Source organism: Hesperophylax consimilis, chromosome 15 (assembly GCF_061612785.1).
Source record: "Hesperophylax consimilis isolate HC1 chromosome 15, BYU_Hcon_1.0, whole genome shotgun sequence".
NCBI lineage: Eukaryota > Metazoa > Arthropoda > Insecta > Trichoptera > Limnephilidae > Hesperophylax > Hesperophylax consimilis.
In genome coordinates, this window is record NC_142850.1 from 23,747,514 (window position 1) to 23,891,692 (window position 144,179).

Consider the following 144,179-nt stretch of genomic DNA (forward strand, 5'->3'; position numbering starts at 1 on the left):
TTATTATGCGAAAGAGAAACCTGGTATGTAAGTAAGCACTGCCTGAATGGAAAAGCCCCTCTCCAATAATAATCTATAATTTGAGCTTGTCACGCCTCGATGGTTTCTAGTTAATTCCCAGAGTTTCGTCAAGGTCTTGTTTTCTCAATGGACAATGATGCGACAATACTCGAAATCTTCAATGTTACTATTTTTCGTTTCTAAAATTACAAGAAAACCAGGCAATTGTGTGATATTTTTACGGTAGAAGACTGCGATTGAAAAAAGCGTACGATAATATATTGTCAATGCCAAAAACAATACTGTTAACATTTTTTTATATACCTGTTTGTAGAGTCTCACCAGTTACGTAAAAATCTACTTAACTTATTACGCCTCTCTAGTTCATGATAATAGTTAAATTTTGTTTTTTTTTATACAAAATAATTTGCACTCAGTTCTTTATAATAACATTGTTTTAGGTTTCATGTCCTCTTTTGTTCAATATAAACAACGATATTTCTATAATACACAAATTGTATCATATTTGTAGTCGTTATTATATCTGTATCTAACAACACAAATAAAAAAAAAAAGTTGCCATAGACCTTTAGCACAAAAAATACAAACCGTCACTGATAAAAAAGATTGTCACAATTCAGGAAGTCAATTTATAATCTTCTTCAAAACAATGCAATACTAGCATACCTTCTCTTTTAAACATTCGCTCATCCAGTATAGCTATGGAATAAAAAATAACACTTCTTAATTCTACGATTATAGCTAATAAAAATGTTTATTAATTATTTCATACTATTTTGTTGTATAATATACTGTTTTGGTGCACGATTTTGAGCGCTGTAAGACCATTTTTTATATCTCGAACATTGGTCAAATAATATATTTCAAATTTCCATACTTTTAAACATAACACTTTTTATAATAATCATACAATTAGTTTCTATACTTTACCTAATAAAATATAAAGTTTATTCTTTATCATCCTTAGAAAGTTCAACATTTTTTGTTTTTCACGCACTTTTCACAAAACTTTATTATGATTTATTGAGTAGGTACTTTTTCTTATCACTGACATCAAAGCACTAGATTAATTTTTGGCAGTTTTTTTTCATGTCTCGAAAATCGACATTTTAATTAGTAACATATATTATGTTACTATGTTTTTATTATTATTACGAATAAAGTAAATTATTTTGCGTATGAAAAGTTTTTTTCTAACCACGATTTTCAGTTTGTCAGTTACAATTATTCAACAGTCAGATACAGTCACTTGAAATGATTTTTTTTCTTATTTTAATAGTAATTGTTTTTACGTCAAACAGTTCTTTCATATAGGTAGGTACTTATAGATAAGTTTTGGAACACTCGAAAACGGAATAACTTTGTCCATAGAAATGATAAAAGAAAAGAAAAGTTTTCGAGACACTCGATTGTTGGTTTTCCCGCCAACAATGAAAGCGAGAGCAGTGTTGCTAGGCTCACGGTCGAACGCGATCTGAGTTGAGTGGGTACCTACTTCAGAACATTACGATAATTTCTTCGGGTCACAAGAATGGCGCCACTCTCCGAAAAAAATACTCTCTAACCGCATGACATGGGAAATTTCCTGACTTATAAATCTCGTAATCTTGTAATAATTTCTTCTTGCTTTCTGGGAGATGAGTAATGATAATGGTACGACGGACGCTAGACTTGAGTAATACAAAACATCACGTATTAGCTAAGAGTTAAGTTGTTGTGCAATTTTAAATGCTGTTAGGTTTTTCCAAACGCAGATTCACCTGCCTTAGTCAAAATTATACTATACTGGAGGCTGTATTGGTTACGAAAGGTTATTTTATATATTTTTATTTAAATTTAACTAATACATTTTGAAATACCTATTAGGAATTCTGACAAAAAATCATTTTAAATTATGGCCCCGTGACACATGATTTAATTAAAACTTTTTACCTCTTCTTACGAGAATTCTAGCTTTTATTCCATGAAATATTTGACCACCGTTTGGATACCGTTTTACATTTCGCCTGTCTGTAAAACAGTTTGTGCATTCCGTTTCCGTTTCGAAATGGTAGCCGTTTTAATAGTCCATTAAAGACTTTTTTCATTAAAGACTTTTTTTCCAAATTTGAAATCGTCGTATATTTGTACTTTCGCATTCGCATTTTTTCAATATCATAGTACCCACCTGTCAAAAGAAAGTTTGATAGTTTTTCTTTGGATAAATGGTATAATTCCTTATTTTGAATTTGAAAATGTTACATAAAAATATATCATCGAAGAGAGAAAACACTTTGTGGTTTTACATTATGACTGAAAAAATCTTTGTTTTAAACCACTGTATTGAACAGTTTATATTTCCATTGTCCTAACGAAGGTTCAGTTCAAACAAAACCGGTCAACCATAACCCAATAAAGTGGTTTAAAACAAAGAAAAAAAATCAAATTTAAAATATGTATATATAAATGTTAGCAATAAATAATTCTGTAATTATGTATTTAAGTACCTACCTAAGTTCAAATCTTATGATTTAAAAGGAAATTTTGGTTTTGATTTATTAAATAAAATAAAATAGAAACGTACCTTTTTTGGACGTGAGGTCTACTGGTCATTATTTTTACACACTGTGGAAGCCGAGAAACCTCGGAAAAACATGACACGATCGAATGAATCAAATACTTGACTCGGATTATGTCAAGAGTCGGCATAACTGAAGTATGCTATTACAATGTTTAAATATGAATTAATCAAGAGTTTGTAGAGAGACAGAGTTGGGTAGTGGCATCACACTGTCTTTTTTAAAAGTTAGATTTCATTGGCTACAAAACGAAGGAGAGCATTAAATTTGTACTCTCGTCTGAATGTGGCTTTTTGTTACCTTACAGCAGTAAGATCTATTATTATAATATTACTGTGTTCATGATATCAAATTTCAACCACAAAATCGCACAGCTAATGGGGTGACAAAAATGACCCCTGACCGCATATAGACAGACCTGAATTTTCTTGATAATTTTTTTAATATTATCAATACATTTTTTTATAAATTGTTTTGAAACAATGTTCAATAGAGAAGTTTCTACGTTGATGCCTGTTTTTTGCCGTGTTCTTAACCCGTAGTGTGTCAATAAATCCACCGTGGATTTCTGACATCTGTGGTCTGTACCCGTAGCGTGCCAACAAATCCATCGTAGATTCGCTGGTAGTTCACCGCACTTGGCCCATGCTTTATTGTATTTTGTAGCATAATGGCATACTAAAATAATTTGTATTCGCCTGGCAAGGAAATAAAATATCGTAATATTAATCTAAACTCTCGTTTCGTCACGTGGAACTATATTAATTTATTTTTTTTACATGTAGCAAACACTTTTTGGATCTACATAATATCTTAATATCTTAAATATCTTCTTGAGAAAATCACCTCAAGGGCACAGAATAATAATTAGAATAAAATCGAATCAGAATCGAAACCGGTTAGTTTTATATATACAAGTTTTTCCAATAAGAGGTGTTATTTTGAATAGCCCATTATTTCGGTAGATGTTACTTTTGAAGCTGTCATTTTTTGACATTTGACAAGTAGAAACTACGCCATTAATAAAAATGGAACGATACACGCTTCAACAACGTATTGAAATTATTAAAATTCACTTGAGTGAATCAAATGCAAATAATCTTGAGTGATGAGGCCCATTTCCACCTCGGTGGCTTCGTCAACAAGCAAAATTGTCGCATCTGGGGCTCGGAAAACCCAAGAGTTATTGTTGAAAAGCCTCTCTATTCTCAACGTGTGACTGTTTGGTGCTGTTTATGGTCCGGCGGAGTCGCAGTTGGACCTTACTTTTTCGAAAATGAGGCTGGAGCAACAGTTACGGTGAATGGATTGCGCTATCGAGAGATGATTAATGATTTTTTATGGCCGGAATTGGATGGTATTGATCTGGACAACGTTTATTTTTATTTATTTTTTTTATATTAACTCCACACAGGAGGCCCTGAAGAAAATAATTTCCCTCAGGGCCTATGTCATCTTTGGGGATGCTGTGTGGAGGGTCTTTTTGTGGAGAGGAAGGAGTGAACATGGGTCTTGAAGAGTCCCATGTTGTAGGAGGGAGGAAACACAGAGGCCGACAGTTCGTTCCACAGCCGAGCTGTTGAACTTAAGAACGAATCGTAGAAGCGACCCGTTCTCATGTGACAAGTGTCAACCGTGTACAAATGTTGGGCACGCGTTTGGCGTGTATCCCGACTACGCACCGGTGCCGAAGGGATCAATGACGCTAGTTCCTCAGAGCATCTTCCATTGTAATACCGATAGAACAAGGACAGCATACCTACCTGACGCCTGTGCTCTAAAGATTGCAGTCCGTTTGTTAAGATCGGGGAATCTATCAAACGGACCGCCCGTTTTTGCACAGAGTCAAGGGTTTTTTTCAGGTATTTAGGGGCTCCGGACCAGAGATGGCTGCCAAATTTGACAGTAGGGCGCACTTGCGATTTGTACAGGGTCAGCAGTTGTGTACTATTAAAGTATCTGCGGGCCCTGTACAGTACGCCCAGCTTCTGAGAGGCCAGCTTTACTCTGGCTTCGATGGAGCCCCCATACCTGAGCTGGTCACTTATAGTTACACCAAGCATATCAATGGAAGGCCTGTTCGGAAGATTGCTTCCGTTGAAGGAGACTAGATTATCATTTAGATCCCTTTTAGACGTAATCAGACAGGATTGGGTCTTTGAAACATTAAATTCGATGAGATTACTTTTACCCCAGGAGGAAATACTCTCGAGATAACCGTCCATTCTCTGCTTCAAAGCCCTCCGAGCCGTTGGAGTTTGTGTGCCCTTTGGGGGCTTGTCAAACAAAAAGCTATCATGAACTGTACTGTCATCCGCGTAACAATTTTCAACAAGACGGCGCTATGTGCCACACGAGCAACGAAACCATTGATCTTTTATGATTGAATATCAAAATAACACCTCTTATTAGAAAACCCTGTACAATACAGTGGTATTAAAATCAAAGTTATTTTATTCTATTAATTTAATCAATGAATTTTTATATTTGTGGAAGCGAAAAATATTTCAGATTTTCAAAGTCTTGTTACTGTATTTATTTACAGGAAAACCTCACATAAATTATTTTTATTGTGAATATAACTTATTTAACTTCATGGAAAATATTATAAAATATGTACTAGAAAATTTTCGTATCTCTTCATTATATATATATGTTTATAACATTATAGAGAAAATAAATAGCTTTAAAAGAAATAAATAAAATTTAAAATAAAAACTGTTAAAACGCTACAATTTACAAAAACATAATTTTGCAAAAAACGGCGCGGGGCGTAAGACGGGCGATTTTCATTTTACCCCTCCCACGCTACTAGGAGGAGGAGTAGGTACTAGATCGCGGGGGGATTGGCATTTCAAGGGTTAAGTGTTGCCATTATCATTAAATGTCCCCAAATCTCCCTAAGTACGTTACATTTGGTGAAGTATATTTTTATTAAAAACCATTTTACATTAATTTATCGATGCATCAGAAAAACCAGGCAAAACTCTCAGTACGGCCCTTTTAAAATTATTATTATGAAACAATATCCTTCAGCTAAAGAGATCCCTGAGAAGCGTAGCAGAGTAATGTGTGGCACACAATCACACAGATGACAGCCCGCAGCCTCCCGCGTCCTCCCGCGTCCTCCAACTGATCTCCTCGCCCAATGGACCGGAGAGGGGCAGAAGGAAGAGCAGAGAGAGGCGGAACTAACTTTCTTCTTTACAACTCCCCCGCGCGGGCTCTCTCGCGATGTTATATTGATGTTACAAAGGTTCTACATATAACGAATTCATAAATATATTTTGTACTCATATACACTGTTATGGTTTCTAGTACATTTAGCATCAGTAAGTACAATAATCTAACGTACTTTAATGGTTCAATTTTTTATGTATAGGTTTTATATTTATATATTGTTATATTTTTTTATTCATAATTATATTAGTTCCTAATGTAAGAAGCTGGTGCTTGTGTTTTATGAAAATACTGTTATTTAATATAAGAATAAAAATGTAATTACAGTGATAACAAAACATAAAAAGATTTTTTTAATTAAAGTCGTAAGTACTCAGAGACTTGAATGACAATTTTTAAAATTACATAGGTACGTACTCGTAAACAATAAATAACTATTTGTATGTATTCATTAAAGGCAATATTAGCGACAGAAAAATCTGAAAAAGATTCGATCGCATCTGGTAATTAAACCCAGGGTCTCAGTCTTGCTGTCACAGTATATTATTTATAAAACCAGCTAAAATAGTAGATCTTACATTTCAAAAAAGTATATTTTACATTTCAATAAAGTATATCTTAAATTTCAAAAAAGTATATCTTACATTTCAACAAAGTATATCTTACATTTCAATAAAGTGTAGTATACGTTTAACATATCATTTAAACAAAAGAGTAAGATAATTTAATTTACTCTTTGAGTAAATTAAAGAGCCGCCATAGACAAATTGGCGAACAAAAAAAATTAAAAGAATAAAGACGTTTATAACTGGCACCAAAACTATATAAGCACTCTTTTCAGGGTGAAATGCCTAAAACCAAAAAAAAAAAAAAACTATATCTGGTATTTTTTTTTCTTTTGAATACCACAAATGAGATTTGTTTTTAAAATTTCCAGTTTAAACAAACAAAAAATATCTCGTTCAAGAAAATACTAATGGATTTTGATCTAAATATTGTTGGGATACTGACTCTCCGAAAAATAAAAATCGGCAGAATTTATTACCCTCCTAGCTATAAAAATTTTCGCACTTTTTCCGTGTGTTTTCGAATATAATTATTCACATTACACTTCCTTCACCCACGCCACATAGGCTCCTCCCACAATTAAGTGTAACGAAAAAATCGTAGCTTTGTGAGAATTATAACTAATGTTACACTTCATTTGCTTTCGTCACTTACTCTAGGTTATTGAGGAATTGGGACTAAAGTGCGAAATTCTTGTACGTAATTTTTTTTTAATAATATGTACCTAGGCAATCTACACATATGAAAAAAAAATATCATTTAAATTTTATACGACCTTCTCAAATGCCAAATAATATTTGCGTGCGTAAATTGTGTAAATACATAGTTCAAGTTTATAATAGCGGTATTTAGAATTTTTTCCAATTATTTTAAACTTTTCCTATACATCTCTAAACCATAACTAAATATAAATCTAGCTTGCATTAGGGTTTACAGCTTTCAAAGCAGACATCCAAACTCAGTATGCTCATGGGACCCTTCACGGTTTGCGACGGCCTAGTTTATTCTGACTACTTGCTTGTTTCTTACATGTAAGCTCTATACAAATCCCCCCCCTAGCTTGGAAGCTAACGACGACCTTGTTGAGTAGTATTTTAATTTGCTCTTAATAAAATCCCATCGTAAATGTTACCAGTATCAAAATTTTATATGTATTTAGTTACCTACATAACGGTAAGGTACATATTCCTAATTAATTGCTAGGAAATCTTTCTTCATCGTGTTTGTGTTCAAACAGGATACACCTAAGGTACCTGCATGCATAACGTAATCCACGATACAGCACATTAAACACATTAATAAAGAAATAGGTTCTGGGTTACGTAAACATTTCACTTTCGAAGTAGGCCTGCGATTTCGTAATCTTTTCGTTCGTGACAGGACACAAAAAAACCGATGAGTCAAAAGTTCCGGCAGTTTAGAAATGCAACATGCACGAAGGCAGAATGTCGGCTTGGAATAAATCATTTTCAAGATCGTTCACCCGTTCAATCAAATCTTCAAATATGACATTGTGCAATTTAAAGTATAGTGTTACTCTCCCCAGTCAATGAATCTAACATAATTCATAATTAGGTATGCACTTTTTACTCCGTTCTTGCTATACGTCTTAATTTATTTCTTAACGAAACCATGGTAAAGAATTAAGGAACACTAGAAAATATGATATTTTTTGCAATATTCAGCTTACAAACAATACCTATGTATATTATACAAACTTATCTCTGCAGACAGCCAAAAAAGGAACTAACCTTAAATTTTTTCTATTTACCTACAATGTCTTACAGGCATGTTTATTGTTAAAAGTGGTAGTGTTTTTGTAAAATTTCTTCATAGTAGAATAAATTGAAGTTAGAAAACAAGTCCGATATTATGCGTTCGGTTTTTAATCAGATGACGTCACAATAGTTGACAATCTCTCCGCATTGCTTCACATTGGCGTCAGGATCGTTAAATTAATATTGTCGTGTACTGTCTATTCTTGCACTGTCTTGCCGCAAGCCGTGTTCGCTCAGCTACCGATATTACGACAATATTGCCGAACCAAATCTATTTTCTCCGTTCACCATCTACCAGCTCGCCGCCTACCAAAACTGTCATAATTTCGAACTCTATTTAAATTAATAAATAATTTCGCATTATTGCTTCCAACTTTATACAAGTTTGGTGTAGTTCTTACAGATTGCAAGAGATCGTTTTTTTGTGTTTGCGAATAAAAAAATTTGTACACCCCACGGCAATATTGACAGCCAATACCTTCCCGGCAATACTATTGCTTCATGCCCACAATTTGTTTATTTCTTGGTACAATAAAATAATAACTTAAATATATTACCCACGCATAGGCTGCGCCATAGTGAATTCCCATTATTCGTATTGATTTATATAATATTGAATGTAATTAATGTAAAAATTGGGAATAATAAAGGAATTAAAAAAAAAAACTATTGATGATTGTTATTATTGGCAATAATGGGCTATTTATCTTGCTCAAAATCTATTTATCTTACTCGTTTACCGGCACCAAAGCAAATCAGTTGTAGGTGAGTACCTACACGTATATCACTCTCAATAAAACTCTCGGGCTCTATTGTTATTTTTATACGTGTAATATTTATAGTAATAGTACATGTTTATTACAGGATGGCTTATTGTCGTCTGACGGCAATTTCTACCTGCTACCTTGTTATCGAATGTAATGCAGCGTAAAGTTTTAATTAAATACAACGTTTCTATTTCGCAAGTTGGATCTTCATAGAAATAAGAGTTTTTTATGAGAGTTGCATATCAATAGATTCGACAATATTGCTAACAAACCGACAAACCATTATGTTGTTTCAACCATAATTACAGGTAATCATTTCAATGAGACCCTTGCTTATGTAGTGTTGTCATGGATAAAGAAAAAATTACGGTTATTTACCAATCTCTTGACGTTTGAATGCAAATTCAAAATTTTAAGTCTTTACCGTACAAATGAGTCTAAATTTAAGCTGTTTACTTCTATAAGTACCGAGTGCCGATGCTAAGTAAAACTAATTAATATACACTAAATTATTATGTATTTAATCCCTCCAGTCTCGGAAGGATATTACTAGCCACAAACATCATAATCCATTAGAGCCTCGGAAGAACAGATTTGACCGGGGCGACCATACATTATATTATAAGTATTTTCTGTAATGGAAATCTTTTTTTCTATAATGTGAATTGTTCGTCGTTGGAAAGGGAAATAATTAGTCTTCTCAATTTGTCTCAAATATTTATATTTCATTCCATAAATAAGGTACGAAATATTGTCAAAGAATCTTAGAGAAATTGGCATGTTTTTTTTCATTAAAAGTTTAAAAAATTATTTATATTTTTTTATTGTATAAACGGCAAAAAAGAGAAGTGTAAGTACTATTACTAACTCCCTTTTAATTATTAATTATAATGGAAACGCTAAGCTACAAAAAGGTAACTGTAATTTATTTATATATTATAGGTAATATGTGATACAACGTTTTCGAATTAAAAAAAATTGTGAACTAATCACATTTTGGCTTATCTGTCTATTTTATGTTCCCTCAGCTACTCCATCCGGATACAATTTGCACAGCACGGCTTGATACCTACATGAGAGTATCTATGGTACCTACCTACTATGATGTATAATGCTACCTGTACATCCGCGAGCCGAACTGCCGAACTGAACCTCAAATTTAGACATTTGAGATCTAGAATCGTTATATACCTAGAGTCTTTTGTTAACATAAAAAATTAGAGTCCTGTTATGTACCCTGAAGAAGTAACAATTTGTTACTTATACCGGGGTGGGAAAGTGGTGGGAGCCTCATAATGAACTTCAACTTATGGGAAAGAAACGAAGTTGAAACAGTTGCTCCGGTCCTTTTTCGTAATTCGTGGTACGCATAGACATATATGAATATTACTAGACCTGCCCTAAGTGATTAAAAGCGTATTATTCCCCACTCCCCATACCGGTTCCATTGGAGCCGGCTGGGCTCGCGTATGGCTTCCCGTGAATCTTGAGAATGTGACGTCATCATTCTTGTTCGAACTAGCGTCGAGCTATGGTCGAGGCATTTTATGAAATAACACGGCAAAATAGTGGCTTGTGCCATGAAAACTTGTAAAAATAGATGTGAAAAAGAGAATAAACCCAATTGTCGTATTACATTCCATATGTAAGCATCATTTTAAGCTTATTCACATCGTGTAATATGAATCAGTTGTAGAAACATATACTATCACATCGAGATACATCTGGTCGAATGTAGCGATTCTCAAGTGTGCGCATCGTTGTTACTGGGAAGTAAATTATAAACACTTATAAAAGTGTCTTAACTAAATACGTAAACAAAATATTCGACTCTGAAAATAGAAGAAATTTTTTTTGCCGAATTTGGACTTCGCAAATTTGTTCATAACGTGGCGAGTAATTTGCGCTCCCATGTAAAAATGTCTATTCATTCAAAAGCAGATTTTACTTTTTAAGAACAAAATGGTGATATTATAATGCGAGATGCCTATATACTGTCAGATTGATTTATTGACGAATCACAGTCAGCTTTACCCCCTTCGTTCTTCAACAGTTGATTTTACCCCTCACCTTTAATTTCTAGTCTATATATTCATATGTCTGTGGTGGTACGGTTTGCGTTTCGATTCGCAAATGTATACGTACCCTAATGTAGTGTTTAGTACCTAACTGGAACCTACATTATTACTATTATGATTCAAATATTTTTTACACCTTGCAACACTAGCGTATCGTAAATGTCAAAATCCAGTTGTCATATTTTTGACCAACGAAATTGTGGTTACGTTTATTGTTGACTTTCTATAACAATATTTTGATTGTCTTTAACAATAACAACGTGTTTATCCAATCTATTTTAACAGAATATTCGCGATGAACCGGAGAAACTAATGAAAGCTTTGAAATAGTTATACGAATTGTGCAATTTAGTTGATTAATCTTCAAAGATGAAGTACCCAACGTCGCCTACGCCGAGTACTTCTTCCAATATTCCGAGGAGTATGTCTCCTCTTCCCGCCCCGGCGAACTACCAGCCCAGCTGTGCTTCGGCCGCCTCAAAACGATACAAGTATCTCCGGAGAATATTCAAATTTCAACAAATGGATTTTGAGTATGGACTTTGGCAAATGTTTTACCTCTTTATTGCACCACAAAAAGTCTATAGGAACTTTCAATATAGAAAACGTGAGTGATTAAACATTTGTTGAATTTAGAATCCTTGCATTCATTCCAGCGCACAAACTTTTATCAAAGGTATTTGAGATCTTTTTCATTTGAATGAAAAGATTCATTCATACTCGCCATGTTTATTAATAAGTTTTTGCTGTCCAATATTATAATACCTTCTCTTTTTCAGAAACAAAACTGCAGTTTGCGAGAGATGACCCAGCATTCCTAGTTTTACTTAGTATTTGGTTATGTTGTGAGTATATTTTTTATTTTTATTCTGTTCGTCTATCATTGTTTTATTCAAAATATGCCCCAGAACTCTTCAAGAGGCTTTCCAAAACTCTCAGCAGTCCAAAGTGCCAACTGCTCCCAACCGTCTGGAGCCAGTGAGACTACGGCATTCCCAAATGGGATACGTTGTGAGGCTGAAAGTAGTGGGGAAGTACCTGGTTATTCAGATCCTGTCACCAAACATGGCCAACGCCACTTCAAGCAATTCTGAATGGTGGTCTTACACCAGGGCGATACTGAAAGTATCTTTCATACTTGTGGTTAATGCTGAAGTGCACGTCAGATTTTGGTTAGGTATCAGAAAGTAATTAACAGTTCACATATTTGTCATAGGGACTTCTAACATCAACCCCCAGAATTATAATACAGTCCTGCCTCTTAGGTCAGAGCTTTAAGTGTTGCACCCATAGACAACAGAAACAAGAAAGATATAGTTAGGAAGCGTGCCGACTGTCGCCGAGATGAAACCAAATAACGCAGGCTATCAAAGCGGCGGAGTCAATGAAAGTTATGCATTTGGTGTGTAGGTAGAAGTAAAAGTGAGGCACTGCTGTGCGTAGATGCTACTTTCAGTATTATGGGTAAACAATGCTGGCGTCACTTTGATGCGCTCGGTTTCATACTAATTTTGGTCCTTCATCTCCCTTGTTTCTATTATATACGATTGCGCCTGTATCATAGATATATGAATATTAGTAGACCTGCCCTAAGTGATTAAAAGCGTATTATCCCCACTCCCCATACCGGTTCCATTGGAGCCGGCTGTGCTCGCGTATGGCCTCAAGTGAAATTTGAAAACGTGACGTCATCATTCTTGTGCGAACTATGGTCGAGGCATCATCGGTTCATTTTACGAAATAACACGGCAAAATGTTGACTTGTACTATGAAAACTTGTAAAAATAGATGTGAAAAAGAGAATAAACCCAATTGTCGTATTACATTCATAAGCATTATTTTACTTTATTTTAAGCATATTCACATCGTATAATATGAATCAGTTGTTACTATCACATCGAGAAACGTCTGGACGCGAAACACAAAGCTGGTTGGTTGCTGGGAAGTAAATTATGAACATTTATAAAAGTGTCTTAACTAAATACTTAAACGAAATATTCGACTCTGAAAATAGAACCGAATTTTTTGCCGAATTTGGACTTCGCAAATTTGTTCATAACGTGGCGAGTAATTTGCGCTCCCATGTAAAAATGTCTATTCATTCAAAAGCAGATTTTACTTTTAAGAAGTAAATGGTGATATTATAATGCGAGATGCCTATTTACTGTCAGATTGATTTATTGACGAATCACAGTCAGCTTCACTCCCTTCGTTCTTCAACAGTTGATTTTACCCCTCGCCATTATCTTCTCGTCTATTAATTCCTATGTCTGTGGCCTGTATTCATTTTATGGATGATATTAATCACAAACTCAATTTATCTATGTATAAATAAAAATATAAATGTTCATTTATTCAAAATCTTAAATTTTCGATAGGAGATTTAAGATTTTTTCTTTGAATTTTGACACAACGTTGCATTTAAAGATGCGTATGTATTTTATAGATGTAACCTGTGACAGGTAAAAAAGATGAATTTTTTTAAAACAGCGCCATCTCTTGAGGTAAAAGTAAAACGCGTTATTTTTTCTCTATCTGCACAAACATACTGAGCCACAGCAAACCGTGGCGGGGTACAGCTAGTAGATAATAAATTACTGACAATGTAATAATGTGCATTAATTTATTATGTTTCAGTATCATCAATTGGATTTGCCATTGTACTAGGTCTTAGCTTTGGACAGTTCATTGCATTCCTTCTTTATGTTATTTTCGTTGATTTCATCGGTTGCGGATTGGTAGTCGCCACATTTTTCTGGTAAGTATCCGAACACTAAAATTTTTCTTTAACTATAGCTTACAATAAACCTATAAATACATTTACTTTTAACTTTTAAGGGTTTATTTAAAAGAATTCATAATCTCCTCTTTCATGGAGCTATTATAAAATAACAAAATGAATATTGGATCGAATCACCGATTCAATATTGTATTTGTATGCCTTTCTTAAAAGAATTAAGTTTATTTACGGACAAAACTATTTATCATAATGAGAATGTACGGGTGCAAACAAATAATTCATCTTAATATTTTAAAGCATAACTTAAAATAAGTTTTTTTTTCTAAAATAATTAAATTAGCGCCATCTTTGAAAGATCAGATTTTTAATTCTTTTATAAAAACTTTTTAATTTTTTTAAATTTTCACAATTATTTCTGGCAATTACCTATGTCATGTTTGGGATTGTTGAGCAAAGAGGCTTAAAAGAGAGAAAGACGTGAACTTAGGCCTTGAAAAGACCCACTTAGGAGGTAAACACAAAAGCCGGCAAATGGTTCACAGCTGAGTTTTTGAGAACCGCAGAGAGTCCCAACTGCTCCCAACTGTTTGGAGCCAGTGAGACTATGGAATTCCCAATTGGATTGTGTTGGGAGGCTGAAGGTAGTGGGGAGAGGAAGGAGATGGGAATGATTTAAGTGGGGAGTGCCTTGCTATTCAGATCTGGTCACCACAGCCATTTCAAACAATGTTTCAATTCTGAATAGTGGTTGTATAGTTGTGGTGTAAACCAGGACGATACTGAGAGTATCTTCCACTCTGGAACATGCTGTTAATTTAGTTTTTTTCGTTTCCCAGGTATATTTGTAATAAATATCTACGTAAAGATATTCTCAACTCCGATGTGGAATGGGGCTATGCATTTGATGTCCATTTAAATGCCTTCTTCCCTCCGCTGACAATATTGCATGGTTTCCAACTATTCTTCTTCCACAGTAAGTTATCTGTTGAATACTGTTTTTGATGATGTCATGTTAACGTTGAATACTGTTTTTGATGATGCCATGTTAACGTTGAATACTGTTTTTAATGATGTCATATTAACGTTGAATACTGTTTTTGTTGATGTCATATTAACGTTGAATACTGTTTTTGATAATGTCATATTAACGTTGAATACTGTTTTTGATGATGTCATATTAAGGTTGAATACTGTTTTTAATGATGTCATGTTAACGTTGAATACTGTTTTTGATGATCTCATGTTAACGTTGAATACTGTTTTTAATGATGTCATATTAACGTTGAATACTGTTTTTTAGAAATCCGTTTATTTATATCACAAATAAAACAATTCGCCACTTTGTCTTATTTTTTTACAGTTTAATGGGTATTTCAAAGCTCACAAAGGAAATTACACTGCTAGTTGAAAACAGTTGGTGTAGAATTTTCGTATTATAAAAATATGTAATAAGTTTTTATTTTTCTTTTTCAGGTTTCTTACTTGAAGGAGGTTACATTTCAATTACGTTGGGAAACTTCTTTTGGCTTATATCAATTAGCTATTATGTGTACATAACCTTCTTGGGATACAGTTGTGAGTACCTTTAAATCTGCTTTTTTGCAAAGCTAACAATCTAGCCATTTCTCCGCAGGATTGGAAGAAAGGAGGCTTCATTAATATTCATACATAATCTTCTCAGGGTCGGCCCTGAGTCAAACGGCGCCTGGCGCTAGTAAAAATCTCAAGGGTGCTGTGTTAGGTATTATCAGCTCCTTGGCAAGTCGGCGACCGGAGTGGACTGCTTCAATTGCACCGTGCACAGGGACAGCCCCGACTCTTCTTAAATTCTGACTCTCGACATAACCTGACTCAAATATTTGATTCACTCCATCATGGCGTGTCTTCTCTGGCTGTTGCAAACTTTATATTTTCCACTGGCGCTTCGTTCTTTACCCGTTTTTGTTTTTTTTACACTGAATCAAATAAGTACTTAGGACGGGTTGTTTTGGAGAATTTGAACAATTCATCAAATTTCAACGTTCATTTTCGGGTTCTGTGAAAGTCCTATTCAAGTTCTGTTATTATATCATTATAGTATAGTTGCTTGACAAAACTGAAATAATAACAGAACTTGAAAAAATCTTTCACAAGAGTTGAAAATTAACTTTGAAATTTAAAGAATTGTGTAAATTCTCCGAAACATCCCGTCCTTAGTAAATACCAAAATAAAGTGGAAATTCATTGAAATTGCTGACATTTAATAATATTTCAGGTTTAACGAGTCTCCAAAACACCCGGTGGCTGCTTATCCCGCTGCCGATCCTCTTCATAACATTCTTGATCACTTTGGGAATCAATTGGAACCTAAGTCTCGCCCTTACCGACTTTTACAAGTACAGAGTTTTGTAACTCCTTATTCTCACGTGCCAAGGAATGTATCCGGGGAGCTTCTGAAAAATCCGCTAGATGGCAGCACAATCTTATTTGAGAGTTACTCATTACACTTTTTTATAATTATTATTAATTAATGGCCTTTAACACATTCACGGACACAACGTCTATTGATGTCGTTTTAGAGATGTGATATGTCACAACTTAAATAATATACGTCTTTTAGTTACAGACGAGATTTCATGCAACACAAGAAGGAAGTTAAGTTTTTTATTGTAGTAGTACATATGTAGCCTGTCTTTTTTGTCACAAAAGCTAACACTTCTATACTTGAAAGTGTCACAAGCAAAGACGATAGGCGTCTAATATTTCTTATCACGCATAGTGATTTTCATTGGCTTCACAAAACACAAAATTTTATTCTGCTAGTACAAAATATAACATGTGTCCTATCACGAATGTCTGTATTCTGGCGGTTTTTGGCAAGTGTCCGTTAATGTGTTAATATTCTGAAAATTGGTACACATCGTACTAAGGGTGTATTTCACTACCTCTAAGTTAACTGCTGAGTTACTCATTAACTTGCTTTAATAAACAGGCATTTACTTGGGAAAACAGATTTTATCGTTATTATTCGTTACATTATTCGACAAGTAGCACTAATCGGCAGTTTACTCAAAAGTGGCGAAATACCCACTAAAAATATAACTTGTGACAATTAAACTGTCTTTAGCGGATAAAAGAAAAAACCCATCGAAATGAAATTTTTTTCTCTTACGACTGAATAATGTTTTTTTAATGTTTATTTTTGTTCCTTTCTAATATACCTATCAAAAAATAATGTACATCGCACAGTGGGTGTAAAAATACACTAACAGCCTTACTAATAAAAAAACACTACCCAGCTGTTAAACGGTGTTTTCGTTACACATTGCATAAAGCCTGTGGACTTCTGTTTTGAAATCATACTAATAAACGCATTTAATGACTGTCATTAAAATAAATTACAGCCTGGCAACATGGCTTTCAGCGGCATGACGCATGCATGTTTGGCTGTACGTCGTTGAATGACTTTGATGATGTACTTCTTCGTAAATCTATGTGCGAGGACATAATGTCATTGCCTTATATCATTAATTATAATGAAAAAAAACATCCATTTTTGAAATACATCATGAAATTAGTTATCTTTAAGAACAATTATTTTTTGTTACTACATAAATACATTCTACTCAAAATGTGTAGGTTGTGACATTGTTATCATTTTTCAAGTTTACACAATTTTTAATAACAAGCACGAAAATATATCGAACACAAAAATAATTCGAGAGTCAATGCTAAAAGACAACTAAACAAACCTCTTCCTCTGAGTAAGCAATGTGTAACTTATGAGCCTTACAGACCACTCAATTTGGTTGGTTCGACCCTTTGTGCGTCAACTGTTGAGTGCTAACCTTATCGCATACAACGCACCTCCACATGGTTCAACTCACCAGATTGATAACAACCTCTCAACCAAATTGAACCGTCTGTAGGGCCCATTATATGAACTCTTTACGGCTGTTAAACATCAGTTTAGTCTATGTAACATTTATTAGTAAGGTTTCCACCTAAATGGTTCATCAATTGTGCAAAATTTAAATCATGTTTATTAATAAGACTGTGTCCCCCTAACTAATACATATATTTAAAATTTTACACAACTGATAAACGACCATTTACCATACAAATGGATGTACATTAACTGTGTAAAATTTAGAATGTGTTTATTAGTAAGGTCATAGTTTGCACACACAAACTGTTTTTGGTGATTTATATAAAAATTGTATGTTACTTTTGACTCCTTTTTCTTACAACAGAAGTTGAAATTTTACATTTAATTTTTATACACCATCAAAACATGTCAAAATACATTTTATTTTTAAATGCGATTACCACACAAGAGTTCGGAGTCCGGAGCTTGTGGGACTATGACATCCCCAATTGGGATATTTTGTGAGGCTGAGAGATTGGGAAGGGGAAGGAGATGAGATAACCAAAATTTTACGAAAATAAAGATTGTAAATCAATAGAAAAACATTTTTATTCATATTTTACTTTCATGCAATCGTCGCTCGTTGCAAAAACATACTACATAATATTATTGTTATAATAATTAATTTAGTTCTATTATAAATCATTTAACTAAGCTAAATACTTATGATATTTTTAATACCCAATATTGAATAATTCCATCAAAAATGTGTTATTATTTTTTTCATTTATTATTTTGAGATGTGATCACAACTTAATTTATAATTTATCCAGATTTTATTTAATACATAATTATTATTAGAAATAAAGATATTATAATACATTAAAAATAACCCATTTTGTTATTATTGATAATGGTAGACATAAATTTAGGGCACGTTGTTTCATAGAATTTGAACAATTCATCAAATTTAAAAGTTCATTTTTAAGTTCTGTAAAGGTTCTATTCAAGTCCTGTTATTATATCATTATTGGCCGGTTGTTTCACATAACTGAAATAATAACAGAATTTGAAAATTAATTTGATGAATTGTTCAAATTCTACGAAACAACGCGTCCTCAGTATTAATAAATTCCACATAATGCTGCAATTTGTAGAATGCCAGAAGCGCCTATATCAAATTTGTAAATTTCTTGGGAATGAACTTCTTTTATGGATTTGTTGGCATAAAAAAACTGCTAAAATATTTCCACTATTAATGCTAGAAGTGCCTATGTCAGTTTTTGCTAATTTGATTCATTTACCACAGAAAGCACTCTAAGGACGGGTTGTTTCGGAGAATTTGAACAATTCATCAAATTTCAACATTCATTTTCGGGTTCTGTGAAAGACTTATTCAAGTTCTGTTTTTATATAATTGTAGGCTAGTTGCTTGACAAAACTGAAATAAAAACAGAATATGAAAAAATCTTTCACAGAACTTGAAAATGCACATTGAAATTTGATGAATTGTTCAGATTCTCCGAAACAACCCGTCCTAAAACGTTCCTTATTTGAATGCTATGAATACCTATTTCAGGTACTATAGATTGATGACATTGTGCATTCAAATAAGGAACGTTTTAGAGTGCTTTCTTTGATGCCTGAATCAAATTAGCCAAAACTGACATAGGCAATTCTAGCATTAACATTCAGAATGATTGTATAACATGATTGCAAACGATGGCTACCCATATTTAGGTCTTCGCTCTAGGCCTAAAATTAGATAGATGATTTTTTCGAATTTAATTTTAAATTTCCAATTATAAAACCTACAAATATGGGATGATCAACGAAATATAGACGCATTGGCTTTAAACCATAATAAGCAGTTTATATACATATTTCCATAATAATATTCGGAGGTAAGAATTTTTGAATGAGCACTGCCGAATCCAAAACCGAACGCCCGAAAATCTCCATCACTCAAGGCTTTTTTTTTTTTGTAAATCACCCTTCGCTCGAGTGGATATTTTGACTAGCTGAAGTCCCCGGTGTAGCCCCGACTTTATAGTTTTTCAAAATCAGACATAGACAGTAATTGTTCTCTTATTGTGAACGAGAAGCGTGCAAAATTTCATCAAGAAGTATCAAAATTATTATTATTTTGTATATCATATTATGTATGTAAAAGTCCTTATGGGCGAATAATAAAAAATTCATATTAAAAATCTGCTTTAAAGGGCGGGAACAGGGGATTGGGGTGGTTTTTAGAAATCTCGTGTACATGGTGACCTTCCTCTTATTTTGAAAGCCAAGTGTGCAAATTTCATCAATCTTTGAACAAAAGTTTAGATTTGTATAAAAAAATTTATTCACCCCGCCCGCCTGCCACAGATACCATTCTTTATACAAATAGATTGACAAAACACAGTAGGACTAGATTTTTCAAAAACATTATATAAACAAAAAAATGTATATGTTACTAGAAAATGTGTTTCAGTTTGAAAGTTAGTCATCATCCAGAACAATAACCTCTGTCGTATCAATAATCTTTTTGGGTTGTGCAAGTTTTTCAAGTCCACCAAACTGAATGGACTTCTTTGCTTCTCTAGATATTTTCGATGTCGAATCCTTATATTGCTTTTGCTCTTCTACTGAATTTGCCGGTTTGGTGCTTGTTGAAGTTTTAGTGATGGTCAAAGAAGACGGAATCTTTCCAGAGAAGGCACCTGAGGGTCCAGCTCTGAGACCGATTTCCTGGCTGGCTTTTGAAACTGAGGGATTTTGCTTTTGCCGCTCGGCCAGTTTTTCTTGCAGGGTTTTGCCCGGACTCACTTGCTGATGGGGCGCAGGCGGCTTGGTGTGAAGAGAGGCATTGACAGTGGAAGTAGCAGTCTGGTGAGCGGGCTGGGCACTACCACCAGGTGTGGTGCAAGGTACCGGAGAAGGAGAGGAATGAGCAGGAAGAGCATAGTTCTGACTGGTGCTGTACAGGCTCTGCTGAACAGACACTGGTGGAGCACTCGCTTGGGTCGAAGACGCAATCAAGCTTATAACAGTTTGCGGGGGCTTTTTTGGAAGAGACTGCTGCGCAGCCGTATAACTTGCAAAGTTTTTCAGAGTGGACGAAGAAGTGGTCTTTGTCACCGAATGCTGCTTCATAGTTGAAGCAGACGGCATTTTGCTTGAAGATTGATAGTTGCTTTTAGAAGCAGCGCTTTGCTTTGGTTTTTGATTGTAGACTGATTTGGTTTGTGGCATGTAAGCAGTGGGGTCCATGCTGGCAGCTAGTAGATGTAGGAAATCAGCTTGGTATCCGGAATTAGCAATGCCCCCCAAGCCTCCCAGCCCTCTCATGTTGGACATGTACATGGCGGCAGCCGCCGGATCAAACTTGCCGAAAGCGGAAAGTAAAGAGTTATCCATCATGGGCAGGTATGGTAGATAAGAACTCTGCATGTTGGGGAATGATGGAGGTTCCACATGTGGTAAGAAGCTGGTAGCCGGTATGATTGGAACAATGGTTTTTGGTTTCTTAGGTGGAGGAATAGCTGCGGGAAGGGGGGTGGGGAGCAGTGTCGGAGTGATTGGAATTGGATTGGATTCACTCGGGAGGGAAGTAATGATGGAGGTGTTGGCTAACTGGGCCTGTGCCGCCTGTTGTTTCATGTTCACAATGATGGATTGACATTTTTTCACACTTTTCTCTAACAAGTTTTCAGTATCAGATTTTCCAGAATACAATTTGTAAGCTTCCACCAAGAGCCCTGAGAAAATAGGGACTTTGTTGGGAATATGCTTTTGTATTCTCTGATAGGCCTTGTACACATCGAGCATCAGATGGGAGAGTTCTTTTCTTCCCAATACATTTTTAGATATCTCAGATTGTTTACTAAATTTGCCCAACTGTCCCTTGATGGACCGAATGCACAGAGAGAGTGCTTGCTGAGACAACTCAATTCTTTCAGAATCTCTTAAATACTTCTTTTCAGCATCTGGAGTCCGTTGCAGTTGCAAAGACAAATCTAATAATGTCTTATTATCATCTATTTCCTTTAGCACCTCCATGGTTATGAGGACGCACCGACTCATGTGAGAAGCGAAGCTCCCGGGCCGATCTACTTCACTGGCTGGGATCCTCCAAATGCCATTGAAAAAATTACTGTTCTTTCTTTCGCAAAAGAGGCCTTGTAATTTAATTTTGTCTTTGGCCACAAATGATCCCAACATCAGGTCACGACACCTGCTGACGTTTTTATCTCTTTTGTAGTAGAAATGGAAGTGAGCCAGCCTGTACAAGGCCTTGTAGTGCTGGGGGAATCTACTCACACAGTCTTCCAGGTTTTCTAGACAGACGGAGATAATCTCCCCTATCTGCTCCTGGGTCATCTCAGAGGGTGCCTGTTTGGTATTCTCACTGGAGGAGGAAGAAGAGCTGCTGCTATCGGAAGAAGAATCCTCAGAGCTGGAACTGGAACTAGAACTACTGGACGATTTAGACGACTTAGAAGTGGCCGTATTTGAAGCAGTACTCTCTTGATTCTCCGACTCTGTAACAACTGGTTCATTGAGTTTATTTTCAATAACAGTAGACTGTTCTATTTGTTCAGTATTTTCTGGGGAATCGATTACTGGTTCTACAATTTTTGGAGTGCTGGAATTATCACTTTCAATCATTTTAGCTGATTCTTCAACTTCCATTAGACTAGTTTTCACCTCGACAACAACATTCTCAATGTCGGCAGTGGGTATTGGCTTTTCAGGTATCACATTAATTTGATTCAAATCTAGCGGCACAGAGATAATTTCAGATTCTGGAGAAAGCTCTTCTTTTACTTCCGCAGTTTGTGTGGTTGTAATGACTATTTCTTCCTTTTTAATTGAATTCAATTCAATATTTGAAATATCTTTTGCTGTATCAGCTAACTTAACCTTTTTAGCTGCGCTTTCTTCTCCATCTGAATTTGTTCGTTTGAGAGTAGATGTTTGATTTTCTTTAGTTTCCGTATTATTCTTCTCGGATACATCATTAGATTTATCATCATTATCTTTAGTCTGATCTGCGGTGGGTTCCTTAGAATTCTTTTTCCTCGGTGCAAAAGGTCCCACGGCGCACTGATCCAAGCATTCTTTGAAAGATTTTCCCGCTGTTACAAAAATAGCTTTGTTTTCATGCTGTTCAATGTATTTAAGAATGGAAGCGTGAATCCGATAATGGATCTCGAGGGCTTCAACAGATAAATTTTGAGGATTATTGTAGTTAATTTTTGTAGGATATGTTGCATTATTTTGTTCCAAAAATTTACTGGCCTTTTGATAATATTCTAAATACTTTTGAGGGGCTTCATTTTTCTTTTCGGCTATTTTCCCCAGCATGTAATAGTGGAGCCAGCGTTCATCTTGAGGCCCTTTGTCATCCCTCAGACATTCGGCCATCCACTGGCGGTGGGCATTGACAAAGCATTTATGCGCTGTATCCAACATGGTGTCTTTACGGTTCTCCAGGACTTCAAAACTCTCCATACTGAGGGACTCGCTAGCTTGCTTCAGCATTCGAGAGCAGAAGGAATGCACTCCATATACGAAGGAACCGTATTCTATCCACAACATGGAATGGGAAGAATCTATCTCCAAGGCTTTCTTGAAGCACGCTTCTACGGCTGTTGCCCGAGTGAGATATTCCATCTCCGTTTTGAATTTCTCGCACGAATTCAACTTGGTTTCCAACAAGCTGGATCTAGCCAAAGCCATCCCGGCCCAAGAATCAAATCTATTTTTACTTATGACAATGTCATAGCCGTAATATTTTAACGCTTTTTGTGTTTCATTGTTTTTAAAGTAAAAATCAGCAAGCAGATAATAAATGTCTCTCATCTTGTAAGGCAATTCAATGGTTACATCCGGCAACTTACTCTTTCTGCCTTCGATGTAAGCAGTGATATCTCCGCAGTAACGCTGTGGGTCAAGGCCTGGGGGAGCTAAGAGCAGCATGCTTTGAAACAGCTGTTCAGATTCCGCTGTGATTGATCCGAGCCTGTAGGAATTGAACTCTGGCATTTCTTCCGGACGGTAGAGGACAAATATCTGCTGGGACCAATCCCAATCTATTTTGGTAGAAGTCACATTGTGGTCTATCAAGTATTTGAGCTTATTTTTCTTGGAAGGATGTCCAAAGAGACAGCAGACGCATTGCTCCAGGTATTGGCTGACAGTTTCCACAACGGAAAACAGAGCTGGTGAACGAAGGCGAGGAATCACAGTGTTCAGAGTAAAGTAAAGCAACTCTCCCTCATTTATTAAACACCAGCCTTTTTTACCCAAATTTTCATGAGCTATGAAGAGTATCATGAGAGATGCTGGGATTTCTCCATCTTGCGATTCGTCCGGAGCACTTTTCTTCTTCATCCTACCGCAGTCTTCTTCTCGTTGAAATATGTAGTGTAATAATTTCCAGGAAGCCGTTGTGCTCAATTGCATTTCTTGATTAGGATTTGTATCATCCAATTGAAGAACGATAATTTGAATGATATCTTGAACCAAACGGCTGAGACTTTTTTCTGGTAAAGTGTCTAAATATTCACTTCCTTCTTTCTTTAAGATATGTTCAAGACACATGAGGGCTTTGATGACAGTGAGAGACCATTTGTCGTAGCTGTCACTGCCTTGTTCGCAGAGGTTGTACTGCTTCAAGGCTTCGTGCAGGCAGATGGGGGCCCAAATGAAGCACTGCCCCGTGTCCTGGAGCGCCCACTGACACTCTAACAGGGTGACCAGCTGAACCGCCCAGTCCAGAGCCATACTCCCCCACTCTAGCTTGCTAGCCTGGTGTTGGCAATACTTAAATGAATCTTGTATTATATTTATTGCCTCCTCATATTTTCCTGACTCATAAAGATTAGGCACTGTGGATAATTGCTTATTTCGTTCTAGCGACTTGATCAACTCAATGCAATTACTCTTGGTAATAACAGGCCATTTAGAAAAATTGGGAACCCTCAAGGAAAATGTGGCGCCTTCTTCGTCTAAGCAATTTAGTTCATAAATGATATAGTACAAAGAATCCAGCGCAAATTCCACTTGTTCGTTATACAATAAGCTGTGGCATTTTACCCAGAGAAATCTCAGTGTTAAAGGGAGGGCATGTTCACCCAGTGATTCTTTTCTTGAACATAAAATCTTTAATAAATCTATTAATTCAGTCTCTACATTCCCTCTCTTTTCTTCTTCTTCATCCTCGAGCAATTTATTGATCCCGGTTTCCAGATGAATAAGATTGATATTTATAAATGTTTTTAAAACTTCTGGAGTTTTGTCATATCCGAGAGGAGGGTCTGAATGTTGTCGGGAGCACCAATTAGCTTCCATATAAATATCCCCCAACCCCTCCGGCCAGACGGTCTCCCAAAATTTAGCCAAAGTCTCCACAAAATCATCCAACATTGTAATAATATCACAAGTCGAGTCTACGTACTTCTGTATGAAATCTTGTACTTCAGTTTGCTCCTTTTCAGAGTTGAAGTAATCCAATACCTCGATATCGTCTTCCGGAGTGGCTGTTTCTGAACCCTTTTCCTTTTCTTCAAAGAGCTTGTACAAGTCCATTGTATCCAAGGAATCACTTTCTCCTTTAAAGTCTTTGGCTTTATTTTCACGGCTCTCGTGGATGACCAGATGTTGCGGTAAGAGGCGCTTCAATGTTGCACAAATGGTTTCATTATGATCTTGCCTGTTGGAGGGCTTCTTCCTGGAGGATCTTCTTTTGGTGCACCACTCCCACTGCTCCAAAAAGCTTAGAGAACTTCCCCTTCGTCTCGTAGCTGGCGCTTTCTTGGCATCTTTCACTTCATTATTTATTTTATTGGTATCCTGTTGGATAGTGTCCAGTTCTACTTCCATCTTTTCGGGTTCATTTCCATTTTTTTCAACTTTATCATCGGGAACCTTTTCCGTGGCAACTTTTTCATCTACCTGAACATTTTCCACAACAACTTTTGGTTTGACTTCGGCACAGTCTATTTCCATAGGCTCTTCTAGTAGAGATTCTCCAGAGTATTTCATTTCTTCAGGTTGGCTAACTTTGACGACGCAAGCGTGACTCAACAAATTCTCCGTAATGTGATTGTGCATGTCCACCAGCGACTCTCCGAGACTAAACCAGCTCCAGTTTTCTATAGGTTTATTCAAAGTTAAAATTGGCAACCGCTCTAACACCTTATTGTCAAACACTTGGTTTGTGTAAGTCTCGTTAATGGTCTTTGCCTCAGAAAGCAATTTTTCTGTTTCTTCCCCATTTACATCCGCATCCATTTCTGGCGTCCACTTGTAGACAGGATTCAAGGTTGCCAGGAATTCTCGGACGTATGGATATTCAGTAAAGATATGTTTACGGTAAACCCTGCCACGAAGATAATCCGGGTCCAAGTCGAGAGCACTATAAATAGTGAATATGCAGTCATTATATTCTCCTAGGCCGAGTAAAATGGTGACTAAATTATCTAGGCACAACCAATGCTTGGCATTGCAGTTGACTCCGCGCTGAAATGCGTATAAAGCCAAATCAAACTTGCCAAGCTTCAGACTTGTAGTTCCAAGGCGGTACCAAAGGGTAATATCAGTTGGATCGTAGGTAGAAGCTTCTAGATAGGCTTCCACGGCAGTCTCAGGATCTCCAAGCTGAGCACTTATAGAGGCTATATTTCTATAGCAGAGATATTTTAAATTGAGGAGGGGTCTGTTTACTAGGTCTTTTCCTTCAGGTTTCTCTACGGCATAGAGGAGTTCTGTGTCCAGGAGGTCCTTGAGCAGCTGCAGAGCATCCTTCAGGTTCCCCTTCCTCTGCAGTTCCAGAGTGCGTCCATATTGCTGCAGAGCTATCTCCTCCAGAGCCTCCCTGGTCACTCCCGGCTCCCCCTCTCCATCGCTCTCCTCGTCCGTCGAAACATCATTCAAGGCAGCTATTCGTATCATTCTGTGTAAGATGATTTCATTTATATTAAGATGGCAAACACATTTTTATCTTTCACAACATGAAAGATTGTGAATTTTCAAGATAAGTCGAGTGTTTAATCTTATCCTCATTGGAATTCCATCATTACAATTAACAAAGCATACATAATGGTTTTCTTCAATACCAGTATTTCAGTTTTGCGCAAAATACACATTCGGTAAACTTGTCGAATTCTGCTGCATGCAAAGGCTCTTTAAAAACACTTGATTTCAACTTAAATATTGAATGGAGACAACTATTTAAGTCGGTGGTTAAGTAAGAATGCACAAAATAGGTTTTTGGGGTATAGCTTGGGTTATTTTGATAATTTGTGCGTATTTCCTAACCTTCAAACATAACTTAACTAAAAAATGGAACTTTAATGCAGCTTTTACCATCTCCCATCACATAAATAGTTATTTCTTGTAGTAATTAAGGTGAAACAAAGTGTTGTTTATATTTTTTACGTATTACGCGTGCAGTGGAATTCGACAAGATTAATAAACATTTTACTGTAAAAATCCGTTTTTCGCATTTTGGGTTCAATCATCTTGAGGTGATTTTTCCATGCAAACATCGCTATAGAAATAATCCAATCATTATTATTTATATCTTTGCAAGTACTATTCTACTCAGTACTTCGATGAAAGCAATTATAACATACCTTAAGACTATATCAATTGCTCGTTTATAAATTATTCAGTCTTTAGAAGTAAAAATTAAACTAACAAATAATACTCTTTTAGTAAATTCTTCTCATTTTGCGGCAAAATGCCGACATAGAAAACGAGCTGTCAAAAGTAATTCCATGGAGAAAACAAAACGAAAATAACAAAATAAAATCATAGAGAACAAGAGAATGACAACAACTTTACTGAACCTGCCATAATTTTTTTTTCGAAGCCCCAAATTATATTATTTTTAATTTAAAATTATATTGTGAATAATAATCAAAGCGGTGCTTTGATTTCAATATCCCTCCATTAATTTGATAGAACAAAAAAAAATGCAATTGAAAAAGATTTTTCTTCATTCAATTATTACACTCTTGAGAGTTTTATTTGGGCCCTAACGAAACGTCCTCTCTGCCTACCCCTGCGAGAAACGGCGTGATGGTTAGTTAGTTATATAAGGGGCAGCCTCAGTATTGCGTAGGATGGCAATTGTTAGAGACAAAAGAGAAATTGACTTTGCAATGTTTACAACCTTGCAACTCAGAAAAGGTACTATGCACTTGGAAACTTATCAGACCAAAGTGATGTGTTTTACAAGACTTTTTTATATTTCTACAGCATTGAAGTATAGAATATCAATAATTCATCATTAAAAAAAATATGAGGTACAATTCTTTTTCTTCTTAGCGATTTGAACGATGGCTACCCATATTTAGGTCTCTTCGTTCTAGGCCTTGAGAATTCCTGTAAGAAACAACTATTTACAATGGGGAAGATAGAAAAACATGCGCAAAATAGGTTATTAGGTTCTTAGTTGGGTTATTTAAATTATTTGTCCATATTTAGATTGACGCGGAACCTTCCGGCAAACATCACACCGTACTAACGAAACGAACATCGGGAAATTTTAAATTTTGATTGACTAAAAAAATAACTTCTCCCTCGACCTAGATATACAGGGTGTCCTTGGGTGAAGTGCACTAACTTAAAAAAGATAATTAACATTAAAAGATATAATTTTTTTTTACACCACTTTAATTTTAATTGTACTCTACCGGTTTCGGAAGCACCCTTCCTTCGTCAGGAGAATATTAAAACTTAATTATTAAAAGTTTTAATATTCTCCTGACGAAGGAAGGGTGCTTCCGAAACCGGTAGAGTACAATTAAAATTAAAGTGGTCTAAAACAAATTTATATCTTTTATTGTAAATTATGACGAGCCACAAAGTAAATGCTTATTACAAATAAAGATAATTAACTCCAACTAAATTCCAACTAATTTCCATCCTAAAATATTTTCCCATAGAAGAATATTTATTTTCCCATATAAACAATTCAACTTTTTAACCTAAAATCATGTAGAATCACCCCCGAAGTTAGTGAACTTTACCTGTGGACAGCCTGTATAGTTAAATATGATTTAAGATTTTCACAGCCAAGTGTTTTTTTTTATATTTGTTTTTGGTGTGTTATGCCATGTTGCGCTAACTCCTTCTTTAGCCAACGTTTCGGACATCGTTACAGTGTCCATCATCATCAAAAACAAATATCAAAAAAAAAAAAAAAACACCTTTATAGTTTTTTTCTTGTAGTAATTAAATTAAGAAACAAAATGCTATTTAAATAATAAGTAATCCCAAAGGTGGGTTCAAATATATTCTGTTGATATTATTATTTGCTGGTCCATTACATACTTCAAATAAAATAACACACTAACCATGTAAAGTTAAGTTTGCAAAAACTAATTCGCCGATAGGTTAAAAAATCATGCCGTTAGGTTCAAAAATATTCCACTGATATTTTGGTCATTCGCCGGCCCATTACATACCAATTGGTGTCATCCAGAAACTTTAAAGTATTATTTTTATTTTCATTTATATTTTTTAATGTAATATTGAATGAAAAACACTCGTGATCTGAAACACATACCGTAAAATAAATAAAAAGCAGTATATTTTGTTGATAATTTATTACGATTAAATAATCCATCAACAATACGCAACAGTGATCTGCTCTTACATCTTTAATTATTTACAAAGATATCCATGATCCAAACAGAAAAATTTCAACATGGAAGATAATATTCGTTATATAAGCCAGAACACTCACTACTATTTTGTGAATAACGTTCTAACGTGGATACATAATGCATCGAAGGGTTGGCCGCCCCTCTAAGAATCAGTATTCTATATATGTTTTTCACGTTGGATGATGCTTGATTCTTGCAATAGTAACCGATGGATTGTAATATTCTAAACGGAGAGTTGTAGTTGTGTTTACTGCTTGACCGCGAGGAGTCCTAGGTCATTGATACACTTGTTGATGGTTTCCTTTTCCTGGTCGGGGGTGATGGACTTGAGGACGTTGTTGACGATCCAGCTGACCATGTGCTTCTGGGTGATGCGGCGATCCACATTGGTGGTCTCCACCTGGTAGTCCAGACGCCTCTTGATCTGGTGATGGAAAGCAACGATTAGATGGAGCAGCAACAAAACAATCAAATGAAGAAATTGCATCGACTCATAATGATCACCAAATCATCGACACTACAACCCTGAGGACGAGTTGTTTCGAGAGTTGACGAGAGTTCAGGAAATCTATCACGGACATCTTAAAATTGATTAGGCGACACTCGCTAGCATGACCACAAATTACCAATGACATATTATTATATTATGAATTGTATTATAAAATTAATATGTCATTATACGTATTGACTAAAATAGGGTTAATTTATCGAGCATGTTCCTACGTAGACAATGTTATCTACATGTTAACAACATCACTGGCTGCTTTTCAATAAACAGAGACTGATTTAAACTTGGGGAAATTAAGACAGTTATTCATGACATTGCAAGCAAAATAGCTCACGATTATTAGTAAAAAAAATCAGCAAAAAAAAAAAATTTATAAGAATAAATCAGTTGTGTTGATAAAATTATCGACATATAACAGTACCAGGCGTGTTAGCAATAAATATATACATTTATGTATATTTTATAATTAATGATAAAAGCTTAATTAGTCATATCGATTCTGCTTAGTGCTGTCGAAATGACCGTTTTAGGCCCCAAACCGCTACTAGAAAATGCCTCCATTCATGCCAATATCCTACTTTCCCTCTCATATCTCATATGCGATCCTTGTTTTACTGTATAAGATGCAGTAGAAGCAAGTAGAAGGTCAGCATGACTGTTAACTTGGCAAAGTTTAAATAGGAACAGACTGGGTCATTTAGGAGGATGACTGATGAAGAGACAATTCAAATTTCGCATTTGCAATTTGGCCATTTTTTATGTGAAAAATGCACCATTGTCATTTTATAAGAGAATGAAGCGAGATTCGCAATTCTTTGTCCAATAATACGAATTTTCGTATTTTTCGTGCGATTTTCTGATAATAAGAAAGTAATATTAAACATTTTAAATTACATATTTTTCTATGGTTTTGACAAGCTAGAAATATGAGCCACATATACAAGCTACAAAACGAAACGCAGCTTACAAAAAAAAGTCACTTTTGTGACAAATAAATACCACCATTTTTTCCAAAAATGGTGGTAAATAATTAAATTTTGATAAAAATATTTTTTTTAAAGAAAAGACAATCATTCCCGGGTTACAAATAACATGACAATATTTGAAAATCTCCTACTACCATCACAACAAACGGAGAATGTTGCTTGTGACGTGATGGAGGATTTAGCCAGCCAACTAATTGAACTCACGACGCCTGGGTGAGACACAGATGCGATACCGACTCAGCCACTGACTGGTCACTGCATGACTGTAACACTAAATGAGTTGCCAACCAAGGAAGACGTCATGTAAGGTGGTTCGATGAAATTATAGCCGCAGCTGAACCCAGACGATACACCATGAACAAAAGACAAAGGGCACACAAGCTCCTTGGCTCAGAACTTATAGGATGCGGGTTCAAATCGCAGGGTGAGAGACCACCATTTAGCTGAATCAAAAAGTTGATTCAAATGGCTTATATTTGATGATCAGATCTGAATACCCAGCTACCTTTCTGTTTTTTTTAAATGTGAATGCTGCACAAGAATCTCAACTGCTCCTAACTGTTCTTTGAGACTGAAGGCAGCAGGGAAGGGAAGAAAATGGGGAAGAGGAAGGTAGGGAAGCACCTAGCTATTTAGATCTGATCACTAAACACAGTTAAAGCCATTTCAAGCAACAATTTAATTCTGAACAGTCTTCTATCACCAAAGCATCTATTTTCAATTTCCAGAACCATTCAGAATCAAAGTGTTGCTTGAAATGGCTTTAGCCGTGTTTGGCGACCAAATTAATTAGTTTAACTGTCTCAGTTGTGGGCAGTTGGGCCTCGGAGGTTTTGGCCACAAACACATAGTTAAAAAGGATGGAGGTACCTCCTGGTAGGTGTGCGCCACCCTCTCCCTGTAGGCGGCCTCCAGCTGCAGCAGGATGTTCTCCCGCTTGGCCGCCATGAGCAGCGTGGTGCCCTCAGCCCTCCACTGCTCCAGCTTCTCATCAGCGATCTCTTCCTCCATGGCGGAGCGCTTGTCCTTGCGCCCCTGCGAGTACTCATTCTCCAGAGCCTGCGGAAGAAGACAACCCATTTAGACGAAAATATTACATATTTAACCACTCGAACAATGGCATATTTAAAAAAAAAATGTCTTGAGTGATGGAGGTTAGCGGGCATCGGGCATTGGGTTGTGGATTCTAAGAACCATACCTCCCAGTATTAATACAGAAACATATAAACTGATTAGTGTGGTTTAAAACCAAAGAATCCACCTATATTTCATCATCGATCCCATATTTGTAGCTTTTATAATTGTTTTTTTAATCAAAAATAAAAAATTTGCGACCTAAATTTATGCAGTCAGTTCAAGGCCTAGAGTGATGACACCTAAATATGGGTAGCCATCGTTCAACTAGTCTTTGGACTGGATCTTTTAAAAGGTTGCAGGAAAATACATGTAAAACTCTTCAATTGGTGCGATTTACAAATTGACGGCCCCTGGTAGTTTTTAACTTTTGAAAAGTCAAGATGCAAAAAAAAAATACTTTGGTTACCATGAGGGATCACTAATTTTGTAGGAATCCAAAAAGTACCAACAGAATAATTATGTATTACACTATTAAACTGATACATGGAAGATAGTAATTTCAGAGATTTTGGTAACCCTGGTTGGCAACGGGAAGGTTAGGTTAAAGTAAATTTGTAATACGGTGGTGTATGTATTCCCTTGTAAATCGTAATTCCCAGCCAGACTGTCAGATTTAGATTTACGATGTAAATTATTAATAATTATATTTGATTAAATTTGTATTAATTTGATTCAAATTTACTAAATAATAATACGTAACGACCATTTCTAAAGCTTTGAAAAATAAAATTGCAAAAATATGCAATAATGATGAAAAATTGTTTGAAATATGCAGTAACGACCAAAAAAGACTTAAATATGCACTAACAACCAAAAAGATTCAAATATATGCATTATGCATATTTATAACTCGATGTCCAGTTACTGTGCAAATCAGATTTACTAAATATATTACGAAATTACCACTTCTAATGGGAACGGCTCAAAACTTTGAAGATAAAAATTGCAAATATATGCATTAATGATGAAAACAAAAGGTTCGAATATGCACTGATGTCCTAAAAAGGCTCAAATATGCACTAATGACCAAAAAGACTAAAATATTTATATCCATTATGCACATTTATAATTCAATGTCTGGCTATATCCTACAAATTATAAGTGAATTTAGGTAAGGTTAGGATAATGAGAAAAGTGAGTACATATATACTGTGAACAAGACTTTTTTACGTTTAGTTACAGTTAGTATTATCACTCATGTTTTACTCACATCAACTTCCTTGTCGAGGTAAGCGGCAATGTTGGGGCCGAACTTCTTGTGTGCCAAGATCATCATGATCAGGATGGTTGTTCCGGTCCAGTATTCGTGCTCCAGGACGTAGATTTCCTTGCTGCACAGATAGGTGATCAGACCAGTTCCTAGGACATAGGGGCCGGTGACTCCGGTCTTCTTGTGGAACATCTGGAACCTGAAATAGACAAATTACATCAAAATAACTTAAAAACAATCAAATAATTATTACAGTTTTATTTCAAGATGAAATAATGGTTACCATTCTTCGGGGAGGAATCCCATGCGAACCTTGCCGGGTTCACCTCGCACGGGGCGGGGGAAGTTGACCTCATCCCTCTCTCCTCCGGTGGCTGAACCACGCACTGCCATTGCCAATGGCCGCATCTGCTGGCCTAGAAATCCACATATAAGTGATTATTATCTGGCTAAACCCTGACAAATTGTAGTATCATTATAACTCTTCGACCTAAAACTACTTATACTCATGAATATGAGATCAAAGCCAAAGAAATGGTTTGCATAACTTATACTACACCTATTTTGATGATGGCAGAATAATTCTGTCAAAGACTGTGAAGAAGGGACAATAATTGCAACATTACAAAGAATCTGCTACGTTAAAGGGGCCTTTCATTGTGGCAATTACCTAACTGTTTCAATAAATTTTGAAACAGTTAGGTAATTTAAAAACAGGGGTTTGACAATCTGGACGATAGACATCGGTCGCCTTCAACTTTTGAGGTTAGTTTTAATTTTATGATGTTGAAGGCTTTCCACGACAAATTATTAACGGTATGAATAATTTTTTGACCTTCATGCTTTGCTAACAATATCTTACATTCGTATAAGTTTCTAAAATAAGTAATTTTCGGAACAAATGTCAAAATAATAATTTTGCCAGTGATTACATAAAGGTTTGGACTTTTCGATAAAAATGTCATCTTTTCAACGCCAATCGTAAAAATGTTTAATTTGATGTGTTGGAGTGGTATTTTCAAACGATTTACATATAAATAACTTACAAGTACGGAGGAGGGCTGCCTTCGACAACATTATTAAATTTATTTTTTCGAAAACTAAAGAAATGGGAGATGTCGATCACAAAACTCGTCTGTCGGCCACTGACGAGGTCAAAATGACACTTCACTACTTATCAGCTGAAACGAAAAAATATTTTGCGTAATTTTATAGCATTATTTTTAAAATCAAATATTATTTTAGAATTTTTCTTAGCAGTTTTATATTCATATCGGATATTTTTATTCAATAATTTATTCAAGAAGCTTGTTTGACAGTCGTAGTATATTTTCTTGTAGCGCAATTTGAAACGTCAGTGAGTTGGAAAATATTTTTTTGGAAAGCAATAACAAAACATAGTAATCATGGGATTGTGCAGTTCCTGCTTGAAAGGATCCACGTCAGAGACGATAATGCCCGATCTGGTAATTTGTGCATCATAAATTTTGACACAACAGGATTGCAAACATCTATTTTTTCAGCGCGGGTTATCATGTTGGTGATTTTGACAACTCGTTTTGCCGCTATTTTCGTGTTTATGATTATCGATTTTCATCTGCAAACCCGGGAAATTAGCTCATTAGCTGGACCGGAGGGATTGGGAGGGATTGATTCGTCTGGGCTCAGGTGCAGGGAAACGCAAGGCTGCACCCGATTGGATACGACGTACTTCGACCCCCGTACCCACCTGAGGCTCTTTTGAGTCAAACTTCTCGGATTTACAAGACTTCGAACTGAATACTAACATGATAACGTTCATTTTTTTGAAGGTATGGGATGTTTTGATTTACCCTCTTGCATATTTTGGACATTCAAAAACATATTTATGATGTTGCGAAACAATATGTCCGTGTTTTGAACCTGTACTTGTTGTCTGTTTTGCTCTGTTTATTCCATTCCGGCATAAATTAATGATCATCATAACATTTTCTTGTTCTTCAGTTGCCAATGCTTACCTTGTTGATGCAATATTATTCTACATTCTATTTTCCATTTGATTCATCAACATGATCTAGTTTAATTGCATCACTTTATTGATTTTTTGATAGGTACCATTTTGTATCGATGCACAAAGTTAGAAAACTCAGTAATCTCAGGATAAAACACTTTTTACAACAACAACAAAAACTCAGTTTATTCCTAGATTATTGTGTATTATTGTAATGAAACATGAATATCATCCTAACTTAATAAATAATAATATTAATAAAAAAATTATTCCAGAATGTAATACATTCCATATTTGAAATAATATACATACATATTAATTGTACATTCTTAGAATCCAGTTAATGAATTTTAACAATTTGTTATTTTTCATTTAGTGTTACTTTTTACCACTTAATTAAATTTTAATCATTGAAGACAATATTACCGACTCTGAAACAAAATATTTAATTTAAAACTGAAAATAAGAAAAAGATACGGTCACATCTAGGAATTGAACCCAGGACCTTAGCCTTGCCGGGGCTCTGTTCTAACCACTGAACTAATTCTACTCTTTTCCCTTTGTGATATTTAACTTTATCATACTTCGACTAAGAACTACGAACATTTTCTTAATGCATATTTTTATTGGCTGCTCTCTTGAATAGGGTCGAATTAGCTTAGTGGTTACAGCAGAGCCCCGGCAAGGCTAAAGTCCTGGGTTCAATTCCTAAATGTGACAATATCTTTTTTCTGTTTTTAAAACTCTAATCAATTCTATTTAAAGCAATATGGACTTATAACTCTAATCAGTTCTTGAGCTTCTTTGACAATATGTCTGATGGTTTCCCCCTTTACTAAGTCAGGAGACACAACACTTTGGGTCAGGAATATCTACCATCTGTAGACATTGGCTGTGTGATAACTAATACTAGAGACAATCTTTTGCTCTCAATTTGAATGTGTGAGTGACCGGCTTTTACAGATGGCATTCAAAACGGGTTAGAGTCTCTATGTATTATGGGCCCTTGAAAGTCATCGGAGTATTCTATGATGATATTAAAGCTCTTTTGTGTATTTTTTGTTTACACACTACGGCAAGGCTTAAGACAAATTACCTATCGTCGATACACACACTTCAATGTACATCGATTCGCTGTTGATTAATGTGTGTTTCTCAAAAATAATGTTTAAAAAAAAAATTTAGAAGTTTTGGATAAAGTTAACGAATTCCGCCTCACATTTGATACGCAAAAAAATTTCAAATACTACTTGGTTTCAACTTAATTACTACAAGAAACAACTATTTACGTCGGGCAAACAACTATTAAAGTTCCATTTTTATCAAAATTTTGTTTGAAAGTTGTGATGCATAATTTATTACAATAACCCATAGACATATGAATATTAGTAGACCTGCCCTAAGTGATTAAAAGCGTATTATCCCCACTCCCCATACCGGTTCCATTGGAGCCGGCTGTGCTCGCGTATGGCCTCAAGTGAAATTTGAAAACGTGACGTCATCATTCTTGTGCGAACTATGGTCGAGGCATCATCGGTTCATTTTACGAAATAACACGGCAAAATGTTGACTTGTACTATGAAAACTTGTAAAAATAGATGTGAAAAAGAGAATAAACCCAATTGTCGTATTACATTCCATATATAAGCATTATTTTACTTTATTTTAAGCATATTCACATTGTATAATATAGATCAGTTTTAGAAACATATACTATCACATCGAGAAACGTCTGGACGCGAAACACAAAGCTGGTTGGTTGCTGGGAAGTAAATTATGAACATTTATAAAAGTGTCTTAACTAAATACTTAAACGAAATATTCGACTCTGAAAATAGAACCGAATTTTTTGCCGAATTTGGACTTCGCAAATTTGTTCATAACGTGGCGAGTAATTTGCGCTCCCATGTAAAAATGTCTATTCATTCAAAAGCAGATTTTACTTTTAAGAAGTAAATGGTGATATTATAATGCGAGATGCCTATTTACTGTCAGATTGATTTATTGACGAATCACAGTCAGCCTTACTCCCTTCGTTCTTCAACAGTTGATTTTACCCCTCGCCATTATCTTCTCGTCCATTAATTCCTATGTCTGTGCAATAACCCAAACTAATAACCCAAAAACCTGTTTTGTACATGTAATTAAGTTTGAAATCAAGCAAATGAGAACACTTTACCGAAGTTTTGTTTTAAAACATTGTTTTGGTTGTGTATGTCGGAAAAGCACCTAGAATGTGTATTGTGTCTAGTTCAGGGGTGCAGAATGTATAGTTTTATCTATAGTGGCTTCCTCTCGTTGAAGGAGACACGGAGGCGCCGCCAGATGGAGGCAGCTGAGAAGCGAAAGCAGGAGAACGACAGCCGCGGCATACAGAACATGGAGAAACTGCGCCGGCAGCAGCAAAAGCAGCTGGAGATTGACCGCCGCCAGGAGGAGGCCATGCGGCAGAACACGGCTCAGCCCACTCTAAAGGTATTACAGCTGTATTCAACTAAAATCTAAGGACTCTTCAGCCTACTCTGAAGGTATTAACCTACAATCAACTAGAATCAAAGAACTCTTCATTCTACTCTGGAGGTATTAATCTACACTCAACTAGAATCAAAGAACTCTTCAGCCTACTCTGAAGATATTAACTTACACTCAACTAAAATCAAAGAACTGAAGAGAAAAGTGTCGCCAACATCGTTCATCCATAATATGCAAATAGCATTTACGCACAGCGGCGCTTTGTTTCTACCTACACACAAACGCATGACTTTCATTGACTCCTCCACCTTGATAGACTATGAAGTTTGATTGTCTCTTGGCGACAATCAGCACCCTTCCATGCCATAATCTTCCATCCCCAACCCTTGATCTAAATTCTAAATCATTCACCAATTTGGCTACCATAATACGGACATGTGCCTAGCATGGTGGCTGTAGAAAACAAAAAACTGTAATCATTTAAATTTTTATGAATAGAAACACCAAAAAAATTATTATCACAGCCTAATTTGAATTAAATACTTCCAGTGGCAGACCAACGCCTAGGGTGTTCCCAAAGGGCGAGAATGGACGCAAGAACTTGGAAATAGAAACAGAGAATCTGAAATGACAGGATCCCGATATCCCAAAGAAGATGTAAACTGCTGGTGATCAGTGTTTTTAATTTCCTCTACATATATGTAATCTATTCAGTGTTTTAACTAAATTAATGTATGTGATGAATGTTTTATACCTATACTGTACAATCTGCAGCAATGCAGCATCCTTTATATGTGAGGCCACATTGGGAAATAACTTAAAATTTATACATTTTGATACGTCATAAGTAAAATATCCATCTACAAATTACAAGTCAGCTTACGTTGGTGAACTTTGAAATATTTATTTTTTGTAGTTTTTTTATCAATTTATTACAATATCCTGAAAAAACCATTAAGGCGATGCACTACGTCGTGTAATATTTTAAATTGAGCCGCTATCAATAACAACCCTTACGTAGATGGCTATAAGGTTTAAATTCCCGCTTAACACCATCCGTCTGTTTTGATTTATGCAAGAAAAAAACATGGCCAAAAAGTGCCTTTTATTTTATTTTGTAGATGTTCAGGCATAAATATTTAATTTTTTTACAATAAAATCATAACCGAAAATGGGTTCGTAAGTAGGAGATTTTGAACTTTAAAGCAGTTTTCATAGGCCTTTACACTATTTTTTTCTGGGCTTATAAAAAGACTTATCTAAAAAATACTCAATTATTTCAAAGACGGAGATGTATTCTACTCGCAGTATTTAATTAAAGCATCTGAAACATTTCTAGGTGACCAAATTTTCAAACCAAAAACACATGATTTTGCATTACTGCGTATGGCATCGCCTTAATAATCAATGGAGTTTTTTTATATAGTGTGGTTTTATGCTAAATCTCATCAAGGGCGCTGCTGTAAAATGATTTTTTTTATCAACTTGAAACCATAGACATAATATTATTATTATTTCTATTACCTACTTCTAATTGTTTAAAACATCTTATAAGTAACAAAATTTGACTACCAAACTCATCGACGAACACTTATGAGTGTAATTGTATTAAAAATGACATATTATCAATTTATATTAAAGATTAACTACCAACGTAGCAGGTCCTGCGTAGTTATATTTCAAAGGTTGCTTGTGTTAAGTTAAAGATTTTACAAACTGAATACTTTTCATAGGTCCGATCATAGACATTCAAATTGAGACTATCCCTTATATGAAATCCTGGTATCATTTTGACGAGCTGGAGGCAAACCTCATGACCATGTGTTTGGCACCAGTACGGTTCGAGAATGCTTTGGATAATCTACGACATCAGTCGTATGTTGAACGCCGAAATAATGGCCAGACCCTGCGCATAAAAGTAAAGTTCGCTAAAGAAAGTCAATGGATTTCTGCGCTGTCCATTGTGGAACTTTTTTGCGCAGCATCAGATTGTTCGTAAAAATGTTAGAAAACCGAACTGCCTTCAAATCGGGTTGCGTGGAGATGCTAAAAATGAGTGAGGTGGGTAAATTATAACACATTTGTAAAAGTGTCAAACTAAATAGTGTAACAAAATATTCAGTTTTGGAAACAATCCTGAACTTTTGTTCACCCGATTTGAGATTTGTAGTTTAAGCTTTTTACGCAGTCAGCAATTTTTGTGCCATTGTAAAAAGTACTAGTAATTTGTAAGCAGATTTTATTTTCGCGGACTAAATAAATGGTGATATTATAATGCGAGTTGCCTGTTTACTGGCAGATTCATTTAATGACAAATTACAGAAAGAGAGACGATCATACCCCTTCCGCGCTCCGGCCAATCGCTTGGTTTGTTTCCCTTTCCCCGATGGGCCAGTCTATCAATTTGGGTGTCTATGGGCCCGATTTACATTACTAAAGAAATTCAAACTATTTTTGAGATTATCAGATTCAAACATTAAAAATATATTTTGTACTGTATTTTCTTAGTAGTCAATAGAGTACATGTATTGTATTAAAATCTTATGATACATTTAAAATTCAAAATTAAGATAAAATATGTATTATATATATATATATATATATATATATATATATATGTATATCGACACCCAATGTGTATCCTCTGTCCTCTTGCTTTATGTGTTCATTGTATTATTTATAAGTACTTTTAAGATGTTTGAGAATTTTCGCTAATTATTTTGAATGTTTGGTGCAAATCCTAATACAAACACGTTATACCCTTAGGTATTTTATGAAAAATATGTTGAATATTCTGCGGCACGCCTCATCCTATAGGCACAAATTATTTTTTTAAATGCTGACATCGATTTTAGGTTACTTTTTTTATCTTTTTTAAATAAAACCAAACTGAGAATGTACTTTACAAACTAAGATCTTAGGTTCTTAGTTTGGGTTTTATAAAAATAATGAAAAAACACTAACCTAAAAACCGACTTCTCTTGTCACATCGATATTAAAATGGCTGTAAAGTAAACACGAAGAATTTGCAAATATTAAACAGTTGTTCCTCATTGTATTTAAACTGATATAAAGTATTTTTTAAATAATTTGTTTGTATCAACCCTTGGAATGCCAGCGTATATGTTAGGAACTTACTACACTTGCCTCAATTTTATAGTATTTTGAGCCTTAAAAAAGGCTCCTAGCACTCTAAAATACATTTTATTCGCTTGGCAAGGATGAGACGCACCTCGATATGTACCTAAAATATTTTTATCTTTGGCTTCACAAATTTGAAAATTGTTGGACCTCAGTTGAATAGGAATGAAACCTTATATTTTATTTACATATTTATGTATATTTGAAAACAACAATTATTTGATACCTATTGATGTTTCTCAGAATTCAATGTAACACTGTCATCAAATTTAATGGTTAATCAGCACCATTTTGTTTACATTTGAAAGTTCTCCGAAACGCCAATTCTAGATCTCTTTCAGCTTTTGAACAATTATGGATCAACAGAAATGCACAACTGTCATGTCATCACAATTTTTACAATTAGAACCGGCCTTTAATGGGGACCTTTGAAATGTCAAAAAAAGAAAATGATTTGGCATTCAGGTACGCGTTAGTCACTACGCAACTAGGCGGCACAGTGGCGGCAGCCAACATAATTCAAATTTTGTATGAAAATGTTTTCAAGCAAAAGCGCTAGGCTTCACAGGTTACAAGAATTGGCTCCTTCAAACTTTGACTGCCTCAGCCTGCCTAACCCTTCCTTAATGACAATGTTGCATTTGAATTTCTGTATAACGGCCCATCCTTGATTTGATTTTGATTTTATGTAATTAAAATTATTGTCATTTTGGAATATTATCTATGTCATGTCTTCTCTTATGTCGTGTAAAGCCATGTATAGATATTAACAATACAAATAGCAATGTAACAAGCATGCATTGAATTTTGTGTTGCCAATATCTGTAGACAGCTTAATAGAGGTTTGGGGACACCGTTCCTAGCAAAACTGTTTTCGAATGTATATTGTTACTTAAAAAATATGAAAGTTCCCACTATTTTCCTAAAAATTTGCACTAGATATCAAATTTTCAGGTATCTTGCAATTTTACGCATGTTACCCTGATTAGATCAGAGATCAGGTCTTAGATCATTTGTTCTCGGTCCCTCACGTATTGGTTTGAGATAATATTAACTTATAAAAACTTTCTATTCGGATGAACCTATACGATGCTATTGTAAATGTCTGCATGTATTTTAGGGCGGCAATTACCTTTCCAAAAATTGAAAATGTGATACGAAACATTGCGTTTCTTAGATTTGATGAAGGATTGTAAAAAAACTTTCTAAGGTATCAAATACCCATCAGAAAATATATGTATAAGTGTGATTGATGGTAGTTTTGTAAGATATGAACATAATATTATGAATTTAAGAATGAGATGCACTGACCTATTACGATTCCTCAGATAATTATAAATAATAAAGTTTATGTTTACCAAGTGGTTCGCTATGTTTGGTGATTTAGCAGGGGTGCCCGGGTTCATCGGGTGAGTGTGTTCAAGATGCGCCTGCTCACTGGATTGGGGAGACCCTTTGCCCTCTCCAACTGGTTTCTCTTGACCCATCGCCTTACTCACAACTGTAGGGATATATCATTTGTCCGTCACTCCTGGACACACCGATCCCTAGATTCCTACCCACCCCTCATACCTTTTTCCTTTCCAAAACTTCTTCTACTACATTTCCTTAAAAAGATCCCCCACACAGCATCCCCAAAGATGACAGAGGCCCTTAGTGAAATTATTTTCCTCAGGGCCTCCTCTGTGGAGTTAATGTAACAAAAAAATGTTTTATTTTAATTTATTATTGTTAAAAGAATAATTGTTACCTTTATTATTTCTATTCTAGTGCATTTGACGATGCCTATAACTATTATTGTAAATCATGAAGCCATCAATTTATAAATTTTTAAAAGTGTTTATTTGGAAAATGATTTCGGTTTATATAGGTACTGAAATATTATATTTTTGTGGGCTTGATTATTTAGTCACGTTTTTCTGTGAATCGTGTTAAATTGAAGTAAATTATCTGACCATAACTTTTATAGAAATAATTATTATTTTTAATTTGTTGTTTGCATAAATTATTATTTATCTGTTAATATATATTTTTTTATGCCTACTTTATTTTTGTTACCATATCTGTTTCTAGCACTAAACCTAATGTTAGAAAACCTATATGATAATATCACCATTATGTGTGTAGAATATGTATAGTTGATAAATGTTTGAGTGTATTTATGAGAGGTACAGTCAACATAATAGAAATTCCTCAGCAACATCCCTCCCCATTGAAGAATAGATCTTCCCTATATTGTGATCTCACTCTTGCGGTTATTAGTAGAGCTGTACTTTTCAACATCTAGTTGTTTGAATCCCCGTCGCATTTTAAAACTTTGATATTTGCCATTTATTCTTTATCGATTCAGGGTCCATTGAGTTTGGTCAAATTTTGATCATTCTACTTGACGGCTGATGAAACGACCCGATGTAACTCAAATTGGATGAATTATTCTTGTTATAGATACTTTTAAGGTAAAGACCACGCTACATGCATTAAAGATTTTTTGGGCGTGGCCCATACAGATTATATGTTGGGGTGTCACACTTCGTTGTAATCTTCCTCAGGAGAGGGGGTCAGATCAACTGGGGAACTGCCGCGGAATATCATTTCTTTGTACGGGATCTGTCACCTTGACAGGTGTCAGCTGCGTGATCACGGTGCTCCGTAAATTGATCTGACCCCCTCTCCTGCCAGCGCATCATTTTCAAATATAGTCTCGCTAGCAGATCACAATGAATAAATTGTCGTCACACCCACACTTATAACACATCATCTGTCAGGTGTGAAAAGTTTGTATGGGGTTGTATGGCGAGCAATATGGAGTTATATAAAAAGCTTTGATGTGTATAGCGTAATCTGTCTCTTTCTTTACTCAAGGCAGTGTCATATTTTCTATTATTTTTTGCCGTCAAAACTGCTTAACTTTTCTCAAACTATGGTGCCAAAAATTTTAAGAAAATCACGTTACAAATCCTTTTTTTTTTCAAAATTTTAATTTAAAACCTATTTTTCTTATTTATGTAGTTTACTTCTGGATTTAATTTTTTTTACCTTTAGTCATTAGTCAGAATGTGTTTTTTTTAATATATTAAATACACTTTCATAGTAATTTTTTTTGTCAAAATGTCAAGCATATTTTCAGCTGCAAGCCAATGGTGACTAGTGCACTCATTGTACTGTTGCAGTAATTTACAAGTGTTCACTCTTCATTTCATAATATTAAATTTGCAAAAGTGCAGGGTCTTTCGAAACATAAGTTATGATTATGATTCTACAAAATATCTTAAGATTTTTTTAATCTTCAAACAAAATTTCTAACTTATCCTTTTCAACCAATTCTTTATCTTCATTTAGGTTTTAAAATTAGAGAAAGTGACATTCACAGTAAAAACTGGCATTCACACAAGAAAGCGGTGTTCACAGTCAAAACTGGCATCCACTACGAAAGTGACATTCACAGTAAAAACTGGCATCCACAACAGAAAGTGGTATTCACAACAGAAAGGGGCATTCACAGTAAAAACTGGCATTCACACCGAAAGTGGTATTCACAGTAAAAACTGGCATCCACAACAGAAAGTGGTATTCACAACAGAAAGGGGCATTCACAGTAAAAACTGGCATCCACACCGAAAGTGGTATTCACAGTAAAAACTGGCATCCACAACAGAAAGTGGTATTCACAACAGAAAGGGGCATTCACAGTAAAAACTGGCATCCACACCGAAAGTGGTATTCACAGTAAAAACTGGCATCCACAACAGAAAGTGGTATTCACAACAGAAAGGGGCATTCACAGTAAAAACTGGCATCCACACCGAAAGTGGTATTCACAGTAAAAACTGGCATCCACAACAGAAAGTGGTATTCACAACAGAAAGGGGCATTCACAGTAAAAACTGGCATCCACACCGAAAGTGGTATTCACAGTAAAAACTGGCATCCACAACAGAAAGTGGTATTCACAACAGAAAGGGGCATTCACAGTAAAAACTGGCATCCACAACAGAAAGTGGTATTCACAACAGAAAGGGGCATTCACAGTAAAAACTGGCATCCACACCGAAAGTGGTATTCACAGTAAAAACTGGCATCCACAACAGAAAGTGGTATTCACAACAGAAAGGGGCATTCACAGTAAAAACTGGCATCCACACCGAAAGTGGTATTCACAGTAAAAACTGGCATCCACAACAGAAAGTGGTATTCACAACAGAAAGGGGCATTCACAGTAAAAACTGGCATCCACACCGAAAGTGGTATTCACAGTAAAAACTGGCATCCACAACAGAAAGTGACATTCGCAGTAAAAACTGACATTCACTATAGAAAGTGATGTTCACAGCCAAAACTGACGTAGAAAACAGAAACAGGCCTAGTATACATATTGCTATTTTGTCCGGTAATACCGTGTTATCACATGGAATGAACCGTAACCAGAGGAATATATGTAATTCATACAATTGTTATATAATAAGTAGACCGACCCTTGAGGTACTTATGACCCCATAACAACTGTTGTTATTATCTTCAATATTTTAACAGTGAAAATCCATCCTTGCTCAGAATTGTCGCTCAGAGATAAACCTTTTTTAAACAACCATTTCATTTATTTATTTGTATCTACCATCTTTCTTCCATGTAATTTTGGGGAATACATGTTTTCTTAATTGCATCTGTGTAATGGTATGTATACATTTGCGAACTGAAATGCGAGCTAAGCCATAAATTACTGGAAAGGAATGAAGCAACTGCAAGCGGCGTTTCGCGCCGCTTTGTTCCTTTCCCATAAGTTGAGGTTCAGCTCGACAGTTCGGCTCGCATATGTATATTTAGCATAATAGGTGGTAATTTATGTTTTTCCATTTATTTAATACAATGTCTTGTGTACCTGTAATGAGATATATCAAAACAAATTTGTTTTGAGCTATTTTACTTTGTAATATCTAACTTAATTTTTCTAGTAATCTGTTTTACATGTGCCCACTTTTATGGTTTTTTGTTACCCTATAGCCTATCTATAGATTCTGTATCCAATGCTCATTATCTCATATTGTGGGGTAATTATTAAACTTTACTAGGTAACTCCGAAATCAACTTTTGAGTTCAGACAAAACCATACTTACCTTTTTTTCCTTGCTGAAAAACTAATTTTGGAGTTTCAAGTTGTAAAAATTACCCCGCGATAAAACTATAAATGTACCTTAAGATCACAAATTTTTGTCTAGTTATCCCTTTGTAACCACATTGACACGGAAGATTGCGAAAAATTATCCTAGTCAAATCATTCCATGTAAAACCATTGAAGTCTTATTAAATAAACAAGTATGTATTATTAAAGTCTGTACTTATACGGAGTAAAGTTCTTATGAAAATCTTGTGTCAGGGTGGTTAGCACCTCTTCATAGCAATCCCAGTAACTTAGTTTCAGTATTATTAATGTTGTGTTCATATTGAAAGTTTTCAATCTAGTTCATAAATAGTAATAAACAGGTGTTTTAGAATTTCTACAAACTTTTCTATATTGTGACAGTGGCGTATGATACACACTTCAAAGTAAGTCTAAAGTTCTGTTGTAAATTAATATAAAAACAGATATTAAATTATTTTCTTCAATTTTAAAATTACGCCTCTCAATACGCCCCTGTCATCTATTCAGATATTTTATTGATATTAATCGATAAAACACAATGTGCTATATATACAATACAATATATATTTTACAATGTTGTCATTATATATTTATAAAAATAAACGTTGTGTGGCTGTAAAATAACAGTTTTTAATTTTTTTTTATTACCTATCCTCAAAAATATTTCTTTATCTTCTCTTATTAATTTATTATGTTTTCAACTTATTTTCTCAAGCAGGTACTTGGTACATAAATAAAATGTAGTCTGCCAACTATCTACAAATTTTGTAAAATGAGCAAAAAAAATTTCTTTACTGTTACTAGCAACACCGATTTTAGAACTTTTGTGTTCCCACAAACAGTTCTCCAACTTGTTGTGGAAGGAGATTATGATGAATAAGTTCTTTGTGTTAAATCGGGGATTTATTATATACTTCGCATATTACAATGGTGACTCGATAGTCGACCTAACTAGGAGCTGGCTAAATGAGATCTGAAAACACCAAGTTTGTCTGGGAGCATTCTAAAGGCAAGGCCAAACCGCCGCGATCATTTTGCGTCCGCGATGGCGTTCACGGTCAGCGTCCTGTGTGCGTGCAGAACCGTTCACACCAAACTAGCGATCAATTAGCGATCAGCTGGCGTCCGTGGCACTTGTACGTTCGTGTCGGTTGTGTGGTAGGTATAGCTCGGAGCGGGAACCATTTAAATAATCATAATCATGTTTGGAGACGAATCTGAAGAAGGATTATTACTTTTAGCGGCTATTGCAGATGATGAAGATAGTAGCTTATCTACCCTAATAACGAATATTTTCGATTTACGGTTTATTTATTTATTAAGTTGGAGTTTATAATTCGGTAATCGAACCTATGTATAGTAGGGTGGATCGCCATTGTATGGAATTTTTTATTTTTTATAAATTAGTTTTCGCGGGGTGCGGAATAGATGCTCTAGGTACATACAATTAAGCATACAAAATATCAATTTAAAATTTTGATAGCAAGTACTGCCCCAAAGCAGTTGAATTATTTAAAATCTGGTAAAAAATTGTCCCTTTATAAAACAGTTTTGTGTCAACATTAATACTTTAATTTTTACTTTTACATTTCATAATGAATAAAAATTGCCGCGTCCTATTTAATAATATTAAAAAAATGTGATAATATTTATTTTTCCGCGAAAATTTGACAAATTGCCGAGTCCACTTTCTCGCGCCTCGCTCGCGCACCGCGCATCTTTAGATCAACCGTCCATATCTCGCAGTACAGTTTCAAATTTTACTAACGTTGATCTTCCAACTGACCAACATTACTTTGCTTCATCTACTCCTTCTTCTTATGTTATAAATCCAACAGACAGTGGACTATCTGTTGTATCCAGAACATTGGATCGATACAGTATTTCTGATCAGGCAGGTGCTGCCATCGTCTGCGCTACATTGCAAAATATTGGATTAGTGATTAGTGAACAGATAATCTAACAAACGTGATCGATCGTAATAAGATTCGAAGTGCTCGTGCCAAAACTAGGACCACTCTGACTGCCATCAACCAGCCCCATTTTGATTTGTGCATTTGCATATCGTTTGGCGGCCAAAAGATAAAACATTAATCATGGAGGATGGACGCAGAAAAGTTGTGATAGAAGAACATATCAGTCTTTGAAAGAACCTAGCTCACAATACATTGGCCACATGGGCGTTAAGTTCGGTGATGCTAAAACAATAGCTCACAAATTGTTTGCATATTTTGTGGCAAAATCCATTGATTTAGCGTGCATCGTGGCTATCGGATGTGACGGAACAGCAGTTAATAATGGAACTAAGTCTGGCATTATTCGACTTGTTGAAGGAAAACTCCATCGTCCACTTCAGTGGTTGGTCTGTCAGTTACATGCTAATGAGTTAAGTTTGAGGCACCTTTTCGAATATCTTGATGGAACGACAACAGGTCCTAGAAGCTTTAGCGGCTAACAAGGAAAGTTACTCAAGAACTGTGAACATCTTCCCGTGATAGAATTTCAAGCAATAGAATGCAACTTACCTATGAACCTTACTTATGAAATTACAAAATCCCGTGACGACCTCAGCACAGACCAGCTTTATTTATTGGAAATGTGCCGAGCAATCGCCGAAGGACAATGTAATGAAAACTTAACGAAAAGAAATCCGGGTAAAATCTGTCATTCGCGTTGGTTAACAACAGCCAATACTATTCTCCGACTTTACACATCAACCAAGAATCCAACAGAAATCAGGTGATATTGACTGAATTTGTGCTAAGAGTGTATGCTCCGATGTGGTTTAAAATAAAAACACAGCCTTTAAGACAACCAAGAGCAGACTTCAACCGGCGAGACACCTCCACGAAACCATAAAATTGTCTCGTTACCTTCCAGAGCATTTGAAAAAGGTGGTAGATCCCATAATTCAACGCAAAGGGTATTTTGGCCAATCGAAAATATACTTATTAGTATCTTAAACGACGAACGAAGACAGACATTAGAGAGTTGGCTCTCAGACGGATTCTAAGTATCCAAGAACGTTGGGGTTCTCTCCAATAAGAGTATTTAAGCTACCTACTTTTAATTTCAACGCAGAAGACTATATTGACTTGATCTACTGGGAAAAAACATCAGAAGCACCTCTTACAAAAATGATATCTAGCGAGACAATAATTGATGCCATTGCAGACCACAAAATTATCGAATTCAACATTTTGTGTAGGTTCCGATTGATGCCCTGTCACACGCAAGCCACGGAAAGATGCATCAAAGTGGTAACGGCATCATGTTCTGCTGTTTGCGGCCTTGAAAGACGTGAAGGGTGTATACAAAATAAGCTAGAATCTTGTCGTATAATGCCAGTATTGAATTCGAAGAAGGACTATAAAATACAATAACTTTTATGATTTTTGACTATATTTTTAAACAGTGTTTGTGATTTTTTTGTGTAGCAATGGTACTTTTATTGTTTCTTGATTAGTAGATAATATTATTAGTAAATGAAAAGTTATTTTTTTTATATTTTAACTACTTTTATTGAGCAAAGATTAAACCCTTCTTTTTCTATTTTCTCGCTATTTTTTAAAAATTTGAATCGACTTGGGGCAGTACTTGCACTCGAAATATCTTAATGCTGTCATAATGACTTTTAAAGGTATCCCCATAGAGCATCCATTCCACACCCCGCTGCTAAGAAAAACATAAAAACAAAAAATCGATCCACCCTAATGTATAGTGGCTATATATTGGATAAGTTGGCCGATTTTTTTAACCACTGCAAGTATTTTATTTTAATTTTAATAATATTCGTTATTAGGGTAGATAAGCTATTGGGAAGATGGTGAAAAAGCCCCTGAAAAGTGTAAATTTACAAGACGGTTTGGTAAGATAAATAATTTCGACGGGTTGGTAGGATAAAATGAATCCCATAATGCAGTTTTGTTAGAATTTATGTATATTTGAATAAACAATTTTTTAATGAATTTTAATTACAAGAGTTCTTTCGATTTCAATATTTTAAATATCAGATTAATAGGGACAAAATTAAATAAGAATGGTTCACACTTACATAAAACAAATTAATCGAACACATATATAATAATTACAACTTCTTTTGTACAAAATATAAACATAGAACTGTGCTAAAAAAATACACGCGTTCCGGCGCTGTGTAGTCAATACACATCTCAAAATAAGCGATTTAATATCGGAAAAATATGAATATTCATAGCTAATCGATTATGTTTATTATATTTTATATCAAAAGTGATAGTAATTGTAATTTAATTGCTGAAAACATGAAAAAACCATCGGCAGATGCTAATTTCGTTGATCATTCTCTCTGTATTTGTATCCGACATCATGAGAAATACCACAAACTCAGAGATGCGTGCAGCGTGCAGATCCTGCAAGCAGCAACTGATCGTGGACGCGAGCGATCGCCGCGTCTAGACGCTGCACAGGACGCCGCGGCCAATCTGAGAACGCTTCGATGTGAACACGTTGCTACAAGTTCATACACAACATCTGATCGCCACCGTGCACGGGATCGCGGACGCGCTTTGAACGCGGCGGTTTGTTCAGGCCTTAACTGGCCCTGGCGACTACTGGCTACTAGCTGCCATCTTGCGGACTTCCAAGCAATCTCTTTGTACTGCCCTCTATGAGTGCATCTGTGAAGTTCTTAACTAACTCACTTCCCAACAAGAACAAAAAATATTTTATGTTTGAATATAATGTTATATTATATGTAAATTTCGAATCTGGCGGGTTGACTGGATGGTAAAAATGTTAACTTTTTTTTTTAAGTTTAAAAAGATTTTAGTTAAGCACTTCCTCTACATGGTTTTAATTTAATTTAACATACTTGCTGAACCCCGCCATGCGTTGCTGTGACTCACTATCTGTGCAGATAGAGAAACATTGGCGCGTTTTACATATGGCGCTGTTTTTCATAAAAAGTATGTTTGTCCAACAGATTTTACCTGTCACAGGTGACAAAAAGTATGTTTTTTCTTGTCACAGGTGATATCATTTACATTTTATTTATATAGATAGAAGATAATTAATGGCTAATTTGCTATGTGCATTTCAAAAACACCAAAAAAACCTTTTTCATTCAATTGTCTCACTCAGGCTGAACGCTGACATCACCTGACAACGCTGATATCAGTATATGTGTCAGTCTGATATTCCCTTGAACTGTGGTGCTTTTTTTAAAGTTTCGTCTATTTTCCTTTCAACTATCTAGGCTTTAAAACTACTAACAAAAGAGAAACTAACGGAACGGTGCAGAAATAAGTAAAAGAAGAACTAAAAACTTTGTTAGTTTTTTAAAGGGATCTAATACATCTGCAGTGGTACGCCACTACTCAAGTCAGACGGTGTCAAGTAATACTTAGTACACAGTGCCAGGTGCTAAGGTACTTAGGTCGTCATAGAACATACTAGAAATATCGGCCGCTGCTCAGCGTTACGGGTGGCAATGTTTGTAGCCATACCAACTAGAATGTTCAGAAACTTTCTTAGGTGCAACTTGAATCGTATTGGCACCTTATATAAGCGAAAGCGGGAAGGTACTCAGGCAGTCTACTACGTGCTACATTTTAATAAAAATAAAAATAACTTACTCCTTTCGCGCCGCGATTACTTAATGTTTCTCAAGTTCCTGTTGAAAATGTCTACATCTCTTAGCCCATCGACATACCCGCCGCCAAGATTGGGCGGCTGCATTTCTTTCGCAGCGGCATATTGTACCGCTAAAACTCACCCTACGTGCTTGGGTAGATTACAATAAAATCACAATTTTTATGAAATCTATATAAAAGTAGGAAAAGTGTTTCGTTTGAGGTGCCAAAAGAATCAGTAAGAATGCAATAAGAATCAGTAATCAATGCACAGTAAGAATCCGTCTGAAGTATGCACAGATGTAATAAATAAAAATTAGTATGCTGATGGGTTAAGGCATTGTGAGTTTTACAGATACGTTCTATTAAAGAGTTTTGCGCTTATTTGGATTAACAGTGTGGTGTTCTAAATAAGTCGTTCGATCTGGTTTTGTGTTTAGGCCAACAAAATGCTATCTTTTCTAACAGATACGATGAATCAACAAGATTGTTAACGATTTTGTATAAGAATAGAGCATCAGAAATTTTTCTGCGTTTATATAAAGCGATAGGGTCAAATCGATGATCACTAAAGCGATACGATAGGTGTTTAATAAATTTGTATTGGATATTTCCAAAACATTATTGTTTTGTTATTAATTTTGCCAAAAATATGAATATTATAATATTTACTTTTAATGTACTTCAAACACCTTTTGGGGATGTATTTTGATACATCTCTACCGATTTTTAATTTTTAGACCTGCAAAAAATCCAGATTAGGTGCTGCAACTCCACGGCTAATTTCTACTACGTACAGACAATAATGGAAATGATATGTTTCTGGTAACATGTTTTCTCCCTCCTACAACATGGGTTTCTTAAAGACCCAGGTTCACTCCTTCCTTTCCTCAAAAATTCATATACCAACCTAAAAGACGTCACACGCCCGAGGGAAATTATTTCCCCCTGGGTCTCTTGTATGGTTTTTATTTTTTTTTTAAATATTAAATCATTTGAGCATCTAATATAAATTTTAGTTTATTACTATATACCTACCTACCATACATTAATTTAGTTATTTATAATTTAATATTTGAATCAGATTTTTTTTTGGTAATAAAAAGTATTACTTTGTTTATAATTAAATAATAAAATAAAAATTTAACTTTTAATTTATTTCTTCTTCAACAGTTGCAAAATTATTTTATGGCATCATTTTAATCGATAATAATCTGCATGTTTCAAAGCCAGTAATAATGAACATTAACTGACTATGAAAATTTAAATGGTTAATTATCAATATCTGACGAAGAAGCCTTTGGCTTTAAAACATGTAATTTATTATTGATTAAAAGTGGTGGATACAAAGTATTTAATTTTCATATAATTTAATCAATTTCATAAGTAAACCGCTCACATTTATTTGTTTAGATGTTTAAATAGATTATACAGCGCTAATAAAGTACTTGCTATTTCGATTAAATAAATGCGTTCAATTATATGGCCACCAATGTCTGATTGAACAGCCATCGACATCATTAAATTTAGGAGCCTAATTTGTTTGAATTTGCCGCCGAAGAGAATTTTGACAGATGAGATTGGAGGTTAACTATAATCTCCATAGGTGGTGTTGGATGGTTGTTTTGTCTTTCAGTGTGACATTTTTTAAGGCGGGCGTCGAAAATAATCTTTTATTATCGCTCTATAAAAGGTGAAGGCTACTTAAAACGTGAAAATGCTCAAAGTTGACCAAGATGATAAGAAAGTGAGTATTTTAAAACTTTAATAAGCATAATAATAGTTCTTACTACCGCAGAAATCGGCTATCTTGACTTATGATTTGTCGTTTTGGTATTTGTTTTGATTTTGTTCAGGCCGACCTTCAATACTCTCAGAGGTCAATGAAAATGAATTTGAATTCTGATAATATTTATTATATATTTTATTCGTTGTAGAGATATGGACTGACAGACGTAGAACGAAATTATTACAACTAGTAATCAGCATTCTATGAAATAATTTACAAAAGTTTAATAATAATGTCTACTGCGATAAATTCATAAATAATTATTATGATAGTTAGAATGACCTTTAAATTCTGTACTATGTCAGCCGATAGTTCAAAGGTTAGTTATTTAGTACTTTGGACTCAGGTGGAAAATATTACACCTTACAAAAATATACTACATGAAAATAATATATTTTAATACATACAAATTTTCCTTCAGCGCAGGTTAACAACTATAATATCAAATGAATTTTATGATAAGCCCCTAATTTTCTTTGCAGTACAATAGCAATTTAGATTATATATATTTATATATTTCATATCTTTATTATTTTACAATAATTATTATTATCTTGATAAAACTTTCCAGCGTATTTAAACTCTCAAGTGATTTATTATGTTTTGGATATATCAATACAAACAATAATGATTATTTCAATTGGAGACTTGCTTCCAGACTAAACTAATGTGCAATTCGAAGCGTAATAATATAATTAATTGGGTACTTCATTATTTTAGTTGACATTATGTAAATTGGTTTAATCACTTCAATTGCGACACTTAGTCTGCACCCATGCATATCCGTGCATGTCTTATAATACATTTATGACGAAAAAGCAACATACTTCAGTTTTCAAGGTTCAGAACATAATCTTTTTTTAATTCCATGCAATTTACTGTCAAGATTTGCAGGAAATGTTATTATACTAATTGAAGAATGGGCCATAACAATAGTTTCTGTTACTGAGTGGTTACACCTACCACTTGAATTTGGATCAGAAGGTATCAGGTTGGATTCCCATCAGAGTGCCAGTTTAATAATCTATTTTACTCTTATCTATCATGTTTCAACCATGATTGTTAGATACTTTCAGTAGTGCCCTGGTGAAAGACCATGATTTAGAATCGAAACATTGCTTGAAATGGCTTTAGCTATGTTTGGTGCCTTGGTCTGAGTAGCCAGATACTTCCCAACCTTTCTCGCAACGTACCCCAATTGGGAATGTATAGCCCCACTGGCCCTGGATAGTCAGGAGCATTAAGGATTTTGGTGCAGTATTCAGATTTTTCATTCCCAATTGGGGTATGTTGCGAGAAAGGTTGGGAAGTATCTGGCTACTCAGACCAAGGCACCAAACATAGCTAAAGCCATTTCAAGCAATGTTTCGATTCTAAATCATTCCCACTGGCCCTGGATAGTCAGGAGCATTAAGGATTTTGGTGCAGTATTCAGATTTTTTTTAAATGCAGTAAATGCTAAAAGTTTGCCGCTGATAGCTCTATTGTAAACACTCCCTCTATCTAATACACAACGCACATAGAGGAAAGAGATTAATTATTATAATAATTATTTTTAATTGTGGATATTCCATAGAATAATGAAAATATAGCTAACGTATATTCCTCATGTTTGAGGAGAATTTTACGCTGTACAAAATACACTAGTCATATTTTAGAGTTCAATTTAATAATGACTTAAAGCTTTGGAGAGAAGATCATTAAAAACTGTGTTATAAAAGATTGATATTTTGATCAGAAGTGTAGAAATTATTGATGGAAAAGAGTTATTTTCTCAATACAGCAATATATTTGTTATTACTCTCCTTTCTACTCTCCTCCCTTCTCTCTTTCTGTTACCTAGTTATTTATTTTCTAAATATTAGTTTTTAATTCACCGCATCATGTATATCAGCTATAAGACATCATCGTTTGACCTCCCCTAAAAAATTTCTCCTCTGGATTTGGTCCCTAGTTATTTGCCTCTAGGCTATGTGGTTAATGAATGTCCTCCACACATTCCCTGATGGGATTGATCAAGTCCACAAGGTGACTCCTGAGTCCTTAGATTGGCTTGCAGACCTAGATGTCCCTCGATGACCCCCCACCATATGAAAGAAGAAAAAGAAGTCCTCAGGCCTTCCTATCCTGCTCTAATCTTCTTCCACACAGTCAACATTGATGAATTATATTTAGATGAGACATGAAGAGAAAAATGTGGTTCCACTTTTTGATTTCCAATTATGCTCTAACGGCGAACGGCTGAAATCTATTGAATCCGGTCCCTGCACAACGTTTCTCGAGTGCTAATTAATAGTAGAACACTTTTCGATGAGACATTAGTACGCAATAGCGAGGAGATATTAGTACACAATAGCTCCTATAATTGTACAGCTCTATGGCAATCAATTCACTTCTTCTCTGATCTGCCTCTGGGGCTGACTTGATCATGTTTTTTGACGTGATGAACTGACTTCCTCCACAAATGTTCTCCACTGGCTTCGGTCTCTAGCTATTCGTCTCAGTCCTCTGACCCTCACATCCTGCTCCAATCCTCTTCCACATAGTCAATTCGCCTCTTCTTCAATCTACCTTTTGATCACTTCTACCGGGGCATTCCACTCACTCATAATTTTCGGTATCCTATCAGCTGGCATTCTTTCTATGTGACCAGCCAATCACAGTACTTTGTACCTGCAGAATCTTACTCTGGATCAGCAGCAGTACAAATACTCATTATTTCTCCTTCTCTTAGGCCTTAAATCTAGCACTCCAGTAGATGAAAGGGTTTATTGAATTTACTGTGATTTTTTTAAGATATCTCGTCTCATTTTTTATTGTACAAACATTACAATAACATGAATATTATTTAGAGTTTACAATAGGTAATCCATCAAAGCTGTCACATGACAGCTTGTCTGTAGGTTCTACCAAATCAATATTTCTTAGTATTTAATACATTTAACAGTACATCTTCTATTTCAAAGATACATGCATTTATCTTGGTTATAGAAATAGGTACATTTTACTTAATCATATAGATAATTATTCAGGTAGGTACATTTAGATATTCAAAGACACAAGGATTCTTAATTTATTAACCACAGCTTTGTCATTTTGGTGCAGGGTCTCTCATTTTCCACCAATTTTAAGTTTGTTACTGGTACCATGTATTCAAGCTTTTTTATTCATTCATCCATTTTATAATTTTCGCTTAGATTTATACATCAATTTGTTTCTAGCAATTATATTTGACCGAGGCGCATTTGATAAGACCTACAATAATAAAAACGTGGACACAGTCGCCGAGCACATATCATAAATATCGACGATGACTTGTGTGAACTTAGACTATAATTTCATGTCAATAGTTGATCGTGTCATTATGTGGCTCCAACTGTAATTATGTTGTGTTATTGTGGCTCATAAATAGGAACGTTATCTACTATTCATAGTTTAAACACAATTTAACGTAGCAACGACGTTTTTCCACCTACATTACGAGGGCTTAAATTTAAAAATGATGTGTGCCGATAACAGTGCATCAGATATACCCAGAAACGGCCTTTGAGAATCTGTACTTACGTTTCTGAAGTGCAGCAGAATTGTAGTGCAATATCAATCACCATCTCAGTTTTACATCAAAGCAACGGCGCAATTAAATTGATGTAATTTTATGTACCAATTTAAAAGTTAATCTTGACAAGTTTTGTGATCTTCGCTAAACTTCTCTTTCTCAGTAAGTAAGTACATAAATGAATTTCAATTAATATACATACATTCTCTAATAATAATATATATATTTTTTTTCATTTTCTAGATTCTTATTTTCCATGTAGTGAATCATTTAAATTTACTAAATTTAAAGTTAACGTTCTTTATACAAATAGAACGGCGTCATATGCGCCTCACAATTTTTACCTCATATGGCTATTGTAGACTTAGAGGCCTTGTATTTTCTCAGTAGGGTTTTTAGTTTCCTAAAAACCCTACTAAAATAGCATGTTTTTGCATCATCGTCAGCCCAAGCATCTGCAACAGTAGTCAAAACCACGGCCATATATTACATACATGTCTGTTTGTGTTGTGTTGGGAGTAGGAAGGAGTCGTCTATGGCCTATTCTTAGGAATTCCTCCGCATTTGCCTGTTGTATTAAGGTAAACCATAGAAAACCTTAATCAGGAGAAAGCGTCCGTTTGTCACCATGAAACAGTTCAGTAACATCAGTATATGATGTCCGGCATTATGAGGTGTTTGTGTGTGTTCTAATAAAGATGCTTTATAGATAATAATTTGTATTTATTAGTTTTTACTTTATTGTAGTACCAGTTGTTTGAAGTCCGTTACTTTTGATAGTCGAACTCAATCCATTCTTTTGAACGATGCCCAATAATTTTTTGTGACCCGATTCAACGATCTGATAACCTACTTGACAGAGCGGTAATCTTTTTAACTCCTGACACAGATGTTGCGGGTCAAACATTTTTTATTAGTATTTCAACATTCATTATTAATGCATTATTCTTTATTCTATGCTTGCAAAATAAATAAATTAACATAATTATTTATTAGATATCGTTCAAGACTTTCAAGAGTAGAAATTCTGCATTCTCTCAGTATCGACGGCCTCCGTGGTAGAGAGGTAAGGCTCTTGACTATGGATCCGGAGATGGCGTTTTCAAATCCATGTGTGCACAATCAAATTATGTTTAATTAATTTGTGTTGTTTCATAATTAATTCATTAAAAATAATATGTAACATTTTTGCGACACGTTCCAGAGTGACAGAATTCTCAGTATTGCCCAGTTGAAAGACCAACATTTGGAATTGAAGCATTACTTGAAATATTTGACCAGGTCGAATAGTCAGGTACCTTCCCACCTCCCTCTTCCCCATCTCCTTCTTACCACCTTCAACCTAATATAATACACCCCGACTGGGGATGCAATATCACTGACCCCAGACGATTGGGAGCAGTTGGAACTCTTGTGCGTATCCACATAAAAAAATTAAAGTATTGGCCTGGGGAGAGACCACACGTTGCTTAAAATATCTTTAGTTTTATTTTCAGACCAGGTCTGAATAGCCTGGCACACTAAAAATTAAATAGGAAAGAAATGCAGAATCCAAATTTCGTCTTGGAATAACGTGTGAAATGATGGGAAGTTTTTTTTTAAGCCTACGACAGACCACGCTATAAGTGCGCTATATTTTCGTGGCTTGGCCTATTTCAGCATATCGCTCGCCATTCATTCCCATAGGTAGTGACGTTATAGCGAGCGATATGCTGAAAATAGCCAAGCTACGATGCGAATAGCGTAATGTGTCGCCTAACTTCATGTGTTGAATTTTGGCAAGTAGGTAGTGATGTAATATGATTGAAAAATATGTTCATGGTAGGTGGGGGTCATTTGTTAACATATTTTGGGTGTAATTTTGAATCTTTTTTAAGATAGAATCCGAGTACATATACAGGGTTTTCCAATAAGAGGTGTTATTTTGAATAGCCCGTTATTTCGGTAGATGTTACTTTTGAAGCTGTCATTTTTTGACATTTGACAAGTAGAAACTACGCCATTAATAAAAATGGAACGATACACACTTCAACAACGCATTGAAATTATTAAAATTCACTTGAGTGAATCAAATGCAAATCATCTTGAGTGATGAGGCCCGTTTCCACCTCGGTGGCTTCGTCAACAAGCAAAATTGTCGCATCTGGGGCTCGGAAAACCCAAGAGTTATTGTTGAAAAGCCTCTCTATCCTCAACGTGTGACCGTTTGGTGCGGTTTATGGTCCAGCGGAGTCATTAGACCTTAATTTTTCGAAAATGAGGCTGGAGCAACAGTTACGATGAATGGATTGCGCTATCGAGAGATGATTAATGATTTTTTATGGCCGGAATTGGATGGTATTGATCTGGACAACGTTTACTTTCAACTAGACGGCGCTACGTGCCACACAATCAACGAAATCATTGATCTTTTACGATTGAATATCAAAATAACACCTCTTATTGGAAAACTCTGTATAATGATTCCTTAATAATTAACGAATCATTCTACCTCGAGTACGCCTGGACTAGAATAGGCTTATTTTTATTATTAATTGAACATCCCACGTTTGCCAGGTGTCCATATTGTGTATTAAATATTAAAAAGCATGCTTTTGATATTTTCTGTTATCTAGAAAGCAAGACAGCTGTTACCCTGACGCCCGCATTTCATGGGAGAATTCGGTAACTATTTCCCTAACCGCTGTACTTTTAATAAGCACACATTATAGATATTAACACTTCGTTTCAACTTAAGAGGAAGCTACAAGCCAAAAAAGTGTATATTCTTGGTATGTCTTATATCGTCACGAATACACATGAAATAGGCATTAAAATCGCTTGGCAAACGTAGTCTAGAAACGCTCGATTTCAAGCTCGAAAGTGGTTTTTATTTAACTTGTTTACAATTTTATGAGAGAGCAAATAAGTTAATCAAGAGAAACTGTCACAGATAATCTTATCATAATATTGAATTTTTTAAATTTGTTTCTTTTATGCGTTCATACATTTCCCTTGAGTAGAATACAACTTTTTTTGTAGCTTACATTAACATTTTTTATTAAGTAATTGAATTTTTTATTTGTATTCTTCTCAACGGAAACGATAGGAAAAGCTTAAATGTATCTAAAGCATATTTTTGGTATTCATAATGTAAACCAATTCGTTATAAAGATTAATCGAAAATTGTGATTTAGCATTAAGCTTCGCCTTAATTACTGCAATAAACAATGGTTTACTTCTGGATAGATGGTAAATTATGCGTTATATATAATTAAATTTTTATTTGAATGATGACCAAATTTACCTTATAAAACGATCCCTTTGCTGCCATTTTGGGCTGTTTTTGTATGGAGTGACATTTAGTAAAGTTAAATAATTCAAATCAAAATCGTGTGTCCGATACTTCCCGAAACGGCCGTGTTAAACGAACCAAGTGGAGTTTAAAAGAATTACCGCGCGCCTGGCACACTTACAATTTGATTGTCATTGGAATTTAGTCATAGTATTTTAATATGTAAAAATGTTTTAAAATTAATAACCTACCTTTTATTTGACTTCGAATAAAATTCGAGTCATAATATCGAGAAGCAATAATCGAAATCTGAACACAAAAAAATTATAATCGGCTCCGGCGGGAGCCAAACGAACACAACTTTTTTCAAAAGTATTATGCACTTATATTGCTCTATACAGGATTTATCGGCACGTACCCGACAAACTTTAACCAGCTATTCCTTAGCACATTTGGAATAAAAAATGTTATGGGCACTTTGCTGTCCGGTAATTTTTTTTTTTCAATTAAAAACAAAAAAAATCCAAACTCCGTCACTGTCTTTGGCATTGTTTCTCGTATTCAACAGCTGTTATTAGCAAGTGTGTCAAAAAGGGTCCTCGCTCTTTCATACACACTAAATAATAATAGTTAAAAATGAGACGAATGGTGCCATGCCATTTCGTTGTGATTGTAAAAGCGCGCCAATGTAGGTACGTTCGTACATTATTCAACGAAACTCGAATAAAATATTGCCAGATGGGTTTTTCAAACTTTGACAAAGGATAAAACATTGGTGACATGTGGTGAAAATATGAATAATATTTTTTTTATTAAAAAAAATTTACCGTACAGCCAAGTGCCCATAACATTTTTTACTCCAAATGTGCTAGGGAATAGCTAGTTAAAGTTTGTCGGGTACGTGCCGATACACCCTGTATATATATAATGTATACGCCAATAAGAGATATATGGCTTGTACGATACTATAGTATAAGTTGTCCGAAACTATACGAACTCCCCTTATATTCGTGCCGAATAAAACTTTCTAGTGATGAGTAAAAGATTGTAATATGCATTTTATGGAAATAATTGGTAATCGAAACGCTAATTTCGTAGAAATAACCCTTCAATCTCTAGTCGGTTTCAGAATTCATTCTGTCTGATTTCAGAGTGCATTGTGTCCGGTTGCAGTCTACGCTCTATTCGATTACGGATTGCATTACAGAATGCACTCTAACCAGTTTTAGCATGCCTTTATTCCGGTACCTATAAGAAGCGTGAAACTAATCTATATTTTAGTCTGCTATGCAATTCGATATCTGTGATCTTATGGAGATAATTCTCAGTTGACATTCAGTACGATTAAGCAGTGCAGTATATACAATAAGTAAACATAACGTGAAATTTTACACGAATGCTAAAATTTCGCATTCATACGGCGTAGGTAAATGTCAGCATTCCCAAGCTCTATACCACAATGTTCAATCTGCATTTGGAAGACATTTCATGAATAATAAACACCAATCACCTCAAAAGTGAAAAAAACGAACAAGTGTTTTGGACTATAGCTGCAGTGCCGTCATTCGGCTAGTTGCCAATGGCTATGAAAACCCTCGGATTTTTTTAACGTTTGTTACATGTTAAGGCGAAGCTATCGTTTCGGTTGAGTAGAATACAAATTTAAAAAAATTACTCAATAAAAAATATAAATGTAAACTACTAAAAAATTATTTTTTTTCAATAGAAATGTATGAGCGCATAACCTTTTTAAAAATACAGTATTATAGCTAAGATTATCTGTGACAGTTTCACTTGATTACCTTTTTTGTTTTCTTAAAAAATTATTTACAAAATAAATAAAAATCAGTTTTGTGCTTGAAATCGAACGTTTCTAGACTCCATTTGTCAAGCGATGTTAATTCCTATTACCTACAATATAAGGTATACCAAGAATATACACATTTTTGGCTTGTAGCTTCATCTTAATGGTAGAAGAATTCGGGGACGCCCGAGAAAGTCATGGCACGATCAAGTGAATCAAATACTTGAGTCGGGGTATGTCAAGAGTCAGAATGATAGAATACGTAGTATGTCTGAGACGATTTTATATGAATGTGAATGAAGCAAGGAGTGTGTGCCGAGACAGAATTATATGGCGGTCTACCCTCTGCGTATCCTTGCCGAGAAACGGCTTGATGGTAGTTAGTTACATGTTAATTTAAAAAAAATCTATTAACAGAATATGTACTACACTAAGGACGGGTTGTTTCATAGAATTTGAACAATTCATGCAATTTCAACGTTAACTTTCTGTGAATCTCCTATTCAAGTTCTGTTATTATATCAATACAGGCCAGTTATTTGACAGAACTGAAATAATAACAGAAATTGAAAATTAACTTTGAAAAAAAATAATTTTTCAAATTCTCCAAAACAACCCGTCCTTAGAACCCTAGTGGCACTGTTCGAGTTCATTGGGTCACTTTAAGTACTTTAAATTTAGAAATAAAACTTAATTTTAATATCGTACTACAATAAGTTTAAAATTAAATGCTATTAAGTATTAGAAATATAACTTACTGACAAAACCTACTTTGTGAACAAATAAATATTTTGTATGGTAGTTAAGAAAGAAAAATTAAATAAAAAATACTTAGTTTTGCAAAACATATATGTGGAATCGTAAACTCTGCATCCTGTAAACATTTTAAAGTGGTATTATTAACATTTAGGCTCTTTAGATCATTGCAAGAATAGCACCTAAAAGTTTGGTTTACGTGCAACCAACACTGCAGGGCAGCATACTCGTGCATGGCGTCGTGAAAGATCCGAACCAATCTCCAACTTTCCCTCCCCGCACCAAGCACCTCTCCAAAAACGAAATGTATCATAAAAAATACTTTTTTTGATTAATATAACGGAATTTTATAATCTTCTTTTTTTCGATTATTCACAGCTTCTATGGGGTTGCGATGCACGCCCATGATATATCTATAGCTACAAATTGTCATACTAATCTATGAAGTGGGTGTCGTCGGTAATGAGAATCTCTGGATTAAAAATAATTACTTTGTTGGTTTGTTAGTTCCTCTTTTGACCGCCTGCACGGTTAACCTTGTGTATGTGTAGATACCTCATTAAGTTCGTATTGACCAATGCAGGGACAGGGACCTACTTATCAATTTAGGTAGCAATCAATGCCAGTCGTAATTAGAGAATTACGTATCGTATTCTTCGCATTCGAAATGAGGCGAACCTCTGACCGATGCTCGGAGGTCAGAAATACAACACTTCACAGCTGTCGGCGTCACTGAACAGTAAACCACTGGAAGTGTTATCTATGCACATTTGTAAGAAAACTATTGTGTCTCCTGAGTTTTCTCACAAACCCTCTTATTCAATAAAACTCCGGCTTCAATAAAACACTTGGACTTTTACGGCCGCTGTTCCCAATCCTACTGATCAACAGTTAAGCCGAAATTTTGGCTCAACACTGCTCAAGAGCACAACTACGCTCTTTCCAACGGAAAGTTGACGACTGAGCGATCTACCAATTTAAGGAAGGCAAACTACTGGATTAAGCCTGCCTCAGTAAATGACTACTTATGAAAAGTGTCGACAGAGTGAAAAATATTCGCGACGCCAAGACACGATGGCATTAAATTCAAGCACATACTTTATTTTTAACCTATTACATACGCCAGGTAAAAAATATATAAAATATCGGTTTATGTAAAAAAAATTAAATGCATTAAATAATAAACACAATAATTAATTCATCAATATTAATTTAACATTGAAAAATTTTACTTTGATGTCATTTTATTGTCTATGAAAGTGGGTGGGGCCACTTCCTTCGAAAAGTTGGGAACGACGGCCGTTAATGTTATAAATTAACTTTATTATTCACATAGCACTCTTTTTAGGGTGAATTGCCTAAAACAAAAAAAACTTTATTATTAGTTCTTAAATCTTACTTAGCCGGCGGTAGGGATAGTACGGACCCCGACTTATAGTTTCCCCTCGTGTTTATCCACTCGGTCTCTAAAATACTTCATCTATGGATAACTTAATAGACTAACCTAGTGCCATCTATGGGTGAGCTCTACACTAATATCAAGGATATTACAAATACGTTTGTCTCTAATTTATGTAAGACCTTTGTCTCCTAGATCTCAGACTATCCAATGAAATTGCTTATCTGTTCAAGAAAGAATTTCGATATTTGAAATTTTTTTATCGATTTCACCAAAAGAAAGGAAAAATTACGCTTACTTCGGACGTTTGGACACGCCCAGATTGCATTTCTAGCGATTTATCTCTTCGGTGTGTCACGTATTCACTGAGTCGTGTTTCAAAATTAGGGTACGGAGTGCGATCCCGGGATACGGAATCCCGGCATTTTTCAGGTTCTGAAAATCAGTAACCCCGGGATAATCAGAATTGTTCATCCTCGCGTCATCAATATAATCCCTGCCTTATGTTACTTGATTACAAAATATTGATTTAACCTGTAGTTTGTAAATATAATAAAACAATTGTGCTCACAGCGTGCCTGGTGTGACTTATTAAAATATCAAAATTTTATTTTTACCCCTATTGATTTAGTTTTAATCGTATTTAAATTTTCTTATAAATATTTAGGAAACCGAGCCGTATATTATATTCATTTATTTTATTTATCTCTTATAAACGTTCTAGTGGGCTTTTATGTGATACATTTATTATATGATTTACGGCATAATACAGTGACAACGGACCTTTTTCAATGTTTAGATAACAGAGAAAAAACTTACATCATCGAGGTATGTTTTATCTCAAATACTGGTTAATTAAATATGTCGATATAATATACAATAATTACACTGTAAAATGAACACACGACAAACCAAATAAGTTCCATTAATTACGTAGGTGTATATAAGTAATTATACATAGGTAATTATAATGTAAACAAAAATAAAAATAAACAATAGGATATTATTAGAACAAGGTTAACATTAAAAATGATTATGATAGGTGTATATAAGTAATTATACATAGGTAATTATAATGTAAACAAAAACAAAAATAAACAATAGGATATTATTAGAACAAGGTTAACATTAAAAATGATTATCTATAATTTTCGCATCATTCAGACTCAGTCAGTTTGTTTTCAAGGTACAGTTAGTATTTGTACATCTCGTAGGGTGTTGGATGTTTTTCAGATACAATAGTCCCATTAATGAAGTTTGCGTATACTTGCGATTTACAATGCGGTATACAGAATAAATCCTTTGATCTGGATGGCTTTCAGGGCAATGAAATGCTATTACAGATAATAATATAATGAATCAACTAAACGTTTCACAATCTCTAAATAGTATAATTACAAAGTCGCTATCCGTATCTCTCTGTTTGAGCGTTTAGTTCTTCTAAACTACGCAACGGATTTTGATAGGATTTTCACTATCATTTACAGATTTTCTTCCGAAAGTTTTATATATATATAATACATGCATATTATATTTATAGATAGTAGAGGAAAGCCGATTTTTGTTATATTTTTTTTTCGGGCGCTTACTTTGCTAACGCTGGATAAACCTTATGAGATACATCAAAATTATGTAAGTACTATGAAATTGTAGGTATATCTTAAAATGGCCTCACAACCTCAAAACTTTACCCTAAACCATTTATAAGTCGCCGATCAAAGCCGCGTATACGTCAGCTAGTTTTCTGTAAGAATCGCATCAGTGATTTTACTACCATTATTAAGGGGAAGCTACAAGCCAAAATGTGTATATTCTTGGTATACCTTATATTGTAGGTAATAGGCATTAAAATCGCTTGACAAACGGAGTCTAGAAACGTTAGATTTCAATTTATTTTGTAAATAATTTTATAAGAAAGCAAAAAAGTTAATCAAGTGAAACTGTCACAGATAATCTTATCTATAATACTGTATTTTTAAAAAGTTGTTTCCTTTACGCGTTCATACATTTATATTGAAAAAATCTTTTTTTTAGTATTTTACATTTATAATTTTTATTGAGTAATTTATTTTGTTATTTGTATTCTACTCAAGCGAAACGATAGGAAAACCTTCAATTCATCTAAATCATATTTTTTGGTATTCATAATGTACACCGATTCGTTATAAAGATTAATCTTAGCATTAAGCTTCGCCTTAAAGCAATATACAGTAGTTTTGTAATTTTTTTTTTTTAAGTTTTCAATAGATCAATTGGTGATTCCAAATGACTGAAGTAAAATCAAGTACTTAATGAAAACACTGGAATTTATGACAATTTTTTTTTTCAAATCTCGAGATTGCAAATGAGGCCCGGGATTGCGAGTCTTTAAAATAGTACTCAATCGTGATAAGTATCTACTTACATTTAAAAATCAATATTTTAACGTATTTTATACATTATTAACATATTTGCATACGATAAATGAAGGTCATTTTTTCATCTAGTAATACGTAATTTGAGTAGATACCTACTTTTTGATTTTTGCTATTTTTAATGTAAAAAAGCAGTAATTGATTAACTTGCTTTATGATCGATTAAATTGGTAAATTTGTCATGAATGTCGTGGCTAAAAAAATATATTCAAATGTATTAGGTCGGTAGGTACCTACCCACCTACTTTTTAAATTTTTGATTTTTTCCGTTCAAAGATGGGCTTTATCGAAATATTCGATTACTTTCTCGACATTTAAAAGATTTCATTTCTAAAATAATCGATTTAATTTCTTTGTGTGCATTTACGTTCCCGATTGCTCTTGTCCGTGTCCATGCATTGTCTAATTCTGCGTATACATTTTGCGAAATTCCGCTTGCAGTTGCTTCGTTCGTTTCCCATAATTCGCGGCTCGGCTCGCATTTCGGATCGTACGTGTATACGCAGAATAAGCTTTCACTTCCAACTTAACAATAAACAATATTTTGTATTTATTTTATTATTTTTATGTGATCACAAACATTAATAAAAAATGGTCGGCTAAATTGAATATGCTATCTTTATTCGCAATTCTTGACTTGGTTGATAATTATATTTGTTCAATTGGCTTATGTATTTGCAAACAACGCTAAGGATGAAGATTACCACTAACTATATAATTTCACGTACAGAGTATTACGATGTCTGTCCATTTATCACAAATATAATATCAATATGAAACGAATAAACTAAATTAAAAATTGGAACGTGGTCATTTTCGTAATGTGTTTATGGTGGTAGTACGTTAATTACTAACCAGCCGGTTTTTTAATTTAAGTTTATTAATGTTATCTTAATGACAATCGCATAAGAGATGTCCCCCAATGTCTATTGGTCATTACGGGTCACGTGATTTTTTTTAATCTCAAAGTTGATAGTATGAATACGGGTACTACGAATTTGTATACTTTTTTTTTAAAGTTTGTTTCCATTGACGGCGAATAATTATTATTCAATCCCCATTTTTGAATTACAAAAATCCTTTACATAACCTAGATAAACAGATGTCTCAGAGACTAGAGAAATCACTCTAGCGGCCCGCTATCGATGACAGTTCAGTTGTAACATGTAAGAATATAACATATTATCATAGATAAAGAAGAAAACTAGAAATGCCTTCCATACAAATTTGAATGGAAACAGAGTAGTCTAAAACCATTGATGTATTACTTAGTCTATATCTAAAACTTATACTCGCCTGACATCGCAGGTCTCATTTGATAATCGTAAACGCAGTTTTGTATTAAAAACATGCCCACATTTATGTATTTATTTATTTATTTATTTATATATAATTTGTACATTTATTTATAACAATTACAGGTAATAAAGCCTAAGACGTTATAATTGTACCATTCATGCAGTGTATATGCAATGCCAAAAATCTCGCAAATGCGCTATAGGACACAAAAAATAAATCTAATTTCTTATCTACCGCATTCAAAAAGCACGTAGCTCTCCCCACAGGTGAGTTCATTAATAAATTAGTGCGGCTTTCTACTATATAGAAGATTGTGATGACGTCCTCGAGAGTGAGACTCTGGTACAAAAAAATTTAATTGGGCCAGTATCTCATTATTAGATAAGTGACCGTTTATTAGTTGGAAAAAATATTTAAGCAAAGCAATACCTCTACGTGTCTCTAGGGAGTGGTAATTGGTCATGCCTAATATATAAATCGATGGGTAAAGCCAAGGGTAACGTCCATAGAGCCGCGAGAATAAAAACCTTAAAAAAAATTTATGGACTCTTTCAATGCGTAAAGTGTATGTTAATTCATGTGGAGCCCAGATGATCGAGTTTGATTCAAGTACACTTAGGACTAGTGTGTTATATAATAACGTCAGTGTTTTTGTGTTACGAAACGGATATGAGTTTCTAATTACGAAGCCGAGAAGCCTGTATCCTCTGCTTATTAAATCATCGATGTGTTGGTGAAAGGTTAGTTTGCTGTCGTAAATAACTCCTAGATCTTTGATTTAGGTGTTGGAGAATAATTTCATTGATTGTATATTCAAATACATGCGGTTTCTTTGATCTTGTATACGAGACGATATTGCACTTGGGTGTACTGAAGTTTAAGCCATTTATTTTGGCCCAGTTTGAGACGCAGTCGATATCACGTTGAAGGAGAATACAGTCGAGATGGTTTTTTATTGAACGATATAGTTTCAAGTCATCTGCAAATAGTAAATACAGCGAATGTGTGATGACTGAACCAATGTCGTTGATAAAAATCAGAAACAGAAGTGGTCCAAGGATAGACCCCTGAGGAACTCCAGAAAAAACTGTGAATTCCAAAGAACTGGAACCCTTATAATAAACAAACTGTCTACGATTTCGAAAACATGAAGCAAAAAAACAGAGTAGTCTTTTGGAAAAACCAAATGAAGCTAGCTTATTTAGAAGAATGTCGATGTCAACCTTGTCGAATGCTTTTTCCAGGTCGAAATAAGATGACATTTCTTGTGGTCTTTTTTATTATATTTAAAACACATACGAGTGTTCGGGGGTAAAGTGCCTTAACTTGAGGTGATTCTACAAGATGGTAGAAATAAAAGAGATAAATATATATTTTTTAAATTCCCATACAAAAAATTCAATTTTTTTACGTAAAAACTACTTTAAAACGATGGATTTTCTAAAAAAAATTATTTATATTTTTTACTTGTACTATGTGGAATCATCCCCCGAAGTTAGCGCACTTTACCCCCGGACATCTTGTATAGACAACAGTATACCTACGTACAACAGCTGGTTACGATGGAGGTCTCAGGCAGGATCATCCCTTTGTCACTTTTGTTCTAATTTGGCGAGTCTCTCCGTACATATCATTTTGGATAACACAATGGTGGGACGTCAGTGAGACCATTGTTTAAGAACAGTATGTTTTTTTTGTAAGTTTTTTGGCGAACACGGTGAGACGTTTTTATTTTTATTTTTTTATGAACTTCTTGTTTTTGCGTTCCCCGGTCCCATTAAGTCTATTAAAAAAAAATTAAATTTGCGAAAATTATCATTGACATTTTTAATTAAATTGTGCAAAATTCTCGTTATTTTATGTTAAACTATACATAAACACTAATATTTCATTGATTTTTGCACAATCACAAAAATAATGACATGAAAATTTACACAAACTCTTATTCAGTTTGTAAAATTTTTTGGGCCTCACATTAAAACGTACAAAATCACAAAAATGTTAAACTTCGATTGAAAAACGCAGTATAGTTAAATTATCGGTCATTGGGTAGGTACCAACTTATTTGCTTAACGTCATATGTGGGTAAGTACATACTTCTTAAAAACGTTTAAATTTCAAATTATTGTCAAAATGGACGTCGTTTACTGTCCACCGTGTACACGAGCATAAGGAGATAATAAATATTATGTACCGCGATAACACTGTGTGTAATAATTGTGATATGCATTATGTTTTTTCCGAAAGAATAATTCATTAGTTCTTGCTCTCGGTTTTCAGTTGTCAGTTTGTCAGTGTGTGAGCTCAGCTGGTGGTAAAGACTCCATCTTGGAAAATTCTCCCGCTATTTTCTTAGGAAAGGCGCGAACTTTGAGTTTTACTGTTACGTTTTTTAAGTTTGACAGGAAAATGGAGGCATTTTTGAAACAGGTAAGATTTTCGTAGTTTTGACATATTATGAGCATTCGATCTATTGAATTGAAAGTAGTGATATTGGAAGAGGTTGTATTTTCTTTGGTAGTTTAATAAATCTTCTCTTAGAGAAGATAATGTAATCTGTAATCAAGAGGTCAAATGAGTGATGTTTTCTTTGGAAGTCGTTGAAGGCCACGCTGAGTAGAAATATTTACAATACATTATTTTACAATGTATCTTTTCAGTTTGAACACGGGAGTAGTATTATATCGTACTAGACGAAGTCCCCGGCGTTGCCCGGACTGTTTTCTAAATCAGATGTAGGCAGTAATTTTCCTCTAAATTTTGAAGGTCAAGTGTACAAAGATTCTTCTAGAAGTGTCATAATTCTGTTTTAATGGGTTGGAAAGAGTAATTGGATGTTTTTCGAAATGTAGTGTACACAGTAACCTTTCTAGTTTTCAAGGTTAAGCTTGCAAAATTTCATCAGTCTTTGAATACAACTATAGATTTGTATTAAAATCAAATCCACGACGCCCGCCTGTCACAGACGCTCTTCTTTATATAAATAGATTTCTTACGGGAATAATATCGTAACAAAATACTTACTCTAAGATTTTGTGTTACTTTGGTTAGAATTTGGTTCTTATTATTAGCTTAACGCCTACCATTATTAGGTCTAGAATTGAATAATTGTGAAAAAAATAATTTTACGTATAATAATAATATAATACAAATAAAATATACTTTTTTTTACGCTGCCAAAAATGAATGACTTGATGTAATATTAATGTCCTTCATGTAATAATGAAAATTGATATAATAATTGGGTATTTTGATGTAATGGTGAAATCCACAATATTGTTTTATTATTTATTAGTAGTTACTACCCTACTTCGCCCGGGATTTTGTGTCTTAAAAATTAGGTTTAAAATATGCTTTTTAAGCACTGGGTATATAATATCATGAAAGAAATTGCGCTGCAAGCCGCAACTCAGGATTTATTTCAATGCAAAAATTCTGGGACTAACTACTATATGTATTCCTCATTGCCGAGAATACTAATGGAGGGAAATAATTATTCCAAGTCAGTGAACATCTTCAATTTATCACTTAAAAATACAAAAGATTTTTACTGAGGTAATTTAGCTATGTTAAATACTGTATAATTTTTACTATTCATAAGTAAAAGCCTTAAAATAATTGTCCTGACCTAGATAAACCAGACAGAAAAAAGGGTTAAAATTTCGTGATGTCAGAACTCACAGTTCGCGAATGTCTGCTGTTTTAGTAACATAATCATATTTCTGCTTTATTGTTAAAATTTTGGTACCTGACCGTGAATATAAGTATGAAGATTATTCACAATTCGACTTGTTTTGTTTTTATATTTGTTGACTATTACCAAATCAATATTATTTATACAATATTGAGGATTCTCAAACATAATAATAACATACACATATAATTATGTTTAACTTGCCAGTAACAAATATTTATTTATAATCTATAGGTTTACTATTTTGTACTTGTAAGATTTATGTTTTCATTAGAATTGCGTTTCTATGAAATAAATTCCACCAACGTCATAAAATTATTATTTAATCCAAGCAAACATTGAAAACGGGTAGTGTTTTTCTCAGGGTCGTTGAATGATGCAATTACTAAATTCATATTATGGTAATTATATGTATTCTGTTTTTTTATGTTATGTTTGTCTGATTGACATTTGTGTAAGATTGATTCATCATAATGATATTATCGACTAGATATATATCTATAATTATTATAATTGCTAGCAATCATTACAAAATCGAACCTATCCAATAAATTAAAACCTATATAAGACAGTTAAGGCGAAGCTTAATGCCAAATCATTATTTTGATTAATCTTTATAACGAATTGGTGTACATTATGAATACCAAAAAAATTGCTTTAGATAAATTGAAGGTTTTCCTATCGCTTCGCTTTAGTAGAATACAAATAAAAAAATAAATTACTCAATAAAAAATATAAATGTAAACTACTGAAAAATATTTTTTCTCAATAGAAATGTATGAACGCATAAAGGAAACAACTTTTTAAAAATACAGTATTATAGCTAAGATTATCTGTGACAGTTTCACTTGATTAACTTTTTTGCTTTCTTCTAAAATTATTTACAAAATAAATAAAAAACAGTTTTTGCTTGAAATCGAATGTTTCTAGACTCCGTTTGTCAAGCGATTTTAATGCCTATTACCTACGATATAAGGTATACCAAGAATATATACTTATTTTTGGCTTGTAGCTATTTTCCCGTGTTTTAACTCATGATCTCAGAAATCGTTGCGTCTCCCTTACTGTTGCGGTGAGAAATATGGTGTGAACGAACACCACGCTTTATATTCAAATCTAGAAGTTAACCACAGTACAAATAAAATGTGCGCCTATATGAAACCAAAGGTTCCGACTGTAATTTGAAAACTGAATTTTGTATTAATTATTTTATGTGGAACGACAAAAAGTAAGGTGGCATTAACGTTTATTTGTCTAATAAAATTAAAAGTGTGTTTTTTATATATTTTTCGTTATCAGTAATTTTTATTACAAAAAACTGAACCATTTTATTTTGTTTTTATGTTCGCATTAATTTTTTTACAATTAAAATAACATGTTTATTTATAATAATAAAATTCGAAAGCTTATTTCATCACCTTTCTAAAACAGTTTTCAGTTAAAAAATATTCCATTTATTTGGATTTTATTGCAAAGCGGAAATACTGCCACCTTCTGACAGAATATGCCTGAGGCCTGAGGAGCTAGTTGTCGCCCTGATTTGGTGAAGTTCAACTGTGAAACAATTGGCCCTTTGTATCGCCCTGAGTACGATTCAGAATCGAAATTTTGAGTGAATAGCATTAGCCTTGTTCGGTGACCAGATCTGAATAGCCAGATACTTTCCACATTCACACCTCATTTCCCTTCCCACTCCTTCAATCTCACAACATATTTAAATCGGAGATGCCATAGTCCCAATGGCACAGATAATCGGCACTCTTGTGTTGTGCGGTTTTCACAAAAAAAAACATGTTTGTGGGATTTAGGTACCTACATAAAAAATTTATCTATGTGGGATTTAGGTATCTATATATAAAATACATGTTTGTGGGATTTAGGTACCTACATAAAAAAATATATGTTTATGTGGGATTTAGTTACCTATATATAAAATACGTTTATATGGGATTTAGATACCTATATATAAAATACATGTAGAGGAGAAGTACCGAATATGGGATAGCTTAGCTAAAAAATATCCCATAAATTATAATTAAATCGTTTATTGAGTATTACACATTGATTTTTTTGGAAATATAGTTATGTAACTTAAAATGTTTACGAAATATTAAAATAAACTCAAAAAGGTCTTCATTTTGGACGAAAAGTAAAACAATAGAAAAAACAGGTTTCAAAAAAAGTGCTCCTATTATGGGATACACGGATTTTGTTAATTTTGCAAGCAATAATCACAAATAAAATCAATATTTTCGGCTCCCGAACACTCAATGTGGCACCAATGGCGGCAGGCTATACATTGTATCCACTCTTCGCCTCTGATATCATGGCTGTATAGTCCTGAACAGTAAGCACAAACCGCATCGGACTCAACATCACGAGGTTGGATTGCTGTCGAAATGTCTTCAGAAGAATGGGATGACAGCGATATATGTGACATCTCAAAAGAAGACGTAGAGTCGTATCGTAGCCTTCTGATGGGTTTCTTCAAGACTTTTTTTTCACTTGGACCCCACTAGTGGAGGGCTGATCGCATATTTCCGTGCCTTTTTTCACAATGCCCCTTTTCTTCTGCATGCCTTCCAGCTCAATTTTATAAGGAGACGACGAAATTATGTAAGTTTTTCCTGCTTTTCTTCCTCTAGTGGAAACTGTCTTTTTCTTATTTGGGTAGGGTGCAATTATATTTGGGCTTACGAGGACAGGCTTGGGATCAGCAGATGGAAGAGACGTGCTAGTTGAAATACTGATTGAGTTGGGACAATCATTTTCTTGATCCTCATTTTCTAGGAAGTCCTGCTCGCTGAAGATATTCCGGTTGATGGGGTAAATTCCAGTAGCTTTGAAACCGTTCACGGCTAAAGCTGCACATTGTATTTTCAGGTATGCTTTTCCAAAAAGTTCCACGATATCAAAGACTGACAAAGGCCTCTGATTCATCAGAAGCCATTGCCGAATTTCTTCACTGTAATACGTCTTTAAAGCTCCCATCACTGTCTTGTCGAGGGGCTGCAATTTGTGGGTAGAATGTGGAGGTATGCACAGAATGGTGGCATGATTCTCTCGAGCTTTATCTATAAGATCAATGTTGCGTGTGTGACTATAATGTCCATCAAGGATTAACAGAATCGGATTTTCCTCAGTTGGTTTCGTATGTTCGATGAAGTGCTGGAACCAGTCCGTAAATAGTTCTGTTTGGATCCACCCTGATGGATGACATCCTCCGATGGATCCTGCCGGTGCTCCTTTCATAAGTAAAGCGTTCATTTTTTTCCGGGGAAAGATTATCATTAGCGGAACGAAATCTCCGGCGGCATTCATGCTGAGACAAATAAGTGATATAAGTGATCCTCTTTCCGCAGAGGTGATGGCACCGACTTGTTTTTTCCCCCTCATAGCTACAACTTTTGGAAGTTTGGACTGCACCACCGATAGGCCTGATTCGTCGACGTTATAAATTCGGTATGGGGGAAAGGATTTCTTCTCATATTCCTTCTCTAAAAGGTCGAAAAATGAACGAACATTATTTTCAGTAAATCCCTTAACGCGAGCAAACGATGTGCCTGTTGGCTTACGAAGAGAAATAATTTCCTTGTGGCGATTTAAATATCCTTTTAACCATTTTTTCCCAGCTGTTTCGTTTTTAAATGGGTGCTGTAGATTATTGCGAACTGCTAGTTGATATGCAAGTCTTTTGATATCTTTCCTTGTCAGTCCGTAATACCGCTTTTCCATTTCTAATAGGTAATCCCGCAACTGTCCCTCTAAAACTGGTCCCAAGACTGACTTTCGTCCCAGCGCAGCTTCAACAGCATCTTCTTCAGCGCTCGGCTTGCACAATCTGAATAAAGTGCTTCGAGGAACCTCGTAAAGAATAGCGGCTTTCTTTCTGATAACCCATGGTCTTCGTCTTTACAGCTTCCATAGCCTTAACCATTTTTTCTTTATCCCACGTCTTCCGCTGTTTTGTCTTCGACATTTTGAGGTTAGTGTAGGCCAAAATAGATAAACCTGGAATATCAAAAAAGAAATTTAGCTACTAGAATTCCATATTGGAAACACTGTTCCTAATATGAGATAGTATTCCATATTAGGGACATCAAAAAATCCCATATTTGGAACAAGATCAATTCAAACAAATATATTTATAGAACAAAATCTACTTGATTTTAACTTCAAAACATTTTTAAAACATAACATTTAAATAATAATTTGGTCGATCAGTGAAAGATTGACAATTTTGTGGAGAAAATCTTTTGAGAAAGAATAAAGTGAAACTTACGTAAATATTAAACCGGTGTGGCACAAAAACTTGATCACTCTCTCAGGCGCATGTGTTGTGGGCGGCGTCCGAACGAGTACTGACATGTTCAAGATCGTTCGGTGGGGAATAGGGAACGCTGGGTTATAGAAGCTGTTCTCGCATAAATTTTGAGAAACATGACCATCTCATATTAGGGACGTATGCCATATTCGGTACATCTCCTCTATGTGGGATTTAGGTCCACCTACATAAAAAATATATATTTATATGGGATTTAGGTACCTATATATAAAATACGTGTACGTGGGATTTAGGTACTTATTTATAAAATACGTGTTTGCCAGATTTAGATACCTACATAAAAAAATATATTAATTTATGTGGGATTTAGGTACCTGTATATAAAATACGTTTATGTCTAATTTGGGTACCTACTTAAAAAAACATGCCGCCGCTGAACCCGCAGCCTTTTCTGATTGGTGCTCTACCAGTTGCGCTACGTTGGCTTGTTCAAGACCAAAAAATGATTTAATATATATCTGATAAAATAAAAATATTTTTATTTCTTTTTTTTCAGTTACTTACCTAACTAGTATTTAACTAATTTAAATTATTTTAAAATTAAATTAATATAATCTGTGTTTTGATGCATTGTTATATATAAAATAACCTAGTGCTTAAATTTATAGAAGATATTGGTGACTTACTTACTGAATAACCATCGCGCCGTTTTCCCGCAGGGATAGGCAGAGTTGATAGAACGCTCCACATCTCTATCTTGGCTTACTTAATTCACATTCGTACACCGTTAGTGTCTGTATTTGTTTTAATAATTATAATATTGATTGGGGAGGTCAGGACCAATACCCGAGGTTAAGATGTAATTTAATTTATAATAAAGGCACAATAGTTAGCTAATCGGCATACAGTGTAGTTAATGTAGCGACATTATTTTTATTGATATTAACATTATGGCGATATAATCCTTGAGATATTATTTGCAAGCACATGGTTATAGAGCCCCATGGGCGTCTCGTGATTCCGGCCACATTTCCAACATTTTTTACTTAATAGTTCTATTTGAATTTTGATTTCGTTTTCAAGAATGAATGCAAATCTTGGAACGGAAATTTACGCACTTCTCGACATTCGATCGAGCTGAAACTCGGCAGATTGACTCGTTGTCGATGGCAATGCATTATATAAACTCGGCAATCACGTACATACATGCTTACATGTACGCTTTTCGTTGAAATCGGAAGACATTCCACCTATCTACTCATTAATATTGGAATGCAAGATATATCTTTCAATTGGTACATAATACATTAATTTTGTAATGCAAGACATGGTTTGGGCATGTAGAGCGAATGAGCGAAGAAAGAAGTGTAAGGAGAATATATGATGCAAATTTGAATGGTAGCAGAAGTCGAGGACGCCCGAGGAAGACATGGCACGATCAAGTGAATCAGATACTCGAGTCGGGCCATGTCAAGAGTCAGAATAATAGAAGAGTATGTATGAGACGATGTATGAATGTGAATGAGGCAAAAAGTGTGTGCCAAGACCGAGTTGTTTGGCGGTCCGTCCTCTCTGCCTACCCCTGTGGGGAAACGGCGTGATGGTTGGTTAGTTAAGATATATCTATCAATTGGTACATAATACATTAATTTTGTAATGCAAGACATATCTATCAATTGGTACATAATACATTAATTTTCTAATGCAAGACATATCTATCAATTGGTTCATAAACATTAATATTGGAATGCATGACATATCAATCGATTGGTACATAATATATTAATATTGGAATACAAGACAAATCTATCAATTGGTACATAATACAATAATTTTCTAATGCAAGATATTTCTATCAATTGGTACATAATACAATAATTTTCTAATGCAAGACATATCTATCGATCGGTACATAATACATTAATTTTGTAATGCAATAAATATCTATCAATTGGAACATAATACATTTTTTATAACACAATAGATTATTTATTACTTACTACTTAGATAAATCTACAATTTATGTTTTATGATGCAATCGTCATTATTCATCATGATTATATTTATTAATCTATGTAAGTGCCTATTTACGTATGAGATTAAATGTAATTTTATGTATGTACTTGCGGTAAACTGGAAAACATTGTTATCACAGTATATTTAAAATGTTTTTTTTAATAAGCAGCTCTCAGTTATTCAATATATTTTGACATTGACTTCGGTAGGGGCAACAGCTATCACGCCTAAAAATATTTTCTTAGATATAGGTACATTTCTCCAATTTCATACACATTGTACATGTACATTAAACTGGTGAATCTACGTGACATTTGGAGTCAAAATTGTTATAACTTTTTTTGGTTTGGCCTATTTCAGTATATCACTCGCTATACATTCCCATTTGAAATGTATGGCAAGCGTGGGCGAATGATATGCTGAAATAGGCCAAGTCATTATTATATCGTGGTTTGACATAGGCACAAATCAGTCCGAAGTCGGATTTTTTTACACCGAGTTCAAAAAGATTAAAGATCGATATTTTATTTAGGATGTAGATTAACCAGTTTTCCGTTTTTACTTCGAGTTTGCGGACACAGTGTATACTAAATAAATACATAGCTAATTAAAAAATAAAATGTTCTTCTAAAAAAATTTCAAATAAAAAAAATCTCATTGAATTGAATTAGCAGATTAACCAAAGTATTAATTTTTAAGACGAAACTTTTTGTAAACCACGATCTTTTTAAAATCAAAATTCACACAGTTTTGCAGTTGACTGTACTAATTGTCATTCGAATCATTCAAATGGAAAAGTAATGATTGACGATTGTAAATGGAATAATAATTACTACCATCGACCATTAAACAGTGGCGGCTGTTCATTTTCTTAATAAAAAGGTTTATTATTATTTTTTTCGATTACTCCTCTAAAAAAGGACGTACTGTTGTACAACTGTACCAAATAAGGTATATTATGTTTTATTTTTCGATCCTAACCTAACTAATTAACCTTCCTGCTTGTTTTCAAAACAAGTAACAATGAAGTATGAAGTATCGAATGAAGTAACAGTTTTCATTTAAATTTTCACATTTAGCTAACATAATGTATGGATGTACATAATTATAATGATTTAAATCAAATAACTTTTTTTAATAACACGTTATTGTATATAATTTTTTTAATATATTAAACCAACCGGTTTCGGTTCACCTTGAAGTTTCATCAAAGTTATATAAAAACATAATACAGTGAAAACAATATGAAGGTTCAGTATGTGTGAACCGAAACCGGTTGGTTCTATGTATTAAATTATAAAGTGATATTAAAAACAAAGTTATTTTATTCAATTTTTTAGTTTTCATTCGGTATTTTATTTTATAAGATAATACATTACAAAATAATAACAAATTTATAATGTATTATTCCCAGTTAGTTTACTAAACTCATTTCGGAAAGACAACATTAGACTAAAGACAAGACAACATAAATACATTAAAATAAATGAACGCAGAAGTTGTTTTGGAGTTCCAAAGAAATAATGTGTCAGTCATTAATAAAACTGATGAGGAAATAGCTTTTAACAACTTTTGCCATAAAATTGACACTATAATATAATAAAATTGGTAATATAATATAATTTTTTATGTAAAGTATATCTTGTGACTTTCATGTTGTTTTCCATTTTCCAACGATGTAGATTTTTTCCTTTCTACTTCAAAATCGTAGCTGAGAGTCAACGTAATGTTGACGGCCATTTTTTTAACGCGTATCTGAACCATCATCCAATTTGCCAAAGTAGTCGAAGAGAGAGGTCGTACGTGATGTTTTCGTTCTACTTATAGTATCTTCTGTCTTTTTCATACAAGACATGTGAGAAAATGAAAATTTTTCGTTGATGACTTGCATATTATGATCTTTCTCTGGGATTACTGTTATAGCAGCCTCATACTACGGGATGAAGCGCTTACGTTTAGTTCTAGTATATCCTTTCTGTGTGGCAAAAACTATGTTTTGTGTAAATCTTTCAAAAGCCATCAGCCGCCACTGGTGCTGTAGTTTTCCATGATGTCGTATGAGTAGATTTTCTCTCAATCTGCTTTGGAATTTACTCGCGTTTTATCAGCTCTATCTGAATTGAATAACCTGTGTTTACAGTCTTGTAATCTGCACATAGTATTAGCTTATTGTAAACTTACTGATAATACTGTAAAGCTGTAATGCGAAATTTTCTTATCGGGAAAGAACATTTCAATTTCTTTTATGGCACGTTTCAGAGTAAATATATGTTTTAGATTTTTCTATACTCACGAAAACAGGTCTAATTTGAAGTGGTCGGGGTCAGATGAGGTGTCATTCTCTTCGGTATCGGATGACATCAGAGCCCAGCCGAAACGTAAGGACCTCTTTGGGGATGCTGTGTGGGGGGTCTTTTTAAGGAAAGGAAGTTCTGGGAAGGAAAAGGGTATCGGGGGTCGGTAGGAATCTGTCTCACCTCGTGAATCCGGGTTCCCCTGCTAAGTCACCAAACGAAACGATCTTTTCGTGGATTTTTCGTGGAATTTGGCAGCCATCTCTGGTCCGGAGCCCCAAAATACCTGAAAAAAACCCTTGACTCTGTGCAGAAACGGGCGGTCCGTTTGATAGATTCCCCAATCTTAACAAACGGACTGCAATCTTTAGAGCACAGGCGTCAGGTAGGTATGCTGTCCTTGTTCTATCGGTATTACAATGGAAGATGCTCTGAGGAACTAGCGTCATTGATCCCTTCGGCACCGGTGCGTAGTCGGGATACACGCCAAACGCGCGCCCAACATTTGTACACGATTGACATTTGTCACATGAGAACGGGTCGCTTCTACGATTCGTTCTTAAGTTCAACAGCTCGGCTGTGGAACGAACTGCCGGCCTCTGTGTTTCCTCCCTCGTACAACATGAGACTCTTCAAGACCCATGTTCACTCCTTCCTCTCCACAAAAAGACCCTCCACACAGCATCCCCAAAGATGACATAGGCCCCGAAAGAAATTATTTTCTTCAATGCCTCCTGTGTGGAGTTAATATAAAAAAAAAAATTAAAAAAAAACTTGGCAGGGGTGTTGGTTATCCAATAAATGGTTCCCAGGGCCTTTTTTTACGAATTTAGGGATACCAACCTACGATCATTATTATAATATTACATGCTTCACTGGTATTATAAAATTAACGTACCTACATTAGATTATTTTATGAAGTGTGGGAACTGGTTAGGTACCTATACCACCTGTATCAAATGAATATTAATGTCGCTCACTAATCTATTATTCTGGGAAATATTCCATTGACCAATAAAGTTATTGACTTGCATAATGCACCCTTATCTCGTGTCCATTACGATAATAAATCTATTTGCTGCAATAACGACACAATTCAAATTAGAACATTTTCAGGAAACTAGTTTAATTATTCTAATAATATTGTGAAGAAATATTAACACTTACTGCCGTCTCTCGGCAACTTTTGGTAGTTTAGGTATGTCGTTCTACCAGTAAAAATTACAAGTGGAAATGGTTTATTTGGATGGTTTAGTTATGATATAGATGTGCACATTTTTCATGTTTGATTTGTGTGGTTATTGCAACACACGAGCGATATCTACTAGTCGATAAAAAAATTTATACATACTGCATTAAAAATTTCAACAATATGCTTAAGCCTCTTATAGGGATTAATATTTTTTATAATTTTTTTCTGATAGTTAATCGTGAATATTATCGCATTTATTAGCAAGTATTATTCATGTTTCATCATCAAGAATGCGTTCTTACTCATTTTTAATGCGAATATCGCACAAAAGTCCCAACTGCTTACGAATTTCCGGAGCATGTATGGCATCCCAAATCGGGTTATTTTGTGAGGGTTAAGGGCATAGCAAAGGGTGTAGATGGGAAAAGGAAGATTGGAAAGTACCTGGCTATTCAGATTTCGTCACCAAACACTAATTTGATTGAACATTTCGATTCTTAAGGCGATGCTATACTTAGTAATGCAAAATCATGTGATTTTGGTTTGAAAATTTGGTCGCCTAGAAATGTTTCAGATGCTTTAATTAAATACTGCGAGTAGAATACATCTCCGTCTTGAAATAATTGAGTATTTTTTAGATAAGTCTTTTTATAAGCCCAGAAAAAAATAGTGTAAAGGCCTATGAAAACTGCTTTAAAGTTCAAAATCTCCTACTTACGAACCCATTTTCGGTTATGATTTTATTGTATAGTATGGCAAATTAAGTTATTTATAAAATGATCGAAAAAAAATTAAATATTTATGCCTGAACATCTACAAAATAAAATAAAAGGCACTTTTTGGCCATGTTTTTTTCTTGCATAAATCAAAACAGACGGATGGTGTTAAGCGGGAATTTAAACCTTATAGCCATCTACGTAAGGGTTGTTATTGATAGCGGCTCAATTTAAAATATTACACGACGTAGTGCATCGCCTTAATTGTTTTTATATATTTTATTTGGTTATAAAATTTTACATTTTATATCTACTACAAATGGTGGTCTTTCACCAGGGCGAAACGTTACTGTTAGTGTTAACCGACCAATAAATGTACAACTTTACGTGTCTTTGCATTGCGTTTGTACCAAAGATATTAGAAGAACGAGATATGCTATGTTGGCCGTCGGACCGTAGCCGGAGTACTACCTAATTAGGGTACTTTGAACGGTATCGGGACGTGTACGTACAGAAATCTGTTCTATGTATTAGTGCGGATACCTTAGCGTAAGCGAAGATTTGCAGTAGTATTGGTGAACAAAACCGGCGACACTCGGCCAAACAATTCCACACAGTATGAACTGCTCATAGCACATCTCGTTCTTCTAATATCTTTGGTTTGTACCTATACAATTATTTATTTTATATTATTATAAGAAACAGTATATCGGTTACAGTGATGAAACAATGTACAGATTTTCACGTCTGTCTGTTTGTGAGCTTAGTTCTTCTGAACTACGAAACTGATTTTGATAGGGTTTTCACTATCATTCAGAGAATTTCTTCCGGAAGGATTATATATAATACATATGAAATTGATTTTGATAGGGTTTTCATTATCATTCAGATAATTTCTTCCGAAAGGTTTATATATATATATATATATGTATAATACATACGAAACTGATTTTGATACGGTTTTCACTATCATTCAGAGAATTTCTTCCGGAAGGATTATATATATAATACATACGAAATTGATTTTGATAGGGTTTTCACTATCATTCAGAGAATTTCTTCCAGAAGGATTATATATAATACATACGAAATTGATTTTGATAGGGTTTTCATTATCATTCAGATAATTTCTTCCGGAAGGTTTATATATATGTATAATACATACGAAACTGATTTTGATACGGTTTTCACTATCATTCAGAGAATTTCTTCCGGAAGGATTATATATATAATACATACGAAATTGATTTTGATAGGGTTTTCACTATCATTCAGAGAATTTCTTCCGGAAGGATTATATATAATACATACGAAATTGATTTTGATAGGGTTTTCATTATCATTCAGATAATTTCTTCCGGAAGGTTTATATATATATGTATAATACATACGAAACTGATTTTGATACGGTTTTCACTATCATTCAGAGAATTTCTTCCGGAAGGATTATATATACACGGTGTCCGGAAACTCGTAGTACAAGCGGGAAACTGGAGAATCTACACCACATGGGGAACCCAAAAAAACATAAAGTTTTTTGATTTGAGCATTTTCAAAAAAAAAAAAAAAACCAAAAAAAAATTTTTTTCGGCTATTTTAGGGTTAAAGTTTTTTCTGGAGTTTAGGGTTGAATAACAGATGTTTTAACCCTGCAGAGCAGAAATATTTTATGATTACACCGGGTTAAATGAAGGGTGATTTCAAAATAATGCTTCAAATCCGAGTTTCTTCATTTGTTTTACTTTCAAATAGTTTTAATTAGTTGGGTACTTTGATCTTAAGTAATAATTTATAAGAATTTGATTAAAAAAAAAAAAAAAAAAAATCAACTTCAAACTCGATTTACTCGATAACGAAAGCTCAAATAAAAAAAAATATACTCTTAAATCGACTCCAAATGTGATGTAGATTCACCAGTTTCCCGCTTGTACTACGAGTTTCCGGACACCCTGTATAATACATACGAAATTGATTTTGATAGGGTTTTCACTATCATTCAGAGAATTTCTTCCGGAAGGATTATATATAATACATACGAAATTGATTTTGATAGGGTTTTCATTATCATTCAGATAATTTCTTCCGGAAGGTTTATATATATATGTATAATACATACGAAACTGATTTTGATACGGTTTTCACTATCATTCAGAGAATTTCTTCCGGAAGGATTATATATATAATACATACGAAATTGATTTTGATAGGGTTTTCACTATCATTCAGAGAATTTCCTCCGGAAGGTTTATTTATATATAATATATGCATATGTTTATAGAAAGTAGAGAAAAGTCGATGTTTATCCTAGAATTCACAACATCAAAACTTTACTCCAAATCAATCACAACCCCGATTATAATAGTATTAGTTATTCCAAGGTGGTCAATATACCTTTGATATGTTTCCTTGTAATGTCTTATATGTGGTATGTACATTTAGTAATCATCGGGTGACGTGTATAGGTGAATGTGTATGAATGTGTATGTGTATGCTCATTGAACAGTTTACATCAGTGACATGATGCTCCTTTTAAATATGGGCAGTGAATCTAAAAATGTCAAATTTTACTAAACGTATCAATTAGATGACGAATTAGATGCTGCATTTGTTTTGTAAGTAAGTGTGTGGAATAGCGCTTTGAGACAGTCGATGTACTTATTTAAAATGCTTTGTATAAATGTTAAATCAGCTACTGTTTGTCATTGTTGCAAAGATTAAAATGTTCATTCAATCATATATAATCATATTATCAAAGAAATGCCTTTATAATTCCAGTTATTCGAATAACTGATTGATTTATTTGTTTTACTAACCGTTGCTATTGCCGTCTGTTCACAATGACTTGTTTTTTTTTTTACGCTTGTCATTATTTTAGATCTCGTTTCTTCGACAATGGCTTTATGACGTAACGTGTTTATCGCATATCAGATAGTTAATTAAGAGTTTAAACTCTTATTCATAAAACTGTCTCAATCGACCCATTTTTATTAATTTTCTGACCACGCACTTACTCGGGTGTCCATTGGAATAAATAATTTGTAATTAAAATTGTTGTTTATCAGTCAGAGTTTTGCGTGTTACAAAATTATTTTTTACTCTAGTTCTTCTTGAATAGGTAGGTACCAAATCGAGTTGTTTTTTTAATGTTTTTAAGCGCGCTCTACACTCGCTGCGCGAACGGCCGCGAAGGCCGCGAAACACGAGTGTGGATCTTGTTCACGCCTTCGCAATCTTCGCATTCGCGCTTCGCGCCATTCCCCGATTTTTGTCGGTTTTTTGGCCCGCGACAAAGGGTTTGCGGCGAACAAGACTGAAGCTTTGCGAGTGTGGATGGACACAGTTCACGCGCGGATCGCGGCGTATATTCACGGCGCGAATTCACGGCGCGACTTCGCGCGCGAGTGTAGAGCCAGCTTTACAGTTATTCAAAAATTATATAGTGGTCTTTTTAAATAAATCTATTTGAATTTCGATTTTGTTTTCGTGAATGAATCAATTCAATTCTTGGAAGTGGAAATTAACCCACTTCCCGACATCAGATCGAGCTGAAACTCGAGAGATGGACTCGTTCACGATGACAATGCATTATATCAACATGCGGACATACACCCATTTCTTTGTAATTGGTTGACATTACAGCAGTTAATATACGAAATAAATGTCGGTCTTACCCAATCGGGATTTGGCTCAGTTGTTAGCACTGTTTATTCTGGTCCCCTGGGGAGAAACTTTAAATCCTCAGTCAAACCAAAAAATATGTACATATGCATTTTAAATACAGCTGATGAAAATTGATGTACCTCTGACAGTAAAAACACTTAAAACGTTGATTTTTTATTTTTAGATTTGTAGGACGGGTTGTTTGTAGAGTTTGAATAGTTAAAACATAACTCAAACGTTAGATAAATTATATAAGTTAGTTATAGCTCAGAACTTTGATAAATTCCGTGAAACAACCTGTCCTTAAATGGCTTTTCAGCACGTGCCCATAAATTATTAATTACATGTTTATGTTTTTATGCTTTATAATATTACTTTTAATATGTAAGCTATTTCTGTAATATCCATACATACATTTCGATCCTCCCATTCAATACTAATTGCTTAATTCATTACTAATTACTTAATTTATGTTACTATTCACATCAATTCAAAGCATTTACTCTTTCATTCAGACAGCAATTTTTTTACCTTATTCATAGAGTTACATTATTTGGCAGTGAGTTAATTACGTTTGTATACCAACTTTCTATGTCCGTACTTATTTATATATTTCAAAACTAAATCCATCGTTTTTGAATCTAGATTTATAAATATGTTTCAATTTCTCTTTATGCTGCGTTTACACATTAGTCCAGTCAGTGGGGAGTTTTACCTTGCAAAAGGTTAGGTAGTAGCGATTTTGATATATGTTGTTAAGATTGGGACTCTAAGGAAAAAAAAAAGTTTTCGACCTTGGGAGGGTCGAGCTCGACCCGCCATCTTGGATTGAAGGTGCCAAAATTTGTTTTTTTCAAAATAATTGTGAAGTGGTCGTTTTTACAACCAAATTGTTCAAGGCAAACTTAAAGACAACTAAATTACCTACATTTTTTGTAGAGGGTATTTTTTTGTAAGTCTAATAGGTAACGAGTTACAGTGGCGGAAATGTGAATATTTTTCTAAAAAATGATGAAATTCCCAACTTTGTAATTTTTTCGGGTTATTCATTACATAATTATACCTAATAATTTTTTAAACTCATTTCCACACCACCATGAGGTATAGAACATGGCGCATTTTTTTATTGTGGTATCTCCAATAGGTCTACTCCACAGATATACCAGCTATGGTAGATTTCGAAATTATGTTACATTACTATGAATTATGTTACTATAAATTATGTTACTTAATAACAGTCTTCGTCACCAATGTCATCATCTAACTCATTGCCTGTGATACTGAGATTCTGGGCTTTCATTGACATCTCTTCTTCTTCGTCCTCGACATCGATGTGAACCTCTAGCGAATTTCAGCATGTTTGACCATTACAGCACCCACATACAATAGAACACTTCAATCCAGCTTTCGTGCAGCTATATGCAACGCCGCTTCCTTTTTTACAATTGCATGAAATAAATTTTAATAAAGTCTCGGGTGCTGGTTTCTTTGTCATTCTTACTGGAACAAGCCCGTTGGTGTCACGTTTCCAGCCCCAGTTTCTGGATTTTTTTGGATTCCATACCATTTTTGGACTTGATGGTACGTTCTAAATGCATGGTACCGTGCAGCGTCGTTCGTTGGTGGCAAAGAGGCAAGATTGAATTTGCTTTCTGTTGTCGACTTTGCGAAACGTTTGTAGCGGACTTCTTCCAAGGTTTCCTTATCCATGTCACCCCCGTACAAAGCAACAAGAAAGCGTGTTCTTGCAACTGCTATGTCTTCTGGTGTTGCATCATGTTGTTTGAAGATTCCTATCATGGCATTGAGTCTTGTGTAGTTTTGCACAAGCGAACAAAATTTTGTTTTTCCTTGGTTGAAGAAGGACGATGTTGTATCGCAGCCGCTAAATGCCATGAAGAAACAGAATATTCTCAGCCGCCTCTTTGTATTTCACACTATTCGCGGAACACAGTCTTTCAAAAGTTTTGCCTCTCCCGGGTTTGCGAAGATATATACTACTTTTGGGTGGTGCTAATGCTGTCAGCAGAACTAGGAGATCAACGTCTTCGCCAATAATGAAAACAGCGTCATATGATGAACACAAGGAAATCGCAGTATTGACAATCAACTCATCAGAATCTTCTTCAGCCTGCTTAACTGTAAAATCATCCTGTATAAATTGCTTTGTAAGCATCGAAATCAGACGGACTTTGTTATTTTCAGTGGCTAAAAATCGTTCTTGTGAAACTTGAACTGGCATTGTTTCATCGAAAAGAACATCTGCAGACATGAGCATCCAGGTAACGTCCTGTAACCAGGACTCAATCAGTGTTGCCAAGTCAGCTGTAGACTAGGATCCCACTATAACAAATCAACGTCATCGAGTACACGGATGATGCTATATAAGTATATTGTAACGTAGAAATACGTTAAAATGATATTGTGTAATATGTTCGTACAAAATTTATCAAGAAAACTGGACTTTTACAATTTTTTGTCAAAATTTTCTTCTTTCAACCGCTGTAACTCGTTACCTATTAGACTTACAAAAAAAAAACTCTCCACAAAAAATGTAGGTAATTTAGTTGTCTTTAAGTTTGCGTTTAACAATTTGGTTGTAAAATCAACCACTTCATAATTATTTTGAAAAAACCAAATTTTGGCACCTTCAATCCAAGATGGCGGATCGAGCTCGACCCCCTCAAGGTCGAAAACTTTTTTTTTTCTTTAGAGTCCCAATCTTAACAACATATGTGAAAATCGCTACTACCTAACCTTTTGCAAGGTGGAGCCCTTTTTTATCCCCCACTGACTGGACTACATCATCGGGTAGGAACTAGGAACATATTCCGTTACTATGTCTAAGCTTTCACAGTTACAATTATTTGTAATAGTGTAATGGATGCAATTAAAATTATAAGATACTATATTAGATTTAAGTCGGAATTTAGCATTGATTTGGCTTATTTTTTTTTCGCATTTCTTAGAAGTCCTGTGTCATGTGACCACTTACAAAGATTATTTAAGTCGATGCCATATAACCAATGCCGTATCGTCAGCAAACACGTATTAGAAAAGTTTTTTTCATTATTTATACAAAAAATATACAAAGCGTTGGGCCTAGTATAGACTCTTGTGGAACTCCTGCATTAATATATTTTTTTAGTTTTATTAAAATTATTATTTATTTTAGTACATATTTTAACTATTGTTGCAATAGACAAATCACTGTAATCCTTTTTCGTATTTTTTTGTGTTACGAAATTCAAATCTCTTCTAGAGGACTCTTGAATTTTATCATTGTTGATAAACGGTTTGGTGGACCAATTACTTTTTTATTACTATCCTCGCATAAGATAAGATAAAAGGTTGTTGACATTTAGTAATATAAACTACATAATGAATCTTCGACTAACTTTAACGTGATTTATCTCGCTTTTCTGATAAGGAGGATGTAACCACCTACGTAATAATACTAATAATATACATACAGATACAGATGCTAAAGTTCAAACAGTCTGAATATTAATTTATTTGTATAAATACGCTGAATACGCCAAAACAATATTTCCATTTTGCTCGACTTTACTCAAAACAGATAGATCAAAATAGCCAGTTTTTTCTACCTACGTACCAAACGCATAACTTTCATTGGCTCCGTCGCTTTGAGAGTACGTGCTGTTTGGTCGTAGCACGGCGATAGTCGGAATGCTTCTATGTCATATCTCCCTTTGTTTCTTAACAGCTGATCACTTGATCAAACGCTGAAACGGGACGAGAATTTCCGTTTAACCGACAAAACAAATTTGTTGCTGATCGTCGATTTGATGCTCATCAAATGTGACGGAATTTGAAACACTCAATTTCCTCTTCCTCATGATGGACATCAAATCTTTGGGGATGTGGTAATGTGAGACGAATGAAAGATGTTCTGGTAATCACAGCGTTTATTGAGGTCAGTGTTGATGTTGATGCGATGACTCCGAACCGATGCTCGACGCTGAAGTGGACATGATCGGTTGCGAATTCCCCAGGCCGAAGATCGATACCGCGACGGCGAATTATCCAGGTCGATGGTCAACACCATATGAAGCGGAGATGAAAGGTGGAGGAGTGTTCGTGGCGATGAAGTTGGTAGCTCTACGCCACGAAGACCAGATTTGTAGATGATGTTCAGCTCTGGTGAAGACCAAGGGTCTTCCAAGTACACCAGTGTGAAATAAGAAAGTATTCAGTATTGTTGTGTGTGTTAGGTCCGCCACCAGCGCGCGCCGTCGGGGTCGCGCGAGTTCCGCGAGCTGACGCAGCGAGACGCGCTGATGACGCTGCGCGCGGAGCTTGACCGCCTGCTGAAGGACGCGCCGCCCGCCCGCGAGAAGGCCGCCAAACAGGAGCTCGACGGCTTCGCGCAGCTCTTCAGCCGCTTTGTCGCTGAAGGTCAGTCTCTCTATAGCATACTTCCCTCTGACTCCAACGAGTTTACTACCCCTCATTTTCACCACCCCTACATTTTGGCACTACTTACACAGGCACAATTCAATTTGTAGCAAGCCTTGTGCCTTTGATTTTCTTTATGTCTCCCTTACTAATAATATAAGTTTTCTTGAGATCATTTGCTAGATAATAGTGGAATATCTCCTCAACCACATCCCTGTCCGTTCTTATCCTGTCTGCAGGCCTTCCCATCCTGCTCCAATCCTTTTTCACATATTCAGTACAGTTTTCTTGAGATCACTTTGTCTTCATCATGGTGCTACATCCCAAAGTGGAACTTCGCCTCCACATCCCTGGCCGTTCTTCTCCAGTCTGCAGGCCTTCTCGTCCTGCTCCAATCATTTTTCACATATTCAGTACAGTTTTCTTGAGATCACTTTATCTTCATCATGGTGCTACATCCCAGGGTGGTATTTCACCTCCACATCCCTAGCCATTCTTCTCCAGTCTACAGACCTTTCTGTCCTGTTCTAATCCTTTTTCACATATTCAGTCCACATCTTCCTTGGTCTCTCCCGCTTATACCGGTACACACATTTGGTCTTGATTTTCGGTGTCCTTTCATTTGACATTTTTGAGACCACTGAAGAGGTAATTATTGTACTGAATATCTTCATTCATCTTCCAGAGGGCCCGTCAGTGTCATGGGAACACATCGAGAAACTGCCCGAGGGCGCCGTGTTGGACTACAGCCTGCTGGAGAACCCCACGGCGGAGCACGTGCGCGAGATGCTGGAGCAGCTTGTGGTGGTGAAACTCAACGGAGGCTTGGGTACCTCCATGGGCTGCCGGGGGCCCAAATCCGTCATCCCCGTGAGGAACGACCTCACCTTTTTGGATCTCACCGTGCAGCAGATTGAGGTACTGTAATATTGTATACACGGTGTATAGGTTAATTTTCATTATTTTGAAACGAAATGTAGACCTCATGTGGCACATTTCTTAAAGATCAAAATACAATTTTCTTATCCAAACCGTTCAAATCGCACCAGCTTTTACTTTTTTTGCGACGGTCTGATGTCTAGTGAAAGCCAGTATTTTAGTATGAACTTGGAATAAGAGACTATTGAATAGATTTGGACAATTTATATAGCTAGTCTCTCGCCGTGGGCAGAATAGGTGTGATATATTAGTAGTTCTCTAGCGTTCGTTAGCATTCATTAGTTGCTTGTTACAACACACTCTCCTATTCATTCGAAGTTAATGTTCTCAGCACCTGAACAAGAAGTACCAGTGCAACGTGCCCCTCGTGCTGATGAACTCGTTCAACACTGACGAGGACACGGAGAAGATTGTGCGCAAGTACAAGGGCCTCAAGGTGGAGATCTCCACCTTCAACCAGTCCTGCTTCCCACGCATCAACCGGGAGTCCCTGCTGCCGGTTGCCAAGTCCTGTGATGTCCAGGAGGACCTTGAGGCGTAAGTTCTTACCTAACTACATGCTTATATTAGCAGAAGTTGACTAACATCATTTAGGGTATATATGAGACGATGTATGAATGTGAATCAAGCTAGGATTGTATGCCCAGACTAATGCTGTGGTCCATTCTCTCTGTCTACCCCTTAAATTTGGATTTGGATTTGGTTATGTTAGGTTAGTTATTATGTTACTATCTGTTCACCTTGGGTTTCCAACGTGAGACCTCAGGGCTCAAAGCCAAAGAGCTTACGGCTAGGCCATAGAGCTTGTTAAATTATTAGCTTCTGAATCAAAAAGGAGACAATTATTAACTTTGATTTTCATTGAACTGAGGTTTTTTCAAATGATTGTCACTCGTATGATTGATGACAATATATATATTTAAAGAAACCTCCCCCCAATGGGGATGATTAGTCCTCGTCCCTGCTCCAACACAGGCGACTTTTGATCATCGTTTCTTCCTTCCTTCATCCCTCTTATATTTATAGAATGTTGATGAATTTTTTTGTACCATGATATTATTCCAACTATTTTGTGTAATTTTTTTCAAAGTTATCTTTTGTTTTCTGCTGAAATTTCATTACTAAATACTAATCCATCATTCACATACACACATTACTAATGCAAGGTCACTTGAGGGTCCAGAGGCATTTTTACATAAATGTAGTTGTTTAAGTAAAAAAAGTAGTTGTAGTGGGCCTTGAAGGAGTAACCAACAGGGCGGGAAAGCCGTAGGTCCCCTCAACTGTAAGATTGATGACTATGCTATTTTATTATTGTTTAGGATACAATGTTTATCGATTAAAATATGAACTTTAATTACAGTTTTCATTAATACAATTTATTATTCCAGATGGTACCCACCCGGTCACGGTGACTTCTACCAATCCTTCAAAAACTGCGGACTGCTCCGGAAGTTCATCGAGAAGGGCCGCAAGTACTGCTTCATCAGCAACATCGACAACCTCGGCGCCACTGTCGACCTAAACATCCTCAACCTCCTGCTCCAGCCCACCAAGAACATCGAGTTCGTCATGGAGGTCACCGACAAGACCAGAGCCGACGTCAAGGGAGGCACCCTCATCCAGTACGAGAACAAATTGAGACTGCTCGAGATCGCGCAGGTCCCGAACGAACGAATTGAAGACTTCAAATCTGTAAAAACATTCAAGTTTTTCAACACAAATAATCTTTGGGTTAAATTGGACGCTGTCGAACGCGTTTTAGACCAAGGCTCACTTGATATGGAGATCATTATCAATAACAAGACATTAGCGAATGGTTTAAACGTGATTCAGTTAGAGACCGCTGTCGGGGCGGCTATGAAGGTGTTTGACGGAGGTATTGGAATCAACGTGCCGAGGTGTCGGTTCTTGCCCGTGAAGAAGTCGTCGGATCTGCTACTTGTGATGTCCAATCTCTACAGCCTGTCGCATGGCTCCCTAGTTATGTCTCCTCAGAGGATGTTCCCCACGACTCCGCTGGTGAAGCTGGGCGATAATCACTTTGCCAAGGTCAAAGAGTTCCTAGGACGCTTTGCCAACATTCCTGACCTGATTGAATTGGATCATCTCACCGTCTCGGGAGATGTTACATTCGGAAGGGGGGTTTCTCTCAAGGTAAATTTATTGCTTTATTTCTTACAAATATGGTCCTGCTGTTGAAAATTCTGTCATAACCTTCTTTCTGTTACATATGCCATATAACATTTAACAAAAAACAGTAAAAGGTTACAATGGAGCTATCAACGGATGTTGTTCTTTTTGTAGACGTCCAAATCAATATTTTCCATAATAATTATACAGGGTGAAGCAAAAGTAATCACCCTATTGGAAAACGCTATAACTTTTGCAAATGGCGCCAAATGTCAATTCTGTTTTGACATTTGTGAAGTAAACAAACGCAGAATACAAATCGACAAGACATGAATCGGTTTACTCCGCAAGAATGCGGAATAACAAGCAGTACCAAAATTTATAATAAATAAAAAATCGGGTGATTATTTTTGCCCCACCTGTACAATCGATTAATTTATTGCATGTTTTCATTTGTTGTTTTACTACCCAAATTTTACCATTCTGCACTGCAGTACCTACTCGCTGTTTTACTTTTAATGCCAAAATTCTTACATACTTTACTAGTGCAGATCCATGAAAAATTACAGGATATTATAATTTACTGTGGGATTGATAATCGCATGTTAGCTAAAAGTGCAGACCTTTGAAAAATCATGAAATCTGATTTTACTTGTTAAGATTAACCCTAAAAAATTTAAATAAAATAAATGTAGATTTAAAGTGATTTTCTGATAAGGATAATATTATATTATAGGTAGGTACTTTAAACCAGAGTTTACAATGACAGACAGACCCACAACTGAAATTAGTATTTTTAATAATTATTATTATCTGTTTCTGAAGCAGCAAAAACACTCCTTGTAATGAAATTTGCAGAAAATTTAAAGAATGCCAAATCTTTTTGTTTTGTGACAATACTATTTCTTTTTTTCCAGGGGACTGTCATCATCATAGCCAACCACGGAGACCGGATCGATATTCCTTCCGGGGCTTTATTGGAAAACAAAATTGTCTCCGGCAACATGAGAATCCTGGACCATTAATTAATACTCTCTCATCTGTCGTATACAGCGAGATTCTTCCGAAAATATGTGCATATTTGAAGAGCAACGAGGAATCTGTTTTATTTTATAAAACTTATACCTTAGGAGAATTATTGTTATGTACGTAGCTTGTAGTTCATCAGGACTTGGAAAAAATGTTAGTTTTTAATGGGATTGTTAAAAACAATTTAGGACTGTAAAATCTGAATTGAGTTTGGATAGAATGCCAAAGCAAACGTAACACAGGATTGATACTGTTTTTGTGATAATTGCTGACTTTTGTTGTATTTTTTTTTATTGTTTCGCAACCTTGTTATCTTCATTTTAATTTTTGTATGATTTTAATTCAGTTATTTTATGTTTATAAAAACATATATTATGTCACAATTTATTTTTAAATTGCATTATTTATAATTTATATTTGACCATATATTATGTATTGTATTGTAAACCCGTGTCCTACTACTAAGCAAAGCTTCTCTTAACTTCTTGATCGCCGATGCAAAATTTTTGTAAATCTTGTTTTTTGCATAAATATATTTTTTGTAAATTATACCATCTTTCTAGATAATGTGTTTATATATTTATAAAAATAGTTTATAATCTACCATCAGTAGTTTATGTTATATTCAGAAAAATAATTTTTTCCTTAGTATCCTTAACCTTTCCTTATCTCTGGTGTGTATTTACTACACATTGCTTCTAATAACTTTAATAACTCTATAAATATAATAAATTCTGGGTTCAAATTTTAGGTAATCCTCCGTTATACATTAATGCACTGAATTAAAAAATAAAAATTTTCATAGTTTTCAAATTCAATTAAAAATCAGAGATTTTTGTTAAAAAAGCGAAACAAATACACCAATACAATCAACCGTGTGACAATGCTACGCGAAGAGTGTGCGAGGAAATGACACGCTATTGATGTCCCGCTTTAGTTTTCTATGCGGGAACATGAGAAATCCACACGTCCGCAGTTGTATTTTTATTTAGACCATCGATACCTACGACCACATAGCTGTGTGTGTGCCAGCCAGTTGGTCGCCAACCGTCGTTAGATGTGGACTCCTCGCACGTTTTTTTAGCATCTGCCGATGGTTTTTTCATGTTTTCAGCAATTAAATTACAATTATTATCACTTTTGATATAAAATATAATAAACATAAGCGATTAGACATGAATATTCATATTTTTCCGATATCAAATCGCTTGTTTTGAGATGTGTATTGAGCACCGGAACGCATTGATTTTTTTAGCACAGTAAGGGGGGAAAGGTTAAGGATACGCCGGCGAACAAGAGGTTAAAGAAATACCAATCACAGTTCAATTCTAGGTAGAACTATAAAAAATGTCGTTCAACTACTACTTATTCAGTTTAACATCGTATATATGTAAAATGTTCTGGTGACAAACATTATTTTCTGAAGTGTGCAGTGTCTTTGTTCATTCATTACATTATGAGCAGCTCTCATTCGTTCACTATTCATTGTAATCCCTCCCTTAGGTTATATGTATAACTTTTCCCATGTACATAAAATATTCTGAATGAATAGCAACTAAGGGAAATATACATACTTTTAATAAGAAATACTTACCTTTTTTATTTAAAAATAAACCTCTTCCTAGGAATATCCTTTTTCTTATATTTAACTTTTACATTGCTGACCTTTTCAATGCATAAATTACGCGACAAACTTCGACATAGTGTATGTGTTTGAGTGAAACTACATGGATCATATATGATACATCCACATACGGTTTTAGCCGCTGATGGATCATATATGTGACAACCGTACAGATAAGGTTAAACTAAGGATATTCTTTTCATTATATTTAACCTTTACATATCTGACCTTTTCAACACAATCTATAGATTGTATGTATCCCCTTACACAGCACATTTTGAAACAATGTATGTGTTTTAAATGAAACTGCATGGATCATAAAAAATTTGTCATATCTGCATTCGAGGATAGCCACCGATGGATCACATATGTGATAACTGCGTAGGTAAGCCTTGGAATATTAGTTTTCCGTTTAACTGTGTTTAACCTTTACAACTCTGGCCTTTTCAACACAATCTATCCCCTTACGCATCATATTTTGACACAATGTATGTTTTTTAGTGAAACTGCATGGACCACATATGTGACATCTGCATTCGAGGATAGCTGCCGATGGATCATACATGTGATATTCCACAGATAAGGTTAACCTAAGAATATTATTTTCCTTATATTTAACCTTTACAACTCTGGCCTTTTCAACGCAATCTATCATATCCATAGAATAAAGAATAACGCAAGAAATGCCTTGTGGGCTAGGGTTTTGGGATCCAAATATTTGCCCAATCAAAGCTTAAATTTCCAATGCAAAACTGTGTAACGAAATTCAAATGGGATGGAAATGAGAGATCTGCGATGTCAGGCGAGTGTAAGTGAGACCGAGCTCTATGCTATTGGGCTAAATGGAACATTTGTTTCCATTCGTATTTGTACAGGAAGCACTTCTAATGTTCTTCTTTATTCTATGATCCCATCACAAATATTCAACAATATTTTTTTTAAACAATACATAGCGAAACTTTATGGATCGCATATGCAACATGCATAGACGCCGATGGATCACATATGTGATAGTCACTTAGATGAGGTTAAACTGTATATTCAATAAATAAAAATACATTTTTGTTAAGATCAACATATCATACTTGATAAAGTGACATATTGATTTTTGTGTGTAACAAACCCAGTAATTGTAATATCCAAAGGCAAAATATATGTATAAGGTCGACACTGCAATTCAATTGTTATTAAAAAAGGATTATTTTTTATAAAAAATGTAATTTAATATGTTCTTCTTATGAACCTAAGAAGAATTATTAAATACAAACACACATCATAACATACACTTGACATAACTTTTTTAAATTTATATAAAATCGTACAAAAAGTTATAAAGCTTGTTGTAAAGTGATATTAGAACAAATATTTGTTCTGTTTCTAATCACACAATATTAATTTAACATCACAACGTTACTTCAGCCTTAAAAATACATGTTATGTACTTACAAAACATAGATAATAGTAACAATGGAGATGGGTCATAAACCAATATTTATGAAAAGATTGTTCACCAATACTACCGCAAATCGCGTCTACACACAGCAGCGCCCTGCCTTTTTTTCTCACGCTTCCATGTCATATCTCTTATCTATGTTATAAAACATAGATCACTTATCAGCGCCTTTAATTTATAAATTTGAAAAAGTGCTGCATTCATTGAAATAATTTGTACAAACTTTTGAGAATGTTACACAAGCGAATTAGGGCATATGTCATATTTTGGGTTGCTGTGCAGAGTGTCTTTCTTAGTATTAAGTAAGTATGCAGTGAACCTGTTACAGGAGGGAGGAAACACAAAAGCCGACAAGTTGTTTCGCAATCATGATGTTGAACGCAAGCTGGAGGTATGCAAATAACACATTCTCATGTGGGAAATATCAATTGTGTATGTTGAACACATGTGTCTCCTGACTGTACACCTGTGCAGAAGAGATTGATAATTACCCTACGATTTCCGAGCACCTTAAAATTAAATAGCAGTAGAATGAACAACAATGACAACAAATTTTCTAATTTTCAAACAACCTAAAGTAATCAATGAATTAAGCTAAAATTCTTTGTAATAGTTCTCCCCAGTGGCCCCATATATATTAACCACATTTATGTTACTTATGAATATCTTATATAATTTAATCTATCTTTAGCTTTCTAACTTTTCCACTAGATGCCACTAATCTTCAGCTTCGTAACTGTTCCACTAGATGGCACTATGTGGCGAGTCTTGCCTCCAGTCTTAAACAGCGATCACGCAATGTGATGGCGTCGCGCCTTGCAGCAGTCAATGCGTCATCTTTTTTGGCAACGGCCACCTTCACCCTGGAAAACGATCAATAAAATATTTTAATCGTCAATTAATTAATTTATGTCAGTCAGATTCTGTAACTCTTGAAGATTGCAATGCAATGGCCGTATAGAAGGATTTCCAGTTACAGGAGTGGCGTAGAGCAAGAAACAGGTGGATGAAAAGGAATAAGCTTAAGAAAAGGACATTTTGGAGTTAATTTAATTACTTTAAGAAAATACACATTTTGTAAGTTATGCTTTAAAATATTAAGACAAAATTATTTGTTTGCGCCCTTACATAAGCAATATGAATGTATAGTTTTGTCTGTATAAAAACTCAATAAAAAACTAAAACAAATACAGTAGTGTATCGATGATTCAATCCAATATTGTATTTGTACAATACTGCACTCATCTATGAACAACTAGTGATGTGTAAATTCCAAGGTATTTTTCGGAGGAATATTCCCGCAATGAGGAATATTCCCGCAGCGAGGAATATTCCCGCAGCGAGGTATATTCCCAAAAACGAGGAATATTCCCGTAATGAGAAATATTGCAAGAAATATTTCCATCGAAATGAAATCCCCATGTTCCTGTTATTAACTATGATGTGGACAGAATTTTTGGATAATACGGAATTGTACTGAAGATATAAGCTGTCTAAATGTTGATATTTACGGCCAGCCGATAAGCTTTTGTGGTCAAGGTACATACAATGACTGGTACAGCAGTACTGCGGCACTGCCATTCGAATTTTGAATTTTGTCTCGTGTGATATCATAGGACAACAATTGTTTGTTTTACCCGGGAACACTTTCAAAGCCAGTAACTTTGTCATTTTTTGAGATATTGTGAAGCTAATTTTACTGCCGTTATTAATTCTTTAAAAATGACAACCTCATTTCGAATAACTTTCTCTTTAAAAAAAATAAACTCCTAACTTTGGGGAATTTATATTAGATTGGGGAATATTCCCGGGTGCACATCAGTATGCACAGCAGCCCCCCCGCCTTTCTTTCAACCTTTATTTATTTATTTTTTAATCTGAAACCGTACAAGAGCCAGTGAGACTATGGCATCCCCAATTAAGGTTTGTTGTGAGGCTGAAGGGGAAGGAAGATGAAGGTGGGGAAGTACCTGGCTATTCAGATCTGGTCACCAAACATGATCAAAGTCATTTCAATTCTGAATGGTGGTCTTACACCAGGGCGATACTGAGAGTATCTTCCACTAACCTACACACCAAATACATAACTTATTGGCACTGCCGCTTTGACAGTTTGTGGCTCGGAGATAGTCGGCACGTTTCCGTGGTATATCTCCTTTTTTTTTATTATATATGGTCATTATAAAGACATTGATTCTTACTTAGCATACAGCTGGTGCATTTCATCCTTGTGCTGCTGTTGGATATGCATCATCTGTGCTCTCATCTCTTCCATGTCTTCTCTCCCTTTCATCTCCACTGATCTTATCGCCATCTCCATCTCTGTCACTGTTTGCATCTTCAGCTGAAATTGATTATAAATTAATATGCATGTAAATATAGGTAACCCATAATTTAACAATTCAAGGTACTCATCCAACCATCCAACAGACCAGACCCTAGAAGACTAGGCAACTACTCAATGACAGTGCACTCGCTGAGGGAATTGGTAGGACTACTAATGGGACACTGCCACCTCTGGTGACACATGCAATGTTGAAAGTTGAACATACCAATAGATGCAGGAAATGTAAAGAGGATTTTTTTATTTATTTTATTAATTTTACCACTGTAGGGCTTTTACAAAATTAATGAATAAATTAGAAGGTGAGAAAGAAATAATAAAAATAAATATACATACAAACATGAAATAAAAATACAAGAAACAAGTTTGTTTTTAAATACTATTAGGTTTACTATTATTTATGTCTGATGGGTTTACTAAGAGACAGCCAAAGGTTCAAGAATGGGGTTGGAATAGGTTTTTAATATGATCCAAAAAATTCACCAAGTTAACATTGAAGATGAGGGTAAAGAAATTCCAATTAACATATGGTGCCAATGTTCCGTCCTAATGGGAAAAAGGCTTAGGCTACCTGGGAAGACACTACTTGTGGAGGAGACAGCCGATGACAACCCTGGTGAACTTTATCAAAGGACAAGGTTGCGGACAGGAGAATATGAAAGCAGATTGGGCCTATGGGCTGAGTGCTCACAGGAGCTACGTAAACTGTCTCCGTTTTATTAATAGTGTGTGATTAAATTTATAAGCCTGTCTGATACACATTTATAATATGTGATAGAATATGAGAATGTACATGTTTTATGCTATCAAAACTACTGAGGAATTGAATGTTACCTCATCTGCTTGCCTGAGTTTCCCTTCCAATTGGGTCATTGTTATTTGATTGAGTGCACCTGTAACATAATATAATAAAAATTATGCACTGCTAATGGTCTGTTAAATATTTTATGTTGTTACTATTAACTATCCGTGTGTTGCAATCCACGTAAATTAAGTTTTCGTTCATTATAATATGTAACATCCAGTGTGGAACCTCGTCACTGCAGATGCTGATACTTATAAAGACAGATAATTAGCTGTCTGGTTTGCAACTTACATTGTTCCTGAGCATCTCTGAGCAGTTCCCTGGCCTCCTTGCATCTCTGCGTCGCTGTCTGTTCCGATTCCTCCAAGGCCTTCATGTCTGTCTCGTACTTTGCTTTGACCCGTCTATAAAATAACAAACAATGTACTGAAACTATCATCAAATCATGTTTACCTATTAGAAAAACGCAAGAGATAAAAGATTATTGCCTGCTATAACCACTGAGCTGTCGCATCAACCTGCCATGTTTCCCCAATACATATGTTTTGTTTATTTTTTTTTTTAAAGAGGAGACAGTTGTTATAAGGTTCCCGTTAGCACTTGAGCCGTAGGCCCATTGGGTTATTTTACCTCATTCCTTTAACAGTAACCCAGTATTTTAATAAAGTCTACCAGGGTTATCATTGAATATGTGGCAATGTCTTCTGGTTCTACAATTTGTCTTTCTAGGCACCGAAACCTTGTTCCCAACAGAGCGGGACCTTGGCACCAAAGGTGAATTGGAGTCTCTTCATCCTCTTCACATTTCCTGCTTCTGTTGGTGTTTTCCACTCGCAACAACTGCATGTGTCTTTTGAGATGGTTGTGTCCCGTTAGTAGCTCTACGAGTTCCCTCAATGAGTTTCTGTCCATATTGAGTAGTTGTCTGGTTCGCCTTGGGTCTGGTCCGTTTATGAGTACTTTGGACTGCCTCATTCCGGGTGCCCTTTACCATTCCTCCCAGATTATTGCCCTCAATTCCTTTATGTTCTGGTATACAGATCACGATGATGCAAGTTCATAACCTTGTATACTTACATATTTGATTTTTGAACTCCTTTTTTGTCTTTTACATTATCTCTTGACACTCTTCTATTTTCAGATTGCGTTGTCTATAATATTAAACTAACTATGTCTGTAATTACTTGCATACTGCCTGCTAACCCCGTATGCAGGGACATTGGAGGTTCTAGAGTCGTTAAAAAGATGTAGCTTTGTTACATAAAAAAAATAGTCTTTACGTGTTCGGTGAAGGAGAAAACCATATGTTTCCTTATAATGCCGTTGGGAAAGTGTTGGGGTCCCCTTCAATTGTACCCAGATCAGGGTTATTTTATTGATGATAGCAAGTTCTTCACCTGAAGGGTTCGAGAATTCTTTGAATAATTTACATCTACAACATCAGTCACACTTTGGCTGCTGAAGATCGGACATTGAAATAATCAGACCCTGCGAAGAAAAGTAAAGTTTTCTTAAGTAAGGCAATAGTTTTCAATGCAGTCCACTGTAGTTCTTTTCTGTGCAGGATCTGAATGTTCGTTTTTTAACCGAACTGCCTAGCTGAAAATGAGTGAGGTGGGTAAATTATAACATATTTTAAAAGTGTTTAACTAAATTAATGTTTTAAGAAAGTATTACATTTTGGAAACAAGCCCGAACTTTTTTTTACACAATTTGGGATTTGTGGTTAAGTTTTTTATATAGCCGGCAATTTGCGCACAACTGTTAAAAAGAAGAAGTAATTTTTCATTAATTTGTTTTAATTTTTTAAAGTAGTAACGATATATCAGTTGCAGTCTGTGCACCTTATAGAATTTCTACAACAGCGAAGTATCGACAAAAACCGAGTGCGGTATACCGAGAGCCTACCGATCCATATATTGGGGATATATGGATCGGTATATATATATATATCGGTATATCTCTGGGGCCTCCAAACAGAGCAAACGGTTCGGGAGGTGAGAGAGAGTGATGCGATGTACTTCCCGTATACAGCTAGCGGTATAAGGTTTATCGCGATACCGCCGACACCACGTAACGAACTTTACCAATATTTACCAATATCATTTATTTTAGTTAAAACAGATTTTAAAATATTTATATCATGAAAAATTCCACAATCTCCTTGTTTCTCAATCGTTTGTTATTGTTTACATGTTGACGCCTTCTCCTCGAGCTCTTATCAAATTACAATTTATATTAACATATTAAATTACTTGTTGCAATAGAACCCTTATAATAGTACCTGTGAGTCAATTTGACAATGATAAAATAATGACATTCAGCATAAAGACGGTAAATGCGAAAACAGAAATCTGCAATAATGACCGTTTTCTAAGGTTTTTCGTTTTCTTGAGGTCATGCAACATACATCGCGCAACATTTCTCGCATTTTCACAGGACTCGGTTTTTGTCGATTCCTTACCGACCCGTGGGACGACTGCCTAAGTAAACATATTAACTTCTGAATGAAGCATAATAGCACATCATAGACAAATACATTTATTAGTCCGTACCTTAATGTTTCTTGCATTTCTTTTCTCCCTTCTTGCGCCTCCATCTCCATTGTGTCTATGGCCTTCTCAATCTCCCTGTCCCTCTCCCTCCTGGACAGAGCGCGTATCTCTGCCTCTTTCTCCTTCATCATCTCTAAGTTTTTCTTCACATAGTCCTCCTTGTATTTTTCGAACTCCCTCGAGATTGTTTCTCTTAGGCGAGACATTTCTTCCTGAAAACAGTAAATAATTTTAAGAATCTGCAATAAATTGGAATTTCCAATAAATACTAGCAATGTAATTTTGTATTAAAATTCAAGTTTTTACAATTTTCACTCCCACATTAGATTATGATTATATATGTCAAATAAATTCTATTCTATAATTTTCCTACCCTCTTCATTCAGCCTAGCAACATTCTCCTATTTCGGTTTACAATTTCACATATTAAATATAAGAAATTACATAACAAAAAACCATGCCATTTTTTAGTAACGAAAATTAGATTCATAGTTCATTCATAATATATTCTCAGTCCTCCTCATTAAGGATTCCTGTTCCGAGGCGGATCGTGAGTTGTGTTGGTGTTATTCATAAATTTTATGATTTCCTCGTCTTCATGTTTGTTGACTGTACGTTGTTGTGTTGGTGTTACTTAAGTAATGTTATAAATTTTATGATTTCCTAATCTTCATTTTTACTTAGTCATATTTAAGGTGTTTTTCTTTTTAACTATATGGGTCCAGTCTACGTTGGCGCCAACTCGCCAACGTGTGAACATTCGCTTTTGGGGCCAACGTTAGCACATTACAAATCGTTATGGAAAATTTATTCCTCAATGTAAAAATAAACTAAATATAGCTTCATCATCGTAATTTTTTTCCTCACCTAAAATACCCTATTCTGCATTGGATATTTGATCTTTTTTTACCGTGAATACTACACAAGAGTCAATGAACTTTATATTGTTGTTAAAAAACATCACTTTCATAAAATTATTATTAAATTCACTAAAAGAATGTGTGTTGTTAGTTTGTTATTTTTCTTCATTTTTTGTTAAACATTATTTTTGTTGTGGAACCCTATTGCCTCCTTAACGCCTGTCCAGTATACATTATTTTGGACCAACGCCTTTCACTCCCCAATTTCAATAAGTATGTCACCTTACCGTGTGTCCAGCTCGCCTCTATTCATTCCCCTTGCCATAAGAAAAAAAATGTTTCGACTTATCGTAAGTTTAAAGTTTTTCCACTTACCATAACCTTACAAAATTTTTCCACTTACCATAAGTTCACCCCGCCTCTCCTCGAACTGCCTCTCCACGGTCTTCCTACGCTCCTCCAGCAGGACCTCCTGCTGCTCACGCCACTCCTGCCCCTCCCGCCGTACCACTCGGGCCGCCTCTCGCCCTTCGGCCCCCGCCCTCTCGGCTGCGGCAGCCAGGGCAGACTCCCATTCCGCTCGCTTCACTTCCATCCTGACAAATTTTCAACAATGTGTTATAAACTTAACAAACCAAAGTCTCGTGCTACCTAAACTCAATTCTAATTTCATGGATAATCATAGATCCCAACCTAACCAACTTGTTATCCTAACCTCACTATTAGTCTGATACCTACTAGATAACAGATTGCAACCTAACTAAACTTATTTTTAATCCATTCTAATCGCTTCAGTTCTAACCTGACAAATTTCAACAAATTATCAGTCGGTATCATATTACTTCATATCTCTTACATACAATTTATTGGAATAACTTTTGAAGGTTATACACATTAATGTAATATTTAATCAACGAAGAAGAACATAATATTGCCCTTCTACTGAGGTCTCTGTAGCTCAGTGGTTAGAGTGCTGTCCCGGAAATCTTACCAATGGTAAGACATTGGTCCTGAGTTCGATCCCCATAACGATGCGACTGTTACCTTTTTATTTTCTATGTCTTTTTATTCTGTCTTGGTAACCTAACCTAACCCTTTATTAAGTCCAATACAACCACATTCATAAAGAAAACCATTTGTTCTGCCTACAGTTACTTTGTTATCTAAGAAAGCAGCTCATTCAAATGCCGGTCATGTAACCCCTTCAGTAAGCATAAAAAAATTAGTAAATGAAAAAACAAACACATTTTTTTTTTAATTCACATGACTCGCTTCCACATAAAATAAATCTATTTATTTTCACCTGAGTATATTCGTGAGTGGTCTTTTCTGCAGGTAAAGTTTGACCGAGTTATCTCTGGTGAGGGAATTTCCGCACATAATAGCCGCTTGTTTAGATAGCACACAGGAATATACTCGTATACTTGGATATACTCGGGCGTAGTCCTTAAGCGGTTAAGCGTGTGCGTTATTTATGCCACATGTATTGAAGAGTGAGAAAAAAGTTAACCATTCTGATCTGTTTTGTCAGATCGGCATACATGTAACCTAAAGGCATTCCGCTGATAGCTCCGTTGTAAAGTTTTCTTCCTTCTTATGAATGACGCAAGCCACGCAGGTAATGCTCTCAGCAACAGAACCATAATATGTCTGTTGTATACCTACACTGCCTTTAGCCTATACTGACCAATAATTTACCTTTCAGAAGCCAGCAAACGCTCTTTGTCCAGTTCATCTTCTAACTGTCTTGCTGCATTCTCCTTAAATATCCTCATCTCCTTGGAATGTTTCTCCTTTTCTGCATTTAGTTTGGCTTCGGCATTCCTCTGCAATGCAGTCAGCTGGGCCATGTGCTTATCTTCCATTTCCCGCAGCTCTCCTTCCAGTCCTTTTACTGTCATGTCCTTCAGCGATAAAACAACAAATGGATTAAATACTTACTTTATTGTTGAAAAAGATACTAAATAAAAATAAAAGTATCTATTCAAGCGATTGCTGTGTATATGTATATATTTATTTACCATATTATTTAACCAATACCATTCCTCAAAATATTAATACGGAAACATAAAAAACTGTTTACTGCGGTTTAAAGCCAATGAATCCACCTAATTCACCGTCTATCCCATATTTTTAGGTTCTATAAATTTGGCACATTATGGTAAGCGATCGCTCAAAAAATGTTTTTGCAAACTTGCCATAATGTGCCGGAAATCACTCTGGTGGTTAGGTATACTAAAAGCATCAGCAATTTACTAATTAACAAATTAACTGAATTAATTAGCAAGATGCTGAATATATCAGATAGATTCTAAATAAAACAGCAATCGGTATATTGAATATATTGATAAGATATTGATTGTATAAGCAATATACAGAATGTGTAGCAAGCCACTTGCAAAAATGAATGAACAAAGTTTTTCAATGAATAAGCATTATTTCACTCTTTAGATTTTGTGTGGACAATATATTAAGTGTAGTCTTGATAGACCTACCTTAATCTTCTGAGTATGTTGCTTGAGCCAAACGTTCTTGTCCCTCTGGTGCGCTTGTGTGAGCCGCTGTCTCTGGTTCCTCAATTCAAGCTGCAGTCTCTCGGCAGAGCTTCTGGCAGCCCTAGCGCTCCGGGCCTCAGCCCCCGACACCGCCCCCACCAGCTGTTCTGAAAGTGGACACTGATGTGATACACGAAGAAACAAACACCAGAAGGTGTAGCCATAAATTAGGAAGCCTAAAGACATTCCGGTTTAATTCTAACCTGCGCTTTCTGCTATTTGTATTGTTTATCTTCATGGTCCGTAAATGATATGCGTAACTGAAATAGGTGTTTCAACGGAGTTCTCAGTAGCAGAACCGTAGGCATTCTAATCCACAATTTTTCCTCATTCTGCTTTTGTTCCAGAAGTTAGTATTTCATCTTAAAGTGTGTGTATGTATGCTTTGTTATGTTACCAGTGTTTTTTTTGTCATTTAGCCTCTCTAGTGTAATGGTCTAAGCATTTGACTTTGAGTCATGAGGATACAGGTTCAATTCCTGACGTGGCACAAGAATATGTTATTGGAATAGATATGTTTATGTACAAATATTTATACACACTACGATTTGATTATTCTGATAGTTGTCTGGACCATGATATACAAAATTAATGGTTTCATAGGATAAAAACATTCACAAATTTCCAAGACTTTGCATACATACTGCTGACAGATTCGATGTAACCACACTCTTTCTCGTAAACGACACATTGGGATATAACTCTATATGAAAACAGGGCCGTATAAGCGCAGGCTATCAAGGCTACTGCCAGGCTCGCATCACAAGGCTTCTCCCCCTCCCCCAGACCCCCCGGTAGGGCCCGGCTTAGCCTCAGGTGTACAGATTCTAAATGCCGCCCCTTTGAAAGAAAGTTTGAAAGGTTGGAAGAATAGGTGTTTTCAGTAGAAGATCCATATTATTTTACAGGAAAATTGTTGGCACACAAACCTATCCTTTCAGCGAGGGTCTTCTTCTCATTGATCAGCTGCTCTATAAACTTCTGGTGCCTGGCGATGGCCTGAGAGGAGTGCTGGGCAGCGATGTTCGCCTTCTGTCTCGCTGCCAGTCTCTCGCTTCGGATCCTTGAGGCGGCTCTGTTGGCCGCGCTGACCAGGGCTGTCCGAAGTCTGACGGCTGCAGCGCTGGCCTTCCCGGCGGCTAAAGCACCCGCTACAGCACGGTGGGCCAGTTCTCCTTTACTCATCTCCATCAGTTCTTCCACTCTTCAAATTACACAACAAAGTGGATTAAAAATTAAATATTGGATTATTGCTCCCTTTTTAACATGTATTGTGTTTTAGCTAAGTACCTAGTATCTTAATAAAATAAGTATGTATGTAATTTTCTCACTACTAGAAATAGCTCAGTTAAATAGAAATAGAATAAAAGTACCAGTATCAACGCGTCACAACAAATTTCATGCTAAAAGCTGGGTGAAATATAGACCTAATAACGCTAGAGATGTGCTACATTTTTTGCAAAGTTTGAATATTTCCGCCTTTTCAGTACATATGGCAAGAGATAATCAAATGGAAAATTGGCAATGCTTTGCTTACTTGAGGGAAAAGGGTGGCTGAGTGTGAGAAAGTGCTGATATTTCTTCATTTGCTGTACTTTCCACTTTATCAAGAAAGTTCACAATGTCTCTGTAAAAATAAAAATAATCTTTAAAGCACCAATTGCAACACATAATAATACAAAACTATAAATATAAAGACGTTGAAGAATTCGTAAAACATTAATTTGGTTTGCAGACTTACTTGTATTCAGCAGAACCTATATGGTTTTCCTCATTAGATGGATTCCTCACTGCAGAGTCCCCACCAGCCATTGATGTGCTGTTGTGTTCTATTTCTTTGAGAACAGAATAAATATTGGAAACCATTTCATCATCTTCCAGGAGATCACTCAACTCATTCCCATCCAGTTGCCCTCCCCAAGAGCCATCTCCATTTGAAAAAGTATCATTTTCAAAAGACACCTCTTTTGGTTTTGAATTTGTCTTTGTAGTTTCTTTAGCATCAGGTTTTTTCAGTGATTTATTTTCATTATACGCTTCTGATGGTCCAGATCCTTCACTTATTAAAGAAGGCTTTGTTTTTATGATAGGTTCAATCTTTTTCTCAATGTCATTAGTATTTTCTTGTGGAGTATATGACTGATGCATATGGTGTAAGGGGTTTTCTTTATACAGGTCTGGAGTGGAAGCATCGGGATGACCCGTTGACGAAGATTCATCAAAAGGACCATGTGTTTTAGAAGCCATCCAAGAAATAATATCTCTATCTGTATCAATGTACATTGTTTTATTTATATTTGTTGTACTTTTAGAAAGAGTAATCTTTTGTGCTCTAAATTTGACTCTGTTGGTAGAATCCTTCTTAGTACTTGGTGCACTTTTGGTAAGTCTTCTGTTTTCACTTTTTGTGGTTTTAGTCTCCGTATACTTTGAGTCGGTTGACTCGTTGCTATTATAATTTTTGTATTTTGAGGTTGACCCTCGCTCCTTCTTCTTTATTTTTTTCTTGGGTTTTATTTTTATTTCTGGTTCTTTTTGCCCATCTGTATTTTTCATGAAATCTTTTGCCATTTTATCAAAGGCATTAGTGTCGTAAGTTTTCTTATCCCGTAGTTTGTATTTATTGTATTCATCTAGAAACTGTGATATGTCCCCACTTGTCGATACCTCGGTATTTTTCTCTGTGGAATGTCTATGCTTGGTGTGCTCTTTCTTTTCATAGTCCGATATGCGTATTTCTTCTATCAAATCATCATCAGTTATATGCGCTTGAGAAGATGGTGACCCTTCAGAAGGTTTATTGGGAGTTGATGTTTTATGATTAGAATCCCACTGGTTCCTGATGTCTTTGAGTGTAAGATCGTGGAAGTTGTTTATTGTTGCAATTTCTTTTTTATAGTCTTCTATTACCTTTGAGGTATATACTTTACTTTCTGTTTTCTCTAAATACTCTGGATATTCTTGAGAATTTTCGTCGTAAGATTCGGGCATCGTATCTGATTTAGAAAAATCTGGCGTAGGTAGATGGTCACTTTTGGTATTCTTTGCATTTCCATGAGCAGTTTCGTCATTCAATTGATCCGTTTTTCTATCAGCACTCTCTGGATTTTTGGAATACTCCGATGAATAGTCTATTCCAATATCAGGAACGGTTTTGATTCTGGCACTATATTTGTCAGCATGTTTTTGTCCAATGTTGTCATTTACAATACTTTCAATGTTTTCATCTAAATGATTTATTGGGGTTTTTGGATAGCGAATTTTTTCTCTAGCAGTATTTTTGCCCAAGGTGTTATCTGTTCCTCCCGATGATGATGATATATATTTATATGTACTTTCTTCTAAGTTCTGAACGTTCGGCCCCTCTCCATAAATATACTTTGATGCTTCTTCCGTCAGCTGTCTCGTTTCTTTATATTTATTTGTATCATTCACAAATTCAGTATCATTTTCCTTTGACACCACGTTTTCCAAGCTAGTCCAAGAGTGGTGTAAACCATTCTTCGTCACTGGCTCATATTTATACCCAAATGAATTTGATTTGACATCATCTAGAAGTGATGTCTCATTTCTGTATTTGTCCTCGAGCATCTTAAACTTTCTTTCGATTTCATCTTCCTCTGATGTTTGCTTAAAAGACAGTCTATCAATATTTTCTTCTCCAGCCAAGTCAGTTTTAAGATCAGTTTTGGAGTTAAATCTGTCATTTTTTTTATAATTTACTTCAGTTCCAAAAGACGGACGATTTTCGAATTTGTAATCATAAAATTTGGATGATTGTTTATGAAATACAGTGATATTTTCATCGTTAGTAGGAGCTAGGTTGACTCCGGCTGACCCTGCCTGCTTTGGACTGAAGTCTGATTCTTGACTGGACTCTTCCTCAACCAACGACAACTGTGCATTAAATTTTTCGTGAGAATCAAGTAAATAGCTTTCATCTTCATCGTCATAAGCATTCTGATTCATGAAGGCTTTTTTTCCAAATGACACTCTCCCTGTAAGATCTTCAGTTTTGGGAACAGGAAATTGAAAATAATTCTCCTGACCTACGTCATCTTCAGCTTTATCAGTTGATTCTTTCCTGTTACGTGTGAAGCTCTCCGGGAACCAGTTAATAGATATTTGTGGGCTCTTTTTGGATCTTGAAAGTTTATGTTGTCTAGTATTTAAATCTTCATGAATCGTATCATTTTCGTCGCTAGCCGCTTTTCTATGTGGTGTGGCACTGTGCTGGTTGTACGAAAAACCCTGAACTTCCGAAGAACTGGACACTCCACTGCTGGTGTTGTCGTCCTTATTGTGTGGAAGTACGATAGAAAGCTTCATACTTGGTGGAGAATCAGTACTGTTCCCATTTTCAACCAAGGTGGATTTCTTGGTCGAACTATATTCGTAGAGTTTATCATTCACCTGTAAACTTAATGGCCTGCTCTTCTTCAATTTGATGGAACTTCCCGAAACCGTGTTCATGTTCTGTGAATCAGAGTCGAAATTGAAAGATTGAGCTCTGTTTTTAATCTTAGTTCCGAGACTTGTGCAAGTATCAACAGAGCTTATTTCCGACATATTGTCACAGCCGAACATGTGTTTAGATCTGTAATCGGTATAATCACGACTGGTTGATGAATGTTGATGGTTGTTTTTGATTGGGTCTCTCAAGAGTTTGTTGAATAGAATCGAAGAGTCAACAGTCCCAGGAATTGAAGGAGAATCACGACTATACTCTGCAAATAATGAAATATAGCTTATAAAATCGTATTTAATAGATAAATATACAAACCCGGAAAGGGTTAGAGTAGTTACCTTGCTGGTGTCTGGTGGTTTCAAGCTCAGGCCTGTCAGTGTGAGCTCGACGTATGAAGGACGGGACACTCGGAGAATGGGGCACAGTTCCAGCTGAAAATGGTCTTCGTTTGTGCTCTGGGATATTCTGAAAATAAAGTGGGAAATTTTCTAATTGGTTTCTGACTGAATAATGATTTTTAGTACCTACATTAATGAGTGAAGAATAAAAGTTATACCTCATTGTAACAACGGAAAACCAACAAAAAATCTTTAAGCCATTTTTCAAGCATGTAACAAACATTGAGTTTTGTCAAAATCACTGACGAGATAATACACAAGATCAAATACATATTTTCATTATATAAGTAACTTGAAATTAAAATAATACCGAACAATTTGTACAAAAATATCCTTGATCTCCTAACTGAGCATAGTGATGTCTTGCTTTAAATCGACCCTTTTGCATTTCGTCTGTCTGTAAAATTGTTTAAAGATGGTGGCTGTTTTCATGGTTCAGTAAAGATTATTTTTCCAAGTGTGAAATCGTGTCTATTTGGACTTTCTTATTCGCATTTTTCATATCATAGGTACCTGCCTGCCTAAAGAAAGTTTGAAAAAGAATCGTCATTGAGGTATGTACTTACTTTTCTTCGGACGAATTGTATATTACTTATTTGAAAATTTTTAATGTTAAATAAAATATATGGTTTATAATTAGAAAGGTGGGTATAATTAAAAAAAATCTTACGATTTCAGAAGAAATTTTGGTTATGATTTATTAAAGAAGGTAAATTGGAAACATACTCTTTTGAACTCTAGATCTACTGTTCACAGAACTACTAATGTTTTTCAAAATCAAGCTGAAGATTTTTTTTGTTTCAAAACTCTTGGTTTGTTGTTTCCAGAAGTTTTAAATTTTGAAAAAAATGGGTTTCTGGAATAATGTTTTATTAGAATACAATGCGTATTTTGTTTTCAGTTAAAAAATGGTTAAGAAATAAAACTTAATAATTACTAGTTTTAAAAAGTTGTAGAATTGATTAAATACAATGAGATGTAGGAAGTGTGGGAAAATACAGGAAAAAGAGATAATTTTCTTATTCCTACAGGAATTTGTCGTGAATGAATTTGCAATAGGTAAGCAAGACGAACGATCTCGTAAAAATGCCCATCAACACAATTCCCGTATTGTATAGATAAATATTATATTTTAGTATCTCCTTTCGTAAATAATATTTGCTCTCTACGATAATATAATAATATAACGTTATGACCCTTTCACTTAACTCTGTTACACACGCACCTCTATTAATTTCTGTTACATACGCCGTTTGTTGTGAAAGAGGAAGAAGTTACAACAGAGCTCTCAGCGGTACACCTTTTTTATACATTTAAAAAAAATCACTTACCAAAGTAGACGAGTAAAGAGCTGACTGCGGTCGACTTTTGCCGCTCGCTGAAGCTCTCCTACTGTCTTCTTCGTTCCTGGAGTTCAGATTAATATGTTCTCCGTACAGCCTCAGCTCCGTACCATCGCCAGATCTTGCACTCATCTCAAGCACACACCAATTTCATCCACAGATCTACTGCTTCATCACAATAATAACACTCGGGGCAATCTTAAATAAACGGAATGCAAACTTGAACAGCAGGAAAGTAAGCTTGAACACTAGGAAAGCAATCTCTACTCGGGTGATAGGACACAGGACGAATGCCCTCCGAAGAGGAAATATTAGCGAGGGTGAACGTTGTTTGTTGTGGCAACGGATATTTCTTTGTTTACATAGCAACGGGCAGCATGATTCGTGACACAACATAAAAAATAACAACTTTGATTGACAACTGCAGACAATCACGCTGTTAAATTAATAGTAAAGTCAAGTTATCGAGTTAACTTCCTTCTTATTTGCGCTATTTTTTTGGATTATGTATTTCTTTGTAAATACGCTTGGTTACTCGATTAATTATTCAGACTTAAATCGATGATGGCATAATAATAATTAAACTTCAATGTTTCCATGCCACGCAGTTTACCCAGAAACTTGACAGAAACGATGAAATTTAATAATTTATATTGCTGACATGAAATAATAATAAATTATTGCCTTTGTTTGGCTAGAGTAATAATTAGGTAACTTTAATTTTAATTATAACCCCAATAAACCCCAGGTTTCATTCGATTAAATTTTAACCTCTTGCGTGATAATATTTTTCGGCTAAGAAAGAATTTGTATCTGTTAAAATATACAAATGATTAATTCGACAAGATTAACATTAATGGTAAACTTGTTTTCAACCTAAATATCGAATGGAGACAACTATTTAGGTCGGGGGTTTAAGAGGAAGCTACAAGACAAAAATGTGTATATTCTTGGATACCTTATATTGTAGGTAATAGGCATTAAAATCGCTTGAAAAACGGAGTCTAGAAAAGATCGATTTCAAGCACAAAACTGGTTTTGATTTATTTTGTAAATAATTTTATAAGAAAGCAAAAAAGTTAATCAAATGAAACTGTCACAGATAATCTTAGCTACAATACTGTATTTTTTAAGTTGTTTCCTTTACGCGTTCATACATTTCTATTGGATTTTTTTTTATGTTACATTTATATTTTTTATTTGTATTCTGCTCAAGCGAAACTATTCATAATGTACACCAATTTGTTATAAAGATTAATCAAAATAGTGATTTAGTATTAAGCTTCGCCTTAAGTAAACATGCACAAAATAGGTTTTTAGGATTTAGTTTGGATTATTTTAATAATTTGTGCGTATAACCTTCCAACCTTCAAACCTAACTTTGATTGAGAAATTAATCTATCTTTTACCATCTCCCACCACATATATAGTTATGTCTTGTAGTAATTAAGTTGAAACCAAGCGCTATTTATAATTTTTTTGCATATTAAGCGTACAGCAGAATTCGACAAGATTAATATTAATTTATTATAACTTACCTACTATCAGATTTTCTCTTGCTTAATGTGGCTCCTACAATCCTTCAATCTACCAACTTCTTTCAGACTTTTATATTTTCTGGCAGCGCATTATAATATTTCATCCCCAGTCCTGTGCAGGCGCAATTGGAGCAGTCCGCTCGGACGCCTAACTCAGCGCCTTTGAGGTTTATTAGTTTTTCATTTTTCTCAGGGCATCTTGTGAAGTAAACCGTTTTGCTTATTGGCTTTGTCATTTTTTGTTAGTCTGATTTCATTCCACGTCATCGTGTTATGTCTATGAATATCCTTGTTGTATATCATTTTGGTAACAGCTTGTTTTTTTTTTTTTTTATTATTATTTTAATATACATCATATGGGTTACATTAATACATACATATTTTGCAAAATATAATATTAAGGTTCATATATGGTCATGTATACCTTATCAGAAAAGAGGAGCTCTTGTGCCTGATAAGGGAGCCACGATTCTTACTTAGATTCATAATTCATAATGAGATAATAATAATATAATAATATATATTATTTTTATTTTTGTTTAATATAAGTTTTTTTGGAAAAAAAGTTTGATTTTATTTATTTGTTCTTGTTGGTTCGTAATACAGCACAATTCGGAAGGGAGATTATTGTAGTTTTTTATGGCTTGGTAAATATAATGGTTTTGCATTTGAGTTGTTTTAAAGATTGGCGTAATAAATTGATTTCCATTTCTCATGAGTTTATAAAATTCTTGATATTCTGTGTTATTTTTTTCTTTACACATTTTTATAATGGAAGTTTGCTTAAATATATCATCAATATTTGGTACTGGAAACAATTTAAAAAGCAATTTTGTTGGGAAAGTAGAGTTTTTTTTAAGTATTACTTTTATAATAATTTTTTGCGAGACTTTTACTGAGTTTAGGTTGTTTTTATAAGATCCTCCCCAACCTATGATTCCGTAAATAAGCAGGGAGTGGACAAGAGCATAATATACATTTTTTAGTATTTTCACATTTAAAATATTTCTTAACCTAACAAATATATATATACATTTCCTTATTCTCTTTACTAACTCCCTAATATGGCTTTTCCATTTCAGATTTTCATCGATGATCACACCAAGATATTTGATTTCAGAAGAAGAGTTGATTACAGTACACATAGGATTAAGTAGTTCACAGTTGACATTGTCACAATTTTCATCATGGATTATGATATTTACTTCGTGTTTAGGTATTTTTTGTAGTGAAAATAATACATATGTTGTTTTTTTAGCATTAAGTGTGAGTAGGTTATTATCAAACCATGATTTTAAGATATTAATACATTTATTTGCAAGTTTGTTAACTAGTTCCCATGTTTGACCTTTTATTAATAAAACAGTATCATCAGCATAAGAGATTAATTCACCTTTGATTTTCTGTTGGAAAATGTCATTTACATACATTAAAAATAGTAATGGTCCGAGGACCGTGCCTTGAGGAATGCCAAATGTACTTGTTAGTGGTGTACTAAAAGTTTGGTTTAATTTTACAATTTGAGGTCTCTCTGTTAAGTAGCTTTCTATCCATTTAAGGGCTAAGTGGTCAATGCCATTTTCTTTTAATTTTAATATAAGTTTTTCATGGGAAATGCTGTCAAATGCTTTCTTTAAGTCAATAAAAATTCCTATACATTTATTTGATTTGTCCAGGGTACTCTGAATACTAGATGAAATTTTTGCAATGGCATCTTGGGTACTTTTTCCCTCTGTGAAACCGAATTGATTTTCATTTATAATTTTGTTTTTATTTAAGAATGCAGTTAGTCTTTTTTTAGCAATTTTTTCAAAAATTTTCGATATATTAGATAAGAGTGAAATGGGTCTATAATTAGAAATGTCCTCCGGGCTACCGGACTTAAATATTGGAGAGATTATGGTTTTCTTATACGTGCTCGGGAAAACTCCTGTCTTAAAGCTATTGTTTATAATATGAGAGATTGGTGTAGAAACATAATTTTTTTATTGTATGTTTAAATATCATCGCGTTCAAGGTTAGCATCTTTTCACTGTTGACATTTTAATTACTTTTGATAATCTATTTTCCATAAGTATTATTCTCATCGTTCTAAAAAAAATTATAAATATGTAAAACTTTTTTAACATAAGTAGGTACATATTGCATTTTTAATGAATAATTTTGATGACCGGTTACATTCGGGGCTAATATTAATGGTCTAATCAATAAAAAAAATTAAATCGTGACGAATCCCAAAGAATCACTACTTTCATCAATGTATGGCTAAAATGTTAGCTTGAGTTCGGTAATAAATGCCTATTTCTTTGGCAGTAATGAACCTTCTTGACTGACTTTTTTTACTACGAATTTACTTTTTTTGACGACTATCCAAAAAAAATCTTGAATGGTGACGAATGCCAAAAAATCATTCCGGGAAAATGCATGGTGGGGTATGATATACGGCTCTATCATTTTATTTATTTTGTTTGGGTTACTTATTGTTTTATTTGGGTTAACATTGGTGGACTGGAGACGAATCAATTAAACTAAAACAAATAAATTAGCTAAACTAACTAAAATTATAAATTTGCGAGAGTCGTGGGGACAGACCATTAATGCCATTTTCTCAGCTTTACTTGTACCAAAATCAACTGAGTCTTTGGATTTGTGGTAATAATGGTAGACTAAACACGATTGAACAATTAATCAATTCATAACATAAAATTTACTGGGATGCGCGGATTTTGTTAACCGATAACGGGTTAACGTTTTCTCAGGTTCTATATTTCTATAAGGACGAAAGGTGAAAAGCTTTGGAAAAATAATATAATTTATTTTATTTTGTCAAAAAAAAACACATTCTGAAAAAACAAATCTCCTACTACCCGTACAGAAAGCGTAAAATGTTGGTTGAGTAGTGATGGAGGACTTAGCTAGCCGAGAAATTGAACTCACGACGCCTGGGTGGGATCCAGACGCGATGCCAACTCAGCCAATGACCAGTTCATCCAACAATAATTATAGTAAAGTATAATTAGGTTATGTAGGCAATATTAGAAAGTTACTCACAGGCATATTGAAGTTAAGGATATCAATGTCAAAAAAGACAAGTTTTTTTGTTTGGATCGAAATACTGTTATAGTAAGTAAAATACTTTAATTGTATTATCATATAAAATTAATAAATATGAAAATAATTAGGTAAATTTCTTTTTAAAATACACAAATCTACCTGCGACTCCCAGACATGTATTATATTATTAACAAACTATATAAAAAAAAACAAACAAACAAAGCTGAACAATTCTCACGCAAGTTCCCACGGTACCAACGATCCTTGTTCGGAACAACTCTTTAAGTACACAACTTACTCCATTTATTTAATTTATCGATACTCCCACCGTATTTTTTACCCTTTGAGGAAAAGGACACAAGAAAAGCACAGCCTTATAAAAAGGATCTAATGATGAAAAGATGTTGGAGAACGAGTCACGCATTTTTTTTTATAAAAGAAAGACAAACATTTCCGTGTTACGAATAACCTGACAATATTTGAAAATCTCCTACTACCACCACAGTAAGCGGAAGATGTTGCTTGTGTTGTGATGGAGGACTTAGCCAGCCGAGGAATTGAACACGATACGCCTGGGTGGGACCCAAACGCGATGTCAACTCAGCCACTGATTTGACTCAGCCGCATTGGTAGTTGCCAATAATTTCCTCGGACATTGGGAGCAATCTTTTGTACAAGATGTTAGACATAATTGGTATTTAACAACGTTATTCCCCTATAATTACAGCACTCGAGTTGGTCGCCCTTCTTGTGTAGTGGACAAACAATTCCTAGTCTCCTCTCTTCGGGCATCTCTTCTTCTGTCCATACTTTTTGAATTAGGTTATGCAGGGATTGAGTAAGCTCTCCACCTGCTGCTTTCAATAATTCAGCCACCAGCTCATCTGACCCGGGGGATTTGTTGTTTTTCAGCTGTGTTATTGCCTGCTTCACTTCCTCCAGCGAAGGGGGTTCAGTATTGTCATTGTACGAGTCATCTCCCATGCTCTCCACCGTGTTGTGCTCCACCTCTGCCGAGTTGTTATTGAGAACCGTATCAAAGTGTCTCACCCATCTCCTCAGGATGTCAGGCTTTTCACTCAGTATCACTCCGTTCTCGTCCTTGCATATATTTATTTTTGGCTTAAACTCAGCTCTCATGTTATTTACTTTTTTGTAGAAAAGCCTACTCTCATTCTTAAGCCTGAGTGCTTCAGCCTCTCTAATTTCTTTTTGTAAATATATTTTTTTCTGGGCTTATAAAAAATACTCGATTATTTCAAAGGTCAAGATGTATTCTACTCGCAGTATTTAATTAAAGCATCGGAAACATTTCTAGGCGACCAAATTTTCAAACCAAAAACACATGATTTTGCATTAATACATATGGCATCGCCTTAACTTAATATTATAAATGTAAAAGTGTATTTGTTTGTTTGTTTGTCCATTTTTCACGTCGTAACAGAGCGACCGATCGCCATAATTTTTTGCGTAGAATCACATTATCTCGAAAACACTTTTCATTCGCGTGAAAAAATTCTTTGTACTTTAATTTCGCCCTAATTCCATGCAAGCGAAGTCGCGGATAAAAGCTAGTTATCTAATAAATTAGTCGAAACCAGCTGGTGTAGTATGTATGGCGGTTTGTCCTATATGTCTACCCTTGCAGGAAACGGCATGATAGTTAGTTAGTCGACAGTTAGACACAATATCATCGTCATGGATTCATCCACAGTTACATAATCCTATAATTTTAACCTGATAACCCAGAAAACCAACAGAGCGGAGAATGGCTATTATAAGGATGATGGTTGGTTGGAAAGACTTCAATGGACACTATTATTACCCCACAATACAATAATGTCCTTCGTCCTTACAAAGGATGGCAGTCTATTGACTCTTGCAACTCATAAAGAATCAATGCACAACCTCGTATGTCAGTTTCAATTGCTTTCAATAAGACGCATGAATTGAAAAAAAAAACTTTTTATGATTTTCATGAGTGTTTTTTCCCTACCAAGGCGGAAAGATAGCATTTAAGTGATGCAAATTTAAATGCACATCTTAAGTTTAAAGGCAAATGTTAAATTTATATGCATATTTTATATTTAAATGCATTTTTAAATTTAAATGCTCATGTTAAATTTAAATGGACATGTTAAATTCAAGTGCACATGTTAAATTTAAATGCACATTGCTTACCGAGGAGGAAAGGTAGCATTTAAGTTTTGCAAATTTAAATGCAATGTTAAATTTAAATGCAAATTTTAAATTTAAATTCAGATGTTAAATTTAAATGCACATATTAAATTTAAATACACATGTTAAATTTAAAAGCAAATGATAAATGTAAAAGCAAATTGGAAATTTAAATAGACATTTTAAATTTAAATGCAAATGATAAATTTAAATGCACATGTTAAGTTTAACTTTAAATGCAATTGTTAAAATATTTAGAAATTATACTTTTTATATATTGACATTTTAATTGCCGAGTCATTTTGAAACATAATGCCGTCCAATAAACTAAAAAATATATTTCGATTATTTGTACTTCAATTGTACGTTATTTTTCAAATGAATTCAGATCATCCAACATGATAATTTCGGCTGTCGCTGCATGGGTGCATCATTTGAATTTGTAATCCTGCGTTATTCAAGTTCGATGAACTTTTAATTTTCAAAATTGAAACTGATACCTAAGTATAATTCATATCAGACAAGCGATTAAATAGGCACCAACGTTATTTTCTTAATTAATAATTTGATTTGTTGAAATTTTAGACAGATTTTTCAGGCAGGTCTATTCGGGTAAACACATTTTTATTAGAATGTTTAAGTTTGGAGAAGAAACAACTCTGCACGAAGAGTATATTTTATTTAAAAAAAATTATTATATTTTATTTTTAAAAACTACATAATGTATGGCATATATTATTTTGTTATTTTATCAGCTTCATATTATTACATTAATTTATTAAATCTCTCTAAATTTACAATAAATTATTATGTTATAAACAAAATTGACAGTATAATTCAGAAATTCTACAATTATAATATCCCGTGATTTTTCACGAGTCTGCGTTACAACCTACAAATGTAAATTTCTATTTATATTACGTAGATCCAAGAAACAATAACCGGGCAACTCAGGACAGTGGCAATTCAATACATTCTTGATAAGTGATATAAAGTCATGAAAAAATGATGAAAAAATCTTGGTTAAATAGGTTAGGTTTATAGGGCCTTTTTTCATCACTTTTTAGTTGCCATGGAACCCTAGAAACAAATAGAGATATGGCTTGGAAGCGTCGGAAGACATCGTCGAACTACGACCAAAGTGCACGGACTGTTAAAGCGGCTTTGCAAATTTAATTTATGCGGGTGAGTGAACAATGTTGGCGACATTTTTCTGTGAGAGGTATCAATAATGGTTCGGTTCATCTTCCTTGTTTCTATTATCTACGGTATATTGGGTAACCGTATAAAACACAACAGTGACAAAACTGAAAGCCTATGTTAGGTTAGATTAGTTTAGGATAAATCGGGTTAGGTTAGATTTTATTAACTTTTCTTAAATTAACTTTTTGTTTTCTCATAGAACCGGTTTATTATGTAATAATACATTATAAATGCTAGTTCCCTTTCTGCGTGGATCCTTCCCAGGGCAGATCAGGCGGAAATTAACCCTTTGGGTGAGGTGGTCCAGGGGTAGGCAATGCACGGGTCGCGTGTCTGTGCTGTGAATATTCCTTGTGGCACTTTCTCACACTTCCTCCGCTTCTGTGCGCCCAAAGGTAGCCGAGCAAGGAGCATGTTGACAACCTTTTCCCACTATCCAGAAAAAATCAATTCCTCTGCTGGTTTAGTCCTCCATAATTGCCCAAGTAACATTTTCCGCTTGTAGTAACTTGGTATTATCAAATATTGTCAGGTTATATATATACATGGCACGTGAACATTTGTCATTCTTAAAATAAATAAAAAGTATATCTGCCAGCATAATCTTAAACTATAACTTAAATTTGCAAAACGCTTTTTTTCCTGTCGTTGGACAATAATAATTAACAATGGCAAAAATTGAAAAAAAAATACTGTACGTATATCATTGCCACAACAAACTCTGAAGATTTGTCAAAAATTAAAAAAAAATGTTTAAATTGTTCCAAGTGATCGTCTAAAAGACGACTGAAGTTGACGTTTTGTATTTGTAAAAATAAACAGTAACAATTAGAAAAATACCATTAAAAAGATCTAATTTTCACAATTAAATTGATTTTATTTATCTTATTAGCAAATTGTGGAAATATTGTAGCAAACTGCGCGGCAATAAACCAAGAAATTCGTGACATAAATAGCTTTTGCAAATTTCACGATGCCAGTGCAGAGATTCGAGAGGTTTTGCTTGCTTTGCTTCAAATAATCAGGAGTCTGCTTTATAGTTGATAATTAATGAAATGCTTTCTTATAAATACAATATACCTTACTGTAATGTATTGGACTTCTATTTTTTATACCTCCCTTGATATAATATACAAAACCTTTCTCGTATTGAGTTACTTCTCATTGGTGCATATTATTAGTTACTAATTTTAAATGTGTAATGTATTATACCATAATTTATTTCTGTAAAATAATACAATGCGAAAATTACAAACTGTTTGTGACCCATGAAGTACCTGTTGGCCATGGGAACCTGGGAACAGATCTCAGATAACCAGGAGCGCAGGATGACACAGGATGTATGAAAGGAAGTATTGGAAACTGTTCACAAATACAATAATCCTTGAGAATATAGTCCGTTCATTATTCCATGCATTCCGTATTATGATATTTTTTACCAATATTATTAAAGGATATGCGTGTGAAATGGAATCATTTTTATATTCAGTGTACATATATCGATGAACACGTCACAAATTTCATTAATAAATAATTACTCGTGTATTGATTTGTGTAGTTCGTATCTATAACAAGCAGTTTCGCGATTGTGACAGTAAAATTGACATTTTAACTGAGATGACGCTGTGAGCTAAAAAAATTAGATGATTGAAAAAAAATTGACGCCAGAGCACCGATTTTTGAGAATTTTTTTCTGGTTCTGCATTCAGATATTACATAAACTAACAAAATCAATATTTTAAGATTTATAAAATAGTGTTTTGAATCAGCCGCGCAAAAACATATATTTTTTTATTTGTGAAGTTGAAACTGTTTATTATTATTATTATTAATAGGATCGTTGCCTTTCAAAAGAAGGGATTTACTTTTCTAATGTTAGTAAACTAAACATTTAAACAAAAGAAATACACATATCAAATGAATAATTATTAATTACTAAAAGAATGTTGATTCCTAATTTATCGCTTGTCTTATCTTATCTCAACCAGTTCCAATTTTGAAAACTTCATTGAACGTGTTACGCTTAAAATTGGTCAAATCGAAAAAAATCTGTGTTGGAACGAAGGTATTTTTACGAAAACTCAAAATAAAATAAGCAACCCTTTTAGTACAAAACATACATAATAGTAACAAAGGAGATGAGCCATGAGTATGAAATCGCACGCACATCGCATGTCGCCAGCGCCATTCCCCCATACTACTGCCAATCGCATTTACGTACAGCGGCGCCCCGCCTTTGTTTCTACCTACACAACAAAAGCATAACTTTCATGGGCTCCGCCTCGAGCCCCTTTGATAGTCTGTGCAGTTAAGACGTTATTCGGCGCCAGCCGGAAGGTTTTCATGCCATGTCTCTTTGTTTCTATGGTTTTGACGGCGATGCGTTTTCTTACCTACTGCTTGGTAAGCTGGATCTGGAGAGACTAGTTGAGGGACCCTTTTGACCTCTCCAGCCGGACTCTCTCGACCCACACCTTGCACCGCACCTACCCTTCATACCTGTGTGGAGCTAGTGAAAAAAAAATGCATCTTTTGTGTCAAATGTGCCTCGTGATATATCAGATCGCATTGAAACTGTCAGCGTTTTAAAATTTATATAAGGTAAACTATTTTTTTTTTGCAATTTGCACAAATATTCGAACAGAGTATACTAGTTTGCACTTTTTCAGGTAAGCTGGCTTTTATTGTTATGTGTCATTTAAAGGTAAGACTTGTACCTAGTTGGAGTGTGGAAACCACTTCTCCATGTCTCACCATGAGGGGCGGGCCTATTGTTGCCAGCATAACAAGACTGGATTTAATGTGGACTGGGGAATACTGGGATTACTTAGTTAGGTTAGGTTGAATTACTTTGTTAGAGAGAAATGAATATCAGAGGCATTACAAAAACGAGCTATTGGGCACAATAACAGGTACAAACATTAATGCAGTTTTTATACTATTTATTTGAACTTTGAATGTTTTCATGATATTGTGCTTTCATTACGTGGACTATATTAAGTTATGATTATGTATTGTTTCTGTAATACACGTAGTTTATATCAGCTACAAGCCAAAAATGTGTATATTTGTATATTTTTGGTATACCTTATAATTGTAGGTAATAGGCATTGAAATCGCTTGAAAAACGGAGTCTAGAAACGTTCGATTTCAAGCACAAAACTGGTTTTTATTTATTTTGTAAATAATTTTATAAGAAACCAAAAAAGTTAATCAAGTGAAATTGTCACAGATAATCTTAGCTATAATACTGTATTTTTTTAAGTTGTTTCCTCTACGCGTTCATACATTTCTATTGAAAAAAATATTTCTTTTAGTAGCTTACATTTATATTTTATATTGAGTAATTTATTTTTTTACTGAAGCGAAACGATAGGAAAACCTTCAATTTATCTAAAGCATATTTTTTGGTATTCATAAGGTACACCAAATCGTTATAATGATTAATCCAAATACTGATTTGGCACTAAGCTTCGCCTTAAGCTAACCTTTTAAATATGCAATTTTACATTTTATATTATCTACCAGGTTTTTTTCAAAGTTATCTTTACTTGTTTAATATAAATTTATCTGAATTCGATAGGCCAGCGAAATAATGATTTGATTTGAAGTCATCTCCATCGTGAGATATGTAGCCTTGAAATATCCATCTAATCAAAGTATTTGTTTAGTAAGATAAATTTAAAAGCCACAAAGCGACAAAGCTAACGATAGAAATCACTTTTAGAGCTAAATATTACAGATGGATACAGATGCAAAACTGCGCAAATAATGTCTTTAAATCTCATCATTCGAGAGTGTCTCCTCTCCCACCTAATCCGGTCTCACAACGTTGGCCTCTTGCAGTATGGTTATGTTAGGTTAGGTAGACACTTTCAATATCACCCTTGTGAGAAAGACTACCATTCAGAATTGAAAAGTTGCTTAAAATTGCTTTTACAAAGCAACCCAGATTATTTATTTAATTTAGCAGTAGCGTGCATTTCTGTACGACCAATAATTTGGGCTATGTTAGTGTGTAGTTTTTCAGGGATAAGAATTATTGTCCATTGAATATTTTAAAATGCCTTTTTGCTATCATCTTCATCTGATTGTTTTGGACAACTGAATAATTGAGCGTACAAGTTCTTACCAATTTCATTTATTATGTCAATCCAGTAAGCATGTACATGCGTCAGATCTGATTTTTTTCTGAGTTGTTCATGATGTTGGCCCAATAAAGAATCCAATTTTCCGGCCGTCGAACGCAACATTGTCAAAAATACGATAAATGTTTTTATTTTCTATTCATTAGATCCCCCAAACAATAAGTAAATAAAAATTCTCGATAAATTTCGTCAATTTCAAAATTTTTGACATGGATGGAGAGGAAGGGAAGGGGTTTATGATCATGAAACGTTCAGACAAGGCTTCGATAATGTAACAGAAGGAACAGGGCTAGAAATTAGAAATATGAAAAATTTGCTGGTTCAAATGTAGGTCCCCTCAAACCTCTTCAAATTCCATTGGAATATGGAAGGGGGTATTTCCCGATGAAAACAAGCCTAGATGGTCAAAATTCCCAAAAATTTTTTACTAAACTAAACTATTGAGTTTGTAGAAATGGTTTTAGGCCAAAATGTAGCAAATTTTGTCTACTTTGAAAACATACAAAATAGTTTCGATCGAACACTAGTCCTTCATTGTTGAAATCGCCAAAAATTGGAGGAAGGTAGAAAAAATTGTGGTTTTTTTTTATTTTATTTTTGTTGTGTTGTTTATGTTGCGTTAGGCGCTTAAGGTCGGAAACTTGGACTATTTATTAGGCTAACATAATAAATAGCTCAACAAAAAATCAGAACTAGCAGATCTGACTCAAGGTACCCCCCCTTTCAGACGACAAGGTTACTGGACTATTAACTTTATGGATCATTGTTTGTCTTTGGTGGGCACAGCTTTTCAGACTTTATTCACTGCACGCCACTGGTGGGCAGCAATACTAGGTATCTAGGTGATGAATAATAAATCAAATTTTGAAAAATCAAGTTTTATTCAAGTTTTTAAAAAATAAAATATGTACAATGTGCAATGTGCAATATAACGCAATTAAAAACATTAATAAAGTTGTTAACAATTAAGTAAAAACTTGTTCTCTTCTTCAATATAAAAAAACTTATTTTTATAAAAATACTCTTCGTAATAAAACATCGACGATTAAAGCTTGTTCCCTTTCAAGAACTTATACAGGTTATCACAACAAGAAATGTTTAAAGCAGTACAAAAATACTTAATTAAAAATAATTGTAAAAAAAAAATCGTTCGTCTAACTTCTTACTGGAATGGATTTTTAAGGCACTTTTAATGTAAAATTATGGCATATTTTTCGCAATTGCATTTATGGCAATTTAGTATTGATTTGAAAATGCATCCAAGTACATTATTTTTTGTGAAATTAGAATAAAATTAGTCAATGATATTCAAACATTGGTTGAACCATTTTGTTTCTATTCGATAAATTACCATGGAAGCACTTTATCAATAACTTTAATAAATATACGACTTAACTAATACGGGAGCTTTCAAAAATCACACACAGCAAACTTTATACAGTCTTTCAAACACAACACCCTAAAATTCTTACACACTATTTATCTAGCATATATTCCACATTCATGTTTTCTTTTTATTATTGTATACAAAATATGCCATTATAACGGAAAGAGAGTACCAAAAACAACGTAGCTTACAGCAACAGAAGGATTTCATTTAAGGCAATATTGGCTTTAAAGTTATGTTTGGATAAAGATCCATCTAACAACTACCAAGGTCTCCACATGTCTCCACTGGCTCCTGCTGCAGTACTGGACCCAGGCTGGTGTCTCTCACTCCTCTCGTGTCTATTGTCTTGTCGACTTTCAACATCCTCGAAGTTCTGCGAACTGCTCACTTTGGCGCAAGCAATCTTCGCTACTTTAGCTGGAGAGCCCGCTCTGTGCGCTATCGCCAATAGTCCACCGGTGTTCTCAACGGGGTAAGCCCTCTTTTTAGCAGCATTTGGGGTCAGAGAATAATCCAAAGCTATTTTTGGAGAAGTTCTGTCAAGTAAACGATAGTTTTCTGTGCTTGAATTTACGCTGGGTGGAGTCCACTGCTGTTTGTATGGAGAAACTTCGGCTTGTCTCCAAATTGTCTGAACTTGTCTTCCGGTATCTGTTCTGATGATCTTGGTTTCTCCGATCTTCGATTCCGGAGAAATCGTAGTAGATGAGACTGTTTGCTTTTGTGTCTCGGGGCTTGAATCTGTGTACGATGTGTGACTTGGTGGTGTGGGGAAAGTCGCAGATAGATTCCTGTGGGGAGGGGTGGCAGGTTCAGAATTGATGGAATCGCAGCTGGATACGGATGAAGTAGGGCTCGGAGGTCTGTTGCTGGCATTGCGGACAGTTTGGAATGCGCTGACGTGGTCTTTATGCAGCAGGAAATCAGAGATTGGTGGGGTGAAGGGAAGTTGGCTGTTTGCGGGGAGAACCAAAGCAAGTTCTCCTGTTGGAAGTCTGCTTGGGATCAGCGGTACCCCTCCCACGTGGATGTTTCCATTGAAATCGTGTGGGATTGCTGGAGTTGTTGGCTGGTGTAAGGCGGAGATGCACGCTGAGAGATGTTGGCGCAAGCGGGCTCTGGCTGGGCCGGGAAGGTTGGCTGAGCGGGTCAGGAAGTTGGTGGCTTCGGCCGCGCACTCAGTGAAGCCCTCCCTGAAGCGGGGGAGCACAGCGGGGTCTGCAGAGGCGGCGGCAGCGAGACTCCTGCGCTGAGTGGCCTGCAGGTGGCGCACTGTCATCTCCAGGATATCTGCCTTCTCCAGCTTGGAGTGGCGGGCTGGCTGTGGCAAAAGGAAAATAATTATAAGTATAAAATTGACAAAGTTTCATTAAAAGATAATTAAAGATGTACACAAAACTAAGGACGTAATAGTAAAATCGAACGCACGTGTCTAACCAAAAGCTACAAGAAATGATTTGACAAGGAGTGCTACCGTAATGTACCTAAAAACACACACCAATCTTGGACCAAGTACAAGTACAATTTCGGAAAACAATGGACAATAAATTTAAAAAATAATAATAACTAGAAAAATAAGACACATTACAACTCAATTCAATAATTTTATATTCACCAAAATGAACTCCTTAGAACAGTCTATATATCTATAAAGGAATTAATTGCGACAAGGCAAGAATAATGACAACCTCAATTCACATGCAACCTCTATTTATAATAAATTATGTATGTATTATGTTTTGCATATTATATAAAACGTAATGATCATTAAATTTTTTTCAAATTAACACATCATTAAATGTTAAAAATTGTAATTTTGTTTAGTCATACAATATAAATCCATCCCAATCTATCCAACAATGAAAAATGCCCACGGATATTATAATTCACAAGTAAAAACTACCATTCGCAATTTTAGATGCTTTTATTATGTTTGCAGTGGTTTAACAATGTCCCTCTTGTAAAGCTATGAAACCCATTTTGACATGCGCCAAATTTTCATTCTTAAGTCTCTGCCCTTCGCTACGGGGTAAGAGGTAAGATTAATTCATCTTCCTTGCACAAAGGAGAATGGACCACCCTCGAGGAGACGATGTCGACTCCACGTGTGGGAAGGGGCTCACATTCCTGATGTTTTTACAATTCCATTCAAACCACTTGTATATTTTGAACTTCTGCAAAAACGAAGAATTTAACAATATCAAATACCACACAAACGTGGGTCAATTTCTAGAAATGCCGTGAGAAGGATTAAATTTTTTCAATTTCTCTATTGAAAAATAAGTATTTCATAAGAAAGCTTCTTTGGCAGGGTACTAGTAGTTAGAAAAACAACATACGAGCATAGAGCTATACAATTTGAGACGGTATCTCCACTGTTAGAACGCGATAAGCGATGCGCGTAGACCGGATTCGATCATTTTAGTCAGAGCGTTGAAGGCGTTGGAGATCATCTGTCATGTAAAATGTGAAATCTATTTTTTCGCTTCCATCACTTACCTTGCATCAGATGCCGTATTTATGATTTTTTGGTAGGTTGTAATAAAAATATGAAAAAAAAAATCATACTAGGTAGACTTTGTCAAAAATCCACAAAACTGCGAATTTTTTTTCAGATTTTGTCAATTTTGACCCAGAAAGACATATTTTTTAGCAAAGAATGTTAGATGCTTTTGGAAGTAGACAAAATTTTCTACAATTTAAAATGAAGACATTTTTATTAAGTCCACATCTGATGATACTGTAAGCAAAATTGCACGCAATAAGTCAACTCAACTAGTTCCAGCTCACACGTTGTTTCCATCATAAGTTTTTAAAAATATCTAAATGAAATTGTCATCTCTAAAACAATTTCTGTAACATGGTGAGGTCGTTTTAATGCCAACGGATCGTACATTACCAGCATTAGGTAATAAACTATTTTTCTGGTTCTGATGACTAAGTTTTTTCTATTATATTTGAGTTATTCTAATTAGAATAAATAAATACGATCTGTTTCTCTTCCTAGTGTCTTCACAGAAATCTGTAGGTTTGTTTGACCTTTGTGGGTGATGGTACCATTGCCACCCAGCAGCAAGCAGCCAGTATTCTGTATTACTTGCAGAACGGTAAATATCAAGTGAAGTCACTTCTTCCCACCCATTCACATAGGAGTGTCGCGATGTTTATTGAATTAGAAAGGCCTGTATTTGACGGAGCGTCAAATTGATAGCGATCTTTCGCCACATAATATTTTAAAAATCAAATTGCCGTACCTAAACGTCTTTTGGTTCAGGATTTTTCCATTGGAAATCATTTTCTAAAGATACAGGGCATAACTTAGCACATCACTTCCGTCTCGTTACAGCAGTACCTTACAGACAAGACAGACGCGTATCACGTGATACGTCGTAACGTGTGGCAGTTATTAAAAAAATATTTGTTTTTAATTGAAAAAACGCCGTATCGGACGGCAAAATTAATGACAATTGCTTTTTTTCTCTAAATATGCACAGGAATAGACTGTCGGGTACGTACTGATAAACGCTGTATAATTTGCTAGCATAAATTAGGTATGTTGTTTATCTGTTTGTATGTAACAAGAAATTATAGTAACCTAACCTAACCTCTGAATATAATAAAAGGTAAAATATTTCTATATTTTTCTATATTCTTACCAAAATTATTAAGATCAAGAAAGTAAAGTAAGTACTTGCAAGCAATTTTTTTATAAACCATTACTTCTAGGGTATGATGTAATAATAATAATAATATATATCTTTATTTAAGATAGTTTGCACATTACAACTAAAAATGCATATTACATGTACATTGATTTGTACATTTTTTTATAGTTATAAAAATTACAGAAAAATACAAAAATAATATGATAAAGATAAAAAAGAAAATAAAAGTACAGTTAGTATGCATCGAAAAAACTCTATATCAATACGATATTGACGAAATCTGTCTTCTATGGTCAATTAGCGATATTTGCGAGCACGGTCAGAATATGATTTCGAAAGTTGCTAGAAAAAATCCGACGATTTTAGCGCGGCCTCCAAGTTGTCAGACAAACTGTCAATATGCACCACTTTTTGGATAATGTCATTCGTTATGCAAAATAACTGGCTTAAAAATCAATGGAAGTGAACTAACTGAGCTCTTAGAACTGATCGTGTACATGATCCATTGACTTAATTAAATCACCTAAAACGTGATCAATTGATTCTGTTCCAGCTTCGAGAAACAAAAGTTTTTAGTTATGTTATGTATGACTAATGACCTCGTGAACTAATTAACTCCCTTTTTAATGTCAAACAGTACATGTGAACTGCCAATGTATAATAAAGTTAATATTTCAATTCGACATTGTCAATTTATTCGTATTTTTAACATTTACGTAGCCGTCTGACGTTTAGGAATGTCAATTCATAGAGAGATGTGCCAGTGTTGCCAGCGTATACCTTTTTCTGATTATTGCCTTATCAATATCGGTCTGGATATCAATCATCGCCACCGTGCTAGGGAAATCAGTTTAAAATCATCTGCAGATACGCCTATCGATCTGATATTTCAAAGTTATCAATCTCACGGTGCTAGACCCCGTGGTGGTCATTTATTACTTTTGGTAAAAATATTTTTTAGCTAACTGATGACATAAGTAATTAAAACAATTTGTCGACAAAATAAGATCATTAAAACTCTTTTTAAATCTGAATACTACGAAAGAGTACCAAATGTCTGAAAACAGTGAAACAATTGAATTCACAATTTGAGGAATGTTGGATGAGGGGAAAGAGATTCAAGCAACGCCAACGTTTCGATTCCGAGTGGTGATCTTTCAGCAGGGCTATACTGCAAGTGTCTACAGTAGTGTATGTAATATATTTGTTCGTCTTTCTTCCGGTACCTTCCTACGCGGACTCGCGGAGTATAACAGTAACATTTCACGTGACAATGTAGGGTGGGATGTACTGTACATTTGTATAACTAAGAACGGAACAAGGGAAGTGTTTAAATCAAATCTACTCACGTCTCCTCACGAGGGGAAGTCAAGAAAAATATAAGGTCGGAACAATCAATATTCAATCCACTGATTTTAAATAGAGCTTTGGAAGGTTCGTCTGAACCATAGAATACAGACAGCTGCTCTAAAGTCAGAGGGGAAATTTTTAAAAAGATATCTCATTTTGATTTGTCTCCCTTCATTATTATTGTTTATTATTAGGGTTGCCTTTACGGAAGGAAGAACCTTGCAGACTTAGCCTACTTCGCTATTATAGTTTTCTGTACTTATAAACGTTACTCATCAAGAAAATGAAGTCTCGCAAAGAGATCTAACCGGTTTTTTGTCAAATATAAGATAATAATGGAAAACTATTCAAAGGCTCGTTTTCTTTAGACAACTGCAATTACTGTATAGGTTTATCTTATTATCTGTGTTATTTATGATTTTGCAACTCATAATATGTCATTTGGTCTTTCTTCTTGCAGGTTGATAAAATAATTCCACACTTCTTAGTTATTGTTTGAAATTACGTGCCAAATAGTTGCGTTTACCTATAAATTTCACACAAAAAATCCGTGCACAATTAATGACGCCAGAGATCACGTAGGAGAGTTTTTACTTATTCAGACAAAGTGATTGAATGATTTTATAATGAAAACGCCTCAGTTCAAATATGTCCAACTTCCTAAAGTGTTTTCGCAGCAGACAATCAGATTCGTGATGACTTATAGTTAAGATTACACCATAATGCGAAAGACAGACAGATGACGTTTTTGCAGATGTGATTTAAAAAATAATCGCAAAAGCACGCATTTTAAAGGGGCTTAACAATGCATTGAAAAGATTGCGCTCAGTTCCCATGCAGGGGTAGAAATGTAAACCAAAACATCCCCTAAGTTCTTAGTTTCTTAGCCAAACGAGCACCTTTCATTAAAATAATGTTAAGTGAAGGAATTCAACAATAAATTGTTATTCCTAATTCACCTCCCTCCAACTTTATTATACAGGAAGGGTGGTTGCGTGGGACCTCTCCGTGTGAAGCTATTCCGCAGGTAACCTATACATACTTAACATATATGTATAGATACGTATTATTATCATGGTAGTTACATTATTCGTTAAACGTTAGGAGAACACTGCTATGCTAATGACAATGCCGGACACAGTGCCACCTGGTATACTATGTTATACCAGTTGACCGTGCTAATGAATCGTGGGAAAACTAAAGCGTACTTACATATACTGCTTGTGCTTGTAGTATAGGAGCTGCATACATACACGTCAGATTACAGTATAGGAGACGCATATCGATACATAGACTATATTATACCTACAGTTTATCCACGGTGTCCGGACGCTCGTCGTACAAGCGGGAAACTGGAGAATTTGAATTCTACATTACATTTTGGATCGATTTTGTGGTAAAACTGTTTTTTTTTTTTATTGAGTTTCAGTTTTTGATAAAGTTATTTTTTTTATCTAGTTATATTTATCATAATATTCTGTTACTTTCTTAGCTATTTATTTTCTTTTAAAATGCGTCGAAGTGTAGACCCAACTCCAATAGTTTCTTAACCCCAAATTTGTGTAAAAATGTAAATAAATTAAAAAACGTTAAAAAATGTTTGAATCGAAAGTTAGGTTTTCAACGGAAAACCTAACTTTAATAACGATTAGCTTCGTTGCCAAATCTCAGCCAGGTTTTGAACATTTAAACTTTTTTTAAATTGAAAGTTAATTGAAATTAAATCGAACAATCACTCCCTGAAATTTAGCGGTATGAGCGTGAACGTTGTATTTTCCTACCCACGTGTGTATGTTTTGGACTGAATACCATTATGCTACGTATATATACGCAAGCTAAGCTACCGAGCAAAGCCCGAATGATGCAACCGCAAATGGTGCGAAATGGTGATAATGGTTGTTTATCAGTTGCAACAACTATTAACATAGGGACAATAGTTGCTTATTAGTTGTATAAAATTCTAAAAACGTTGAATATTAGTGAGGGGGCTAGCACTTAATTTTTTTAGCATTTAACAGTGCATAAAATAAAAAAAGCATTGGTCACCATGGGGACTATTACCTAAATATAGTATTATATCTATTTCATATTTTAATTAAAAGTTGTTGATTATTGTCTTAAATTATTAAATTGCCATTGTTTTTGCTACCACTAATGTCCGAACACCATGTACCAGTGTGTAAAGTACACACTTATCAAAGAGTACGTAAATTCACCCCTCTATTAGCCAATGTTTCCGATGACATACGGATAAAAATTAGTACCTACCTAGTACGGAAATGAAGATTCCCATGGATTCACTGACATTTGTCGCGTTTTGTTAATGGTGTCAGATGTTGTTGTTATGTTATTAATATTAATTGAAATGTAAACATCTGCAATTTTATGGGGGATTGATGAGATCCCTCAGTTGGAATATTAGTAAACAAATGAACTCGTATGCAACATTACGTATGTTCAATAAAAAATACATTTGTGGGTATACCTAATTAGAATTAGAATAAAATAATTTTGTTCGAATACACTTTATTTGAGTAAAATATATAAACCAACTGGTTTTGATTCGACATGAACCTTCATCAAGGTTTTATAAAACATACTTTAATTACAATAAAATATAACTTCATGTCTGCCCTGCAAAAGTTGTGTTTCAAATTGAATTTAATAAAATGCAAGAGTACATAAGAGTTCTACCTTATTTTTTTTAAAATAAATAAAGATTTCTGTCGTACAATATTAAAGTATATATTTATAGAAAGCAGAAGAACATCTTGTTTCAGAGAACTTGAACAATTCATCAAATTTCAAAGTTAATATTAAAGTTCTATTATTATCAATAATTTTGTGAAAAAAACTTGCCCCAAATCACTATTTTTATTAATCTTTATAACGAATTGGTGTACATTATTAATACCATAAAAATTGCTTTATATAAGTTGAAGGTTTTCCTATCGTTTCGCTTGAATAGAATACAAATAAAAAATAATTTACTCAATAAAAAATATAAATGTAAACTACTTTTAAAAAAAAATCTATAGAAATGTATGAACGCGTAAAGGAAACAACTTTTTAAAAATACAGTAATATAGCTAAGATTATCTGTGACAGTTTCACTTGATAAACTTTTTTGCTTTCTTATAAAATTATTAACAAAATAAATAAAAAACGAGTTTTGTGCTTGAAGTCGAACGTTTTTAGACTCCGTTTGCCAAGCGATTTTAATGCCTATTACCTACAATATAAGGTATACCAAGAATACACACATTTTTGGCTTGAAGCTTCCTCTTAACCTCACGCATGCACAAAACCCAATCGGTTGTCAATAAAACGTGTTTCAATATCTAATTTCGACATTGATCCAATATCCAAAAACGCCAGGTAAATTTTTTCCCATGCATTTTCTGCGTGATTTGATATTCGAGATAGCAACACTACACCCATCGGTGCGTCAGATTACATATTGCGTCAGGTACCTACCTAGTGTCTGCTTGCCTTTACGAAGTAGTTACCTGCCTATAAACATTACCTAACAAAGTAACTGCAGTGCTGTGAAATATCCGCATTTATTTTTTTTAATTTCTTTATTCTATGACTAGGCGAATACTATTACATTTAAAATTAACGTTTTCTTATTACAAAAACATTCATTTAAAAATAAAACTCAATAATAATTCATCATTTTGAATAAATGCTCGATACTCTAGTCAGTATGCCTATTGATCAAAAGGTACTTATTTGAACTTTTCGGGTAATTGTCTAGGCGTGCATTGGTGTCTAATGATTACAAAAGATGCTTTGAGGTATCCCATATTCTAGAATATGTCTAAGTCAAAGGTAGGCAAAAACCAGACATATTCCGATCGTTGTTGGTAGGTACGCATTACACACATCTATAGGTTAGGTACTTGAATATTCTGTGAGAAAATTCCATCAAAGGGTTAGCTTTATGGTTCACAGGGGTCACTCACTGTTCACGTGGTTCATCTCAAACTACACAGTCTCCAAGTCAACTAAAATCAATGTTCAAAGCCTGCATAATGCTCCTTGAGTACCGGAATCAGTTTCTCGGGGCGATTGTGTAATTTGATATCTGAGTGCTTTTCGTGATGTTCTTATTTTATGAGACGGCCATAGAATCTTTCGTCTCTCTTCCGCATTCCGGATGCTTTGTTTCCTTTTTGAGTTTTGCGGCAGGATAGACGAGTTTGGCAGACAAAAAACGACACGGATTTATATTATAATGTATTATATTATTGTTCGTGGCGTATAACAGGATCAAAGGGGGGTTCGTTGGGTGAAAAGTGAGTCACTTGTGTATTTATAGGTAGATAAGCCGGAGCTAATTCGATTCACTTGAAGACTGGAAAATTATGGATTGTAGGAGTGATAAAACTAATCATCTATTTTTGATTGATGACTCATATTCCGTGAGAATCTTTGACCCAAGGACGGGAATCTTCGTGAGAAAGACACATAGCTCACCATACATAAAAGCTCCGTTGTATTCTCTCCCTCCTACTCATAAACGTAGGTAAATGTAACAGAAAAAGAACTTGAACTAACAATGGAACTTTCATTTGCAAGATAATTAAACAGTTTTTTTAAACTTTTATATTTTAACTTTAGGCATTCACTATTGAGTGTTCTTGTCCACAAAATAAAAAGTGAGCTCATTTTAAAATACTTACTATTTTAGAATATCTATTAAGCAGGTAACTTTTTAGCCGATTGGCCATTCAGGCCTTCTTAATTACACCACAAGGACACCAAAGCAAAAAATTACACCACAAGAGCTTAAAGTCAAAAAATATTAAAACTCAAATTTAAAGATGATATTTGAAAAAAAAAATACAATAGTAACGCAATAATCGTAATCAAGTATTACTAATAGCACTACTTTTTTCAATGTTCTGTTTTGTCATAGAATCCCATCAACACCAAATTTGAGAATTGGACGGAGAGAATAATTTTTTGAAAAATTAATTTGTTTCTTTCTTCGGATTGTATTAGTTAACTGTGATTTATGTTTGATATAAATAAAAACGGACTTAAGTCTTTCTTAGGATTAGATTTGTTAAGGTTTAATAAATGTAAAGAGAAGATTTTTATTTATTTGGGTGGCATTTGTTACGTTTGGTTTATGTTAAATATAATGTGAAGTGGACTTACGCCTTTCTTAGAATAGTATTTTCTAAGTTTGATAGGTTTAGTATAATGTACAGTGGAGTTAGGTCTTTGTTAGGATGGCATTTGCTAAGTTTGATTTAGGTTAAATATAATGTGAAGTGGACTTACGCCTTTCTTGGGATAGGATTTGTTAAGTTTGATAGGGTTAATATAGTGTACTGTGGAGTTAGGTCTTTCTTGTGATGGCATTTGTTAAGTTTGGTTTAGTTAAATATAATGTGAAGTGGACTTGCGTCTTTTATTAGGATATGATTTGTTAAGTTTGATAAGTTTAATCAAAATGCAAAGTGAACTTGGGTCTTTCTAAGGATATAGGATTTGTTAAGTTAGATAGGTTTAATATAGTGTAAAGTGGACTTACGTCTTTCTTCATGGCCTCCAAGATGAGATCTTTCAGCTCCCCGAGGCACTGGTTAATCCTCGCCCTTCTCTTCTTTTCCATGATCGGCTTATTCGTCTGTGGGAAAACATACATCTCTGTCAGATAGTGCAACTGCTTACCTCTCATTAGTATTCATAGCACCACTCCTCTCAGGTCATTTATTAAAGATATATATCAGTTTATCGTTACCTATGATTACACATTTTAAATACCTATATATCTGTACATTTCTTTGTGTTTTGCGTTTGAATCCAACTAAAATACTTAGGCCCAGTTGTTTCGCTGAAATTCAAATGTAACATTTTCATCAAATGATGAACATGAATTTCTAAGAAACAACTAGACGTTATGGCGTATACGTACACGAAAACTTCGGCCGTAGACTTATTCAAGATACCACACGGCAGAACAGATGTTCTAGCATAGCATAGCATGACAAGAGGAATGGGAAATTTCTAAAACAGTAGATAGGTATATTAAATTACTCTTTAAATAATTTTAAAACTTTTTTAATACTTTCTTTCTTTTGTATTATTAATATGTAATGCAATAATATCAATTTAATTTAAAAACTAGTTTAGGACCTGTACCTATACAAAGATATATATTTTTAAATGTTTCAACCAAAAATTAGGTAGGTGGAAACTATTTTAAAAAATGTGAAGTAATAAGAAATTGAAAAATGTCATGCCAAGGTGAAATTAAATTATAGAAAAATGGGGAAGAGCAAGGTTTCGAAATACTTGGCTTTTCAGATCTGGTCACTAAACATGGTTAAAGAAATTATGTTATTTTGTCTTTGTGCCCTGCAAGCAGTGATGGCTCGTAACTTTTTAGTCTGATAGATGCTAAGTTTTAAAAAATCGACATTATTGATGTTGTTTTTGAAGATTTTCTTAAAATTTCAGTTTGGCAGTCCGCTGCACCGATTTCTTAGAAATTTTCATACAAAAACCGAATTTTTTGGAAAAAAACTATTTCGGCTACAACATCAAAAATATACATTTTTGAATATTAGCACTCTAGTACACCCAAAAGTCATCAGCCGCCACTGCCCACAAGAGTTCAAATTACGGCATCCCCAACATTAAGGTATGTATGGTAAGATGAAGGTTGGGAAAACATGGTTTAATCTCACCAAGACGATGCTGAGAATATCAATCATCTGAAATTATTTGTTCACGAGTACTAGCTAATCAAATAATATTTCATCTGGTTTGATGGACTTTTTTATTGTTTACGACTTACATAATACATTTTCAAATCCCACAAATAAATAATTGTGATTCATCAACCATGCTTAAGAATAAGTATGATTTGGGGGTGTTGGCTTCTGTTTAACGTTTCGGAGTTCCTGATTGCATGGTGATTGGCAGTGATTAGAGGCTGATTACAGGTTGGGAGTGTTTCTACTGAAACCGTTGGAGCCTAGCCAAGCCTGAATCCTGGTATCACGGGCTACCCTGGACTCTCGAGGGGTCTAGGAGGTCTTATATTATGATTTAAAATCTTCATAAGTTTGTTCCGATTCATTATTTTCACCCTGCTTATGGCATTTTCATACCCAATCATTTATGACACCCAGTGGAATGGAATTACTCTATCTTGGTACACTCTCTTTGCTTCATTCAATGATGTTATTATTTCATAAATCATACATTTCTGTTATTCCTAGTTTGTTCATTTGTTAGGTTGTAAATATTATGTTACTTATTCCTGTGTCAGTTCCCGACTTGTTCTTTCATCCACATACGCGTTATATATTCTCTTAACATTCATTACTCCATCCATCAGCTCCATATGTCCAAAATTATCAAGAAATAAAAACTTTGGACATATAAAATCGCACCGATAGTGACATTATCAAGGTGTTAAACATTCACATTTTATCGTGTATTATTTTTGGGGTATTATGCCGTGTTGCGTTCCTCCTCCTTTAGCCAACGTTTCGGACAGCGTTACAGTGTTCATCCCAGATGATGGACACTGTAACGCAACATGGCGTAATACCCCAAAAATAAATCACGATAATACTTTTGGCCGTTCCTGGGGCGCCCCCGACATGTTCTTTCTAGGAACTCCCTTCCCTGTCAATCGGCTCTACATTATTAAATTATAAAAAATTAAACTACAGCCTTGGGCTAATATAATACAGTGGTAAACAGAAACCTATTGAAAATGATAATCATGAATATATCAGGTAAACAAATAGGTTTTTTTTTTAATTCTTTTTGATATCTTCTATGATTGTGCGTCCCAGTTTTGTTCTTCCATCCTTTTATATTCTCCTCAACCTCTTTTCTCTGTCCATCTTCTCTACAAGTCCAATATCATCAATAAATTATCCCGACAGAAAACAAACTAAAAGTAACTTGGATCATTTTTCTTTGCTGAAAGTTCTAATCATTCAAGATAGCAATAATTAGTTTTCATTAATTCCTACGTTTTCCTGGTCTGTCCTAGTATCCTTCTTCAATCTCGATACATTCTTCTGACTCTCCTTTCTTCGTCCATCCGCTCTATAGTCTAAGAGGTCACGGTCTTTTTCATAACGATCAGAGGAATGGGTAGTTTTAGTACATATTCAAAGTATGGCATCTCCGCATATGAAAAACGTTGGTCTGCCTGCTCTAAGTGGTTGCAACTATGAGTTATAGAGCTTACAAGAGGCTTTATTGTTTCGAAAAAAAAACGATCAGAGGAATGGGTAGTTTTAGTACATATTCAAAGTATGGCGTCTCCGCATATGAAAAAAGTTGGTCTGCCTGCTCTAAGTGGTTGCAACTATGAGTTATAGAGCTTACAAGATTAGGCTACATTGTTGCTAAAAAAAAAAAGATCACAGAAATGGGTAGTTTTAGTACATATTCAAAGTACGGTGTCTCCGCATATGAAAAAAGTTGGTCTGCCTGCTCTAAGTGGTTGCAACTATGAGTTATAGAGCTTACAAGAGGCTTCATTGTTTCGAAAAAAAAACGATCAGAGGAATGGGTAGTTTTAGTACATATTCAAAGTATGGCGTCTCCGCATATGAAAAAAGTTGGTCTGCCTGCTCTAAGTGGTTGCAACTATGAGTTATAGAGCTTACAAGATTAGGCTACATTGTTGCTAAAAAAAAAAAGATCACAGAAATGGGTAGTTTTAGTACATATTCAAAGTACGGTGTCTCCGCATATGAAAAAAGTTGGTCTGCCTGCTCTAAGTGGTTGCAACTATGAGTTATAGAGCTTACAAGAGGCTTCATTGTTTCGAAAAAAAAACGATCAGAGGAATGGGTAATTTTAGTACATATTCAAAGTATGGCGTCTCCGCATATGAAAAAAGTTGGTCTGCCTGCTCTAAGTGGTTGCAACTATGAGTTATAGAGCTTACAAGAGGCTTCATTGTTTCGAAAAAAAAAACGATCAGAGGAATGGGTAATTTTAGTACATATTCAAAGTATGGCGTCTCCGCATATGAAACAAGTTGGTCTGCCTGCTCTAAGTGGTTGAAACTTCGAGTTATAAAGCTTACAAGATTAGGCTACATTGTTTCGAAAAAAAAAACGATCAGAGAAATTGTCAGTTTTAGTATATATTCAAAGTATGGCCTCTCCGCAGATGAAACAAGTTGGTCTGGCGGCTCTCAGTGGTTGCATTTCAGAGTTATGATGCGCGCAAGTCATTGCATTGTTGCGAAAAAAACGATAACAGAAATGGTCAGTTTTAGTACCTATTCGAAGTATGGTGTCTCCACAGGTGAAACGAGTTGGTCTGCCTGCTCTCAATGGTTGTATTTCAAAGAAAAAAAATAACAGTAATCAATAAAATAAAAAAAATTAAATCGAACAAATCCAATTTTTATTAATTCAACTTCCATAATCTAAACATCTTTGGGTAAAATCACAGATTAATCATTTTGTAGAATATTACTAAGGCTTAAAGAGTTAAATATTTACTTACTTCTAATATTCTTTTAATATTTTTATGAGCTTTTTCATTAGTCACATCAAAACATCATGGATTTTGGCGATAAAAGTAAAAAATAGCTTAAAAAAAGGGGTCTACGGTATCGTATACCGTTTACCTAATTCGAGTTTGAGGGATTTCTTAACGTACTTCGAAAAATGGTGTTCAGAAAACATAAAAAAAGACAACCTAATATTATAGTAGGAGATTTCAATATAAACATGAATAAAAATGCAGACATCTATACTTATATCTATATTTTTCAGATATACTTAAAACTGACCATTTCTCTGATCGTTTTTTTTCGCAACAATGTAGCCTAATTTTGTAAGCTTTATAACTCGAAGTTGCAACCACTTAGAGCAGGCAGACCAACTTTTTTCATATGCGGAGACGCCATACTTTGAATATGTACTAAAACTACCCATTTCTGTGATCGTTTTTTTTTTTCGCAACAATGTAGCCTAATCTTGTAAGCTCTATAACTCATAGTTGCAACCACTTAGAGCAGGCAGACCAACTTTTTTCATATGCGGAGACGCCATACTTTGAATATGCACTAAAACTACCCATTTCTGTGATCGTTTTTTTTTCCGCAACAATGTAGCCTAATCTTGTAAGCTCTATAACTCATAGTTGCAACCACTTAGAGCAGGCAGATCAACTTTTTTCATATGCGGAGACGCCATACTTTGAATATGTACTAAAACTACCCATTCCTGCGATCGTTTTTTTTTCGAAACAATGAAGCCTCTTGTAAGCTCTATAACTCATAGTTGCAACCACTTAGAGCAGACAGACCAACTTTTTTCATATGCGGAGACGCCATACTTTGAATATGTACTAAAACTACCCATTCCTCTGATCGTTTTTTTCGAAACAATTAAGCCTCTTGTAAGCTCTATAACTCATAGTTGCAACCACTTAGAGCAGGCAGACCAACTTTTTTCATATGCGGAGACGCCATACTTTGAATATGCACTAAAACTACCCATTTCTGTGATCGTTTTTTTTTCCGCAACAATGTAGCCTAATCTTGTAAGCTCTATAACTCATAGTTGCAACCACTTAGAGCAGGCAGATCAACTTTTTTCATATGCGGAGACGCCATACTTTGAATATGTACTAAAACTACCCATTCCTCTGATCGTTTTTTTTTCGAAACAATGAAGCCTCTTGTAAGCTCTATAACTCATAGTTGCAACCACTTAGAGCAGGCAGACCAACTTTTTTCATATGCGGAGACGCCATTCTTTGAATATGCACTAAAACTACCCATTCCTCTGATCGTTTTTTTTTCGAAACAATGAAGCCTCTTGTGAGCTCTATAACTCATAGTTGCAACCACTTAGAGCAGGCAGACCAACTTGTTTCATATGCGGAGACGCCATACTTTGAATATGTACTAAAATTACCCATTCCTGTGATCGTTATGAAAAAGACTGTGACCTCTCAGTCTACTATATGTCAAAAGTATTAATATTATAGAATCTCTAAACCCAAACAAAAGCCTTAAAACAGTTAGCTTATCTCTCACTAATACTGACCAATCTAATAAAAGCTAATAGTTATGTTAGAAGATAAGTTGAAGCAATTAGTGTTTGAAATGTGTTAAAGAACGGGTTTATGAGACCTTGACCCTAAATATCTAAAAAGGGTTTTCGGGAGCGGAAATGCGCGGAGCCTACAGCCTCCGCGCCGGAAGTCGGCTAATGATGTGTGGCGTTTATTTGTCCCAAAAACCTTTTTATTTGGGTCACATGGAAAACCCTTTCCTTCAGGATAAATAATTCATTGTCAAATTTAGTTTATCGTTTTATAATGATGTCGTCAGCTCAAAAAGCACAATAAAAATAACAAAATTTTAATATTTATTTACAAATGTCGGGATTTCATCTTTTTTATTTATATATTATTAACTCCACCTTGAGAGAAGATTTTCCTTAAGGCCTGTGTCAGCTTTGGGGATGCTGTGTGAAGGTAAATTCGATGTTTTAATTTTTGTTTCAATCCTTAATAATAGCGTGGTGCCTAATTGAAATGATAGTATGGAAAATTAAGTATTGGTCTAGTGAGACTAATGGATATTTTGGAGATGTTGTGAGGCTAAAGGTAGTGGGGAGGGGACGAGAAGTACCTGGCTATTCAGATCTGGTCAGAAAATACGGCTAAAGCCATTTTACACAATGTTTCAATGCTAAATGGTGGTCTTACACCAGGGCGATACTGAGAGTATCTTCCACATTGGAACATGTCGCAAACACACCTTATATTATTTTAAATTATGAAATAACACAAATGTTGTGATTGCATTTCGCGTTTAGATTATACACCCTTTGTGAAGTTTAATTTAAAATAAATAAAATTAACTTATTAATTTATTGCATCTCACTATATTTAAATTACGTGTTTTCTCATAAAAATTAACCTTACTAGGACTAAGCCTGTATCGAGGTTAATAATTTATAATTGAGTGAAACAAACATAGAGTAAACACAAACTTAAAGTAATACTACATACAAACACAAAATATTTCAAAAAGATAGAAAAAAAATTATTTTTCTGATGAGTTAACAGATGGGTAATTTGACAGTATATATTGTTAACAATATTTGAACCAGAACTATTAAAATATTTATGTAACTTTAGACTTACTTTTCTAAGCTCAGCCTTGGACAAAGCCGAATGATCGTCTCCATATTCTTGACGAGAGTCGAATTCGTCTTCACTAATTGGCATTTTAATCACTTTAACAAACAATATGATATACAAAATCAAAAACTTCAACAGCAAGCCACAACTTATTACTCAATCCTCGAAACAACTTTGTTATGTATTTTTTTAAAAGAACAACTTCAATTTCACAATATATATTTCTGACCGGTCGCTTCGACCTCAAATGTCAATCTGACAGATAACAATTATTCCATATTTAAAATTTCCCACGGAGAGTGAATTACCCCCTCCCTTTATTTAATAACCATAGATGGCGTCCCGTTCGCACTCGCGGGAAAGGGATAGCCCATCTGTCATAACGTGAATTGGCGATATCCCCGTCCCTATCGGTAGGTAGGGAACCAGTATAGGACCTCTCACTCCTTCGTATAACTATTTTGTGCTCACCAGGTATGAATAACAGCGCTCGTCAACCATTTTTAATAAATTTATTAATCGTTTAAGACTATTGAAAATAATCTTTAGTAAGACAGAAGGGTTTGATTTGAAAAAGGTTGGCTTACCTTTCAAAAAATTTCTAGAGCTTTTCAATAATTAAGTTGTTTTTTGTTTATTTACTTTATACGAGTATATTTATTTGTACAGCACCCTTGAAGTGATTTTTCACAAAAAAGTGATGTAAAAATCTGCCACTTTTAATCATCAATATTATAATTCAACGCAAAATAAAAATAATCACGGGTTAATTAAGAGGTATAAATAACAAAATATAGATTATTATCAATGCGAAAATAAATTTAAGAAATGGCTAAATATAATATAATTTAATTTAACACATATAACTAATAATTTAGATCAACTATTAATTTACAACTAATGTGTCTAACTTAATTCTACGTGATCATAGATGAAGTAAATTCACTTATTTTATTAAAATACGCTTTTTGCAAGCGTGTTCATAATATTAAGATAAATTATTTGTTTGCG

General features: G+C 34.7%; 7 protein-coding genes across 11 annotated transcripts; 3 read left to right on the forward strand and 4 right to left on the reverse strand.

Moving 5' to 3' along the window:
* Window positions 1-11,134: 11,134 nt before the first annotated feature.
* On the forward strand, window positions 11,135-18,687 carry Unc50 (Unc50 RNA binding protein). Its single transcript, XM_089640056.1, has 6 exons — window positions 11,135-11,556; window positions 11,729-11,794; window positions 13,587-13,707; window positions 14,526-14,662; window positions 15,163-15,264; window positions 15,944-18,687. Exons 1-6 carry the CDS (start codon window positions 11,319-11,321, stop codon window positions 16,078-16,080), a joined length of 801 nt encoding a protein of 266 aa, XP_089496182.1. The 5' UTR covers window positions 11,135-11,318; the 3' UTR covers window positions 16,081-18,687.
* Window positions 18,688-19,119: 432 nt separating this feature from the next.
* LOC149417518 (calcineurin-binding protein cabin-1-like) lies at window positions 19,120-27,295 on the reverse strand. The gene is made up of 2 exons (XM_089640057.1): window positions 27,169-27,295; window positions 19,120-26,486 (listed from the first exon to the last, which is right to left on the reverse strand). The coding sequence occupies exon 2, from the start codon at window positions 26,483-26,485 to the stop codon at window positions 20,027-20,029; it is 6,459 nt and encodes a 2,152-aa protein (XP_089496183.1). The 5' UTR covers window position 26,486; window positions 27,169-27,295; the 3' UTR covers window positions 19,120-20,026.
* Window positions 27,296-29,133: 1,838 nt separating this feature from the next.
* On the reverse strand, window positions 29,134-34,225 carry ATPsynB (ATP synthase subunit b, mitochondrial). The gene is made up of 5 exons (XM_089640058.1): window positions 34,096-34,225; window positions 33,333-33,465; window positions 33,050-33,248; window positions 31,573-31,761; window positions 29,134-29,632 (listed from the first exon to the last, which is right to left on the reverse strand). Exons 1-5 carry the CDS (start codon window positions 34,124-34,126, stop codon window positions 29,456-29,458), a joined length of 729 nt encoding a protein of 242 aa, XP_089496184.1. The 5' UTR covers window positions 34,127-34,225; the 3' UTR covers window positions 29,134-29,455.
* Window positions 34,226-34,388: 163 nt separating this feature from the next.
* Svip (small VCP interacting protein) lies at window positions 34,389-46,399 on the forward strand. 4 transcript variants are annotated; one of them, XM_089640366.1, is made up of 3 exons: window positions 34,389-34,515; window positions 37,344-37,514; window positions 38,061-46,399. In XM_089640366.1, the coding sequence occupies exons 1-3, from the start codon at window positions 34,456-34,458 to the stop codon at window positions 38,076-38,078; spliced, it is 249 nt and encodes an 82-aa protein (XP_089496492.1). In that variant the 5' UTR covers window positions 34,389-34,455; the 3' UTR covers window positions 38,079-46,399. The 4 variants fall into 4 exon arrangements, with proteins under 4 accessions (XP_089496492.1, XP_089496493.1, XP_089496494.1 ...); XM_089640367.1 differs by having other exon boundaries at window positions 34,393-34,515; window positions 37,347-37,514; XM_089640368.1 differs by lacking the exon at window positions 34,389-34,515 and adding an exon at window positions 34,680-34,860.
* Window positions 46,400-53,011: 6,612 nt separating this feature from the next.
* Window positions 53,012-95,656, forward strand: UGP (UDP-glucose pyrophosphorylase). Of its 2 annotated transcripts, none has more exons than XM_089640059.1 (6): window positions 53,012-53,148; window positions 89,785-89,968; window positions 90,654-90,886; window positions 91,239-91,444; window positions 92,299-93,064; window positions 93,958-95,656. In XM_089640059.1, the coding sequence occupies exons 1-6, from the start codon at window positions 53,119-53,121 to the stop codon at window positions 94,063-94,065; spliced, it is 1,527 nt and encodes a 508-aa protein (XP_089496185.1). In that variant the 5' UTR covers window positions 53,012-53,118; the 3' UTR covers window positions 94,066-95,656. The 2 variants fall into 2 exon arrangements, with proteins under 2 accessions (XP_089496185.1, XP_089496186.1); XM_089640060.1 differs by lacking the exon at window positions 53,012-53,148 and adding an exon at window positions 69,946-70,122.
* A 2,244-nt stretch (window positions 95,657-97,900) lies between these two features.
* Window positions 97,901-112,606, reverse strand: dila (centrosomal protein dilatory). Its single transcript, XM_089640595.1, has 14 exons — window positions 112,463-112,606; window positions 111,072-111,198; window positions 110,104-110,992; window positions 108,007-109,431; window positions 107,803-107,892; window positions 107,195-107,469; window positions 106,206-106,372; window positions 105,409-105,614; window positions 104,114-104,306; window positions 102,851-103,062; window positions 100,587-100,699; window positions 100,325-100,383; window positions 99,348-99,490; window positions 97,901-98,009 (listed from the first exon to the last, which is right to left on the reverse strand). The coding sequence occupies exons 1-14, from the start codon at window positions 112,604-112,606 to the stop codon at window positions 97,901-97,903; spliced, it is 4,152 nt and encodes a 1,383-aa protein (XP_089496721.1).
* Window positions 112,607-125,673: 13,067 nt separating this feature from the next.
* Window positions 125,674-143,401, reverse strand: LOC149417523 (uncharacterized). The gene is made up of 3 exons (XM_089640061.1): window positions 143,172-143,401; window positions 136,549-136,644; window positions 125,674-127,306 (listed from the first exon to the last, which is right to left on the reverse strand). The coding sequence occupies exons 1-3, from the start codon at window positions 143,253-143,255 to the stop codon at window positions 126,245-126,247; spliced, it is 1,242 nt and encodes a 413-aa protein (XP_089496187.1). The 5' UTR covers window positions 143,256-143,401; the 3' UTR covers window positions 125,674-126,244.
* Window positions 143,402-144,179: the final 778 nt, after the last annotated feature.

Bases quoted from the DNA above. Each gene is read 5' to 3' on its own strand.
- UGP (XM_089640059.1), top strand. From the start codon at position 53,119: ATGCTCAAAGTTGACCAAGATGATAAGAAA. The intron at 89,969-90,653 runs GTCAGTCTCTCT...TTCATCTTCCAG, and splicing joins CAGCCGCTTTGTCGCTGAAG to AGGGCCCGTCAGTGTCATGG. The intron at 90,887-91,238 runs GTACTGTAATAT...TAATGTTCTCAG, and splicing joins TCACCGTGCAGCAGATTGAG to CACCTGAACAAGAAGTACCA.
- LOC149417518 (XM_089640057.1), bottom strand. From the start codon at position 26,485: ATGATACGAATAGCTGCCTTGAATGATGTTTCGACGGACGAGGAGAGC.
- Unc50 (XM_089640056.1), top strand. From the start codon at position 11,319: ATGAAGTACCCAACGTCGCCTACGCCGAGTACTTCTTCCAATATTCCG. The intron at 13,708-14,525 runs GTAAGTATCCGA...TTCGTTTCCCAG, and splicing joins GTAGTCGCCACATTTTTCTG to GTATATTTGTAATAAATATC. The intron at 15,265-15,943 runs GTGAGTACCTTT...ATAATATTTCAG, and splicing joins AACCTTCTTGGGATACAGTT to GTTTAACGAGTCTCCAAAAC.
- ATPsynB (XM_089640058.1), bottom strand. From the start codon at position 34,126: ATGTTGTCGAAGGCAGCCCTCCTCCGTACTT. The intron at 33,466-34,095 runs GTAAGTTATTTA...GTGGATTTCTAG, and splicing joins GGCAGCCCTCCTCCGTACTT to GCCAGCAGATGCGGCCATTG. The intron at 29,633-31,572 runs GTACCTCCATCC...TTCCATCACCAG, and splicing joins TGGCGCACACCTACCAGGAG to ATCAAGAGGCGTCTGGACTA.
- LOC149417523 (XM_089640061.1), bottom strand. From the start codon at position 143,255: ATGCCAATTAGTGAAGACGAATTCGACTCTCGTCAAGAATATGGAGAC. The intron at 136,645-143,171 runs GTAAGTCTAAAG...GTTTTCCCACAG, and splicing joins CCAAGGCTGAGCTTAGAAAA to ACGAATAAGCCGATCATGGA. The intron at 127,307-136,548 runs GTAAGTCCACTT...CTTTTGCCACAG, and splicing joins TGGAGGCCATGAAGAAAGAC to CCAGCCCGCCACTCCAAGCT.
- dila (XM_089640595.1), bottom strand. From the start codon at position 112,606: ATGAGTGCAAGATCTGGCGATGGTACGGAGCTGAGGCTGTACGGAGAA. The intron at 109,432-110,103 runs GTCAGCCGGAGT...TGACAAATATAG, and splicing joins TTCAGTCCAAAGCAGGCAGG to TGCCAGAATCAAAACCGTTC. The intron at 99,491-100,324 runs GTAACATTCAAT...AATCAATTTCAG, and splicing joins AACTCAGGCAAGCAGATGAG to CTGAAGATGCAAACAGTGAC.
- Svip (XM_089640366.1), top strand. From the start codon at position 34,456: ATGGGATTGTGCAGTTCCTGCTTGAAAGGATCCACGTCAGAGACGATA. The intron at 34,516-37,343 runs GTAATTTGTGCA...CTCTCGTTGAAG, and splicing joins AGACGATAATGCCCGATCTG to GAGACACGGAGGCGCCGCCA.